Here is a 137,075-nt window from a genome sequence, read left to right as displayed (position 1 = left end):
TGCATCTACAGGCTGCAGCCATTTCACAGAAGAGCCAAGATTATTTCAGCCCAACCGTCTCCTCCAAGATGAAGAAGAGGAACTTATCCCAGACTCCCATGAAACCCAGGCAGCGTGCTCAAGTTACCTCGAAATGGATAACCTGATGCACTGACCTGACCTGTGCCCGGGACCATACACACAAAGATAACACCTTGGCTTAGTCAGTTCCCACGGGGAATCTCTTCTTTCTTTTTCCTTCTTCTGTAGTTGTATCTTGTAAATGTATTCTAGTCATGAATTACTCTCTGGTCATTCTATTCAGGACACCAGAAATTAGAAAAATATTACTCTTTACCGTGTAATTCTCTAGTGAAGTAGTGATGGGGGTAATTCACAGGAATGCATTTGTTCGTTCTGGATTATTTCATGAGGCGTTCTACATGGCAAAGCCATTTCTTTTCTTGCACAGGAATGGATGATATCTATGTGTTCTGACTACTAATCAACAGCACACAATCTGTCTGTGTGCTGTTTTCTTTTCTTGCACAAAAGCTACGCACACTCGTAGCACAGTAATCTACTAATCTGTCTGTTACCAAGTGCCGGTTAGCCGACAGAGTGCTTCTGCATCATCTCCTTTTCGATTTCATGATGCACGAATGTCCAATTTCGCTTCAGCTCCGTCGTCAGGGTTAGCCTCTCTTATATTTTAACCACCGTTTGATCGATATCCGACGGACGTGCGCTACGCATTTACCACTAGGAGAAACCCCCGAAGGCCCCAACGGAATCCGTTCTCTCGTCGTCCCTTCCTTCCTCCACCACGGCTGCACCCTTCCCTCCCACCGCAGCGCGAGTTCACCGATCGGGGCCAGATCCCCTTCGCCGCCGGAAGGCCGGTGAAGATCCGGTACCTGCGGCCCCTTCTCTCTCACCCCAATCTCAAGGGACGTGTGCGGCCTTCGTGACGCTGACTTCTTGGATCCGGCGGAGGTAGGGGAACCCACGAGCGATCGGGAGCGATGCGGCACCAGCGGGGCGGGAGCGGGGGCGGATTCGGGGGCGGGAGGAGGGGGGACGACCCGGGGCTTCTGACGAGGGCTGTGGACAGGGTGTTCCGCTTCGTCCGCCTCGCCGAGTTCGAGATCCTCTTCGTCCTCTTCTTCCTCGTCGCCTTCCTCCTCTTCAAGGACCTCGTAAGCACCCACATCAACCCAGTATGGCAGCATCTCTCCGCTCTTCACTAGAATGAGATGGAGTAGGGCAGTTCAATGCCCAATTCGCATGGCGCCGTTTTGTCAATTTGGTACTGCGTGGCTATGATGATTTTTGACGAGCACAGTAGTTCCATCCTTGTAGGAATGCGTTAGATGGCCGTTGAGGACTCGGCTGAAATCACAGAAGATATGCATTGGTAGCTTAGTGAGTTCCGGCATTCTTCATACAAAAAGCTTAGAATTTCCCTAGCATAGGTATTTCTAACCATAACAGATCTTTCTACTATGTGAATTAGTATACTGTTTGAGTGTTTGGCACAATCCACAAGGTTTGACTTCATATGCATTGCTGAGATTCCGCCATCTGGATAAATTTGATGGGAGACCTAGCTATTACCTTGAAATGATTATTAAGAAATCAGCTGAAATAATAGAAGGTACAGTATCTTACTGAATGCAAATACTCTCCTTAACACTGCCTGGAATTTTCATTGATTGAATGGCAGGTAGAATACATTTCTCAAAACAGGTAGATTGCTACTTTTTATTTTTGGATCGTGGTAGGCCTTTCTGGCATATGATTTATGATGTTTGAATAAAAAACACCATTTGGAATGGCTACGACTATATAAGCACCATATGTATTTCAGATTGTTTGATTGGGAGGTCTACCTATCACATTGACATGTCTCGGTGGCAAACCATGCCCTTATGTGATTTAGCTACCTGAATGCAGAATGGCTTTGCAGATTGTTTTATCTGATATTTTGGAGCTTTTATCTTACACTGGTTATTCAATGAATTTGACTGCAGATGTCGCGACCTGAATACAATCAGATGTTTGTCAAGAAGCCTGATCTCGATGACCCCTGGCCTTAGGGAGTACGGATCGTATAATGTTCATAGTTGTAGCTTGGTCTTTTCTTTGAGTTGTGTTGCAAGTACATTTTTCTTTGAAACCCTGTGTGACTGTCCCCTTTTTTGTCAGGAACCTTTTTTTTACTATGACTAAATAGACTATTCTCTTAAGTGACGATGAATATATGTAGCAAGCTGTTTTTCTTTTTACTTAAAGAGCAAATTTTCATGTCAATATTGCTGTACAGCCACACTCAGGTTGTTGCTATCAGTTACACTGTTTATGTTGTGTGAGGAACCATGAGTCCTAGGTAAATTGATCTGATAAGTGCATTGCTTTCACGTTGTCAGTTCTAAGGTGCACAATCATGACACTTAAATTCAATCACTGGGCTTTTTTTTCTTCTAGTAATTGACAGGTGGTTGCTTGACGGCAAAGTCACTGTGATAAAATTAACTTCAAATATTATGTGCCAGTGTCATATAAATTTAGATTTACTGATTTTGCAGGATCCAGGAAACGCAAATAAAAAAACTGTATTTTTTCATGATAGCCTGGTTGGCTGGATTATCGAAGAACTAGCGTGGTCCTAGAAGGTTGGTCAGCTCCAAAGGTTGGGGGATGATCTAAGAACTCGGCTGTCTTTGTTGGCACAAGCGAGTACTTACCTGATGGAGTGATGAGCGATGATGGGCCAAGGAATTGATAGATAGCAGACAACGGGGTGTTTAGTTCCCTTGTTTGTTCCCAAAAAATTTTCTACAGTAACCTCAAATGTTTGGACACATGGAACATTAAATGCAGTTAAAAAAATAATTAATTACACAGTCTAACTGATTAGCACGAGATGAATCTTTTAAACCTAATTAGTCCATAATTAGACATTATTTGTCAAGTAACAACGAAACAATTTTTCACCAGTGTTTTCGGATAGCCAGACCGACATCAAAATATGTAACTGATCATAGAACCATAGAGGTTAAGCATCATTTTTTCGGGTTAATTGGATCCATGCTATTACAATTTCTCATGTTCACCAATCTACCATTACTATTCACCTATTCGGAGATATGCCATTACAATTTAGGGAAAATTCGATTCATGCCACCACAACTCCGTGAAATTGGATGTCATGTTGAAAATTACGAGTGGCATGATTTTCAACATGAGATCTAATTTCAAGAAATTGGAGTGGCACGGATCCAACTGACCCTACAATTTATTATGTGCTTGAGATGTGCTATTTTATACGTATTTGATGTTTTTAGGTCCACTCGCAAATCTCCTTATTTTCATATGGTCCGAACTGCCCTGCTACCTCTCTTCTATCCACTTGACGTCATCTTCTTCCTCCTTCCATTCTTCTTCCTTCCATCATCTCTCTCTCCACGCGTTGCATCTGCGTTGCGTCGCCTGGCGGCCTGGCTGGAGCTCGACGCCGCCCGCCCCGCGAGGCATGACGAGCTCTCGCGCCCATCCACCCTAGCTCGCGGCGCCCGTCCGCCCCATGCCGCTCCTCCGCCCTAGCTCGCGGCCGGCATTGCTCCTCCGCCCAAGCTCACCCACGGCGCTCCTCCGACCTCCGCCCTAGCTCACCGCTCGGCGCGGGCACGGGTACGAGGGCGGCGGCGCTCGGCGCGGGCACGGGTACGAGGGCAGCGGCGCTCGGCCCGCCGGCGCCGGTGACGGGGGAGGAGAGGGAGGGCGGGACGAACTCCTCGGCTATGGAGTTGAGCTTGGAGAGGAGCTCCTCCAGATCCCGCATCTCGCTCTCCTCGGCGTCGGAGCTGGAGCTCGACGTCTCCTCCGGGCGCGGCGCGGCGTGATTGGCGGTGGCGGCCATCAGAGCCGGGAGGGGAGGGTGCGGGGGAAGTAGTTCGGGAGGATGGGAGGGGGTAGGAGTTGTGGAAGGTTCCGGGGCAAGGTCGGAGGCTTGCAGCCATGGGCGGCGCGCTCCGGGCGGCTGTGAAGACAGAGTGGAAGGAGAAAGGGGATGAAGGAGGAAGAAGAAAGGAAGGAGGAAGAAGATGATGTGAGTCATACATGTCAGCAAGTGGACAGAAGAGAGGCAGCAGAGACAGTTTGGACCATATAAAAATACGGAGACCCGAGAGTGACCCAAAAGTATTAAATACGTACAAAATGACACATCTCAAGCACAGAACAAATTGTAATGGCATATCTTCGAATAGGTGAATTGTAATGAAAGATCGGTGAACTCGAGAAATTATAATGGTATTATCTAATTAACCCTTTTTCTTTCAGAAAAAAAGTGAAGAATCATAATCCGGTAGCTCACCCGAACGACGGAACAAGGACGTAGATTATCAGACCTTGCGTATCACAAGTACAAGGGATTGGAGGATTCAGTTCACACTCCAAGAAGCAAGTAACCTCTAGTCAAAGGAATTTTTTTTTCGTTGATGCTGCGGGAGCTTCGGAGTGAGCATCACCAGATTCGTCGCACATTCACGTGCGTGCACGCGTCAACATCGTTACGTGAGATCGATCCAACCTAAAGGAAACGTCAAAGGCTTAAAAAGAAATCTTTTGAGTAGCAAGTTCGGCGGAAGTTGGCGTACGCCAACTCAATCCGAGTGCTCGAGACACTGAAACGAAACAGAGGCATAAATTTCGACACGATCAGACGCCGTCTGGATTCTGCGTAGCTGCAGTTTCTTTCCCCTCGAGCAAACCACTTTTTGTCAAAAAAGTTTAAATGAAAATAGCACATGGTCTTCCAAAATTTCATTAAATTCAAAACAGAAAAAGACTGTTCTTGTTTCCTTAGACGAGGCTGAATTTTATCTGAAATGAAATGGAGGACCCCGGCAGGGCGCGTCGGCGGCACGGCAGGCTGGAGCGGAGCCCAACGCGAGTGGCACGGGAAGGAAACGCGGAGCGGGCAGGGTCCGGTGGGCCCGTCGCCTCCGCGCTTTTTAACTCGTCGGCCATCCCGACGCCGCACGCGGGTCGCCCGGCTGGCTGCCCCCCTCCCCGCCGCTGGCCGCTCCTCCGAGATCCCGCCCCCGCCCTCGCCGCGCCGCGCCGACAGCGCCCCCGCCGACCCGGCGCACGGATCTCGCCTCGCCTTCCGCCCCGTCGCGATGCCCAGGCGGCGCGCCCCCGCCGCGGCCCTCCTCGTCGTCGTCCTCGCGCTCTCCGTTTCCGTTTCCGCCTGCGCTGCCGCCGACCAGGTCAGCATTTCCCACCACCTCCCCGTCCTCTGCTCCTCTCCTCTCCCCGCGGGACTCTGACAGTCTTACGTTCCGGGTCCTGCGTTCCTGTCGTCAGGTCGCTAATGGCGCTGCCGGGAACGGCACCGGCGCCGCCCGCCTGGACCGCCGCACCAAGGTGAGCACTGAGCAAGCGCACACTGTGTGTCTGAAGTCTGAACGAGCCGGAGCATCGGCTCTGAAGAAGGCCGGGTTGGTCTCTCTTTCTCTGAACGGGTCCCTTCCCGTGTGTTCTGCTTTCTCAGATGTTCCTCCAGACGGCGCGGGCGCGCGGGGACGCTGCAGGGGCGCAGGAGCCGGGGCTGGGGCTCTTCGACGCCTTCTTCGCGAGCCTGTCCATCATCGTCGTCAGCGAGGTGAGGGCATCGCGACACCGATGTCCGTGGAGTTGCTTCTGCTGCGCGAATACGGTCTTTCCTTTCGGAATCTGTTTCTGAATTTTCTGTGTCTCCTGGCCTGAAGATTGGGGACGAGACGTTCATCATCGCGGCACTGATGGCGATGCGGCACCCCAAGTCGACGGTGCTCTCTGGTGCACTGTCGGCGCTGGTCGTTATGACAGTAGGTGAAACTGAAGCTTTTGCAGTTCGCAGCAGCTATCTGGTGGGTTAAAATGGATTCAAGTTTGGTCTAACTGATCCTTCTCTGGCTTGCTTTGCCTTTCAGGTGCTGTCAACTGGGCTAGGCAGAATTGTTCCAAATTTGATATCAAGGAAGCACACTAACAGCGCAGCAACTGGTATGACCAATCTTACTTTTATCTTGTTGTGTAAAAGCTAGTCCACCTTTTTCAAAAAAAAAAAAGCTAGTCCAAGGTTAGAGGTCCTATACGTTGGGGAATAATGATCGGATCATTAGAAGAAATGAGTAGTATTAACTGTTCATTATTTGTTCAGTCCCGGAAGCACATGAACTGGTACCCTAGATGTTACATACATACATCTACTCAAATTAAAATTCATTTTCATGTTTTAGATATTTATACTTGAAATTTACTGTTTGTGCATGAATGTGAGTAGATAGAGCTAGTATGAACTGTCACAGTGTTATATAACTGAAGATTTGTGCTTTAACACAGTAAGTTGCTAATTTTTGTTGCATCGAAGTGCCTCTTGATTGGAATTGAGAAGTACAAACCAGACCAATTTCCAGGTTCTTCATTCAAAGTTACTGAATACAGGCCATTCCCTTAATCATGGATATTCATTATAAGAGCCAATTTAAAATTCATCACTGGAAACAAAAAAAATGATACAAAGAAAGCATTGAACTTTAAAGGTCTTCTCATGGTGCATGTACATACTTGTTCTAGCAGAAATACTTTTAATCTCATGATTTTTGAGATATGATGTGCAATCGGAATATCAGTTTAGTTCTGTTCTTCTGTAGCATGTACCAATTCATTCAGTGGTGTCTTATCTCCTCTTTTGGTATTTTGGTGTTTCAGTCCTTTATGCATTCTTCGGGCTACGTCTGCTGTACATTGCCTGGAGATCAGATTCCAAGGCATCGCAGAAAAAGGAAATAGAAGAAGTATGTGTAGTTTCTTACATCAACCCTCCACCCTCTGTCATTTACATTACAAGCAGCATCCATCTGTGCTAGATATAGTTTTAAGAACTTTTGAGCCCATAATCTCTCAGAGTTCCCTAAACATGAACTATTTAGGATCATACTGTGCTTGAAAGTTGAAACTTAATTGCTGAAGTAAAAAGTGAGTAATACAACCACTGCTCATTATCTGGCAAGATGCCATTTTTATGCTCTATAATTGATTTTGCTATTTGGTGCATTCCTACTGTCCGCATTGGTTGCAGTAACCTGTTAGTGTCATGGTCTTTGTTCATCGTATATGTTAACATATACAGGTAGAGGAAAAGCTGGAAGCAGGTCAAGGGAAGTCAACATTTAGACGTGTTTTCTCGAGATTCTGCACTCCTATTTTCTTGGAGGTAGATTTCCCTCCCTTCTCATTTTACACTATTTCATTTCTCAGAAGCTTACATTTGCTGGGCCAGCTGCTCATGACACTGGCATTTTAGAATGGATGGAGAAATCTTGTGCAATCGTTTTCCTTTCTTTGAGAGGATCTATAATCCTTTTTAGCGGTGTGTTTTTTCTTTTAACACTTGATTGTACAATGCTTAAAGGATATGATCACTGAAGCTACACCTGTGTAATGTTCTTAACTGGTTTTATGTATGACTTGTTTTGGTTTCAGTCATTTGTGTTGACCTTCCTAGCAGAGTGGGGCGACCGGAGTCAGATAGCTACTATTGCGGTATGTTCATCCTAAATTCCAAGTTTGTAATCGAGGCCATAAAAAAGAACTGTAACTGAACTTCAAGCATTGACCTCAATGCAGCTGGCAACGCACAAAAACGCGATCGGTGTTGCTACAGGAGCAACCTTGGGGCACACCATCTGCACATCGATCGCGGTGGTGGGTGGCAGCATGCTGGCGTCCAAGATATCTCAGGGCACGGTAGCGACCATCGGAGGCCTCCTCTTCCTCGGGTTCTCTCTTTCGTCGTATTTCTACCCACCATTGTAGTAGCACCCTACCATGTCTTTGTCATCCTTCTAGTTCCTCCTGCTAGCCCCCACCCCACCCCACTCACCCAACACTCTGTGGCATTCTCATCTTGCCCAGCATCCTCATCTGATCCAGTGATCCTTGCCCCGCGGCACTGATCTTTTGCTGTACCAGTGTCCACGGAGGATATGTGTAGGGATACGATCAATGCCAGCTGATTGCCAATTGTAATACTATACAAGTCATGAATTCAAAAGGAAACAGAAGAGGAGGTGTTCTGAATTCCTGATTGCCATCCTCGGGTGAACTTGACAACAGTTCCCAATTTTAGTAAATCTGTGTCTACACATCGTGTCCCTGATACTTACAGCTCATCATTTCGTTTCGTGGGTGCGGCGTAGGCTCCTGCAACCACGCACGCGACGCCACCGACCTGCCTAATCGACAGCTTGGCGCGGCGACGGGTGCGTGTCACCGGCGGCAATCTGCTAGCTGAGCTAGTAGTTGAACCACCACCGCCACCGGCCGATGATCTTGCCGACGTACTCGTGGCGGTGCGACTTCTTCCGGCACATGGTGGGGAACAGCCCGAGCACGTGCTGGCACTCCCTGAGCACCACGTCCCCGACCAGCTTCTTCTCCCGCACCTGCGGCAAAGCCGGCAGCGCGTCCAGAGGCAAATCCGGCGGCGGCGCAGCCGGAGCCGGAGCCGGAGCCTGGCCTTGCCACGGGCCCGGCGCCGCCCCCGGCCCCAGCGTCTCCGCCGCCACCTTCGCCTTGGGCGCGGGGCCGCCGCCGCCGTGCTTCCCGGTGACGAGGAACATGTGGCCGTCCTGGAAGAGGTAGCGGCAGCCGCCGTTGTCGACGCGGCAGTCGGGCGCCCAGGTGGCGCAGCTGTTGAAGACGACCACGTCCTGGAGGAAGTTGCCCATGTACCCCCACTTGCAGAAGATGACGTAGGGGTCGGCCTGCGGCTGGAAGAAGGCCTGCTGGGGCTTGTAGGGGTCCAGGATGAAGTAGTGGAAGTACTCCCAGTTGCCGGAGAAGGCGGCGCGGCAGCTGAGGATCATCTGGCCCCCCGTCATGGTGCTCAGCATCGACAGCGAGTGGTTCCGCCCCGGCGGCAACGGCCCCGCGCCCTCCCGGGGCTCCGCCGCGTGCGGGGACAGCATGCCCACGATGATCACCACGGACGGGATCGCCACGAACACGAACGGGATCGAGACGATCGTCAGCTTCCGGAGCAAGTCCTTCTTCTTCTCCTCCATTATATTGCCGCTTGCTTTGGCTCTTCCTTTCGTCTCTCTCTGTCTCACGTTGCGGTGCTTATTTTTAGACGAGTGAAATCTATTTAGAGCCTCTATCTGTTCTTAGAAAAACGGCTGGCTCCAACTCGCCATTTCTTTTTTGAGTATTTGAATCTGATGGACGAATTGGCAAATGTTTGATTCATCATATTGAATATACTACGATTGTATGCAGTGAGATAGATGCAAACTGGTAGCATGGATTCAAGAGTATGAGAATGTGATGCGTTACCTTCAAGGACCAGCACAATTTTTGCTGGAATTATTGCACAAGAAACAACTCAAAGCCCACGGAAATCTCGAGAAAGAACCACACATCCAAAATGAGCATGCATCTAAGCTATCGGATCAATCAATCCCCTCGTACGTTAGATAACACGCCCTTCGACGTCACCCTTTCGAGACGAATGCATAGAGCATAGAGAGAGAGAGAGAGAGAGAGAGAGAGAGAGAGAGAGAGAGAGAGAGAGAGAGAGAGAGAGAGAGAGAGAGAGAGAGAGAGAGAGAGAGAGAGAGAGAGAGAGAGAGAGAGAGAGAGAGGGGCAGGGGCCTCGGAGGAATTAATGGAGGAGGCGCATGGGGGGGAAGACGATGGAGGTTGATGTTGCCTTATATAGGCTTGCGCACGCGTTACGTGTGAACCTATTCCGGCGTCGTCTGGCAACACCAAATTTGAGCTGAGGATGTTTGTCACTCGGATTTGCAACCAAATTTGGCATGTCAAGACTTTTCGTACTCATCCTCAGCTCAAATGTGATTTGGTTTTAGGGTAAGCTGCCCGTGAGAGCATCCTGACTCCAGCTAAGATTGCAACCCATTGCTTTTATTTGATGAGAAAAAAATACGCTTTGTTTGTCGTTTCAGTTACCTAGTTTCAACAATTCAAAATCGGTACTCTACCACTCTCCCCAGTGTTAGTGCAATAATGCATAGTAAGTTTATATGCACTCGTCAGCAAAGCTTCTACTGTTGCTCGTCGTGCTTTCTTCCCGATTCCAGTGTGGGGCGCGATTAGGAGTAACCCGTGTTACCCCATGTTGATTAGTCGCAGAAGGGACCGCGGAGGTGGTTTCTGGTTACTAAGGCCGAAATTAAGAAGCTCGGGGCAAACATTAAAATTTTTTAGAACATTTTCTTGAACCTAGAATATGTTTTCTATTTCAGCAACAAAAAAAAAATTGTGATGTTGCCAGTCACACACGTGCTGTGACCGCTAGTATTTGCCTTAAGATTCTACGGAATTTCTAACCTTTTCCACTAGGAAAAGGCCACCGCACCGCTCGGCCCATGTTGCAAATGCGGCTTGGGCCAGATTGGAGAGCCAGGCAGGTCGTGGCCTGAAGGACCCAAGCCTCGTCCTGCATGCATCCTGGCTGAATCTAAAGATAAGGTTAGTACTCGGTAGCACACTCATATTTACTCGATATCCAATCTCGATTGAATTTGGCGTTTGATTTTTGTTTTTATCAAATTTGGAAATAAGTGAACTAGATTTAAGGTAATTCTTGTTTATTCCCTCCATTTTTATTTACAAGTCGTGTATTAGATTTGTCCTAAGTTAAAATTAGCTACCTTTAACCAAATCTACAGAGAAATATAACAACAATTATACTTCTCAACATATGCACTATCAACATATATTTCATAGTAAATTCAATAAAATAAATTTGGTTTTGTAAATATTATTATTTTTCTATAAATTCGGTCAAAGTTGGACAAATTTGACTTAGGACAAACCTAATATGACTTGTAAATAAAAATAGAGGAAGTATGTATAATCCTGCTTTTGAGATGTAAGGACTTCTTTTCAACTTATTGAAAAGCTAAGATTTTCATTTGTACCTGAATCATGAAGAGAAATTGAGCACCTATGTTATATGTTAATCAAGTGATCTTTAGCCGAGGAAAAATAGATAACTTTGACCAAATATATATATATATATATATATATATATATATATATAGAAAAATATAGAAACAATTATACTGCTCAACATATGAACTATCAACATATATTTTATAGTGGATTTAATAAAAATAAATTTAGTAATTTGGTTAAAGTCGGATAAGTTTGACTTAAGACAAACCTAATATGGTATGTAAATAAAACTAGATATGTATTGATATTATTATTAGAAGTATCTCCAGGTTACTTAGGCTAATAATAAGACTGATAAACAAGTGATGCATACCAAAGAATGTAGGGCAATCTTATTACATGTAGTGCCAAAGAATGTGTTTGGTAGTTCTACATATTAATTTATTTACAACCTGTAAATTGAGCCGATACCATTTATTTACATGTATTGTCTTTGTTTTGCCCTCCTTCTAATAAGCATTTTGCTTGAACACATTGTTTTAAAAATCTTGTTTATAAGATTTTACTAAATTGTCGAAACATAAGTGCGTGCCACACATGTGTCTGCTAATTATCAAAAAGGAAAAAAGGAAAAAATTCTCAATTTGCCCAACAAGTTCCACCACACCAGCGCGAAATCGTCTGCTTCTCCGCCGCCATCCGCCTCCTCTCTCTCCAACAAAACCCCCGCGGCCTCGCCGCAGCCCGCTCGATCCCGGATTCCGATACCTCTCGCCGTCTTGTGGTAAGCTCTCCCCGGGCATTTCTCTCTTCCCACCGTTTGTTCTGGCAGCGTCGATGGTTCTGGTTCTTGAATCCGCGGCGCCGTTCTTGATCCTCACCGGAGTTTCGTGCAATTTCCGTGTTTCGCTGGTGGGGTTTTCTTCTCTGCTTCTTCGCCTCTCGGCTATCTTGGTCCCATCCCTATTCCGTGCGGCTCTTGATCCTCGTCAGAATGGTTGCAATCTGGGTGTTCTTCGTGCCACGATGGTTTTGCTTTGGTTCTTGACTTCTTGAATCCGCGGCCCCGTACTTCACCCTCGCCTTTTGGTTTCCAGCTTTGCTGATGGGTTTTTCTTCTCTGATTCTTAGTCTTTCGGTTCCTTGGTCTAATCTCCTAGTCCGTACGGTTCTTGATCCTTGGCAGAATGGTTGCAATTTCAGTTGGCTTTGATTATTTTTTGCCCCTCTGGTTCTCGGCCCTTTTGTATTCCCCTGTTCCTTCCGGCCCATGATCCTGCCGTAGCGTTCGATTTCTCTCCGTCTTCTTGGATTTTCCCCTGTTTCCCCTTCTTTTTGGCTTTATTGGGACATCCGCATTCGTAGGGTTCTTGGTTGCTTCGTGGTTTCGGGTTTAACGGATTCGTCATTCATCCGACTCTTCTTTATTGTGGTTCCGTTGTTCCAGGCGTGATGGGGGACACGAGGCCGAGGGCGTGGGAGGCGGGCGAGAGCTCGCGGGATGCCAAGACTCCGCGGCTGGACTTGCTGGCTTCGGCGGCGTTGGGGCAGAACGATCTGTCGGGCTGGGACGAATGGCCGGAGGTGACCGGCGACAATGATCGGTGCGATCACGTCCCCACTGACAGTGCTCACAAGGAGATTCTGGATTCATCTCTGCTATCCGATGACGCAGGGAAGTGTGCGGATTGCCAGCGCGAGGAGGAGCCTGGTAAATGCCGGCCTGTGAATAGCCGAATCTTGGTGTGCCTGGGATGCGGCCGGCAATCCTGCGGGGATTCAGAGAATTATCTCCCATATGGGCATGCTCAGGATCACGCCAAGCATGAGCAGCATTGGGTTGCTGCGATGTTCGCTGATCCACAAGCTGGATTCTGCTTCAAGTGTGGAACTGAAGTGTCTGTGTATCCAGAGCCGGATGAAATGTCAGGCGAAATTCAGGCAGGTGGTCATGCGTTTGGATTTGATGCGCACTCCGGTCCTGTCAATGGATTACTGAATATCGGGTACACATGGCAAGGCCATGAGTTCGGATCAGCTAATGTGCAAGGCTATGCTATCAGAGGGATACCGAATCGCGGGAGCACCTGCTACGTGAATGCAATAGTGCAGTGCCTCCTTGTGCTTGATAAGCTGCGGGCAAGGATGTTAGGACCGGATGCTCCGCCAGGTCAACTTGGACTAGCACTGATGGAGCTTTTTGTGGAGACATGTGTGGAAGATGCTGTGGTAGGCATGCTGAACCCAGATAAACTCTTGAGAAGGGTACGCTTGCATACTGACAGGTTCGAAGCCTATAGAATGCACGACAGCCATGAACTGCTTGACTCCTTGCGTAGTGCTTTGCATAGCGAGGAAAATGAAATTGAGACTCCTAACAGGCAAAGCGGTGCTGGTACAGTAATTGATTCCATTTTCAGGGGTGAAATCTCTTATACACGGTCCTGCATTTGTTGTGGATCTAGTCTGGTTTTACGCGATCAGTTCTGTGAGCTCTCACTGCCCCTGCCATCAAAGGAGCATCCATCCAGAAGTGCTGCAGCACCACAAACAAGCGAGTCTCTCAAATCTGAACCAAAGAAAGCTGCTGCACAACTAATTCCAGCAAATGAGAAGAGTACCTCGGAAAAAATCCAAGAAGTTGCCAAAAGCGGTGATTCTCATATTCTTGGTTCAGAATTGAAAGATGTCGTCGTGGAGAAAACACCTGAGCCTTTGGAAGTTGGTGAGTTTATGCACTCCTGCAGCACCCATTCAAAAGTCCTGAGTGTTTTTGGGGATGTCCTAGTTTCCTAGACTGCACCATTGTCTCCTACACTGTTTTCGGTTTGGTTTCCTGTCTCTGAAACCAAACTTACCCTGTAACCAACCCTGAAACCAATATTAGTACGTGCTCAGGCACGGTCGCGAAAATTTAGAGGGCCCTTTACCCACATCGACTGAAGAATGAAGAAACCTTCAGGATGTTCAGCAGTATTAACGTTGCTCTAGTGTAGTAGTTAAAACCGCCATAGAATGTACTTGCTTTTTGAAACAACTAACTTCACTAGAAATGGTTGTTTAACTTGTGTGTGGGAACTTCAAAAGAAGGCTGCTTCAAATGTGGAGGATAAAGATCCTAAAAAATATGTAGAGGATGACAACTGTTTGTTGCATGATGCTATTTCCAGTACAATTAAGTATTATATCCTTGGTTATGCAGATTCTTGTGAAGCGCAATGTATCTGGCAAAGCAAGGATGTTCTACAGGATCCTTTGGAGACTGTGGAGGATAAAGTCTCATGTTCTGAACTTTCACGAGGGATCATTGAAGCGCCACCAAAATCTGTTAGTTTTGTTCCGCAGAGCTTGTCTAGTGTCAAAGTTGAGCAAGTGATTGAGATGACAGCAGATTCCCACAGTCCAGAAGATATGGTTCCACTTCCACTTATTGCTCCACTAAGTGAAAACGGTGCACCAATGGCATTAGGCAGTTCTGTAGATCAAAATGGAAATGCTGATCCTGGCGATCTATTGAATCAGCTGGAAGTTAGTATACAAGCCAAGGAGAACACTTACACAGGACAATTAACTGCAGAACACAAAGGAAATGCTCGGAGTAGAGATGCTGTACATGATAAGGTGGTAGGGGTTAGCAATATTGTACCATCAATTGAGGACTGTCTATCACTGTTTTTTAAAGAACAGGTAGTAACACGGAATTGTGATGATTGTCCCAAGGTTATTGAGGAGCCAAGTACCAACCAAAGCGAAAATGGTGGGCAGATGATGGCAAGTACCACTGATAGCACAGCAGTTGATGGGAATCTGACTGAACAGTCAGACAGGTTAACATGCCAAATTGGGCAATCTATTGAGCCTTCGTCAGTAGAATGCAAATCTTCTTCAAGTAGGCAACCAGATGATTCTGATGCAAAGAGTGAAATTATACAAACAGAAGAAGCTGTTACAGAAAGAATAAGTTCTGGGATGAGTTATGGTGATAAAGAAATTGAATGTCATGAAGGTATTCAAGAAGCTGTAAGTAGTTGCCTTCCAGCTGAGAAACAGACCGATCTGTTGAGCTCTGAGCATAGTCAAAATCTTAGCACGCCAAATCAGGACAAGAGTAAGCGAGTCGGGGTGGATCTTAGTGCAAGCCAGTTAGGAGATAGCCAAAACGAACAGAAAGAGAGGAGTGGATGTGCTATTGAAACACCTTGTATTACCAAGCTGCCATCTGTATTAACTCTTCATCTTAAGAGGTACATCAAGTGTGGCAATGCCCATCATAAAAATGAAGCACATGTGAGCTATAAGGAGTACCTTGATGTACAGCGATTCATGGACCCCAGGTACTTATAGTTCTTTCATGGTAATATCTAATACTTCTATGCAGTTCTAACTAGTGCCTGTTTTGCTGACTGAATTACTTTTATTTATCAATTTATTTATAGCCTAGTTTGTTGCTTCTATCTTGAAGAATACACAATATTCTCCAAAATAGCCTTTAGAGCGCATGGAATTGTTGGTTAAAGAGTTATTTAGAGACTCCATATTCAAGTGGTGTTCTCATTTGTGATCATGTGGACATTGATGGATAAGTCTTTGTACTCTGGTCTTTGTGGGGCTGCAGGGACAGCATCTTGGACTGCCTTTGGGAGGCAGGACAATAGTCAGTTAGCATCTAGGACAGTCCTTGTGGACAGTAGCATGGTGATCTTGCTGCCCCATCTAGGACAACAGCAGTTAGCATCTTAGACTAGCTTTTAGACTAGAATCTTAAACTAGCATCCTGGCTGCCCAGCCAGCTATAAATATGTATCCCCAGCCCCTTGGGTTGGTATGGCTTTGAGTTTGTGAATATGAGAAAACCAGAAAATTGCCCCAAGTTCATTGTCATCCTCTCAGCTCAATGAGAGTTAGAATTGAGCTTCTAACATCTGGTATCCGAGCCGTACTTTCCTGTAGGTTAGACATCTCCTGCTCTTCTCCCTCCCAAGCAGCAGTTCAGCCACCAACAGCAGCAACTAGCGCAGCAGCTAGCGCAGCAGCACCTGCTGCACCCTCTGCTCTACCTTCCTCACCCGAGCAGACGAGCAGCAGCTCGTCTGAGGCTGCGTCTTCTCCACGCAGCAGCCCCTTGGAGGCGCGCCATGTCCGACGCACCGTCTCAGCGCTCGGTCGCCTCGAGCGCACGGCGTCAGCGACATGCCGAGCTCGCCGCGGCTGAGGAGCGCAGGCGAGCGACGGCACAAGCCGCTGCAGCCCGCCACACCGGCACCGGCTCTTCTCCACGCAGTGGCGCGGGCGGCCAGGGCAGAGGTGGAAGCAGAGGAGGCGGAGGATGCAGCGCGTGCGGCGGAGGTCGAGGTTGAGACCTTACGCGGCAGCCTCAGCGGCTCCATCGCCGGCGACGCCACCGCCGACGAGGACCTTGAGGAGTTGGAGAGGGAGAGAGCGCGGGAGCGGACCGCGCGGTGGGCAGCAGCCCACCCGGCGGCGGCGGCCTGGATGGCGGCGTGCCCGACGGGGCGCCCGGCAACGGTCCAGGGGCCCGCGCGCCCGGCGGCGGCCTGGACGGCGGCGCGCCCGGCGGCTCGCCCGGCGACGGTCTAGGGGTCCGCGCGCCCGGCGACGGTCCAGGGGGCCGAGCACCCGGCGGCGCGGAGGGCGGAGGCGGCGCCCCTGGCGGCGGCCGCCCCCTTGGCGGCGGCACGCAGGGTGGTGGCGGCGCTCCTGGCTGGGGTGCGCGTGGCGGCGCCCCCGGCTACCACGGCCTCCAGGCGGTGGTCAGGGACGTCGGTCCCGGCGGTGGGTGGCCCCCCCTCACCAAGACCAACTACGTCGAGTGGGCCGCGGTCATGGAGGTGAAGCTCCAGGTGCGGCATATGTGGGAGGCAGTCCGGTACGGCGACATCGACTACGATGAGGATCGACGGGCGCTGGATGCTCTCATCGCAGCAGCCCCGCCCGAGATGCAGTTCACGCTTTCCAAGAAGCGAACTGCCAAGGAGACCTGGGACTCCATCGCTGCGGCACGTATCGGCAGCGACCGCGCCCGCAAGACCACTCTCCAGGCACTTCGCAAGGAGTGGGAGAACCTGGCCTTCAAACCAGGTGAGGATGTTGATAACTTCGCCCTCCGTCTCAACACTCTGCTGCAGAAGGTGGTGCAGTTCGGCGACGACACCTACGACGAGGAGAGAGCCGTCGAGAAGCTCTTCCGCTGTGTCCCCGAGAGGTACAGGCAGACCGCTCGCTCGATCGAGTCTCTGCTGGACCTCTCCACCATGACGATCGAGGAGGCGATAGGTCGCCTCAAGGTCGTCGACAGCGACGAGCCACAGCCTCCCTCGGGAGGCATCTCCATCGGTGGGAAGCTCCACCTCACTCAGGAGCAGTGTGAGGCTCGGCGCGGTGACAGGAGGAGGGGGGAGCCCTCTTCCTCGACTGGTGGCCGCAAGCGCGGCAAGCCGCGAAAGGGGCGCGGAGGTGCCCAACCGAGGCACGAGGGCGCGCCGAGGGTGGCGCCCGCGGAGATGCTCAGGGCGGCGCCGCTGACAGGCCAAGGCGGCACGAGACGCCGCCTGCCACAACTGTGGCAGGCCCGGCCACTGGGCCAGGGACTGCCCGCAGCGGAGGCGTGGGGGCCAAGCCCACGTCGCGGAAGCCCAGCCGGATGACGAGCTGGCTCTGTTCCTACTCCACGGGGACACGGAGCCGCATCCGGCGGCACCGCCTGTCACCGCTCTACTCCACCTCGACGAGCCGCGTGCTCGAGTTCTCCTCGGCAATGGCTCCGACGACGACAGGGTCGATGGCTGGTACCTCGACTCCGGCGCCACGCACCACATGACCGGGCGGCGGGAGTTCTTCTCCGACCTGGACGTCGACATAGGTGGCTCCGTCAGGTTCGGGGACTCCTCCGCCGTGGAGATCAAGGGCGTGGACTCCGTGATCTTCACCGCCAAGTCCGGAGAGCACCGGATGCTCACCGGAGTGTAACACCCCGTGTGTTATTTACCTTAATTAGGATTAATTGGGAGTTTAACTTGATCATTAGTGCTAATCGGGTACAGTTTATGGGTCCAGATATTTCTTTCTGAAGTCTCCCGAACCGGCCAGCATGTTCCGTGTTCAAGTCGTCCACGGCGTCGTCTCCTCCTCGCGCAGACGAGAGCCGAGCAGAGCTACTGCTGTGCCGGCCATCCCCGGTCGCGCCCCCCTCCAGTTCTTTCCGCGGGTGCCTCCCCAACCTCATCCTCCACCTCCACCGCGCAGCAGCAGGTCCGGCCGTGCTCTACCCCGACCGGAATCGGCCATCTGCGGGCCGCTAGAGCTGCTGCTCCGCCCCCAACATCAAGCTCCTTCCTCCGGCCATTCCCCGCCGGATTCGAGGCCTTGGTAAGCACCCCCATACCCTCCTATACCAGCCCCAACTCGCGCCCTTCCTTTTCCCCGCCGGAACAGAGCTCCTCACGAGCTCCCGAGGTGGCAGCAATGGCTGTTTGGGGCTGACCCTATTCCACCCCTTCTCCCGTGCTTGGAGTCACCAAAAAGGAACCCCCTGACTCTCCTCTCTCTCCCCATGCCTTTAGCTTCAAGAATGGAGGCCGGGAGTGCCATCCCCAGGGAGCTCAGTGAGCACGAGCTCACTGTAATGGCGACCAGGGACCTCGTGCAGCAATTAGAGTAAGTCCAGGGGGTTTTCTGCAATGTCATAGACTCATAGGAATAGTATTTTAGGGACCAAATCGCTTGAAACTTTGAAAATCCGTAGAAAATAGTAGGAAAATGCTAAAAATGCAAAACCAATTTTGTTAGATTCATATTTTTATGCTCTATAAGATAGAACCAAGAAATGTGTTGTTTGACAAATTTTTGGGTGCATTTTTAATTATGCTAGATAAATGCTTTTTAGCTTGTTTAATGCATAAATGGAGTTAGGAGCATGAGAAAAATGTAAAACCAGTTGGGTTAGTTTTGTTTTGGCAGGTAGAACTTAGGAAAAATATTTAATCTGCTATTTGTTTAATGTTTTTATGATGTTTTGATTTAATCATGAATAATGCTTGTTTACGCTTGTCTTTTTAATATCTGCAGTTTTGGAAGTCGAAAAATTATGAAATTTATGCAGTAGTGTACTCTTGTCATGCTTAGTTCGCTGTAAAAATTTCATGTCCAAAAGATATGCGCATGTGTGTAAATCTGTTTTTGTTCAGTTGGTCTTGTTTAGGCTAAAATAAATGCTTTATGTTAGCAATAAATGTTGGTAAATTGTTTTTACACTCTTTATCAGTATCTTATCATGCTAATTAATTTGTGCTATCAGATCCTTGCTGCATGTCAAGTTGTCGCCCTTGTTTGGTTCCTAGATATAGTTGTTCTCTTGTGTGTTGCTAAGAGGTGATTTTTCCTACATGTTAATTTCAGTAGATAATTCTTGTTTCCTGGGTAATCATGCTAACCATGCTAGAACCAGTTTGTTGCTTGTTTTTATGTACTTTGCTTGTGTTTGCTGGTTAGTAAATAAAGTCCAGAGCTTACTTCTTTTTGGTCTAGGTTTATGCTTAGTCTTCCTAATCAAGTTAATCACACTTCTTGTAGGAAACACTTCAGGCTAAAATACTTGAATGAACTCTTATGTTGCAGCACCAAATCTTTTGCCTTTTGAGTTTGTTTGTTGTGTTACTCGATAAATGATTGCCCAGTCATGTCTTTCCTTTAATTGCATTGCATTTGCATCGTTGCATATCATATAGGTACGCTAGATGTACGACGCGTGGAGCTAAAGGATAAAGTCGGAGCCGAACCCGAAGATGATGTTTGGTTGACATATCCAGAAGATGGATGGATGGATCCCAATGTGCACGACCGAAGGCAGGTGCTCGTCAAGCGAGTGTCATCTAACCAACACTAACTAATTCAGTGTTAATCCCAGGCAAGCCCCGGAGCATAACCCTTAACTTCAGTATTCAATGTTTATTTATATAATTATGGTGCATTTACGTTCTAGGAGTTGATTGGAACCGTAGATGCATGATCCCTAGGTTTCCTCAGTTACTCCACTAGTGTGCAGGTCGTTAGTATTGCAATGCTTAATTAGAGCTCGGTAGAAGTCGAGTGATTCCTGTCACTCGCGAGCTATAGGTCCTGGTTACTTATGGAAAAGTGGTTTGAGAAGGAATCTGTGAGGAAAGAAAAATGGAGACCGGGCGGAGAGGAATTGGATTATGGATATGGAATGTTTGGAAAGTGGACCTCCGCCTGTGTCGATTGAGGACCGTTCCGTTGTTGGCAGTGCTGATCGAGGATTGAACAGTACTAACCACATACCGGAAGTAGGAGGTAGTCGAAACCGGTAAGCTGTGTACCACCTTACAGCGGTGATTTGAATTCCGCCATGCTACGCTGGGCGTGGGAGTTGGCGGGTGTTGGATAGGATGCCGCCTCCGGGTTCTCCGGGAGTTCACTGCGAGGGGCCCATCACCTGGGTTTTAGCAGGCGTAGTTCAGATGCCGTGGTAATGTGGAAAAAGTTGACGCGCGTGGCCCGACAGGGCTTGCATGTGTCGTGTGAGTTAGGTCCACCTTGCAAGGTTAAATCGGATCGATTCGCCGTGACTCGCGGTTATGAGAGCCTTGATCTCTTTGTCACATCGTAGTAAGAAAATGGAATGAAAGAGGAATGGAAAAGATTGGTTTGTGAGTTACTGAAGAATAATCTGCTCCACCATGTGTGCTCTAGATGTTTAGGCGAATTTAGTTAATACTCGCTGTACTAAATGGAGCTAAAATATTGAAAGTAAGGATTCACTCCTAGCAGCATTTCAGCAAAAGAACTCCAGAGCCAAAAAGCCTGGCATGTCTAGATAATGGGCTAAGTATACCCAACGTCGGGTAAGCCTTGCTGAGTATTAGTATACTCAGGGTTTGTTGTCACCCTGTTTTCAGGTAACTACTGCTGGCTGGAGCTAACCAGGATTCACATCGGTGGGCTCGATGTGACGTCCTCACGTCATCGTAGTAATCGTTGTTTTCCTAAACTATACTTCTATTTATTTTCCGCTGCATTTTGAACTCTGATATTTTGCGTAATCTGGTTTGTAAAACTCCGCTTTGTAAATTAAATTTGAGAACTTTTATCTGCGTGTAATCATCTGTGCTCGTCTTCGTGCGAGACTTCCAGTGTTTTCGATCCTTAACCCAACAGGCTGCCGGATTACACCGTTTTAAGTGCGTGTTTACTTGATTAACACTTAAGATGATAGTTAGCGCACTTAAGCCGGTTTAATTTGGGCGGTTCTGTCACAGCTTGTATCAGAGCCGAAACGCACTGGGGATGATTACTTGTATGCTTAATTAAGTTTAAAACTAACTTTTTGGCTTGTAAATTGTTCGGTTTCGAAAGTTTGACGCTAGTTGCGCTAAGGAATAAGATAGATAGCTCGTATGCCCTATCTAGGTTTTATTAGCTATGGTGGCATCTATATATCTATTTTATTCCAGCACTTCCAGCTCTTTACTTTCTGTTAAAAGTTATTTTCTTGCACAACTGTTATTCTGTAACGACGCACCTACGCTGAGGTAAGCAAGGTGAGTGTTCTGATAGTCCTTAGAATAGCCCACGTGTTTCATACGTGCGCGGGTCCCGTATGTTGAGCATACGAGGAGGTGACAAGGCTCAATTCAAACGAGCCTGTCGCTATCTGCCGCCTGATATGGAGTGCGGATTTCATGCCGTGTGATTGTGATCACGGCCATTTCGTAAGGCAATGTTACGAGATGTAAACCTGTCATGCGATTGGCCATGACCGTGACCCTTGGGACACGTCTACCCTTGGATGTCCCGTAAGGCGAGTGTACGGGAAGTGAATACGTTGTTATGACGTATGCAGCGCTGCCCATTCAGCGTCGAACGTCTGGGTGCCATCTCTATAGTGGATGGTAATGTATGTGTGAATATGTGGAAAACTGCATATGCGTTACCCGTGTGGCGTAGGACACATGGGGGCCGTTCGTGTGTGCTGGCACGAAGGGTCCAGAAATGGATATTTATATCTATCTCTGTGTTCTTTTGCAGGAAACTAACCACGTTAAGCGCGTTATAAAATCATTGATCGTAGGAACGACTAGTCTATATATAGGGAGAGAACGTAATTGTGCCACCGATTGTCCTCGTATACCATATTTTGGTACTTGTTTGGGTGAGAAACGCTAGAACGTGCATGCATCTTGGCATAATCGTGAGTTTGATTGATTGTCATGCTTGTCGCGTCGTTTGCTAAAATATGATGCTTTTACCTTAAGGTTCACCTAGATTTTGTGTTGTTAGTAGTGAGACCTATACAATCTGCTAGTCTGACCCTGGTTGAGAAGATCTTTCTCAGCGGCTTTGGATCATGTGAGAACCTTTCCAGTAGATCTTAGCTTGTCATTCAAGTCAACCTCTTGATTCATGTCTTGGACCAATTCCAACAAAACCACTATTACTTTTCATGGCAAAGCCTTGAATTTGCCAACAAAGTCTTTCAATCCATCGTTCAATGATCGGCCTATCATTGATTTCGTAATCTATATTGTTGGCTATTTTGATTCTAACACCGGAACTTTGTACATTCCATTCTTGCTCAGTAGTTTTGGATAAATTAAAAAAAGTTTATGACAAAATAACTTTTTGAATACAGTCATTGCAACAATCATGCATCACGTCATTGGTCAGTGCATGGTGTTGCATCATCGTCGAGAATCCATAGATTGACTAACGGGAATGCGTTCGAGTGTAACATCGTGGGTTGTCTTGGATTCCCTCTAACCTATCTTGACTCTTCTGGCCTGTTGGGTTGCTACTCTTGTTTTCTCTTGTGGTGGTGTTTAGTTGCATGACCCTGATGCTGCGACGGAACCTAGGGCCTCATGTGTGTTGCAGCCACATGATGGAGCCACTAGGAGCGCGCTGGTGTCTCGGTATATGTGACATACCTCACCTCAATCCATTCTTATGCAACCCTTACTAGTGTCCTAACTTCTAATACTTACTCAAGGGTATGGGGTTAACGCGAGTTTAGTCACGAGGGAACAGTCATAAGACGCGTGTTGCATTGTGTGCATCGCAAACTCACGTGTGTATGCATCATATTTTATGCATCTCATACATGCATACATCAAGAGCATCATCATTTTTGCATCATGGTGTATGCATCATTGGGCCAGCATCATGGCAAATGCATCGTGTCATATGCACCATTTCATCCATCATTTTATTGCACTGGCATTGCAATCATCCATCTCTAGGGTGCATCATTATCATGGCTATCGAGCATTTGCACTCTGAGTTGGAATATATTTTGTCATTATTCCTTGATTGCATCGGCATAAATGGGCATGTTTTGCAACTAGTATCGTGCAACTCATTCAAATAATATAATTCTGAGCAAGGATGTTCCGAAATTTCCATTTAAACCCATCTTCCGTGCTATCCTCACTTGTTCTCCCAAGCCTTGTGCTGAATCTCACCGACATCCGCTTTCCTCATGTGATGATTTTATCATTGTGAAAACTGACCACTTTGTCTCATCTGCATACCTTGTTTGGTTAACTTTTCCTTCGAATCTGAAAACCTGGCATGACTTAATTCTCCATTCTAGTTGAAGAGCCGTGTAAGAATCGAGTTTGGTGCTTTCTTAAAAACGATCATCGTCATCAGGAGGCGTCCTTGGCTGCATGCAAAGAGGAAGTTCCTTTCGCCTTAGTGGCAAAATCCTAGATCTGGAATGCGTTCGTAATCTTTTGAGTTCCATAAATGACCCTGATCAAGTTTGGAGCTAAAAAAATCCTATATTCAGTGCTAGTTACGGTTATTGTGCTGCAAAAATCTAGTATCTATGCATCGTGTAGACCTTTTGTTGACTCGTCAACCCAGTCAAGTTTTCTCAAATACTCGTCTATATCTGTAGTAGACTCATGTGACTGCTGGTCAAATTCTACCAAACAATCATGGTTCAACCTCTCTATCGCTTATTCTAAAGAGGATCGGGTGCAAGATTAATCTCTTTTTATGTCTTGGCCTTAGAATCTTTTCCTCGTAAATCGTGTCTTTACTTTATCAGCTAGGTCTTTGGATGGTATATCAGTTTGTTTTGTACCCTGCTTGTTTCATCCCTAATTTCCTCATATCTGTAAATGTTTATCGGCCTTAATCTCATATTGGTGCTCCATCGGACAGAATCTCATGTTGCTCGTTAATCAAGTAATCTCGTTGATGGACGCAATCTGTATGTGAAGCTTAAACAAGAGTTTTATTTTCCTGCAGTCTGTGGCAACTAATCTTTGTTGTTCTCATGTTATGCCTCCATTTTTTTTATCACTTCTTTGCTACCCCTCATTCTCATAATGCTCATCCATGCATGCTTCATCTGTGCAACAAGGGAATTCTCATCAGTGGTATCCTCAGTAATGGTGTAATGATTAAGGAGTGATGGCGCCGCAATGAAACCAAGAGCCTACTCTGAGAAATTGACACATGCTTGTACTGCTCGACACACGCTGGTGTTGAGATTGCTAATCATGATCCCTTATACAACTATGTTGGTGTGCTATATCCTCGTGGCCATTCCCTGCATCTATCGTTCGTAGTTCTACCTGGAGGTCTCTATATCGGACCGAAGTCTAGTGAGTCTCTCTTCCGAAGTTACGAAGGGGATGATCTTTGAAAGAACTACTACTGGACGAAAATGATAGAAGACTACAAGAAGTGGTAGATAAAGGACCTTGTTTGATCTGCCGAGATGATCAAGCAACAGATGCCATAACTGTTGGAACGAGAGGGCATAAAATCGTGGGAGATATCGTGTTTCTTATGTCTTGCTTCTTAAACTTTTTCTAAGTTCTCAGTCTTTATCTGCAAAGGATCATATCGTCAACATCGGTCTTCTCTGATGTGATTGTTTCCTGCCACTTTAGGTGGTTGATCTGTTCCTTTATCCTTGGAAGTCTTTCGTTCTGAATCTCGGGACGAGATTCTTTTAAGGGGGTAGGGTTGTAACACCCCGTGTGTTATTTACCTTAATTAGGATTAATTGGGAGTTTAACTTGATCATTAGTGCTAATCGGGTACAGTTTATGGGTCCAGATATTTCTTTCCGAAGTCTCCCGAACCGGCCAGCATGTTCCGTGTTCAAGTCGTCCACGGCGTCGTCTCCTCCTCGCGCAGACGAGAGCCGAGCAGAGCTACTGCTGTGCCGGCCATCCCCGGTCGCGCCCCCCTCCAGTTCTTTCCGCGGGTGCCTCCCCAACCTCATCCTCCACCTCCACCGCGCAGCAGCAGGTCCGGCCGTGCTCTACCCCGACCGGAATCGGCCATCTGCGGGCCGCTAGAGCTGCTGCTCCGCCCCCAACATCAAGCTCCTTCCTCCGGCCATTCCCCGCCGGATTCGAGGCCTTGGTAAGCACCCCCATACCCTCCTATACCAGCCCCAACTCGCGCCCTTCCTTTTCCCCGCCGGAACAGAGCTCCTCACGAGCTCCCGAGGTGGCAGCAATGGCTGTTTGGGGCTGACCCTATTCCACCCCTTCTCCCGTGCTTGGAGTCACCAAAAAGGAACCCCCTGACTCTCCTCTCTCTCCCCATGCCTTTAGCTTCAAGAATGGAGGCCGGGAGTGCCATCCCCAGGGAGCTCAGTGAGCACGAGCTCACTGTAATGGCGACCAGGGACCTCGTGCAGCAATTAGAGTAAGTCCAGGGGGTTTTCTGCAATGTCATAGACTCATAGGAATAGTATTTTAGGGACCAAATCGCTTGAAACTTTGAAAATCCGTAGAAAATAGTAGGAAAATGCTAAAAATGCAAAACCAATTTTGTTAGATTCATATTTTTATGCTCTATAAGATAGAACCAAGAAATGTGTTGTTTGACAAATTTTTGGGTGCATTTTTAATTATGCTAGATAAATGCTTTTTAGCTTGTTTAATGCATAAATGGAGTTAGGAGCATGAGAAAAATGTAAAACCAGTTGGGTTAGTTTTGTTTTGGCAGGTAGAACTTAGGAAAAATATTTAATCTGCTATTTGTTTAATGTTTTTATGATGTTTTGATTTAATCATGAATAATGCTTGTTTACGCTTGTCTTTTTAATATCTGCAGTTTTGGAAGTCGAAAAATTATGAAATTTATGCAGTAGTGTACTCTTGTCATGCTTAGTTCGCTGTAAAAATTTCATGTCCAAAAGATATGCGCATGTGTGTAAATCTGTTTTTGTTCAGTTGGTCTTGTTTAGGCTAAAATAAATGCTTTATGTTAGCAATAAATGTTGGTAAATTGTTTTTACACTCTTTATCAGTATCTTATCATGCTAATTAATTTGTGCTATCAGATCCTTGCTGCATGTCAAGTTGTCGCCCTTGTTTGGTTCCTAGATATAGTTGTTCTCTTGTGTGTTGCTAAGAGGTGATTTTTCCTACATGTTAATTTCAGTAGATAATTCTTGTTTCCTGGGTAATCATGCTAACCATGCTAGAACCAGTTTGTTGCTTGTTTTTATGTACTTTGCTTGTGTTTGCTGGTTAGTAAATAAAGTCCAGAGCTTACTTCTTTTTGGTCTAGGTTTATGCTTAGTCTTCCTAATCAAGTTAATCACACTTCTTGTAGGAAACACTTCAGGCTAAAATACTTGAATGAACTCTTATGTTGCAGCACCAAATCTTTTGCCTTTTGAGTTTGTTTGTTGTGTTACTCGATAAATGATTGCCCAGTCATGTCTTTCCTTTAATTGCATTGCATTTGCATCGTTGCATATCATATAGGTACGCTAGATGTACGACGCGTGGAGCTAAAGGATAAAGTCAGAGCCGAACCCGAAGATGATGTTTGGTTGACATATCCAGAAGATGGATGGATGGATCCCGATGTGCACGACCGAAGGCAGGTGCTCGTCAAGCGAGTGTCATCTAACCAACACTAACTAATTCAGTGTTAATCCCAGGCAAGCCCCGGAGCATAACCCTTAACTTCAGTATTCAATGTTTATTTATATAATTATGGTGCATTTACGTTCTAGGAGTTGATTGGAACCGTAGATGCATGATCCCTAGGTTTCCTCAGTTACTCCACTAGTGTGCAGGTCGTTAGTATTGCAATGCTTAATTAGAGCTCGGTAGAAGTCGAGTGATTCCTGTCACTCGCGAGCTATAGGTCCTGGTTACTTATGGAAAAGTGGTTTGAGAAGGAATCTGTGAGGAAAGAAAAATGGAGACCGGGCGGAGAGGAATTGGATTATGGATATGGAATGTTTGGAAAGTGGACCTCCGCCTGTGTCGATTGAGGACCGTTCCGTTGTTGGCAGTGCTGATCGAGGATTGAACAGTACTAACCACATACCGGAAGTAGGAGGTAGTCGAAACCGGTAAGCTGTGTACCACCTTACAGCGGTGATTTGAATTCCGCCATGCTACGCTGGGCGTGGGAGTTGGCGGGTGTTGGATAGGATGCCGCCTCCGGGTTCTCCGGGAGTTCACTGCGAGGGGCCCATCACCTGGGTTTTAGCAGGCGTAGTTCAGATGCCGTGGTAATGTGGAAAAAGTTGACGCGCGTGGCCCGACAGGGCTTGCATGTGTCGTGTGAGTTAGGTCCACCTTGCAAGGTTAAATCGGATCGATTCGCCGTGACTCGCGGTTATGAGAGCCTTGATCTCTTTGTCACATCGTAGTAAGAAAATGGAATGAAAGAGGAATGGAAAAGATTGGTTTGTGAGTTACTGAAGAATAATCTGCTCCACCATGTGTGCTCTAGATGTTTAGGCGAATTTAGTTAATACTCGCTGTACTAAATGGAGCTAAAATATTGAAAGTAAGGATTCACTCCTAGCAGCATTTCAGCAAAAGAACTCCAGAGCCAAAAAGCCTGGCATGTCTAGATAATGGGCTAAGTATACCCAACGTCGGGTAAGCCTTGCTGAGTATTAGTATACTCAGGGTTTGTTGTCACCCTGTTTTCAGGTAACTACTGCTGGCTGGAGCTAACCAGGATTCACATCGGTGGGCTCGATGTGACGTCCTCACGTCATCGTAGTAATCGTTGTTTTCCTAAACTATACTTCTATTTATTTTCCGCTGCATTTTGAACTCTGATATTTTGCGTAATCTGGTTTGTAAAACTCCGCTTTGTAAATTAAATTTGAGAACTTTTATCTGCGTGTAATCATCTGTGCTCGTCTTCGTGCGAGACTTCCAGTGTTTTCGATCCTTAACCCAACAGGCTGCCGGATTACACCGTTTTAAGTGCGTGTTTACTTGATTAACACTTAAGATGATAGTTAGCGCACTTAAGCCGGTTTAATTTGGGCGGTTCTGTCACACGGAGTCTACTACATCCCGGCGCTGCGGAACTCCATCATCAGCCTTGGGCAGCTCGATGAGAGCGGCTCCCGCGTGGTGATCGACAGCGGGGTCCTCCGCATCTGGGACCACCGTCGCCAGCTTCTCGCCAGGGTGGTTCGAGGGAAGAACCGCCTCTACATCCTCCATGTCGGGGTGGCCCAGCCTCTTTGTCTTGCAGCTCGCAGGGACGACGAGGCATGGCAGTGGCACGAGCGCTTTGGGCACCTCCACTTTGAGGCCCTGAAGCGGCTCGGCGCCAAGGAGATGGTGCGAGGCCTCCCGTGCCTCGACCACGTGGAGCAGCTCTGCGACGTCTGCGTGCTGACGAAGCAGAGGCGGCACTCCTTCCCCCAGCAGGCGAGCTTCCGAGCCAAGGAGCGGCTCGAGCTCGTACACGGGGACTTGTGTGGCCCGGTGACACCGGTCACACCAGGAGGACGACGCTACTTCCTGCTACTCGTCGACGACCTCTCCCGCTTCATGTGGGTGATGATCCTCGGCAGCAAGGGAGAGGCTGCGGACGCCATCAGGCGTGCTCAGGCTGCTACGGAGGCGGAGAGCGGCCGCAAGTTGCGCGTGCTGCGCACCGACAACGGCGGCGAGTTCAAGGCGGCCGAGTTCACGGCGTACTGCGCGTTTGAGGGCATCCAGCGCCACTATTCTGCGCCGTACAGCCCGCAGCAGAATGGCGTCGTCGAGCGGCGCAACCAGACGGTGGTGGGGATGGCCCGGGCCCTCCTCAAGCAGAGGGACATGCCGGCCGTCTTCTGGGGAGAGGCGGTGGTGACGGCCGTCTACATCCTCAACCGCTCGCCCACCAAGGCGCTCGACGGCATGACGCCGTATGAGGCTTGGCATGGGCGTAAGCCGGCGGTCTCCCACCTGCGGGTCTTCGGCTGCCTCGCGTTCGCCAAAAAGCTTGGCCACATCGGCAAGCTCGACGACAGGAGCACTCCGGGAATGTTCATCGGCTACGCGGAGGGTTCGAAGGCCTACCGCATTCTCGACCCGGAGACACAGCGTGTGCGCACGGCGCGCGACGTTGTGTTCGACGAAGGGCGAGGATGGGCGTGGGACAAGGCGGTGGACGACGGCTCGGTTCCGACGTACGACGACTTCACCGTCGAGTACGTCCACTTCGAGGGAGCCGGGGGAGTAGGCAGCTCTCTTTCGCCGAGCGTGCCTACCCCGGTCCCCGAACCTCCACCGACTCCGGCGCCCGCCACACCGGCGGCACCACGCTCTTTAGCTACGACTCCGGCTGCGCCGAGTTCCTCGGCTGCACCACCACAGCCGGCGACGCCGCGCACTCCAGCACTGACAGCCACTCCTTCGGGCACGCCTACTACAGCACCTGCTCATACTGAGCACAGCCCAGTGGAGTTCGCTACTCCGCTCTCTCACGATGAGCGCATCGACGCGTACCACGACGGTGAGCCACTGCGGTACCGTACGATGGAGGACCTTCTCGCCGATCAGCCGGTGCCGAGACTGGTGCCTCACGACTTGGAGGCGCAGTTGCACCTCGCGTGCGACGACGGCGAGCCTCGGTCTTTCGCAGAGGCCGAGGGACACGCGGCATGGCGTGCCGCGATGCAGTCGGAGATGGACGCGGTTGAGAAGAACCGCACTTGGGAGCTTGCTGATCTCCCTCGTGGTCACCGCGCGATCACCCTTAAGTGGGTGTTCAAGCTGAAGAGGGATGAGGCCGGCACCGTCTTCAAGCACAAGGCTCGCCTGGTGGCACGAGGTTTCGTGCAGCAGGAGGGAGTCGACTTCGACGATGCCTTCGCTCCCGTGGCACGGATGGAGTCCGTGCGACTTCTCCTTGCGCTGGCTGCCCAGGAGGGCTGGCGCGTCCATCACATGGACGTCAAGTCGGCGTTTCTCAACGGCGACTTGAAGGAGGAGGTCTACGTGCACCAGCCGCCGGGGTTTGCGATCCCCGGCAAGGAGGGTAAGGTGCTACGTCTGCGCAAGGCCCTCTATGGCTTGCGGCAGGCCCCGAGGGCGTGGAACGCCAAGCTGGACTCCACGCTCAAGGGGATGGGCTTCGAGCAAAGCCCGCACGAGGCGGCCATCTACCGGCGGGGCAATGGAGGCAATGCCCTGCTGGTGGGTGTCTACGTCGACGACTTGGTGATCACCGGCACCAAGGATGAGGAGGTGGTGGCATTCAAGGAGGAGATGAAGGCCACCTTTCAGATGAGCGACCTGGGGCCTCTCTCCTTCTACCTAGGGATCGAGGTGCACCAGGACGACTCCGGGATCACACTTCAACAGACCGCCTACGCCAAGCGCGTCGTCGAGCTCGCCGGGCTCACCGACTGCAACCCAGCTCTCACTCCGATGGAGGAGAGGCTAAAGCTGAGCCGTGACAGCACGACAGAGGAGGTGGACGCTACTCAGTACCGGCGCCTTGTGGGGAGCCTCCGCTACCTCACCCACACACGGCCAGACTTGGCGTTCACCGTCGGCTACGTTAGTCGGTTCATGCAGCGACCGACGACGGAGCACCAGCAGGCCGTGAAGAGGATCATCCGCTATGTTGCGGGGACTCTCGACCACGGCCTCCACTACCTGAGGTGCCCTGGAGCGGCACACTTCGTCGGGTACAGCGACAGCGACCACGCCGGCGACATCGACACCAGCAAGAGCACGAGCGGGATCCTCTTCTTCCTCGGCGAGTGCCTCGTTAGCTGGCAGTCGGTCAAGCAGAAGGTGGTGGCCTTGTCCAGCTGCGAGGCCGAGTACATAGCGGCCTCCACCGCGTCGACTCAGGCGCTCTGGCTCGCTCGACTGCTTGGTGATCTACTCGGCAGAGACATTGGAGCAGTGGAGCTCAGGGTGGACAGCAAGTCCGCTCTGGCCTTGGCGAAGAACCCGTTTTCCACGAACGGAGCAAGCACATTCGGGTGAAGTATCACTTCATCCGAGGCTGCTTGGAGGAAGGAAGCATCAAGGCGAGCTACATCAACACCAAGGATCAGCTTGCGGATCTGCTCACCAAGCCCCATGGGAGGATCAAGTTCCTTGAGCTTTGCTCCAGGACTGGGATGGTCCAACCTTCCCACAAGACGACGCACAAGACTTAGGGAGAGAATGATGGATAAGTCTTTGTACTCTGGTCTTTGTGGGGCTCTGTACTTGTGGGGCTGCAGCACCTTTCCTGCTGCATTGTTGTCCCTAGAGGACAGCATCTTGGACTGCCTTTGGGAGGCAAGACAATAGTCAGTTAGCATCTAGGACAGTCCTTGTGGACAGTAGCATGGTGGTCTTGCTGCCCCATCTAGGACAGCAGCAGTTAGCATCTTAGACTAGCTTTTAGACTAGCATCCTGGCTGCCCAGCCAGCTATAAATATGTATCCCCAGCCCCTTGGGTTGGTATGGCTTTGAGTTTGTGAATATGAGAAAACCAGAAAATTGCCCCAAGTTCATTGTCATCCTCTCAGCTCAATGAGAGTTAGAATTGAGCTTCTAACAGACATGCAGTATCCGTATACTGTGTACACACTAGTTTTTGACTTTCCAATTCAACTACTAGAGTTTATAAACAAGCATGTACCCTAGATAATGAAAATGAATGGTATTTAGAGCATGCTCGTTTCCTCAAAACTTGGATAACTTCCCCCTTTTTGAACTGTGTGAATGCAATTGAACAAATGCCACCTGTGACATATCCAGAAAGGAGTATTTGTCCACAAATGCCACCTCTAGAAATGTTGAAAAGCTATGTTATGTTTCATTTGTGGTTAGTGAGAAAGGGAATTAGATGTCGACGCAAATGGTCCTATGTTTCCAACTAATTGCTGGTCCAGCTCGACAAAAAAAAATTTGACTTGTCACTAGAATCCTATGATATCTGCCTGTCATAATCTTGTCTTAGATCAAAAACTGCTTTAGTGAATAAATTGCAATGGAATTTGCATGTACAATAGTACAGGTTATATTCACATATGCATTGAACGGGCAGGTTATCTTCTACAAACCCCATTCATATTAGCAGTGTATCACGTATGTGTTGATATTAAAAATAAATATATGCAAGTTAAAAAATATAATTATCATATCTTAGAGCTCATTATTACTGTGTTAGAGGTTACCTCTTAAATCCATAGCCTAGTAGCCTTTTTATTTGTTGAAACGTTTGATATTTGGTAGAATTCTGGTGATGATATTTCAAAGATCGATGGATATACATAAACCTAGTATTCTTTAATGGGCTTCTTAATATTTGTTTTAGTTGATTATTTTTGTTAAATGTTAGTTACTTGAGAGGGGTCATATGGGTGTTTATTTGTAGTGATTGCTTGTGATCAATTTTCGATTTTTAGGATATATGATCAAGAATGGCATACCGTTGTTGATACTGTTATTAATTTCTTTTCTCTAATATTCAGCTCCGTGGACAAAGATAAATCTTTGTATCAGCTAGCTGGTGTAGTGGAGCACTGTGGACCGTCCATGAATGCCGGACACTATGTTGCTTACGTAAGAGCAAGGAGGCTTGGAAATCATGAACAGCAGAGCACCTGCTCTTCCTCATGGTTTTGTGCGGACGATGGTCACATCAGATATGTCACTCTAGAAGATGTTCTCAAGCGTGAGGCATACATTCTTTTCTATGAGAAGATGGAAGGCTAAGACATGGCTAGCGTAAGATCTGACACACCTCATCAAATAACAGTCGCGAAAACATGCAGATGAATGAGATTAGCTTGCCTGCTTTGATTGGCAATGATTCAGTTAGTCAGTTAGTGTACATGTTAGGCTCTGATCAAGTCCATTTTTGTTGTAGGAGGTCAAACTGACTGAAACTTGTACGCAGTTAGAGTTTTTTGGCTGATCTGGTCAGGCTGATTCATATCCCATTACCGCTGCCTGTTAGTGGGATCAGACTATGAATGGAAAGGAACATATGGCATTGATCTGATTGGTGAATTGATCGTACTGGTCTTGTAAGAGGTTGTGTGGGGTGGTGGTACTGTTACATGATAATGGTTTACAATAATGGAAAGTTTAGGAGTATTCCTTGATGCGTTGAACTTTGCTATAATTCTAGCTTCGTGCATATTATCTGCAGTATGCTTTACATTGCAGAAATTATACTGGCTTTTTGTTGGTGTCACCTAAATACGATGTTAAACGGTCAATTCTCTGTTCCAGCTGTCTCATCGAAAAGTTTGAACAGGTTGATGACGGAAGGCGACATCATTTCTTTCTTTTGTGAAACACGCTCATTGCAATTTCTACTCGCATGTCTGTACTGTAGATGAGAGTAGCTTAGTTTTGAGTGTGCTCTGTGCTAACATTCTGACTAGAGCAAATTCTTGAGACACCGCTCCATTCCGGGGCTTTGCCTGCCGGCAGGCAAGTCTTTCAGATAGCGACATCGCCATGCAGCACCATAGTTTGCAGGGTTTTTTTTTTGAAAGAATGGTAGTTTGCGACAAAGGAAAACTCGTCAGGCAGGCGGTTTGGTCTTTCCCCTGCTCTTCTGCACGGCGTGGTCGTGGCAAGTGACAACCACTGTTGATGTGCTGGCATAGTGGCATCTGACAAGTGCGACACTACGATGTCGCTGTGCAAACCGTTGGCAAAGCGTGGAGGCCCAGCGTCCAGCGAGCGTTCTCCCAGCTGTGCGTCGCTGATGAGCCGAGGAGGGCGGGAGCCAAAGTTTCGGAGGGAGGAAGCGATCGATGGCGACTCGGAACTTTCCTTTTCTCGCCGATGCGACAATGTCGCTGGAGCTACCTCTCCTTTTTTGTGCGCACGCACCTCTCTTTCCTGAGAAGAAGCAGCGAGAACGATGGAACGCGCGAGCAGCCACACGTCTTTCCCGCTCTTGTGTTGCGCGCCGCAGTCGCTGACAGACCGAACAGCGTGGTTGGCTGGTTGCAGGCTTGCAGCGTTTGGAAGGTTCAGCAGCCGCTGCGCTGCGGTGCCACCAGTGATGGATGGGATGGAACAGAGCTGGCACGCGGCCCAGGATCAGCGGCCCAACCAGCGCGGCCGCAGATCTGGCCTCCCCACTCGATTGCTTGCCATCGCGCGAGCAGTCGCCAACCACACCCTCATCAGACGGCCCACCCAGACCCCGCAGACGACCGAGCCGCGCCGCGCAGGAGCACCGGCGCGGTCGGACCGACGGGCACGGCGCGGCTCCCCCTCCCAGGGTTTTAAAATCCGACCGAACCGGCCTAACCGCCGCCCTCCGGTACCGGTTTACCGGACCGGTTAGGCCGGTAACCGGTGGAAACCGGTTGAATTCAAATCTAAATTCAAATAAATTCAAAAACTCCTATGCAACCGGTTCCGACCGGTTTGACCGGTTTACCGGCCGGTTTTACCGGTTTACTGGTCGGTTTGACCGGTTTGAAATTCAAAAGCTCCCGTGCAACCGGTTTACCGGCCGGTTTGACCGGTTTACCGACCGGTTTGACCGGTTTACCGGCCGGTTTGACCAGTTTACCGGCCGGTTTGATCGGTGGGCCTTCATGGGCCGGCCCATTTTTTTTCTTTTTCTTTTTTGATTTAACTTTAAATTCCCACAAACTGTACTAAATGAATGAATTTTTGAGAAAATTTGACACCATTAGATTCATCACACCTTGAAGTATTTTTATGAATTTTTTAGAAATTTTTCATTTTTTGAATTCAAATTTAAAATTTGAATTTGGACCGGTTGGGTACCGGTCGAAACCGGACCCGGACCGGTTCCCACGGTTAGGTTAACCATGCCCCCTCCCCGACAAACGGCATCCCGTTTCGCCTCTCGGCAGATCCGCACTCCCCCGCGCTGCCGCTCCGCTGATACCGCCCGCCCCCCTCCGTCGCCCACGCCCCCGCCCCCGCCAGCCCAGCCTTTATTACTCCCTGCTCTCCGACCTCGGGAGCGCGAGCGCTGCTGCAAACCTTCCAAGCCGCTGGCCGAACCCACCCAAAAGGCGAAGAGCAGCCACCTTCGCCCCCCAGATCGGCGGATCATCACGCGGCGGCGGCTCACAGCTCCGGCCTCGCCCGCGCGAGATCCGAACGAGACACCCGACGCACGCCTCCCCAGGCGCGCCACGCCCTCCCCCACTTTATTAGCCCACCCGAGAGCGTGCCGCTTGGAATAGGCGGCGCTTCGGTTCGGCTCCTTCCTCCCCCTCTCTCTTCTGCCGTGTCCGGGCTTGCCGAGCGGCGGGCGGGTTGGTTGGCGTCGGGAAGGAGGAGGAGTCGTCGAGGATGGAGGGGCGGGTGATGCGGCGCAGCGTCACGCTGGCGGACCAGCTCGCCGCGGTGGGGCCGCCGCCGGCGGTGGGGGCGGCGGGGTCGTGCAACCTCCGCGACCTGCTCAAGCTCCGCGACGAGGACGACCTCGCGGCGGGGCGCCGGGCGGCGGTCACGCTCGCCTCCGCCATGGCCGCCGAGAGGCAGGCCTCGCTGCCGCCGCCCTCGTCGTCGTCCGCCGCCGCCGCAGCGGCCGCGGCGCGCACCCTCCTCGACATCATCCGGGACGACCAGCAGCCTCCAGCCGCCGCGCCGGGGGCCGACGCCGGCGACCCCGTGCTCGTCCGCCGCGCGGTGTCGCTTCCCGCCCCGAGCACGGCGGCCTCCCCGCCGGCGCCGGCGTTCGCGCCCGCCGAGGCCGTCCCTTCTCCCGCCCCGCCTCCGCCTCCCCGGCCGGCGAGCCAGCCGCCCACGGTGGTGGCGGCGCAAGAGGAGGAGGAGGAGCAGGGGGAGAGGGTCTCCCTGATGGCGCTCCTCGAGCAGACGGACAGGCAGTGGAGCGCCGGCGCGGGCGGCGCGGCCCCGCGCGATGAGGAGTTGGCGGAAGCGGCGGCGCTGGAGCTGGTGGAGGACGACGCCGACGCGGAGCCGGAGGCCGCGGGCAAAGGGGTGGTCGCCGGGTGCTGCTGCGTGTGCATGGCGCGCGCCAAGGGCGCGGCCTTCATCCCCTGCGGCCACACCTTCTGCCGCGCCTGCGCCCGCGAGCTCCTCGCCGGCCGCGGCCGCTGCCCGCTCTGCAACGCCGCCATCGTCGACGTCCTCGACATCTTCTGACCCCGGGCCCCCCTCCCCCACACCCTCCCCCGGCTCGTGCGGCGGCGCTGCCGACACCTCGTCCGGCGAAATGCGCTCGCCGACGGCCGACCGCCTCGGATCGGCCAATCCGGCAACTGAAATAGGATCCAGACATAGATAGATCTCTCTCTCAATCAACTCTCCCCTTCCATGCCCTGTTCTTGTGCTGCTGCTGCGATTGTGTTGTGCTGCTGCTGCGATTTGTGAAAAGATTAGAACATGTTGGCGACTTCAATTAAAGCATCACCTGCTGCAAAATTGCGACTTGCTCCTAAAGATCAGCATTTCCCAAATCCAGAAACCATGCTGGATCAAGCACAGGTTGTTGACTACCCAATCAGTCAGAGTGCGCTGCCGTGGCCGGTTTTGACCTGGGATTAGTAACGCTGCAATTACTCCCCCTGCTGCAGTCCAGCTAGCATACGAGTAGCAAGCACGCACTGTTTGAAGATCTCAAGAAGAGTCTACTCAACTAGACTCCGTAGTCGAGATACCCTGCGCGTCGCGTTTTAAATTAAATTTTGTTACTGCTGCACACCACGCCACAGCGTGAGTCCATTTACTGCGGCTTCGAGCTCAGCTCAGCTCGGCCTCGGCTCCCTGCCTCTCAGTGCTTCTTCCCACTCCATGGACGAGCGCCTGCCTGGGCCTTGTCAAAGTCCAACATTTCAAACAAAGCTCCATTTTTTCCTACGCTTCGAGGTGTCAGATTTGAACATTTCAAGGCCCTGATTGGAGCGCGCGACGTCTCGAGGTATAAGAAAATCCACGGGATAAGATGGAGAGATGGGCTCATACGTCGGCGACGCCGACCGATGGAGCGAACGCACGGCACGTATGTCAACTTTGGAAATGATCCGTTCTCTCCCAGAAAATCTCTATCGGCCGCCGGGGCGTCGGGCGTCACCTGCGTAAAGAAAAGCCAGGCACTCGTACACGCAACCGTGGACAGACAGAAGCAGCTGAGCACGGAGCACTAGCACAAAGAGCGCTCGTCTGACGCCGACCCAACCATCAACGCCTCAACGGAACGGGGCCAGTGTTTTCCCGTCCCCAATGGCAATGGGGCACACGGAAGGAAAGGGAAAGAGGGTTGGTCGCGGGCACTTGTCAGTGCGGGTGCCGCGATGGGCGGCGGCGGTGGAGCCTCAAGGCGCGCACAGGCCGGGCCGCGTGTTCTGTCCTCGGCGTCTCGTACGCGGACCCGGGGGTCGTGGTGGTGGCGGCGGCGCGGGCCTGGTGGGTTCCGGTTGGACGAGCGGCTCACCGCTCATCGGCAGTCGCCAACCCCAACTGCTCCGGCGGCGGTACCACGGCCTGGGTTCGGCCGGGTACGAGGTTGGAATGTTCAGGTGGGGAGAATCATCGATCGAATCGGAGATCGTTCGCCGGCGCTGGCGCCGCCTGCCCGCGGCTCACCCGCTCCGCCAAACTACACCGAACCCAGACGCATGCAACGGCCGCCGGCTCGCCAACCGGATGGGCTTCGGTCGCGGCGACGGAGAGAGCGACGGGTTCCGGCACATCCTATGCCAAGTAAAGTAACGACCTGACCTCAGCGGCGGTGCCGGGCAGGCGGAGCCGATCGGCGGCGTCATCCCGGTGGTTAAGCTAACTTGATCATCACACAGCTTCATTATTAGTGGTGTCTTTCAAAAAAAAAAGAATCGTTAATATTGGGCTGATTTGGACACTGGCGGCTGTTTACTGGTCAAAGCGCAATCAGCCAGATGCGCCCGGAATCTGCTGATGCTCTATAAAAGCACTTGTTTTTTCTTCAGTTTATACTATCCGCCGATTCCCTGGGTTTCAATCATGCAGCGCGGGGTTTATCCGTTCTTGGTTTTTGTTGCCTTCGCGGACGCCGACGGACAGCGACAAGGGCGTGCGGGAAAAAGGCGGCCGGAGCGGCAAGAGCCGGAAGCCCGGAACGATCCGGGAGCAGGCAGAAACGGTGGGGGGTTTCGGCCGGGTCTGCGGCCGCATGGCGCTCGCGGATTTGGAGGCTTGCGCACGGACAGGGAACGAGGCTTCGGCGGCTCGGCACCGGCACGCGAGATTCCTGGCGTGCGGGGGCGACCTGCGTGCCATGCGAGCGCGGGGATGGGGGGTTTGGCTTTGTGGGGGAAGAGGCCGAGGAAGCAGAACGTGGGTGGGAGAGATCGATCCGCCGAGAGCTTGACGGCTTCTTGGAACTGAAAGTTTCAGGAACCTGAAAGGGGTGTGGTTAGTGGTGCTTTCAGGATCTGTGCCACTGACCTAACCAGGACTCCAGAAGCAGGGACAGTAGCGAGAGGCAGGCAGCAGCGCTTTTCTCCAGGTCAGAACTCAGAATCGCTAATCAAGCGGCATGTTAGGTTTGAGTACCCATAAGATCAACCTCAAGTTTGGAAATGAAAATTATTGAGACCAGGTTTCGCTAAACGTCCAATCCAACGGCAACCTCACATCACATGCGTGTCCAAGCACGCAGAGCGTAACAGTGACGCCTTCGTGGCATTGAATAACACTGGAATGCTAGTACTAGGTGAAGAACGCGCTCCGCCGCGTCGGGAGAAATCGTGGAAGGAAACTGAAAAGGGAAAAAAATTGAGAGGAAAAGAAAAATTGAGAGGAAAAAAAAAAGAAAATTGAGAAAAAAAAGAAAACACGGCACCACACGGCGGTGGACGCCACCGGCCGTTCCCGCGCACCCGCGCCTCTGCCTGGACGCCACCTCCATTCGTCTCACTGCCGCCGCCGTCCGCGCTGACGCCTCAACACCAGCGACGCCGCCGACGTCGCCGCCTCGACACCAGCGCCCGGATCCGCGGGCCGCTGCACCGCCTCGACGCTGCAACCCGGATCTGGCGGCTGCTGCACCGCCTCGACACCGGCGACCGGATCCGCCACCCGTCGATCCGCCTCGACGCTGCTGGACCGGATCCGCCGCCCACTGCTTCGCCTCGACGCTGCTGGATTGGATCCGCGGTCTGCGCCCTCCACGTCGGGCTGGGGCGGCGCGCTGAGGCGGCATGGGGGAGGGACAGCGGCGGCGGCCGGGAGGAGGCGGGGCGGCGGCGGCAGGGAGACGGGAAAGGGAGGGACGGAAGGCGGCGTCTACCGGGAGGGGGCGGGTTGGAGGCCGGGGAGGGGGGCGCGTTGTGATGGGGAGGGTGAAGAGGGATAGGGGTCTTTTGCAAAATTACAGGGGCGGCTGGTTCTATTTTCAATTTCATCGAGGGTTTTTTTTGCAAAATTACAGTCAATGGCCAGCGTCGGGCGACTTCCACGTGTCAAGCTGGTCTCGCCCGGTGAAGAAGAGGGGCATCTCTCCATGCGGCATAGTATATAGAGTATTTGGAAGTTGACATTTTCAGAGAGAGAGAGAGTACTATTTGGAAGTTGGAACCATGGCGCATTGTATGGCTCTAGCGTTGTTTTTGTTTTCGGGAGAAGGCCTGGGCATGCCTAGTTAAGGACGGTAAAAGTAAAATAACCCAGCAGTACATCACATTATTATGGACCGAAACCACTGTTTAGAATGGCAATTTGTCAAAAGCGTGCGACCGAACCTACTGGGCTATCTAGTCCAACACTCCCATCCTAGGCCCGTGGCCTGGTCGATAAAGCTTGGCGCTTTTTCTTGGAATTCCGCGCCCACGTTCCCTCTGGATCGGACACCGTGATGGAGCACAAACCGACTCGGCCGTGCTGTCTTTGCCTATCATTCTTCAGACTTCACCCCGCGTGCATGGCATGGCATGATGCACACACTCTCTGTCTCTCTCTGTTGGGTGGAGCTCGTGCACGCTGCACAGAGCACGGGCTATTTCTGGGAGGGCTTCCCCCGGTTTCCCTCTCGAGCAACAGTCGGAAGCCGTTCCGGATCGCGGTCGGTGGCGGCGGGCTGAGCAGAGCTGAGCCGAGTGATGGACGGATCACCGACGACGACGAGACGCCCCACGAGTCCGTCTGCTCTTGTTGCTTCTCCTGTGCGGAGAGAAAGCGACCGAGCTGCTGGTTCGATGGAGCATCGACACAAGGGCACCGAACGCCGCATCAGCCCGGTGGTTGAGCGCAGTAATCAGTTGCTCCGGCGGCCTCCGCATGAAGCCACGGATTCCACACCCGGCCCACTTACGCGCCGCCCGGCCGGCCGGACCCCGCCGGACGGCGCCACCGCGCCAGGATCCTCCTCTGGCGGCGTTCGGGGAGGAAGCGAGACGAGACGCGGCGGCGCACAGCGCCGCGGCGGCATCGGATTCCATGCGCCGGCGAGGCGAGCGTGCGCACGCGCCCATCTCGGCTACAATCAATCCTGCGCCCATCCACGCCTGCCGCTCCTCTGCCGCCGGCCGCTGCGCCCATGCCAGCAAGGCAGGCAGGCAGGGGCTGTTGCGTTGCGTGCATCGAGGCGAGCAAGCCGAGAAGAACTCCTCGTGTCAGATCGATGCCCTGTCCGTCGATCGGACTCGGACGGCTCGCTGCCAGCCACTGCTACTGCTACGGCCACAGTACCAGCCGTGACGCCGGTGTAGGCTTCCATCCGCCAACAACAGTCATGCGTCCAAGCAACCCGAACAGCATACGAACAAGACAAAGCCGTAGCGCCTACATGTACATCGGTACGTGCGTGAGTCGTGGAGGCAGATCCCTTGCCTTTAAGCAGCAGCAGCAGCAGCAAGCGGCAGTACCCGCAGTACTCGACGCGCCATGCCGCGGGGATCGAGGCATCGAGCTCGTGCGCTTGCTCGTAAACTCTGGGAATTATGAGAGCCCGTCCTTCGCATCCGAGGACCGTAAAAGGAGAGATCCAAAGCAGAGTCCTTGATCTTGATACAAACTTATGCCAATGCCATGGAAAGTGCAGAGCTTTGTGCATTGTGCTCGTCCAACCTGCCATTGTTTGTTTCTGAAAGTTGGTCGAGAGAGAGACAAACTTGCAGAACTGGACACACTCCATCCAGATCCAGCGTCGAACGCTCCTACTGATGGCCAGATGATTAGAACCCAGCAGAGCATCTGCTCATCATCGTCTTGGCGTTCCGAAGGACCCATGCCATGCCTGGTCCACATGGATTTCAGAAGGAGGCTGGAGGCGGCACGCCGGCACCTCCCCACCGGCCGGAATTGAAGCTCCCAACAAGTACATCGCCCAAAGCATGTCATGTGCCGGCGCCCGGCAGGCAGCAGGGGTCGCTTCCTCCCATCCTTTCCCTCGCTCCGGAGCATAAAAGCCATTCAATGCCTTGCCCCATTGGCAACACAGTTTGTACACCATGTTGCCGTGCCTCATGTTCATGTACGACCGGGAACACAGGACGGTGAGGAACACGAGTTGAAGAAAAAAAGAAGAAGAAACAAATGCAGCAGCTTAATTCTACGCCAATGTAGATGGTTGCATTTGGTGGGCATTTGCTCTGTTGGGTGACTCTGTACAACGGCACTGGCAACAGGGACAGATCCTGTCAGCCGTGACGAGCCAAGGCGTTACAGAGACGTCCGTACGGGTGGCACAACTCCGATGAAGCAGAGGAGCGCGGGGGGATGGCCGCTGGCGTGCCGCGTGCCAACACGTGTCTTTACTATGAGACAAATAGGAGAATTAAACCACTGAGGCAGGCACTGAGCTAAATAGGTGTCCATCGATCTGCACTTTGCCTTTACTCTTGCACCACTGATGAACCAAATAATACCCAAAATCAATATATAGTGCTCATTTTTGCAGTTTCCAGACTGATGAATTGCTGGTTCATCATGTTAGAACTAAACCTATAGGAGCTTTAATGTACACAGCAGCAGTTCTATCGATTAAAATTGTCACGACTGTGTCTGATTGGGGTTTTCACTATCTTCAGTGTGTTTCATTCTGATCTTGAGGAAAGACCATGCTTCCTTGACCCTTGTGAGTAATTTCATGTAACAATGCTTGCTTAACCTTTTACTAATCCTTTGCAGACCTCCGACGTAGCCTCTGGAATTATAGAATGATTTATATGCAAGATATATTAACTGATGGCTCACCAGTCACCATTCCTACACAAGTCATGTTCCAAAACAAATAGTTATTTTCATCTGCTTAATCTTAGCTGCCTGACACTGAATTGTCTTATGTGTTACAGTTTCTTTGTTCAGGATGAACTTGTGGTCCTTCATTACACCTAGGCTGTTCTATTTTGAACGTGTTTGCATCTCTATATATTATCTGTCATAGTCCATAGCTGTAATTGTTCTCATCCAAGGAAGATTGTGCTTTGAAAACTTTGTGTGTAGTAAATTCTCTATTGTACAATCAACTATGATATAAGATTTCAGATATTATTTGGTATTATAGTTTTACTTTACTTTTTGCATATTAATCAGTGCTTTATTATTTGGTCACGATTCAAGCCTGTAGCAACGAACGGGCACAAACTTGGCCGTGTTTGGATGATACCCTGAAATTTTTTTTTCACAAAAAGACGAATGTATGCATGGAGTACTAAACGAAGTTTATTTGCTAAATCTTTTTCACGGATGGATGTAACTTTTCGAGACGAATCTAATGAACCAAGTTTTATCATGATTGGCTAAAGTGGTGCTACAGTAACCACGCTTAATCGTCTTCTAATTGTGCGGTCAAATGCCTCATTAGCTACAGTAACTGCTACAGCATTATAGTTGTGGAGGTGGTTTCATAATTAGATTTTATTTAATACTCCCTAGTTAGTGGTCAAAGCACTGAGGGCGCCATCCAAACACGGCCATGGTGAGAAGAAAAAAAAAACACTCCATGGTTTGTCTTCGTGGTTTTTATTGCTAACATGTGGTTGACCTGACCGTCAAGCCCTGCGAGCCGCGCAAAGGGTCAGCTAGCTCTTGTCAATGACAGTGGGCCCCTAGACATTGACAGCGACCTCCATCTCCGCCTCCGCCCGCAAGGGTCCAAGCCTCCAACAGGCAACAGTGGCATCAACGTTTCGTCCCCAAAAATTTGAAACCAAACGAAGCCAAGCCACACTGCTCGTAATCTGCAACGGCCTCCGGCGAGCCGCCGCCGCACACTGCGCGCATGCACACGCCACGCATCGCGCGCGGCCACCGCGCCCGCGCATCTCGCTACGACGGGCGCAAGCTCCACGGCCCGGTAGGTTTGAACTCGAGTTGTCCATGTATAAATCATACTGAGTTGAGCGAGATCAATACAATTCCTGCGGTCGATCAACTCGATCTCGTTTCTACGGAGACACAGCTCTCCATCTCCCTCCTCCCGTCTTCTCCACCGAGCTGCTCGGCTCCTCCGTCCCCGCCCGACGCGCTTCGTCGGGAACCCCGCCTAGCTACCGCCGGATCTCCGCGGCCGCCGCGTAGTCAATGGCGAACCACTCCCAACTAGCGGCGCTGCTGAAGTACCTCAAGCTCGCCCGCGGCTACTTGCTTGAGGGCCTCAACGAGGCCTCCATCCTCGCCATCGACTGCGCCATCGCCCAGATCTAACATGTGAGCTGAGCTCTCTCCCCCTCGCTAGTCCCCTCTCCCTGAAACTGGTGTCCCGTTTGCCCTCTTATCCTCCGCTTGATTCGATCGCGATTAGGCCGCTACGGCGGCCGCGGTTGGTGTGGATCGCGACGTCTAGCCCGCCGCCTGGGATCTGCGTGTTTGGGATTTTCATTTTGGCGCTGCTGTGCTTGAGGTGATTCGAGGTGGTAGTTTAATTTTTCTCCGGAGGGAGCAATGTGCTACACTGGTGGTGGTTCTGTTGTTAATTAGGTCTATCCCTATTTTCTTTAGATTAATTGTATACAAAACTAGCATCGGTTTGCATCCACCACTCGCAGTCATGTGGCTCCAATTTGGTGAAATTGACCGTTTCTGATGCGAATTTATTAGTGATTTGTCTAGGTTTGATTATTTGAATGGTGGAGAGACGAAAAAGAATCGCATTACTTTTCAGTTTTGTCCTTTAAAGTAATCAACTACATATATGATAAATGGTGGCAATTGTTGAATATAGTAAGTGCATGCGAAGTTATCTAAAAGCCTAAGAAATGTATTTTCCTTCTTGTACCTCATGTTATGAACATGATGGATAAGACTAAACTATATATGCATTTATCTGGCTACTTGGATGATGCTCTGATTCATACAAAATGGTTGAGCTCTAAGAAACTCATGGTTGAAGAAGAAAAAAAAATTGTGAATCAGCTGCATGCTTTATTTAATTGTGCAATTTTTAAAATAGTATGTTGTGTATTTCAGTAGAACATTGAATACCGTACCGTGTCAAAGTCAATATTTACAGACAATATTTTATGAAGCACTATCTTATGGTGAATTGTCAATTTAATAACTAGTAAAGATAATTCACAGCCTACATGAGGTATTTATTATCTTTCTGTGCGTCATGTTACTAAGGTTAATCTCAACTCTTCAGACATCTAATAACTACTCTGGACGATGCTCTGGTTCCGGGAACGCTGTTGCGGGAACACAGTTCCGGGGATAGGAATGGGGAGCATTTTTGTTACCGTGGTGTAAAAATCCATCCCAAGTGTCGTTTCCCGTTCCGCATTATCCCAAGGTCATCAGCAAGAGGTCAATATAGTGCAACAAAATCCTCCCAAGATGGAGCTTGGGCACATGCTGCATCAAGGACTGGAACAACTAGCCATTGCGCAAAGCCTAATGGGAGTAAAGGAAGCTCTGCGATTAGATCATCACTTGCATCTAGCACTGGTGGGAGAAAAGGACAGCCAAGTTCAAGAAAAGCTGATTCAGGGGTAATTTCTGTCAAACAAATGCTCTTTATATTCCTAAAGAATCATGCCGTGTTTCGTTTCGTAATTTACATTTTGGACATTGGCATGGGCAAACAACAAGACTTTAATTGATGAACGAGTTGCTTAAGTTTTCTTTTTAAAATTATATTCATATCAATCTTCATAGTAAAAAAACCATATATATTTACAGAATATATTCACAAGCACTTCTTTATAATCAATCCTCATGCATGTATCCATTGCGGAATATGTCCTACCTTTTAAATTAATGCCTTCTTGGTGTATATAGAATGCAAGTATTAAAAATTCTGTGGGGTAATGCTGAATCAATCACCTATGGACACTTAAACCCCTGCAACATTTGAAAGCCAGATCTTGAAATGGAAGTGTAGAATCATGGGTCTCAACTGGCCATTAAAAATAATCAATTAACATAATTCAGACAAAAAATACATATTGTTAGATGAACTTAACTAGAACAGAATATTCATCATAATCATATATTCCTTCTGTGCCTGTTTATGCATGTCATGTTCAGGGTCTTAGGATTTTATAGTACTGGACACTGTAACAACCAAATCTAATATATCTAAGATAATGATTCAATCAAATCACAACTTAAGCAAACAAACTTATGAGCTCCGGTATCACTGTTAAAGTACTAGCATTTACCATTTGTTTCCTCTGTGCCTGGGTTGTATGCTTATCTCATAGGCATAAAGTATGAGATAACAACCAGAATTGATATTAAGATGGCAAGCCCATCATTATATTCCAAATCAGGATACTGGAACAGACACTTATGCATCATGTACAATGCACTGACTATCCCTTGTCATCATCCTTCTACCAAGGTAGGTAAGTACCAGTTACTTCTAAATTATTAAGGTTTTAAAACCTTCTTTTTTCAATTCTTTTTTACAGAGTAGTGATGCTGAAGAAGGTAAGTCCAAGAAGGGTTAGTACGAAGGTCCAGACAAGGACTTAGCTGCCATGCTTGAAAGGCATGTTCTAGATTCTACTCCAGGCGTAAGATGGGCTGATGTTGCAGGACTTGGTGAGGCCAAACAGGTCCTCGACGAAACAGTTGTGCTTCCTCTCATGATGCCTGAATATTTTCAGGTAACAAATTATAGAGAAATTGGTCTGTAGGACACTGAATTTTGTTATTTTGTCTAAGGAGATTGTGTTTGTCAGCAGGACATTCGTTTGTCCAGCAGATAACTGTCCTGCAAACCAGTTTCCCTAATTTATATTCTGCTATGTTGTCCCTTACTGGTTCAAAGATACACTGTAAAAAATATCTGAAAAATGCTTCTTCATTGTTAACAATTTTACAGGCGTATGGCAATGTTAATGATTTGACATAAAAATTATGTACCTTTATATTTTAGCATGGAAATTATCTAGATTTAAACATTTACCAGTTTTTACACAACTTCAGAAAATGTTTTCCTGAATGATTGTGAACCCAAACCGTACCCTGCCATCAATTTGAAAATTTATGTTTATAGCTTATGGCCAAGGACACAATTTAGCATGAAAATGGTGCTGCCTTTATGTGGTACCATGTAAAGTTTTCGGATATGCTCATGTATTGGTTTTCTTAATTGTGATACCAATTTGTGCCATGTTACTTTTAAATGATTACGTAGGATTATGAACCCAAACCTTACCTGGAGTTTTGAATTTTAATTTGTGGCATGATCTTCTTAGTATTTTCTTCTCTCTTCTAATCTTTTTAAACAATATTCCAATCTATGAATTATACCACTATAGATACTATTCATAGTTGCTAATTATGCCCACCATATTTCTTATCAGGGCATTCGTCGACTTTGGAAAACAGTTCTTATGTTTGGTCCACCAGGTACTGGAAAGACTCTTTTGGCAAAAGCAGTGGCTACGGAATGTGGAACAACATTCTTTAATGTTTCGCCTGCAACATTGGCTTCTAAACGGTGCGACGAGGGTGAGCGTGTGGTGGTCCGTTGTTTATTTAATCTTGCGAGGGCCTATGCTCCAAGTACAATTTTCATTGATGAAATCGACTCCTTGTGTACATCCCGTGGGTATGTATATTAATTTTGCTTTCCGTTTGATTCCTAAGTCAATGAATTTTTTTTGAATACTTAGCGCATAAACAGGAATTGTACTCCAAGCTCTACTGGACAGAATAAACTACTCCTAGATTATCAGTTAATGTATTTTTTCCATTTTCTTTCTAAATATCCAGAGCTTCTGGTGAGCATGAATCATCAAGAAGGGTGAAGTCTGAACTTCTTGTGCAAATTGATGGTATAAACAATAGCTCCACCACTGAAGATGGTCAACCGAAACATGTTGCGATTCTCGCTGCTACCAACACTCCATGGGATATTGACGAAGAACTGAGGTTGGCAAACTCTTTCTATTTATATTCAATTTACTTGAGTTGCTACTGCCTACTGACAAATAGATATTGACAACTGGAAGACGCACTAGATGATCCATATAAATCAGTCATACTTTAGCAGTATAGTATAGCTTGATTGGCTCTGCTAGCTGTGTTAGATACTGCTAAACCCAGAAGCTGTATATTTCATTCCTCAAACTTATAGCAGATTGATTCTTTTTGTCTGATTCACGCTGCATTTTTCATTCCACAGTTAATAGTTGGGTAAGATAATGACCTCCTAGTTCTTTAACGCAGTATGTGGATGATGTAATTTACTGGAGGGGACAATCTGTGTCATGTATAAGCCATATAGCCTAATGCAGTCTGTAAGTAGGAACACTTTTATGAGGATTATTGGTGCCTGTACATTGAAATTTAGGTGGACAAATGACATCATTCATAATTACAACCTTTAGTGCCTTGTCCACCAATGGCCTATGACTGGTAGAGTGGTGTTCCTTGCTTCGTGCAGACGCTCTTTTTTTTACTGGTTCCACTAATCCATGCCCATATCTAGAATAGTGTGCCATTTTACCTGCTTATTCTCATATGCTGTAGATATGTATTTTCCGTGTCAAAAATGTTGGCTTTGTTATTTATTTTTACCTTGCTATTTCTTTCCAAGTCATGTGCTGCATGCATGTTATTAATGTTTGCCATTACCATAGTTGTTGACTCTTTGAACCTTAATTGACACAGGTGGAGGCTGGAGAAGCATATTTATATTCCACTTCCAGATTTTCAAAGTAGAAAGGAACTTATCAAGATTAACCTTAGAAATGTTCAGGTAAGTTGGGCAGATAGACTTCTGGGTCATCCTTGTTATATATCATCTATCATTATGGACATATACTGCTTTAATCAGCCATACAGTGCCTGCAAATTTCTAAATTGTTTTAACTGTGCATGCTCATTCTTTCCTGGCAATTAATTTCCTGGAATCACATGGCACCATAAGCAACATGCCTGCATGATACCCAGTATATACAGTGGCCCAGCCATTTTTCCTCCTTTTGATTCTCTCCGATTTTCCCAAAAATGGTTACATATCTCGGCATTGCACTGCAACTCCTTTTAGAATCACATTGCTCACTACCATGATTCCATGATACATGTCGATGATGAGTTATTGTTTCGTATTTTCAGTTGCTTATTAGGGTACCTTCTTTTATATGAACAGATAGCTGCAGATGTTAAAATAGATGAAGTTGCTTGGAGAACAGATGGTTACAGTGCACATGACCTTACAAATGTTTGCCGTGACGCGTCAATGGAAGGTCTGAGGCGAAAGATAGCCGGCAAGACCCGTGACGAGATCAAGAACATGGCGAAGGACGAGATAGAGAAGGAGCCAGTGACCATGCGTGACTTTGCGGAGGCTCTGGGCAACGTCCAGAAGAGTGTATCACCCGCTGACATAGAAAAGCACAACAAGTGGATGGCTGAGTTTGGATCCGCTTGAGACCTTGGCTCCCCATTCAGAGTTCTGCAGATCTTAAATCTTGACCCTTGTTTTGCGTCTTCTTTGCCTGTTTTTCCTATCGATTGCACTGCCGTCAGCTGTGGCGCTCTTCCAAAAGGTGTACAGTGACCTGCTGTTATCCGTTGGTGGTGTCGTAGCATAGCATAGGACAGAATCAGATTTGTCCATGGAACCATCCTGTGTTATTTACAGTGATGCTAGGAATCAAACTCTCGATTATTTCAGTTCGAAAGAGTTTTCTCTGTCCATGAAATGGATCTCATCCATTATACGTGGCAACCTTCGCCAGATGTGCACGGCGGCATCGGATTCCATGTGCCGGCGAGGCGAGCAAGCAAACCGAACAGCAACGCAACGTGTTTGAGTCGTGGAGGCGGATCCCTTGCCTTTAAGCAGCAGCAGCAGCAGCAGTAGTCGACATGCCGCGGCGATCGAGCTCGTGCCCTGCTCGTAGCGCTGGGAGTTATGAGAGCCATGTTTCCGAAGCATGCCTGTTGTGGGCAGAGTCCTTGATCTTGATACAAACTGATGCCATGGAAAGTGCACGACTTTTGTGCATTGTGCTCGTCCAACCTGCCATTGTTTGTTTCTGAAAGTTGGCCGAGACTCGAGACAAACTTGCAGAACTGGACGCGCTCCATCCAGATCCAGGGTCGAACGCTGCGACTGATGGCCAGATGATTAGAACCCAGCAGAGCATCTGATCATGATCATCATCTTGGCGTTCCGAAGGATGCCATGCCTGGTCCACATGGGATTTCAGAGGAGGCGGCACCTCCCCCACCCGCCGGAATTGAAGCTCCCTCCCAAGTACGTCGCACAAAGCATGTCATGTGCCGGCAGGCAGCACTGCAGCAGAGATCGCTTCCCCCCATCCTTTCCCTCGCTCCACAGAATAAAAGCCATTCAATGCCTTGCCCCATCGGCAACACAGTTTAGTTGTTTACTGCCTGACCCTCCCCAGCTTGTACACCACGCCATGCCTCATGTTCATGTACGACCGGGAACACAGAACGATGAGGAAAAGGGAAAAAATAAAACAGATGCAGCAGCTTCTACACCAATGTACATGGTTCCATTTTATTTCTCCGGGATGAGATTTGGTACATTTGTTCTGATGGGTGACTCTGTACAATGGCACTGGCAATGGGGACAGATCCTGTCAGCCGTGACGCCTCGACACGTTACGATGAAGTCCGTCTGGTTGCACACCCCGTTTCAGTCAGTACTCGACCAAGCAGACGAGAACATCGATAGTGGCTGTTCCGTTCACTTGGAGAGCAGCCCGAAGTAGGGGTTCTCCATGGCCGACGCGATCTCGACTCCGGCGGCGTTGAGGAGCGTCATGTCGATCCTGTCCCTGGGCATCACCAGGTAGCCGCTGGCGCTGAGCCTCTGGAACCCGCACAGCTCCAGGAATTCTGTGCCTCCTTGCAGGTTACCCACCCTGTCCTGCAGAGTGAAGGAGAGAGCATGGAATGTGAACTGAAGATCTTGGAGGGGATCGCAGCATTTTGAAATATGAGCGCGGCATCTTGTGTTTTTACCTTGAAAATAGGGTTGCTGAGCCGAATCCTCCTGAACTTGTCCTCTGCTGGGTTCTTAACAATGTTGGCGATAATCTTCAACAATGTTTGGTATGCTCTTGTGACTCTGGCACTGTCATCCTACAAGTGAAGTGACATAGAACACATGTAATGGTTCCTAGCGTCCAAGCAACACAAACATCTGAACTCTGAAGTCTTAATAGGTCATATTTGCACTTTTTTTGTGCCCGGTAATTGAGAAACATAACGAAAACACGATCAAAACACAAGCTATAAAGGCAAATGCTGAACATGCCTGGAATATCTATTTTGGTGTTTACAGAGCACCATATTCAGAATTGCCTATGCTTCTGCGCCAGTTGAAATGCATAAGAGCACAGTGGATCAAAATTAGTATCTGCAAGGAACCATTTTACCTTGTGATTCTTCTTCAGAGTTCGCAGGCAATCTCTCAGTTGTTCTGAAGTTACAACACGTTCAACAGGTTTTACCTGCTGTTAAGAAGCATGTGAGAAATGTGCTTTGGAGGTTTGCTCTTGACATGTAAAAGTATGGTGGAAATACATTTAGACCTTTGTGGGCGTTATGATCGGAACTGAAGCCCCAGCAGGATTTTCCTGTGGCAAACCAAGCCTTCTCCTTCTTTCTGCCTGCATAGAAAGGATATGACTTACTGACTTAGGCATCGGGGTGTATCACTGGAAAATTTTGGAGAAAGAGCCAGATGAGATGTAATTGCTGAAGTTTAAGGAAATGATGTCACTTTAGTGCAAGCAAGCGCCCTTGAACATAATTCATGATTTGAATAAAGGTAAGGTTGACCATACGCAATGAGAACTATGTGGTTAAGTTACGTCCATGCAGTGGACGAAAAAATATAAAGAAAGGCTGCAGTATTTCATATAGTTATGGAAATATAAAGTGACAAACTTTCAATGTGTAATCAAAGATTATAAAATTTTTAAATAAAATATTTATTGGATGACTTCTGAGCATGCTGCAAAAATTTAACTACAGTAAGGTGTAATTAATGTTTGTACAATTAACAAGGCCATAGAAAAAAAAACAATTAAAAAGGCACACAAACAGAAAATAACTCCTCTAAAATAATGGACTCATTTTTCGTAAATATTAATACAAGATGGATTTAGGCCCAAATTCCAAGTGAGAAATTCTCATCTGGTACCATATCCACATACCACCTATCCAGAGAAGCCTCAGTACCCATTAAACCATTTGAATGGCAAATAATTATGTGTCGTGAGGCGGGGACAAAAAGCAACATACCCTATCATCTGCTATACGCTGTCGTATTCTCTCTCTTGCTCTTTTCTCCTCTTCTTGATCTGCTATACGACTTTCCATCATGCTGCAGTAAACAAAATATCACTTCTGCAATAAGCAATTTGGAATTGGAAATATCATCACGACATGCATATGAAACAAACCGCTTTCTTTGATTTTCCTCAAGAGTTCGTTTTGCTTCCATAAGATCTTTAGAAGCTCGAATCCTCTCCCTCTACAGAAACAATAAAAAACATTCAGTTGGCAAGAAAATGGCCACATGATATACTTTATTATAAGAAAGCACATTTTGTCCTTCTGTAGTGTTAAGATTTTTTACTTCTTAGAAGTATGGAAAAAAAAACACAATACCTGATCATCTTGTAACTGATTTCGTTTTTGCTCTCTTGCTCTTCCTTCCTCATCTCGTTTTTGCTTATATAGTGCTAATATCCTGATAAGTACAGGAGGTTACTACTTACTAGGGTGAATGCATGATAAACAAAATGTAGCAGCTTAATAAATGTATCTATCCAAAGCAAGGTACAAACCTCTTTCTATCTTCTTCCTCCTGTTCATCTGCATTTAATTCTCGTTCCAACTGGGATGTCTCCTAAAAGGGAAGTTCGGGTGTGAGAAAGAGTAATATAAAGAATGAAGCACCAATTCCAGATTATATGAGGCAGAAAGACAAGGTGCTAGCAAATGGCAGCAACACACTAAATTATAATATATTGATAAATCAAAAATCAATGAATGTTGAAAGAGTGATTATATTCCAACTCTTCACAATAGCTTGAGCTTTTGGCTAAATTTGTCGTTGCATGGAACTCAATAAGTCAATATGTTATGAAATTTGATAGGAAACATCTAAGATATCAAAATTAGAAAGTGACCAAGTACATTCTGTCTTCCAGTTTCAGTCCGTTCTTCTCGTTTCTGCTCCTGCACGGGATCCCTGCAAGACAAGCATGTCATACAGTATATACTACTGCAACAAAGTAGCATAGCAAACAAAAGAAATGCTGACGAGAACATGCATTGAGTCACCCGAGTATTTTTTTTTTCAAAAAAACATTTAACTATGACATATGACTTGTTTTATTAGACCTACATTGTGCATTGATGCATACCATACTGATACAAGTAAAGTTGCAAGAACTAACACGATCACCAATTACTTGCTATATTTTCTAGTGCATCGCCCAGAAGTGTAAACTTGTAAAGTGGGCAGGCTGAAGGAAAGGTTTTGCCCCGACGTGGCTGTTTCATTAAAAGGAGAATGACACTTAACAATAAGTCATGTGAAATCCCCAAGAAGAAAGCAGAAGAAAAAAATTTCCTTGAGGTGACAGATTGGAACTTTAGGTAGCATGGCATCCAACACTATGTCACCCATTTGAAATATAATGTAGATTGCAGATTTCCCCAGTAGAGGTCGATATTTAACAGTCTTACTAAGAAATTGATGGTTTTTCCACTGAAATAGTGCTATGGTATTTCTATTGCAAACCATATATGAAATCATTTAAGGAACAAAAAGTTAAAAACTAACCTCATTCCTTGAATGTCATTTCTTACTTCATTTGATGTGTCACCGCATTCAATGGGGATTTCTCGTGGAATCTAGACCATTCAAATTTCAAGGGGACAATCAAAACAAATTGTTTGAACGAAGTGACATTGTGATAGTAATGTTCGCATGACAATGCGACCAGTTCCCATGAAAATAAAAATGTGACGTAAGTTATAGGTTCTATGGTATTATGATGCCAGTTGCTTCAGATTAACAACATTTGGAAAGGTTACAAGCTACAGTCAGACAAATAATTCGTGGTTATGTATATGTACAGAATAGCTTGCTATAAAATTGCATGAAACTTGTTATACTTCCCCAGTTCCCCTCTATTAGAGAATAATATAAAAAACGCATAATAATGCACATGAGGACTTGTGCTAATGAAGAATATTTGCATTGTTAAGAAATAACCTACCAATGGTAGCTGATCAATGTCTGGGTCACTTTCATGTTCCAGAAGCCAGTTTACAGCAGATTCAAGATTGGAATTACCTGATCAAGACATTTGGTTATCTCTCCAATTCACTGAACTACATACTAAAGAAATAATATAATGAATATTTATAAAAAAAATATGTTGCCAGAGCTTCAGTTCAATCACAAAGTTTGCATCTTTTATGATTTTATGGAATAACATATCTATCAACAACAATAATGAAACAGATAGAAGACACAAATAGCCATGGAAGGATGATATCAATACACAAACATAACACTAGCAACCATAGAAATGTCTTCTAGTTATCTATTTGGCCCATTATCAGCCTATCTTCAGTAAAGAAAAGCAGTGTCATACAAGATCTGTTCCTAGTAAGTTCGTTTGAATGGACATACCTGAAAAATGGAGTGCCCTGATTGAACGAGTGGTTGGGAATCCCATGGATTCAAGTTCACTGAGCATTTTCTTATCAACTTGTGGGACAGCCATAGCTATAAGATTGGTGAACAAAAATAAGAGCAGCCCAATTGCTACAAATACAAAACTGGGAATGGATAAGGGGAATACTGGTTCAGTTCAAGTAGATGTTCCCTACAACTAAGAATTAATTAGACAAAATAGTTGTGTAATCACAAATAATTTAAAAAATTACCGCTGACTGCATGTCCCCAATGATCTTATATAATTTAAGCTCTGTTTGATGAGATCTATGTTCAGCTATTTTGTTTTTATGTCTAATATGAAAGTTATAATTTTCTAGAGTTTACATTGGAACTAACATCTGTGTAGCATCTGTGACCTGTGAGTATGTCAGGTCTGTTGGCCTTAATCATTATACATGGAAGAATTGGTACACCAGAAACAGTTAGCCTGAAATTACAAGTCATAATGGAATGACACAAGAACTACAAAACAGAAGCAACGGAAAAGCTTAAGATTGAACAAGTTTGATGAAGAAATTCACGAGATCTCCAGGTTGCACTGAAATTTGGATGACAGAACAAGTTGATGAAATTATGAATAGAAAATTTACCTTTTCAAAGTTCTTTCCTTGCTTTGTATTTCTGGATCCAAGCTGGTGGATGGATCCTCTATAAGTAGAGCAAAGAGCTATGCGTTACTGCAAATGGAAAGGGAAGTAGGAAAATTAGATGTAGAGGATTAGAGCTTTGCTTCTTCTGTACTTCATTCTTGTCTTTTCTTCCCAGATGGGTTTTGTGGTGACCTCAGGAGACTGGGGTGACTTCTTTCCTCTTGCAGTTACTTATACCTTCCTTCCTGCTTAGGTTTCCCCCATGAATCAACAGCCTGCTCATGACTAGATTGATTCCTTTGTTTGAGTTACAACTTACAATCTCAATCAAGTCACTAAGAAACTCAATTACAGAGTAATATTGAGGTTTTACAGTATGACAAGCATTAGATGGTGACAGCCAGTATACAATTGAATTGTTTTGTCAACGTTGCCTTAAGATGTTACATCCTGACTTTTTGTCACCACTGCCTTGCAGAAGCTCATATATCCTTTTTGTTGGAAAGAATACAAGGATTTTTAGTCAAACATCCAAGCACATGAACATGTAAAGCTCATAATAAGAAATATGGAGACAAATGGCAGCTTCAGCATGTAGCAGTAGCACCGCACAGCCGTGCTCTCCAAAGGTAAATATTTTGCAATCACTAGCCGAACGAAAGGTATTAGCATGGTCAATTTCTGTCCTGCATGGTCAATCCACGTGTCTGATAAAAGCGCCCAGTGCCATCACCCATACTCCCATAGTACTGCTGCCTCGTTGGAGATGAATAATATCAAAAGTGCGGTGGCATTGTGTTATCCAATGTTCATGGAGCCCCGTATATCTCAGTAATATAACTAAGCTAGTCAACTCGCTCGCCCCACGATTATGAAGAAGACAAGAAGGGTTTGTTAGAGTATATTTGGTAGTTTAGATATTGTATCCGGACTGCCATACATATCCGGTGGGGTTGCCTTGCACCCTTTGCGTCCCCATCGCCCACCGCCGTCGACTCACGCATCATCGACATCGGCTTCGGCAACACCGACTTCCTCATCTCCTTCGACTGTGTTGCCGGCGTGGCCTGCGGCGTAACCGGAACGCTTGCCTGTGCCGCGCCCCCTCGTCTCCACGTCGACCTACGTCGGCTCGTCTTCGCCACCACCGATCGGGAGGCTCCACCTTCGACATCGCCTTCGCCATCGTTGTCTTCGCCTCGCACGCCGTCGGCCTGATCAACCGATCGCGCGAACCACCCTCCTGAGACGTTTGTCGTCTATCGCGCGATGCTCCCTCAAGCAAGAGGGCTGCCGCTGCGTCGCCTCCTCGGGCAGCAGCGTCGCCGCCTATCGTCGTCCTCGCCGTTGCATCTACATGCTGTCGACTCTATCTGCGCGTCTTTCGCGCATGGTCTTCGTCAAGCTGTACGATTTCGTCGCCGTCTCCTTCGAGCACCGCCGCCGCGTCATCCGGATCACTCGGCCTTGTGCTAGAAAGTCTGGATTCCCCTCATCGCTTCGTCTAGCACAACCACGTCGCCAGCGTCGCCATCTCGTCCCCGACTACTTCGTCTACTCCAGCAACAGCAGGCGTTGGCACCTTCTACCTCACCTTCTTCTGCGCCTGCGACCGCCATGGAGGCCTTTTCTGCTGGTCCCTCGGCGACGGCGTTTGGTTGTGCATCCTCCCTTGCACCTCCGGTATTGGCAACACCGGTGCGTGCCCATCGTCCCCGATGCGTTCCCGAGCCTGGCAAACTCGGGCATGTGTCGCCCGATGGCCTGACTGCATCGACTTTGGCATCGCTCCCTCTATGACTGCCTCGACGCGTCGCCATCTTCATCTCCGGCGTCTTCTCCATTACGCCACCACCATGGCGCCTCCTCGTGCGCCCGCGGCTTCATGTGCGGCTACCTCGTCTTCGGCAACTTCGACAGCTCTACGTCGACCATAGCTACTCTACGCACGGCATCTTCGACCATGGCTCCTTCAGCTCGGCTATCTCGACATCAGCACAAAGGGCTACCATCCGCATGAGTTTCTCGCCGGTTCTCTCCAGTCGCAGCATCCGCATTGCGCCGACGCTACAACTGCGGGGGCATGTCAGTCCGTCGGTTCCTACCTTCGGCTTCTCCTCCAGTCTCACCGTCTGCAGTGCTTCCGCTGTGACTGCGGGGAGATGTTAGAGTATATTTGGTAGTTTAGATATTGTATCCGGACGGCCATACATATCCGGTGGGGTTGCCTTGCACCCCAAGTCTTGTACTCTTATATATACCGGCCGAGGCCTCAAGCTAATACAATCCATCCATTATACGCGTCTCTTCCCTCCTACAGGGTTAAATTTCCTCTTTGACCTGGCAACCTGCATTGATGCTTTAGTTTTTTAAACTGAGAACCAAACAATGAGAAGGATCTAATGAGCCCAAAAGTTGCAGACAGATGTGTTGGAAAACAAATAGACCCTCATGTGTCCTATACTTGATCCGTAAACAAACTAGTTTTCAACTATAAAAGCATAGAATTATAGACATAATATACAGACCAGAAATGAATTTTTTTAAGGCAGAAAAACGCCAGGATTGATGTCTAATAAAAAAATAACATAATGAAGAACTTTCTCAACCCTCCAATTGAAGCCAAGACCACTAGTGCTACCACAAATCACAGTTCGACAAAACTAGGCGCAGAGCCGAAGACAAACTACAACTTTGTGGCCTTATACAAAGGCCACGCAGCAGAACCTCTTTGTAATCGCGATCGATCAATGGAGAACGGCCTGTGATCCACATCTGGTAACTTCAGCACAAAATTGTAACAAAGGGACTAGCTCATAAAATCCCCGCCGATTCATGACGAAGTGGGCGGCGGCAGAGTTGACAGCCTGTAACACCCCGCCTCCGGACAGTCCGCTCTGGAGCGGCGGACGGTCCGCTCAGGTAACACCCAGATATTTATCTAGTTGTGGGCCCCGGTTGTCATATCCTCCTTCCTCCTCATCTCATCGATCAGTGACGAGCTCCGCTCGTCCGCTCGCCCCACCGTCGCCCCTCCCTTTGATCTCCTTCCTCCGGCCCCCGTTCGTCGATTCCTTCCACGAGCACCTTCCTCACCTTGTCCTCAACCTCCCCCGCACCTTCCCAAGCCTCACTCGAGCCTTCCCCGGCCGGAATCGGCCCTCCATCGCCGGCCGCCATGGGAGCACCCCCGGAGCTCCGCCCTTTCGCGTCGATCCGCTTCTACGGTCGTCCTCCGTCCGAACCGACCGCGAGAATAAATTCGTGGTGAGTTACTTGTGCTCCCCGGCCTTTTTCCCCTTCTGTTGAGCGCCGCCGGCGCCGGTGAACGGCCGCCGCCGCCGCCGCACCTGTTGCCGTCTGTCGCGTGGTGTCAAAGAGGCGAACCACGGACGGTCCGCCCAGGGGGGGCGGACAGTCCGCCAGTAAGATTAGGGTGGGTCCAGAGACGTCGTTGGCTCTAGCGGGTCTGCAAAAGTGAACTGCGGATGGTCCGCCAAGGAGGGCCGGACAGTCCGCAAGTTAGGTTAGAGTTTGTCCAGAAACGTTGTGTTTCTGGTGGTCTCGCGTAAATGAACCGCGGACGGTCCGCTAATGGAGAGCGGACAGTCCGCCATAGAGTTTGAATTTCGTCCAGAGACGTTGTAGGTTCTGGCGAGTTGGCAGAGGTGTACTGCGGACAGTCCGCTACTGGATCGCAGACCGTCCGCCGTATAGTTGAAAGTTTATCCAGAGACGTTGGTAGGTCTTGTAGGTCGGCAAGTTTGAGTTGCGGACAGTCCGCTGCTGCATAGCGGACAGTTCACCAACTAGTTCATTTTTGAGTATGATTCTTTTGTAAGTAGGGAGTTTTAGCTGCACTAATTTGTGTCATATGCATGTGCATCAATTGGCATTTCATATATATTCATGCATATGCATTATTGCACCTCATTTAGGTGTGCTAGATGTACACGTGTGGACGTGAAGCACGCGGTGTTGGAGCCGACCCACAAGACGGTGTTCGACGGATATCGCCAGAAGATGGAAGGACCCGCTGAAGCAACCAAAGACCCGGCCTAAGGTCGGAATGGCCCAAGGCCTTAATAGCATTAACACTGACTTAGTGTTACTCTCAGGCAAGCCCCGGTGCATGTTCTACTATTTCAATTTATGAATCACTATATGTGCTTATTAATTGTGCATTACGTTTTAGGAGTTGTTTGAAACCTTAGTTGCATGATCCCTAGGTTTTCCTGGACCTTATACTAGTATGTGTAGGTCGGTAGCACTGCTATGCTTAATAGGTCTCAGTAGAAGTCGAGTGATATCTTGTCACTCGCGAGATATAGGATATTTTAAAGTCGAGTAATTTTCTGTTACTCGCGAGATATAGGATGTCTCTATAAATTGAATATATGGAATATTGGAAGATGCAGGTAAGGAAAGGAATTGGAGACCGGGCGGGGAATGTTTAGCCCCATCTGTGTCGGTTAAGGACCGTATCGTTGTCTGGCCCTACTGATCGAGTTTGATATTATACTAACCGCATGCCGGGAGTAGGAGGTAGTCGAAACCGGTAAGCCTAGTACTGTCTCGCTTCGAAAGTATAGAACTTCATCACCGCCCCTTAGGGCGAGTCGAGTAGTCGCGGAGAAACGGGATGCATAAGTTTACTTTTGGTGGTCTCACGTTGAGCTCGACTGACTATATGTAGGTGGGGCGGTTCTGTAGTTCGAGGCGGGGAGAGAAGGGTTGGTGCATGTGGTCCGACGGTGCCTATATGTGCCGTGTTGGTTAGGTCCACCTTGCAAGGTTAAATCGGATCGATTCTCTGTCAGTCGCTCTCGGATATGAGCACCTTGATCGCAGCACCGCATCGTAGTAATATGATATGAAACATGGTTTATACATTTATGATGATGGTTACATTAAATTATAGCATATTTGCTCTACCATGTGTGATCTAGTTGGTTTAGACAAATATTAGATTATAGTTAATCTATATAGAACCTGAAGCTAAAATATTGAAAATAAGGATCCACTTTTAGCTGCTTTTTCTGCAAAATAAACCACCAGCCAAATGTCTTGCATGTCTAGATATGTGGGCTAAGTATACCCAAGAGTCGGGTAAGTCTTGCTGAGTATTAGTTGCTCAGGGTTTGTTGTTTACCATGTTTCAGGTATAGGAGCTAACTAGGTTTCACATCGATGGGCTCGATGTGGCGCCTTGTCTTCACGTCTCGGTAGTTCTCGACTTGTGTAGTTTGTTTTATTTATTCTTTAGTAAAAAAATGCTCTGTAAGTTATATTCTCTTCCGCCGCTATCTTTTCTTTTGTAAACTTTAAATTTAAAGTTGCTTTGTAAAAGTCTTAATATTATTTACTATTTTTTTGTAAAATTGTAGCATGCTGGTACCATCTGCGCTCGCCTTTGGGCGAGACTTCTGGTGTGTTTCGATCGGCCTGTGGGTTGAAAACAGCTTGTCAAGTTACACTTAATTAAGCTAATGCATCTGATGATAACGGTTACGCTTAATTAAATGTTTTAAGTAGGCGGGTCTCTCGCACCGCCGCCGTTTGAGCGTCAGAATGGGGGTTTGGTGAGAAGGATGGCAACTGCACGCGCAGAAGGGAAAAGTTAGAAAATACCTCCTCTTTGCGAATTGCGATCCTTAGCATATACGCCCCTCGTCGGTCCCGAGGCGAGATTCCGGCCGGCCAACGGCAGCGGTCGTAGGCGGACTGCCGGGCTCTGCGATGGCGAAATGCTATGCTCCTTCCCAAACGGAGCTAGCAATGAAGCGAGCCCACCCAGTGTCAGCAAACAAACGGGAAGCGGCGGTGTCACTTGCTTCCTTGAACATGGCGATCCCATCGAAGAAGATGACCCGGAGCCCGGAACCCCACGCGGTGGCGAAGGTGAAGAGGTGGACCAGCCAAGCCGCCGCCGCCGCAGCCGCAGCGGCACTGTCGCCGAGGTAGCCCTTCTCCAGTGTGCGGTTGGCGACTTGGCGTCACGCTGGCGCGAGCGCGACGGCGGCCAGCGTTGCCGCCCAGCGGCACGGCGAGATCGCGCCGCGGTGGTGTGTGGTCGTGGCCTCGAACGCGAACAGGTGAGGCGCGCCTTGTCCGGCCGGGCGGACGGCGCGCAGGACACGCTCGGCGCCGGCGAGGCGGCGACGGAATCCTGGTAGAGGTGCGAGGCCCAACACGTCCCGGCGCGCCACTAGTCCACTCCAAAGTGCTCCAGTGCTCCTGAACGGCTGAGCTGCGGCGACGATAGGGTTGACACGAGTGCTCTCCGGTGGCATCGCCGGCGGGAGGGCTGCTTCTTCACCGGCGATCGTGGCCCGCGGAGGCGGCGGTCACGGCGAGTTTCGCAGCCTTGGGGCGCGCTGCTTTGACAGTCCCTGCAGGTTTTTTGCGTTTTCACCTCGGCAGTGGAAGAAATGGTCTTAAACCAAACGATTTTTTTTAAATTCAGATTGCATCTTCATAAGAAAATATTGTACATGATTTAAATTTACGCTTGATGCTATTTTCAATATATAGATCAAGAATTTTCAGTGAAAAAAAGGCCCAGGTTAGTGGTCACTGCCTCACCGGTCAGCAAGGAGTGAACACCCGAAAGAAGAAAATGAAAAGGAGCTCAAGAAGCCGCAACTTTCTCCTACGTCTCTGCATGCTCACTGATCTGCTGGAACACAACTCTAGCATAAACCCTGGATCCTGGATGATAAACTGGAAGCAGTCATCCAGAATGCAGGCAGGGTAGATAAACAAGGGCACGTGGGCAGGGCCGGTCCTGTGTTTTTTGGGGCCCGGGGCAAAACCCAAATTGGAGGCCCCCAAATAAGCATAAACATCCAACTAGTTTATATGAGTTGCAAAGTTTATTTCAATGCATCACAAAAAATTCATATGGTGAAAACAGTTGTATATAAGTACATCAAATTATAACTTGCATCCCTAATCCCTATCTCTTGAACAGATGAAGATCCTACTGAAAGCTCTTTAGAACAAAATATGATAAGTTGCAAAGTTTAAAATATGATACTGAATCGGGCGCTAATTAGTTTGGGAATTGGGATCGATCCTTCCTACCTTCCTTCATGCGTTAGGGCCTTAGGGGAAATCAGCCTACTGAGAGCGAGGGAGCAAGGTGATCTGCGATTTGGGTGCGGTTGTGGCGTCGCGCATACTGCAGAGAGGCGGTCACGCGGAGAGCTAAGGAGGAGCCGAGGACCCGAACAAGCATTTCCTAATCATTACTCGGATGATTATTGTTTTGCTCTATCAATCGAATTTTTTTACACAATGTACCTATGTTGATTTGCTTTTAATGGAACCTTTATTTACGCCCGGCCCATCAGCAATTCAGCATGCACATGGCCATCATGGGGATGGAACATGCAAGCTCTCTAGCACCTTCAATGCCGTTGCCGTTGCTGACCGCTGACCAGAGTGGCTTCTCGCCCCCTCCATACATACATGACTGGGGCCCTGCCATATGGGGGCCCAGGGCGGCTGCCCCGCCTGCCAACACTACAGGGCCGGCCCTGCACGTGGGCATCGAGCAATATGCACACACGAGGAAAAATAAAAGCATTAGCTCACAGCTGACTGAGCATAAAACAAAGGGGACTAACAACCCAAAAACCTCCAAAATGTGGTGCCGAGAATTAGGTGATATTCATCGACATAGTCAAACTATGCAGCAGCAGCAAGAGAGAACTAGGTTAATACGATTAAGGGGAACAATCCCAAGGCATCATAAATTGACATCCAATGATCCAAATAATCTGGATAGCAATAGAACCATACATCAACAAGCTGTTAGTTGCCTTAAAACCCTACCAACATCACGGAACTCTCTTTTATACACGCCTCAAGTCTCAATTGATGGGAATCTTGCACGTCAGTGTAGTTAACTCTGCAGGTCGATGATGCCATCGCACATATCCAAGATCAGCAAGTTGCCTAGCTAATACACAAGCCCAGATATCTCTCAACTGGTAGGCAATGATTTTGATGACTTCCTCTTTTTGCGAGCCAATGCTGATAGTATCTTTTTCCTGGGACCCTGAAAACAGGACAAAGCTAATGAATGAATATGAACAAGAAACTTAAGTAGACTGCAAATAAATGAATAATCGGGAAATAGTACAATAATAAGGGTATATATCTAACTTTGGGATCTTTTAATGGTACATATCTAATTTTTCCCAATAATAATAGACACCCCATCATATAACAGACTCGTTGCTACTTTCCGATTGTAGATGACAAAAATGAAAAATCATGGGATGTATATCAAACAGACAATTTTCATTGAAATTCATTAATATAACAATGGTTCAGTGTATGCATGTGGGCTAGCTGAATCACTAAAAAAACTCGACCGGGTGGGGAAAGACCGCCCCACCGGTATTAAGCTAAGAAGAAGCATCGGCTTCCCTGACCGAGAAAATCCTCGAACCCCAGCCCCGCCCTGACACTGGGAACCGTAACCCATGGGAATTGCCTGGGCCATACACGGTCCTCAGGCCGACCTGGGCCAGCTCTAAACCAGTGCTTTGGCACACGGGACCGGCGCGGCGAGAGGATTTTTTTTAACCACAGCCTGAAATTCGCTCCCACAGGGATTCGAACTCAGGACCTGTGGAGTGCCGCTCGAGTGTCTTAACCGCTAGGCTAAGCACCCTTTGGCCTAGCTGAATCACTAACTGAATATATCTTTAGTACATGAGTTTTTACTCTAGAGCATCTGGTTCTTGTGATAAGCACACCGAAATTGCACAGCTCATGGCCTAGTCAGGCCATTTCTATCCAATTTATCCAACCAAAGCGTCCTCTCATAAGACAAAATGGGACTAGAAATATGGATAAACACAGATCTTAATAAATATGTATACGACAAGTGGAAAGCAGATAAAGACAGGTTCCACCATGGTCCATGGATGCAATCATTCAAAATAGTTCGGAAACAAAAGTTAGTCATTAACATAGTTCACAAGTTAGAAACCCAATTGCTACATTTTCCCTTTTGGGATGACTCTGTCAGGAAGTAATAAAATTATCAAGTTCTACCAACTTATATATATATTTGAATTGCTTCAACCAGAAGCTTCTCTTAAAGCAATGGATAAGCATGCCACCCAGTTGGGAAAGAAAAAAGGCAGAAGCCTAGCAATTGAGAATTCTATAAATAGTGATTCAATATCAAAGGTTGTGCAGTACCATTGGAATTCCTAAAGACTTCATATCTTCTTCATTCATGTAAGCCAATGCTTTCATATCAACCTGAAAAAATGAGTATCCATTAAGAATATTTATGGTCACTTGTCACATTCAGAATATGAAATTAAGACATAAACCAAACATGCCTCTTCAGCCTGGAAATTTATCAAATACTTCTCTAGATCAAGAGACTTCAGTAAACTCTGGAGTGAGGCATCAACCTGTACATTTCAAAGAGATACATTATTATCAATGAAAGGTTTAGTGATGAAGAGCAGGTTCCACACAAGAAATTAGACACCACAAAGTGCACATTGATAATGGACTAGGCAAACAAAACTTTGGAATTTGAACACGTTAAAGGGCTAGAAGATTAATCATGCATAAGACTAAACTTAAGGATCACCGGATCAGAATTCATAATAACAGCTGGACAAAGATCAAAGGATTCCAACATGTAATGGTCATTTAGTCCATTATATTCACAGCACAGCACATGCAAAATAAGAAAAGGTAATGGTATGCTATTCCCATAACATAAGAACAAATAGCGGAACTGTAATAATTGATAGGGAAAAAAATCCTCACAGCAAAGAATCCTCAATTATCTCACCTTTTCCTGGGATTGTTGCAGTGCAGGTGGCGCTGGTATGGCTGCAGGTGCACTAACTTTCTTAGTGACAGGAGGGGCAGCAGTTGGAGGGGGGTCTCTCTGCTGAACAGGTCTGTCGTTATTAACGATCTCACTTACAGGCTTTGGGACCTGAACAGTACTGCTAAGTTGCGGGCGCTGGCTGGGGATACCGGATAACTTTTCACGAAGATCTGGAACTGATGATTTCTTCACAACCTCAATCCTCTGCTCCACTTGAGATTTTTTGTTTGATTGAAGATTTCTGGAAGTAGGTCCAGCTGAACCATGGACAGTAGAAACAACATGCTAATAGTAAACCTTCAAAGGCAAGCTGAAATAAAGGCGTGTCCAAAATTATTCGTGCAATGGCTCTTACATGAAGTTTGAGTTCCTCCAGAATCCTTATACAGCTCACGCCTCCACGTCCCATCATCCCGGCGAAACCTGTTAAAATCCCAACATGGATGTTATGAACAGCAGGATTATTTTCCTTCTGGCCTAAGGTTGTTAGCCCAGTTGGTGTGAAGCAACCAGCGGCACTCCACAGGTGGGGGGTTCGAACCCCCACCGGGGCGGATTTACCCCGCCTGTGGGAAAAAAAACCCCCTCGCTGTGCTTCCGTTGAGCTTGGCTGTGCGACACGGCTCTTGGGCGACGGAACCCGGCCCATGTGGTTACGGCCCGGCCCAGTGGGCGACGGAACCCGGCCCATGAAGGTTACGGACCGGCCCAGGGCCAAGGTGGTGCCGCCAGTCCAAGCCCGGAAGCCGGCTTTCAGGGGTTTTCTCGGCCGGGGTCAACTGGCCTCTTCTTAATTGAAAGCCGTGGGGGTGGTCTTCCCCCCCGCCGGCCGAGTTTTTTTTATTATTTTCCTTCTGAATAGATTTGGATATCTGAACCAACTGATCGCATCAGCAATTTGCAATTCTGGGAAGGTGAAACACAACAGGGCATTTTCTCCATTGTATAAGTGGAAAATGGGCGAACCCTTACAGAAAAAAAACATGGAAACCCAGTGTTGAGTGCGCATACTGTGACAATCTATCCACTAGTTCTAAAATGGACTAACAAAAAATTCCAAGCAACAACAGATGACCACATTTGCAGCAGCAGTAATATAGCACAATTCCCTCTGCTTGATGTATCACACAATCAATCACAAGCATTGCATATACTAACTACCGACTGAATCCCATATAGAAAAACACAGCTGACAAAGGTAGTAAGGTTTTGCAACCAAGCAGTAAAGCTACCACCTCCAGCACCACGAAACCACCTGATTCCTAGACCCTAGACAGCATTTCCGCAACCATCTCTGTCCGGCTACCGATCCCACTAGAAGCCGCAAGCATGTAGCGCCAACGAGCACGGGAATGGCGGAACGAGCAACGATTTGAACCGGGCGAGCTCGAGGACCGCACCTTTTCGCGTCGTCAGACCGGGAGCGCGAGCCGCCGCCCGACCCGAGGCGGTCCCTGACGGATCGCTTCCGCCCGGAGCTCCTGTCGGCGTACATCGAGACTGCGGAGGCGAGCGGCGGCGGTGGGGAGGGCTTGGGAGCAGGGTTTCGTCGCCGAGGAGGGAGGGGAGGGGACGGGAGGACGGCGGGGGAGGAGGGGGAGCGGTGGAGAGAGTTGGAACGGCAATATGCGGAGCTCGGAGGTGTTTTTCCAAAAATTTCTGGCTGACGTGGTTGATTTGGGCCTGCACTTGACAAAATCAGCCCAATACTGGTATATTTTGGAACACGTGAGGCCCACTTCTAATATAGGCCCATATAAGGTCTATTTGGGCTCCAAGGTCTATAATGCACATGTCCATGCCCAGCAGGAGGGCAGAAAACGTTTTTTTTTTGAAACGGGAGGGCAGAAAACGTTTAGCACGAAAAATAGCGCTGCCTTTAAAAAGACAAGTGTGTTTTTATTAGCTGATGATGTGGCACCTGTGCGAACGACTTGCCTGAGGTTAAGGCTAGAAAAATAGCTCGAGCTCGCTTCGGCTCGGCTCGGCTCGCGAGCCTCCAACGAGCCGAGCCGAGCCTACTTCTCAGGCTCGTGAAAATGACGAGCCGAGCCGAGCTGGCACGTTGTGGCTCGCGAGCCGGCTCGCGAGTTCAGTCCATGAGGCTCATAATGGTTCATAGGCTATTATGAAAATATTCTAACTCTAACATGTGGTGTGACAATATCAATATTAATCTATATCTATGCTTAATATGATTATTGTTTATTGATTACTTTCATTTCAACACATGTATGCGCTTTATATATTTATATGCACTAGTCAATGTCTTATAATGTGTATACTAAATGCATAGTATATATTTTGTGCCAAGCTCGCGAGCCGGCTCGAGAGCCGGCTTCGAGCCGAGCCGAGCCGAGCCTCCTCAGCGAGCTCGCCAAACTACCGAGCCGAGCCAAGCTCGGCTCGCTCATGCACCGAGCCTCGCCGAGCCTGGCTCGGCGAGGCTCGTTTCCAGCCCTACTTGAGGTGGCGCTGGCGCCCAATGGATTGTAGGAGCAAAGTGCGCGCATCATTGTGCAGACTTTTCCTGTGTTAGTTGGGCAATTGATGGGCGGCGACGTGTGAAAGAAGAGTCCATAGGAGGAGGGCAAACAAGTTTCGCTGTAGAAAAGCAGTTCCCAACTACGCTGCCACGGTGTAATGCACGGCAGCGACGGTGCAACCATCTTGTGCACAGCACAAAATATACCAGAGTCGGCACATGGGAAATCAAACTGCCGTCCTACTTCGTTATTGTACTAGGGAGCAGCTGCAGGTCGTTCGCCAACAAAATTGTTCGTTATCTAAACCAGTATGGCTCCCCTGTCCATGTGATCGAAATGACCGAGCAAAAATCGGCTGTTGTCTAAGTGAGCGTAGTATTTTTTATGAAATATCATAAGAACCGGCTTGCTTCTCTTCTTCTTATCTTATATGAATGAGCAGTGCTCCTGCCATTTTTTTTCTTTAAAAAAAAAAGAATCGGTGGCGACGGGACCCACGTGGACGCAGATCAGCTTTCACGTCTGGGCATTGCCGTGTAGTGTAGGGTAACCAGAAGCGCCTGTCTCGGTCGTTCGCGCTGAACGAACCCTGTACGTGCGTCGGCAGTCGTCGCCGCGTCCGAGGGCGCGGACGCTTTCAACCTCAGGCGACCGAACGACCCACACATTTGTGCCAGCCGAAGCCGCCGCGATCGAGCGGCGAGGAGGAGGCAGAGGCCAGCGCGGCCCCAACCTATCGACGGACGACCTGACCTGCGCGGCGGCCCGGGAGGAACGAGTCGCGTCGGCCGTCGGCTCCGACTCCTCGTCGCGGCCCCGCGTGCCTACGGCCTCGCGCTCCCCTCTCCACCGGAGAGCCCAAGGAGAACGGACGACGCCGACGCGCACGCTCCGAGACAAGGTCGTCCGTCCAGCGCGTCGCGGGCACGCGCGCGAGAGCAGAGCCTGGACAAAGAAGCTGCCTCGACGGCAGCCGGCAGGCGCGGCGCGGCGCTCTGCTCTGCTCTGCTGAGGTGCGTGGACAGAGTGACCCACGAGGAGAACAAAAGGGATCGTTTGATGGGGGCAGCTGCCTGGAACGGAGCATCCGGCGAACGAGCCCTGATCGCTTTGGGCTGTTCGTCGCGCCCAGGCGGAGCGACGGCGACCGGTCAAAGATGGCCGCCGGCGTTTGTTAAGCGTTGATCCGGCGTCGCGGTGGACTGGGGCGCTGCAGCGGCGCCCTTCGTTGAGCTCGTCAACCGTCGCCGTCAACGGTCTCGTTTGATCTCGCCCTTTTCGTTTCAGACCCCGCACAGTCCTCGGGTTTCTGGAATGGGACCGTGTTTTGATCGGGTCTTGTAGGGGAACTCTGGTAAATTTTTTACGATTCTTTGGCACAAATTTGTTGTCTTTTCGTTTTTCACCTGGCAAAAGCAAAACCGCAGAGTATCCGATTGTTTTTGTTCTGTTCCTAAACCTCTATAGCACGGTTTGTCGGCTGGGGCTGGTACATCATTCAGAAATGACAACTCACAAGCGTTTCCCTGAACACTTCCAAGGGACTGGTATGCAAGAGAACACGAGGGGGGCAAAAAAAAAAAGTACTACTAGAAAGGGGGCTCGTGGCACCTTGTATATAAGAATGCAACCGGCCTCTCCCCGTCGGTTTCTTGGAGTTATAGTGTTGCCGGCCGGCCACAAGAGGGTCGATCGGCAAGCAAGCTTGATAGCCAGGGGCCGGTAGGAACAGCCAGGAGCATAAATCCATCCCCTTGTTGCAGAGTTGCAGTTGCAGGCCGGCAGCCGTTCTGATACCGCCGGGCCTGATCTCTCTGTCGCTCGCTCGTCTCGGCGCTGGGAACGCCATGGCTGTAAGTTCCTCTCTTCCTCAGCTCCTTGCATGCTCTTCTTTATGGCGACAAACTCGATGTTTCTTACGGTTCCTTTCGGTTGTAACCCCCAATTTTCGGTTAGGTTTTGAAGCATAGTCTGGTTTTTATCTTGTATTTGCAAGAACAGATTCCCCCCCCAAGAACTGGCAATTCCTTAATTCGCTTGAAAGGATTTCAGTTCACCTTTGTGCAGTAGGTGCGGGTCTCGCACTCTCACCATATTGCTTCCGGGATGAGATATCTGAATCTACTCCACCTGAATTTTCTGAAGGAACAAGATGGTCTCTACGATTACTTACTTCTATCTCGCATCCTGAGCTAGTTGTGACTTTTTCTGTACACACCACACCAAATATATGCGTTCAACAACCTTCTTTGAAGGAGCAATCGAATTGCGCAGGGTAGGTAAAGCAACCGAGTTAGAACCAGAACCCATCTCTTGCCTGAGCTGATCAATCTCTCGTTTTTTTTTCCTGAAACGTGAGAAACATCTTCCGATCACAATGATTAAATGATTAACCTGGTAGCCTTGATCTCACAATTTTCATACATGATGGATGCATAAAGTTAAGAGATGTTGCCAGGTTAACTCACTGGAATAAGACGTCCTGGTTGCATTAGCTTATTTAATTGGTACCAGCCGCTCTTGCCTGCTAAGACATTGTCTAGATTATAGAACTGCTCGTATGCATGAAGATTAATTCAAAGCGATGTATGCACGCCAGAGGCCGTGTTTAGTTCCACACGTAAAAATTTTGTGTTGGAATCTTGTTAATTTGAAGTACTAAATGAAGTCTATTTATAAATTTTTTTGCACAGATTTGTTGTAAATCGCGAGACGAATCTAATGATGTTAATTAATCTATGATTAATCAATAATTAGCGGATTGTTACTGTAGCATGACTGTTGCAAATCATGGATTAAGTAGTCTCATTAGATTCGTCTCGCGATTTACAGCCCATCCATGCAAAAAATTTTGTAAATAGACTTCATTTAGTATTACATGCATGTGTCGAAACATTCGATGTGATGTTTTTTTTGCGTTTACGGGGTTTATGGGGTGTGATCTGCCTAAACATATGAGGCGTCAGCCAGGCAGGCCTTCGCTGTCAGTCTGCCTTCAGAAGTTTCGCAGATTGTCAAACCTGAAGTACCAACTGCGCTGGCGTGTCCTGTTTGGCCTTAATTTGCACAAGTGGCGAGTCATAAGCATGTGATTGATTTCTCCATTAGATAAATCAGATATTCAGTTGATTAGTCCATGCAGTGTGTAAACGGCCGGAAGTCATCATGGCGTGTGATTTCCTCCCGTTTGATTTGTTTACCTTGGTCGATCATGCCCATCTACTGCCACCATGACTTAGTCATGTCAACTTGACCTGTTGTCGATGTTCTACTATTGCAACTGGTCTTACAATTCTGACGGCTGACCTGTATAGAAGAAGCAGAAGAAGCCAAGAAGGATAGCCCAAAAAAAATTGACTTTCAAAACAAATTCCATATTTCAAGTAGCATTAGAATTATGCAGTTATGTGTAATGAACATGTTGCCTCATAAGGTGTTGTGTTATGTCTAGCACTGAGCATTGTCATCCTGCTATTATGAGTAGTTTACATTGCAAATATGGTGGCAATGGCCGATTCTTCTCGGCCTGAATGAATTTTGGTGTGCTCGCAGCAGCAGAAGAACGCGCACGTCCCCAAGTTCGGCAACTGGGACAACGATGGCAACGTGCCGTACACCCTCTTCTTCGAGAACGCGCGCAAGGGCAAGGGCGCCGGCGGCAAGATGATCAACCCCAACGACCCCGCCGAGAACCCGGAGGCCTTCTCCATCGCCGCGCCGTCGCTGAACCGCTCCGACGCCGGGAGGTCGTCGCCGGCTCCTCCGCCGCCCCCGCGGCACGAGCGCCGGCCCAGCGACGCGCCGCCGCCGCGGTCGCCCAACCCCTACGCCGGGTCGCCGTACCACCGCCACGCCGGCGGCGAGCCTCCGAGGAGAGGCGGCGGGTACAGCGTCGACCAGTCGCCGGTGCACCCGTACAGCTCCGAGAGCGGCGGCTACGGCCTCGTCGCCAACTCCGTCGAGCGGTCCAGGGCCAAGGGCGGCCCGCGCGGCAATGAGACGGTGAGGCTCTGCTCTCTGTAAGGTTGCTGCTGCCCGGCATTGACATGAGCTCGGAAGCTGATCGGTTTGCGCGCGCTTGCTGGTGCAGCCGACGAGGGGCTCGGCGGTGCCCAAGTTCGGCGACTGGGACTCGAATCCGGCGTCGGCGGACGGCTACACGCACATCTTCAACAAGGTGAGGGAGGAGAAGCAGACCCAGGTCGGGAAGCCGGCGGGGGCTTTCGACAAGAACGCCGCGCGTGGCAGCGGCGCCAAGCAGCACGACGACGGCTACGTTTCATCGGTGAGTGGCGCGAGAAAACTCACTGGTCTGTGTCCATGTCCTTGCTTGCCCATTGTGCAGTAATCTGATTGAGCTTTGGACCTGGTTTGCTTGCAGAAGTTCTCATGCTTTGGATGGTGCAAATAGAGATGTGCTGATGAATGGTGATGGTTACAAATGTTTGGTTCCTTTGGGGACTCCAAATTTGGAGGAAGGGGAGGCTGTGATTCAGCCTAGACTTCATTCCCGTTTCTGGAAGATTAAACAGTCTCCACAATCTTTTTGTGATAGCTTCACTTTTTTGAAGTGATATATAGAGCTGTTCATGGTTACTGTTATACTAGAGTAAGCATTGCATTGTTGTGTTGGTTCTTCAGTTTTGAATTTGCAGAATGTGTACCACAGGTTTGAACTCACTCTGAAGTGAATTTAAGAAATTGGTGTGCGGGTTTGTTCCTGGTACGCTCAAAAGCTTACTGCTGCATCGTTAGAAAACAAAAAATATATCCTCTAAAAAAAGAATATTACAGTTGCATATTTTGTTTACTGAAATCATAACAGTCTATTAGAGCGGGAAAAAAATCATAACGGTCTAGGCATTAGGCATGGACACAAAATTGAGCTGAGGTGGAGGGGAGGAGGTGTTGCAGACTTGCAGTTATAGACACACTCTGAATCAAACAAGACATCATCAGGTTTCTGATCAGAGTGTTGGACGTTATCATCTTTATGATTTTATCCTCCTGTGGCAAGCTGCACCGTAAGCATGAAATCTAGTCCTCGAATAATACAGATGTGGCTCTGACGGCGTAGGAGAAAAGGCTGGTAGTCTGGCACAGTAGCTCGCGTACTGAATCCTGATCACGGTTCATGAAACCTCAACAGTCATCTGTCGTTTCGGTCAGACAGACAGAGCCAAGAGACCAGCTTACGTCTGTATTTGTCTCTCTGAGGTCTGAAGCTTGAACTCTGAATGAAGAGACGGATTCAAGGAGAGAGAAATGTTCTCGACCCGGGGTTTGGGCCGCAGGCCATTTGGGCCTCTAGGCCACCACTCTCAACCAGAAGAGGCCCAATGCGGGGGAGAGTGTGTCTGATCATGGAAACCTTTTTCGATCATTCAGTCATCAATGAGGCATCTCTGATAGGATTCAGTCCTTGTCGGTGAAGCTGATGAATCTCGCTTTCTTTATTTCCTGGACTCCTTGGCTACTTCTTCAGTCGATTTTCCCCTTTCTTTTTGCGCATTATCTTCTTTTCATCCGGTCGCGCACATGAAAATATGCCTATCTTTATTTCGTTGGGTTGAGAAAGGGCCAAGCTGTCCACTTCGTCCAGAAAAAGCTCAGCAGGGCGGCGGCGTCCGGACCGGACTAGATACCGCGTTGGATTTGGATTCGATTGGGCCTGTCCGGGTCAGGGTTTCATTTACCGACCGGACCGGCCAAACCGCCGGGGTCCGGTACCGGTATACCGGTCCGGTTTGGCCGGAAACCGGTCGATACCGGTCGAATTCAAATTTTAATTAAAAAACTCAGTTTAACCGGTTCGTACCGGTTTACCGGCCGGTTTGACCGGTTTGAATTCAAATCCAAATTTAAAACCGCATGTGTAACCGGTTTAGAACGGTATACCGGCCGGTTTGACCGGTTTACCAAGTGGTATACCGGTCCGGTTTGGCCGGAAACCAGTCGATACCGGTCGAATTCAAATTTGAATTCAAAAAACTCAGTTTAACCGGTTCGTACCAGTATACCGGCCGGTTAGACCGGTTTACCGGCCGGTTTGAATTCAAATTCAAAATTAAAATCGCATGTGTAACCGGTTTGTAACGGTATACCGGCCGGTTTGACCGGTTTACCAAGTGGGCCTTAATGGGCCGTCTTATTTTTTTCTTTTCTTTTTTGGTTTAACTTTAAATGCTCGAAAAGTATGTTAACGAACGAATTTTTGAGAAAATTTGACACCATTAGATTCGTCGCACCTTGAAGTATTTTTAGGAATTTTTCATTTTTTTGAACTCAAATTTGAATTTTGAATTTGGGCCGGTTTGGTACCGGCCCAAACCGGAACCGGACCGGTTTGACCGTTCCCACCGGTTTTGTAAACCTTGGTCCGGGTATTGATAGAGACGCATGTGTGTGGGCGGGGAGGGGCGGGGAGGAAACCAACGAGATCGTGCATGAGCCAACGGAATCATGCAATGTGACTCGTCTTCGGTCATCATGTTCTCCATGAGCCTGACCCTGAAGTTTCCAAAAGACGCCATGAGAGAGAGAGATCACGCGCCTCAAGAACCTTTCTATCAAGTGAGCTAGCAGTAGCAGTGATTCTGTTTGGTTCCCTTCTAGTAACCCAATTTTAAAAGAGAATCTTAATACATGGAGTACTAAATAAAGTATATTTGTAAGACCTTTTTACGGATGGGTGTAACTTTTCGCCATGAATTTAATGACGGTAATTAGTCGATGATTGCTTACAGTGATGTTATATTAACCATCATCTAATCCTGCGGTCAAATGCCTTATTAGATTCGTCAGGGTTACTAGCGCAGGGTTCTAAAGTTGGTTTGCAAACTGTCTTTATTTAATATTCCTAATTAGGGGTCAAAGTTATAAACAGTTCCGCTGCTAGGAAAACCAAACGGGGCCAGCACACCAGCTAGTGGGCCCGGACACCAGCTAGTGGGCCCGGACCATGTGTGAGCGCCATGTGTGAGCCTGCCCACCGGAGCCACAGCCTGCCTAGTGATGTACGGCTAACCTCACCATCTTCTATCGCTGAAAAGAAGCAAGAAGCAGCTGCCGGAAAGCTTAGATTCTGGAATCTGTAATTGCGATTTAGATGTTGAAGCCTGAAGGATGAGGCAAACCCACACGTATGAAGTGATTCGGTTACAACGACATACAGTGACTTGAGAGCTATGAACCTGTTGATTTTTGGTACAAGGAAGAGATGCAAATGATTGGCACATGAACAATGCATGAGGTTTTGTCAGTTAGTAAAGCTGAAAGGTCAGCTGGATGCTTGATGCATGCATGGAATTGGAAGTTTACATGGAGAGGATAAAGAGGCCACCGACATCCGGTCAAAATGCTGATTTGACATCCAAAATTTTTTGGATGGGGAACTAAACGGGCCCACAGCTGAGTCTCTCTCTCTCATCACAGTGTGCGCGTCGCGTGCATACTGAATTGCTGATGACGTGTTATCGTGCATGAATCTAGAGCTAATTAGACAGGCGTCAACAATGTTGAGGATATTTCGTCGGTATTCAACCAGCGGTGCACACTCCAAATCATGGACAAGTCATTGCGTTGAGCTCCCATTTTCTGCTGGAAGCAGAGTCGTTTTTCTGCCCAGCTGAAAGTCTGGATGCGGACGGCAGAGTTGAGCTCTGAAGATGGAACTTTTTCTGAGGGGAACGAAATCCTGAAACTGACGTGCTCGAACAAAAAATTCAGGCAAGATAGCCTCCCTGACCCCGCTCCCGGGCTGTCTCCCAGCTGTAAGGCCGACGGTTCAGGATCGGCTAGAAAGAATCCAGCCCAATCCACCAACAGGTTGAGACTTTTTCTACTACTGCTCCTGTTGTGAATTCAGGGATCCACGAGCGCATCTACGCCGTTGTCCCCTGGTTACGAAAACCTAGGCAATCTCTCTGCAGGTTTTGGTTGATTTAACTAGCGGTACAACAGGATTCATTGTACTAATATAGGATCAGTCTATACTAATAGCTACAGTAGCTCAGGCAGCTGATCACACTGGACAGTGACGACAAACATCCCGTGCAGTCTCACTTTCTGCCCGGTAAAGCGCGTCACCTCTGAACCCCTTCTGCCAGCTGTCGGAAGAGATACCTTACCCCACTTTACCCTCCACTCAGTTTTACCGCGGCGTACGTATCCTCTACGCTTTGCGCTGGGGTAAATCCAAATCTCCCTGCAAAACTGCCCTTGCATGGCATCAGAGAAACGGGCTCGAAACTCGCCAAAGCTTTGCCATCGTAACGCAAAACCGTCTGCCTGTTTAAAAGAAACGCGAAAGAAAAGGAAAACAACAATGTGACGTCGGGAGGAGCTGGACGGCCGCGGAACGCGCTCGCTCTCCCGGCGGCGGCGGCGGCGGCGGCGGCGACCGCGTGCGTAAGCGACAGCGCCCCGGCCCGCGGCCGCTCGCCGCATTGGCCCCGTGACCGGGCCCAGTGCCGCTGCCGCCGATCCGCCGGGCATGTGAGGCTCTTAAACCCGGCCGGCAGCTGTCGATGACCTGAACCTGTGACTATGCGCCATCGCGAGCATTCATCAGGCACCGACCCGACCCCCATAGATCCATCATCCATCCATGCCAGTGCCGGCCACCACCGCCGACGCCGGAACTGTTCGCCGCCGACGTGCACGCACCTTGTTGGCGGGCGGCCTTGAATGAGTAGCACTGTATGTACGTGTTCTAATGTCAGTCTCAGTGGGAATTTCATGAGCACAAATATTTAGATTGGAAATTAGATAACCGTGTCAGATGAGTTTTATGGTGATAAAACTCTCCTCACGTTTCATAAAACTCAAACCTTCTCTCTCCTTACCACGTTAATAAAATTGATGATATTTAATGTCATAAAATTCTCCATGAAATTTTCACTGGAACTGGACTAAATTTCATTTACGGCCTGCAACGACCGGGCAGTTACTCTAAGCCCCAAGATTCCAACAGGGAGGGTTTCCAGGTGACGCCGGCGAGGCGGAGGCGGCGGCGTTGTGTTGGAATAAGTCCTCCCGGACCCTTCCTCCCCTCGGCGGCGCTCTACTCCGGCACCGGCGACGAGTCCGTGGAGGTGAGTCTTCCCGTGTGGGAGCTCTGTTTAGGAGTTGTCCGGCGGCGTCTCGTCGTTTCTCGACGGGGATGCGCCTGCCGATCTTTTGTTTCAAGGTTGCGGAGGCTGCTGCGGGATTGATGGATGTTTGGAGGGTGGATCTGGCTCGTGTTTCCTGCGGCGGCGGTCGGCGTCGACGGCGAGGGTGGATCCAAGATCGAGGGGACTCGGGGCGCGTCCCCGGCCGACGGGCGACCAGCGACGGCTTCATCTTCTGCCGCTCACTTCAAAGCCTTCGTGCGATGGAGTCCTCTTCGGTCCTTGGGCGTGCGGTGGCCAGATCCGGTGTCTTCCGGTGGCGGGGTTCGTCGGAAGCTCCGGCGAGCATAGGGGTTAGGGATCTGCTTGTAATTTTTCTTTTTCTGATGGCCCTTTGTGCAAGTTGGGTGGGACTGTGGTCATCCGTATCCTTGGTTGACATACTTGTATTTGTACGGGTCCGTGTACGTTTCCCTTAACTTGGAATACAGGTATGTTTTATCAAAAAAAAAGATTCCAACAGGGACCGTGTGTGCATAGACGCATCCGCACTAGTGGATCCGGTGGGCTGGACCGACCCTGGGCCCAGCCTGCCTGGTGGCATCATGCGGTCGAAGGAGCGCCGTCTCTCTCGCCCCCCCCCCCCCCCCCCCGGAACCCCGAGGCACCATTGCCCCTCTGGTGCGTGGGTCCACGCTTCGCTGCGTCCGATCCGGGGCACTGGTCGCGGTCGATCGCGCGCCGCGCCGCCCGCCCGGACATGGCACGGCACACCAGCCGCCGCCGCTGCGTGATTGCTGACCTTTGTCGTCAAAATACTCTAGTTTGGCCTTGTTTGGTTTTGAAGCATGGTAATCAATAAAAAATTTTGACCACTAATTACGGTGTCAAACAAAGCCAGTTTACAAAACCAACTTCAGAACCCCGCACTAGTGACCCTGAAGAATCTAATGAAGCCTTTGATCACGCGATTAGAGGATGGTTACTGTAGCATCAATATAGCTAATTATTAATTAATTACCGTCATTAGATTCGTCGCGAAAAGTTATACTCATTCCTAAAAAGATTTTACAAATAGATTTCATTTAATGCTTCATGCATGCAAGATTTTTTTTTCGGGATGTGTGCGTGCTAGAATTCTAGTATTGCCAAACAAGGCCTTTGAGCAGGGGCGGAGCTGATGCCGACCCCGACTTCTGGAAAAAACCAGTGGTAAATTACTGTAACTAGATGTTAATCCTCCATTAAGACCCATTCTTTACTACGTAAGACTCCGATGCTCTTTTGTTCTGGCTTCACCTCTGGTTTTGAGTAATTAAACCACCAGGCTTTACTAGTAGACGGTACGCGCACAAGATGCAGAAACAGGGCCAGGCCAACCTTGATTGAACCACGCGAGATTGCAACTGCAAGACACGTATGCGCAATCGGATGAGCTGAACTGATGATTATTCCATGGACGTCCTTCACCATTTCTGAAAAAAGAAATGCTAAACTGATACGAGACGAGGATCCGAGACGATTTTCCCTTGATCTTGTTGGCCAAGCATGGGGGCTCGCTTATACTAGTAGTTCCCTTTCCTCCTAGCGATGGGAACCTTCTCGTAGCTAGTGGTATCAAAGTCTGCCGGCTACTACGTGCTACGAGCGCCAGGCCGCACCGTTCCCACAGCTTTTACAAACTGGCGATGAGCTCGGTACTCGGCAAGTACAGCCGTAGCGGCAGCCGCTAGCGGCCCCCATGTTAGTGAAAAGGAGAGAGGTCAATGGGCGAGAGGAAACCAGGGTTTTTTATCCCGACCGGTTAACCCAAACCGCCGGCCACCGGTTCCGGTTTACCGGACCGGTTGGACCGGTAACCGGTGAAAACCGGTTGAATTCAAATCCAAATTCAAATAAATTCAAAAACTCCCGTGCAACCGGTTCCGACCGGTTTACCGGCCGGTTTGACCGGTTTACCGGCCGGTTTGACCGGATTGAATTCGAATCCAAATTCAAAAGCTCCCGTGCAACCGGTTTACCGGCCGGTTTGACCGGTTTACCAGCCGGTTTTACCGGTTTACCGGCCGGTTTGACCGGTTTGCCTGGTGGGCCTTAATGGGCCGGCCCATTTTTTTTCTTTTTCTTTTTTGATTTAACTTCAACTCCCCGCAAACTATACTAAATGAACGAATTTTTGAGAAAATTTGACACCATTAGATTCGTTGCACCTTGAAGTATTTTTAGGAATTTTTTGAGATTTTTCCATTTTTTGGAATTCAAATTTAAAATTTGAATTTGGGCCGGTTTGAAACCGGCCGGAACCGGAACCGGTCCGGGCCGGAACCGGAACCGGTCCGGGCCGGTTAGACCGGTAACCGCGGTAACCGGACCGGTTCCGGCCGGTTTTTTTAACCCTGGAGGAAACTAAGACGACCTTCGGTATGTTATGTTTGGATATCAGTCACATCAAAATTACATAAAAAAACGAATATTTGCATAGAGTACTAAATGAAGTCTATTCACAAAATCTTTCCAGGGATGGGTGTAACTTTTCGCAACAAATCTAGCGACGGTAATTAATCGATGATTCGCTACAGTAACTTATTTAATACTCTAAATTAGTGATCAAAGGTACAAAAGTTTTTGCGAAATTTTTTCATCCCAAACCAAACATGGCCCTTGATTGTAAATCAGTGCTCCCATGTTACGCTTGCAATGCAAGTTAAACTAAACTGATGTCGCCATCCAATTAGGGAGAAAACGCAATGGTCAAATCTCTCTCTCTCCTCCAAAAACAGGAGAACGGCATCCAGCTACGATAGACATAGACCATGGCTAACGAAAAGTCGAAAATCCTCTTTTCCCCCACACACATTACCGCTCAAAAGAGCAGTAAAAACTAAAAAAACAGAGAGACCATGGCTGAGCACCGACATGCCCGCCCAAATCTCACCTCAGTCGACAGGCACACGGCTGACGGCACAGAGACCAAAATGGGGCCCAAAGTCAGACTGCTAGAGAGACTCTGGTCTTGTTTGGTTCACGCTACGCTAAGGGAGAATTTTCTATGCATGAAGTAGTAAATGAAATCAATTTGCAAAATATTTTTAGGGATGTGTGTAAATTTTCGCGACAAATCTAACGACGGTAATTAATAGATAATTGGCCACAGTGATGCTACAGTAACTATTCTCTAATCGCGCGGTCAGAGGTCTTATTAGATTCTTCAGAGTTACTAGTGCGGGGTTCTGAAGTTAGTTTTGTCAACTGATTTTGTTTAATAATGTAACAGCGCAAATCAAACGGGCCTTTTTTTTTCTTAGGCTGACCTCAGCAGACGACGCGGAGGCGTCGCGCGGGCGGAGGTGGCGGGTGGGCGGGCGGAGGTGGCGGGGCCGGGGCCGGGGCCGGCCACGTGTGCGGTGGTCTTGCGTGGCGTCGAGAAGCGTCCCCCGGGCCGTCGTCTGCAGAGTTCAGCCTTAAAAAGAGAGAGAGAGCTGAACTCTGAGGTGAATACTTGGACGGCGTTGATTGGCCGGCAGCTACCTGGCCGAAGCGGACAAAAGGTCACTCATTCCCGCGCACACCCTCGAGCCTTCACGCGGTGAATCCTGCTGGCACACGGACAGTGAGGCCGTCAGTCTCAGACACGATGCCATCCCCAACGCGGTGATCCCTCTCGAGCAGGCACCACCCCACCCTACCACTGCCGCAAGCAACCAAACCCGCGGCCCCGCGCGCCCTCCTCTCCACCTCCGCTATATCTCAGCCCGTCACTCTCACAGCCAGACAACCTCACTCCCCAGATCACTCGCTCGCTCCCCAATTCGCCTCGCCGTACAGCCAAGCTCAGCCTTAGCTCCACCGGCGGGCGCAGCAGCAGAGCAGGAGGGGATGCCGGCCGGAGTGGTAGACGCGGCCGCCAAGGGCGTCAGGCTGGAGCGGCACGCGGCGGGGGCCGCCGTGCTGCTGCGGCGCGCGTCGGGCGCCAAGCAGCTCGTGTCGGCGTCCTCGCACCTGCTCTTCCGCGCCACGGTGCTCGCCACGCTCGCGCTCGTCATCCTCTTCACCGTGCACTACCCGTCCCTGCTCTCCCGCTCCTTGAGCCTCTCCGCCGCGCCCTTGTCCGGCTCGTCGTCGTCGTCGTCCGCGGCGCGGTCGCGGTCGTCGCATCGGAGCCTGCTGGGCTCGAGGGCCTCGTACGGGGGCGCCGCGTGGGAGCGGGAGGTGCGGCGCGGCGCCACGCCGCGGCGCGACGGGGGCCTGTCCGTGCTGGTCACCGGCGCCGCGGGCTTCGTGGGCGCGCACTGCTCCCTGGCGCTCCGCGGGCGCGGCGACGGCGTGCTCGGCCTCGACAATTTCAACTCCTACTACGACCCCGCCCTGAAGCGCGCGCGCCAGCGGCTGCTCGCGTCGCGCGGGGTGGTGGTGCTCGACGCCGACATCAACGACGCCGCGCTGCTCGAGCGGCTCTTCGCCGCGGCGCCGTTCACGCACGTGCTGCACCTCGCCGCGCAGGCCGGGGTGCGGTACGCGATGCGGGCGCCGCAGACGTACGTGGCCTCCAACGTGGCCGGGCTGGTCAGCCTCTTCGAGGTCGCGGCCAAGCACGCCGACCCGCAGCCGGCCATCGTGTGGGCGTCGTCGTCGTCGGTGTACGGGCTCAACACCGAGGCGCCCTTCTCCGAGGAGCACCGCACCGACCGGCCCGCGTCGCTGTACGCCGCGACCAAGAAGGCCGGCGAGGCCATCGCGCACGCGTACAACCACATCTACGGGCTCTCCATCACCGGCCTCCGCTTCTTCACCGTCTACGGGCCGTGGGGCCGCCCCGACATGGCCTACTTCTCCTTCGCCCGTAGCATCGTCGCCGGCGAGCCTATCACGCTCTTCCGCGCCGCCGACGGCGCCGACGCGCGCCGCGACTTCACCTACATCGACGACGTCGTCAAGGGCTGCCTCGGCGCGCTCGACACGGCCGGCAGGAGCACGGGCTCCAAGTCCGGCAAGAAGCTCGGGCCCGCGCCCCTCCGCGTGTACAACCTCGGCAACACCTCTCCGGTGCCCGTCACCCGCATGGTCGCCATCCTCGAGAAGCTCCTCGGCAAGAAGGCGAACAAGCGCGTCGTCACGATGCCGAGCAACGGCGACGTGCCGTTCACGCACGCCAACGTCACCCACGCCGCGCGCGACTTCGGCTACCGCCCCGCCACCTCGCTCGAGGCCGGACTTCGGCATTTCGTCGACTGGTTCGTGCAGTACTACAAGCTCGACATCAAGGGCAGTAATGTCCTCGCCGGCAAGACCACCAAGAGGAAATCAATGGCCATTTCTGCAGCATCATGAGGTGCCGCGCCGCCGCCGCCGCCGCGGCGTGTTCCCCGGTCCGGCCGTCCACCACTAAGTGTGCATTCTCTTGTCCTTGGAGGCTAGCTAGCAGAGTCCTGTAACTTTGTAAGTGCTTATTTGTTTAAGCCTTGCAGCTTTGCGTCTTCATGATACTGCCATGGTAGTGCTTAGTGGCAAGGAAAAGGATCCATAAGCTTGAGAAAAAGTAGGGAAAAAAGGGGAGGGTATGGGATGGATAGACAACAGAGCAAAGCGAAGGACAGTCATGGCTAAGCAAAGATGAGGTCATTGGCTTCCTTTTGGTCCAGATTATTCTGCTCAGATTATTACTATTTTTTGGTCAGATACTAGATTTCACTGACCTATGAATCACGTCAAGAACTCAAAGATGCTGTGCTTGATGTAACTCCAAGCGATTGCAGACTGCCAAAACAGCTTTGTTTAGGTTCTGGCGGTGGACTTGATGCAGCTCCTGCATTTTCCCCATGGCTGTGTTTAGTTCCCTCCAATTCCTCCAAACTTTCCATCACATCGAAATATTAAATATAGCAAATGATCCATGTATGGAGTACTAAATGTAGGTAAATAAAAAAAAACTAATTGCATGGTTTTGATGTACGTGCAAGACGAATCTTTTGAGCATAGTTAGGTCATGGTAGGACAATATTTAACACAAACAAACGAAAAGTGCTACAGTGTTCGATGTGATTTTTTCTACCACCTTTTCAAAGGATCTAAACACACCCCATATATAAACATGTGCAGATTTGTGCTTTGCATTTGCCCTCTTGTTGTGGTTCTCTGCACCAGGGTATCTTACTGCATGTGGAGCGATTGCGCATGCGGTTCTGAATTTTGTTGCAATGCGCGTGAGGTAGGTGGCTGGTGAGAGTAGACAGCAAATGAATTCGTTTGGGCCTTGGTACTGCTCCTTTTCGCATGGTGTATTGGTGTACGCGACGGGGGGGGGGGGGGGGGGGGGGGGTTGTACAGTGGCAATGTTTGGTTTTTTGGCCTCCTGCAACTGTTCAGGTTATTTTATCAAGTTCTTGCAAGATCAGTAGAATAGCAGTGTGAACAGAGAGGCCATTGGTAAGGCAGCATTTGCAGCTGCGGCGTCAATTTTTGCAATGCTTGGCCTATGCGGACACCTGGCTGATCCCCGTTTGGAGCGTCTTTACGCGAACTGGAACTATTTATCTGCATGACTGCATTCCAAACTGAGGCATTGTTGGATTAGCAATACTGATCTGAAAGGATGACGAAATATAGAAGACATTCTAGTATTCTACTGTGAGGACACCTCGGATTCCAAAGGACCGCAGTGCGCGTTCCCACGGCCATTAGCATTTAGCCCCGTTATCCATGTGCCCATCAGATGCAACCATCATCCATGTGTCCGCTCAGCTCCTGCCTTCACACTACGGCACTCGTCTCCCTCCGATTGCAAAGGGGCACATAATCTCTCGATAACTCTACCGTTTTCACGGCACCCTTCAAGTCAGTGAAATGTGAAGAGAGAAACATTGGACATAGTATCGCGCGCGCGCGCATGTTGAGACTGAAACTCCTTTGAGCACCGACAGTCTGAATTGTGGCAACAAGCCCTCTGAACCTTTTGAGCATTGAAATTCTGAACTGTAGTTATGAGTAAGAAAGGCTGAACTGTGGTAATCTTTTTCAGCACATGGAAGACATTTTGAGTCTGATTATGGAATGGGCTCCTTCAGGATTGATGCTGGCAACTGGCAACTGGCATCGCTCTTCAGTTCAGGCCTACCCCTTTATTAGCTGAAGTAAGCAACTGAAGGTGTTCTCACCTGCAGACCTGCTTGATGTCAAAAAGGTCAAATGATTAATGCAGCGTTACTACAATGAACTACTGCATTTATGTTAAAAAAAAACAATGAACTGCTGCATGGAGACTTTACAACTAATCAGTCCTTCTAAGTACTCAATGACAGCATGCTAAATTAGTACAATCTACTGGTACCACTTGAGCTACAATACAACTACACAAAGTCTTAGCCTGGTACTGTACAACTAGGCCTGGCTGGTTTTATTGTCACTATTGTACCAAAAGCTTTGGTCCCCATCACCCCCTGGACATGGTGAGCTGGAGGATTAAGAAGTCTTTGACTTGCATCAGCATGAGGTTAGGGAGTGTTGACCTCATCTAACTCTGGTCCCCTTGCTGCCTCGCAACATGCAAATTCTGACCAGAGTTGTCTCTGCCTTTTCACTTTCACTGACAAAAGTGCCATGGATGCAGTGCATATATGCTTGAATACCCTGAATCCCTGATCACTGAGATTGCAAGCTTGCGCTTGTCTTGTCCATCTAATTGCATCACGGGTGACTGCTAATTGCTCATCCCATGTGTGTTTGTTCATGATACTAAACAGTTTTGCCTGCACATCACTATGTGACCAGCAACCCACCCCCTGACCCATAAACCTAAGAATTGGTTAGTGAATTCAATTTTGCTGGTACGTGTTTATTGTTGCGTCCAACTTCTGAAGGGCATTGAAAGCTGTTTTCCAGGACAAGTCACCTTGACCACAGGGTTCCTGAACAATCCAGGTCTCGTGTAATAATAACTGAATAACTGAAGATGGAGTGCATGTATGCCCCTTTTCTCATCCCATGAGAAATTGAAAGCCAAAAAGGTCAAATATCGCACTTCAGTTGTTAGTGGCAAAAGGTAGATTTAAATTTGGACCAGGTCATCTATACCTGCTATGCCTCTTTTTTTTTCTGTCTCGTCCCTTGTGGTTGAAGCTACGCATGGATCATTGGACGAATGAGCTCGAACTTTCGCTTTTCATCAGCAGATCTTGTCTTACAACGCGATCTCACAATAGGGTTTCGCTGCGTTGCCTGCCCCTAGTGCTCCTCCTTTTTTGCCAACGCCTCCCCCCCCCCCCTTTGTGCTGCACGGTAACGTTTCTGATCTGGCTGGGTGTGAGACCTGCATCCACCGAAGCTTGTCAGGCAATCGAGGACCTCTCTTCGTGCCCATTTCTGCATGCGCGAATGATCCTGACTCCTGATATGAGAAATCGAGAACCAGTCGTGTAGCAGAGAAGGTCAACTTGTCCCTGGAAAGCATCGCAGTCACATGGGATGGACACGGTGCGTCGCACTGAGGTCGGAGCTCTCAACATTCTGCCGGCAAGAATGCGCGTGCCTGCGATGAAGCCGACGAGCGTACGGAGAGCGCTTCCAATCCGTTGACATCGTAAACATGGGCCGGATCCAGTTTAGATCGACAGCTCCTGAGAGAACTAGGCGGCCCAAGAATCATCACGAGCCACACAACTTTACATGGGCCTCAACTGGGGTCTGTACCAGTAGAAGTGTTGAAGCCCATCCGGCAAGCGGCACACGTGGAGCGCGCAGCTGAGTTGAACAAGTCGACGGACGGAATGGCCCCGCGAACCAACACGTAACGGGTGGGCGCAGCCGCAACCCGACACCTGTCGCCGGAGTGGAACCGCGGCCGCCCACGTCTCCGGAGGGAGAGGAGGGAAGCAGAAGCAAACCAACCCAACCGGCCAGCACAGAGCTCCGAGCGCAGCAGAGGAAGCAGACGAGCCAGCCCGGTTCTTCCTCGCGGAGCTCGACCCCACACCGACTGGAACGAGCCTCCCCGATCTGCTCCCGCGGGGACCTGCTGCCGATTTGCTCCGAGCGCCCCGATTTCAGGGGTGGGGAGCAAGGGTCCCGGGTTTGGGTTCCGGCTCCTTGCCGAATCGGGGCCTGTAGCGTCAGTTTGATTCGAGATCGGGAGGGGGGATCTAAGTTATAGTATAGAATACGGCAGCGTCAGTTTATCTAAAATATTAGAGTTCAAAAAGCAGCGGAAATTAAATAGAAGTTTGATTCAAAAATCACGATACTGCGAAGACGTGAGGATGTCACATCGAGCCCACCAATGTGAACCCTGGTTAGCTCCAACCAGCAGCAGCTACCTGAAAAAATAGGGTAACAACAAACCCTGAGTATACTAATACTCAGCAAGACTTACCCGACATGGGTATACTTAGTCCACTATCTAGACATGAAAAGTTTTTTGGCTCTAGAGTTTGTTTTGCTGAAAAAGCTACTAATACTACTAGATCCTTACTTTCAATATTTTAACTCAATTTAAGTTTATCAAGTACCAACTAGATTTGCCTAAACATCTAGAGCACGCATGGTTGATCACATTATCTTTTCAGAGTACCATATCCAACATTCTCAGTTCAATCTCATTCCACTTCTTTACTACGATGTGACGAAGTGACCAAGGTTCTCTTAACCGAGAGAGACGGCGAATCGATCCGATTTAACCTTGCAAAGTGGACCTAACTCACACGACACGTGAAAACCCCGTCGGGCCACACACGTCAACTGTTCCCATCATCACCCCGACGTCTGAATCACGCCTGCCAAAACCTGGGTGAAGGGTCTCTCACGGCGAACTCCCGGAGAACCCGGATGCGACATACATTCCAACACCCGCCATCATCTCACTCCCAGAATAGCAGGTCGCGATTCAAAGTATCGTTGCAATTCAGATAATTAGCTTACCGGTTTCGACTACCTCCTACTTCCGGCATGTGGTTAGTACTATTCAAACTTGGTCAGCACGGCCAACAACGGTACGGTCCTCAATCGACACAGGCGGAGGCTTACTTTCCATTCCTTTCATATCCAGATCCAATTCCTCTCCGCCCGGTCTCCATTTTTCTTTCCTCACAGATTCATTCTGCGAGCCACTTTTCCATAAGTAACAAAAACCTATAGCTCGCGAGTGACAGCAATCACTCGACTTCTACCGGATCCTAGTTAAGCATGGAAATACTAACGACACATGTACACTAGTAGAGTAACTGAGGAAACATAGAGATTATGCATCTACGGTTCCAATCAACTCCTAGAAACGTAAATGCACAATAATTAAATAATAACGTTGAATACTGAAAATAGAGGTTATGCTTTGGAGCTTGCCTGGGATTAATACTAAGTCAGTGCTAGTTAGATGATACTCGCTTGGCGAGCATCTTCCTTTGGTCATGCATATCGGGTTCCATCCATCCGTCTTCGGGATATGTCCACCAACATCGTCTTCGGGTTCGGCTCCAGTAGCACGTCCTTCATACGGTTCATCTATCGTACCTAAATGAGATGTGACAATACATATGTATGAATGCATGGAAGTGCAACACGCAAGGCATTCATAAAAGTACAACATACTAGTATAAGCACCTAGAGCTATTTAACTTAACCAACACTCAAGCATCTCATATGAGATGGCAAGCACATCAAACATGCCACACAAATTAACTTAAATTAAACAACTGCAAGCATCCAACATTCAGGAATTAGCCAAATCTTCTGGCCAACAAAAGTTAACATGATTCACCCAAAAAAATGACATACTTGATGTATTGAACCATGCAGGAAAGAATCGCTTAGCAAAATTTTTGAAAAGTGAAAGATATAGCTAGAACTAAACAAATGCAAAAACTTAACTTGAGGACATGATCTAGCAACCAAAATTTGCCAGCATGATGAGCTATTGCTAAAGCATGCAACAATATTTTTCCAATATTTATTGACAACAGAAAATATTTAATTTAACCATAGCAAGACAAACAGAACAAAAATAGATTTACAAATATGCACATAGCTCCAGGTTCTGAAATTTTTACAGTGAATGAAGCATGCCAAAAGCACACTACTGCATAAATTTCATAATTTTTCGACTTCCAAAACAGCAGATATTAAAAAAAACAAGCTAAAACAAGTATTATTCCCGATTAAATCAAAACATCACAGAAACATTAAACAACCAGCATGTTAAATATTTTTCCTAAGTTATACATGTTAAAAAAAAACTAACCCAACTGGTTTTACATTTTTACCATTTTTCTATTATTTACTATGTATTTTCAAAGCTTGCAACCACTTAAATTAACATTTAAACTAGAGAAAAAACTATTTAGAAACTGAAGATAAACCTGTAAGGAAAGTTTTAGATCATAGAACAAGGAATCCAACAAATTTTAGTTTGCATTTTTCTGATTTTTCTATGATTTACTACGATTTTTCAAACTTTCAGCCAATGTATTACAAAAGAACCCTTCGCAGCACTATTCATATGAGTCATAGACTTCGCAGAAAACCCCCTGGACTTGTTCCAATTCTTGTGTGGAGCCCCTGGTCGCGATTTTTGGAACAGAGAGGCTCGGGAGCTTGGTACCAGCGAGAGGAGGCCATCCCGGCGGCCGGGGAGGGGTGGGGGAGCATGAGGGACACGAGAGATACCTCTGGGTGGTCTCGGTTGATGCCGAGGTGGTCGGAGGAGGGCCGGCGGCGATGGTGTTCCCCGGCGACGGCGCTCCTGCGAGGGAGGGCGAGCGGGGTTAGGCCGGGAAGCTTCAGCGCGATGAGAGGAACCCGTTCAGGGGCTCGGCTCGAGCGGAGGTGGTCTGGAGGGGAGGGGTCGACGGGGAGCAGGAGCTCCGGGCGGCTCCAATGGTGGTGGGTGGTGACTGAGCCGATTCCGGCCGATTCGGCCGGGGAGAAGCTTGACCGCGGGCTGGGGAAGGTGGAGGGGATGGTGAGGGGGATCGGGGCGCGACCAATCGGAAGGGAAGCGGCGGGGGGTGGCCGGCGCGGCGGGGCAGGCTCGAGCTGCGGCGGCGCCGCTCGGCTCAACCCGAGAAGGAAGAGGAAAAAAATGAAAACGAGAGCCGGGCGCCGTGAATGGATAAGAACGTGCTCATTTGGAGGCCAAGGATCGCCGGACGGTCGACGCGTGGACGCGCGGCATGAGCGCCGGGAGCCGTGAACAGAGAGAAAATTTGAAATTTCCTCCAACTTTTGTTTTATGCGAAACCTCATTTGAAAATCAAATCATGGTTTAAAATTTGAAATTTTGAAACCAAAGCATTAATGTCCTATTCAAAGCAAAACTAAAAGTTTTCTTCAAATTTTTGTACTGAAACTTGAAAAACCATAAACACGAAAGTTTTTCACCATTCCAAACTCTACAACTTTGTTTTTAGGCAAAAGTTTATTTGAGCAAGAATTTAAAAGTTATTTTTAAAGCATATTTCATTGGATTTGAAAAATAGTCATCATTTCATGTGTTAACAAGCTAGCAAAAATGTAATTAAAAAAATTTTATGCATGCACGGTTAGTGTTAATGACGATACCAAACACATGATTAACCTTAACTACGGATGATTATCACCTGGGGTGTTACAACCCTGCACCGGAGACGAAGGAGATCCGACTTTGAAGACAAAGGAGCCGCCCGCCGCAGCCGGTTCTGGTTCGTCTGTGGCGACGAGGGAGCTCCGATGCTGAAGAAAAAGGAGCCGCCGCCATGCCACCCCACGAGTTCTAGCTCTTCGACGGCGGCGCGGGAGTTCGGACGACGAGTGGACTGGCCACGGATGCGCCAGCATAGGGAGAGCAGCGGCACTGCCAGCCTGCACCACCATAGGAGGAAAGGCAGCCACCATACACCACTCGATATCCTGAACAATGTCAAATAATATTTAGGCAGGGAGACAAGCTAGTTCAAAATTCAGAGTAGCAACTAGCAACTGGTAATATGAAATAACATAAGCAGTCGGGTGATTTTTCAATAGCAGTACTTGAGGATAAAAAAATGTAATCTTGTACTAAAACAATATGACGTCAAATACAAAATGACAGAGCAAGATTACAATACTCACACATTAGAATCAGGATGCACTGAGTTAGCCTCTTTCCTATTAGCCTCTTCATCCATCTCAATAAAACATATTACGATTGCAGCGTGCTGTTTGTTTAATGAAAAAAAAGATAAAATTTGATCAAGCTCAATGCAACTGAAAAATGTACAAGTGATTATTGCAAAAGTCAGCAGGTTCAAGCATTTTTGAAGATGAAAAACTAACAGGGTGGAATCTGCAGCATGTTCGATGGAAAAGAGAAAGCTTGAGCCATCCATGCAAAGAGGCTAGGAAATTATCTTATTATTGGAGTTACTTACAGCAAGATTGAAGAGCAGAGCTAGCAGCACGCGCAGCACTGCCCCTCCGTCGTCGCCCAAGAGGAGAGGGTCCCCGGCGATCGAGCCTTTCCCGCCCGTTTACGCTGTCTCCCGCTTTTTTGTTTTTCTCCCGCCGTTTTCCCTCTCTGTATGCATCAGACGCTTCATTAGATTGGGCCGTGTGGGCCGTCAGGAAAGCTCTTCTTCATACTGCTTTTGTTTCTTGCCGTCAGATGTCCCCACAACGTCTCAGATCATTTAGATGTCCCGCTGCCATAGATGCTACAACGTCAGCCGATCTGGGGGGGGCTGCCGCGGAAGACTCCGGCTCCCTGCTACGTTCTGGAAGCGTCCGCGGTGTGCGGCGGCTCCAGGCGGCTGGGGTTGTGCTGCGGCTCCGCGTTGATGCGCTGCGTCTCCGGCGCCGCCCTGCGGTCGGCGGGGTCGGAGTCTACGGCGAGGCTGGTGGTTCCGGTTGGGGCGCGGGGCCGGGGAAGTCGTTCCGCCTGCTGTGGCTGTGGGTGGGGATCGGCGGCGGGGAGTGAGCGGGTGGAAGAGGGCTGCACTTACTGCTCTTGACTGGTTGCACGTGGACCTCGTACCACAGAACTTGCTAGGGATTTGGATTTTGGACTCGATTCGGGAGTCGGGTGATTGGATCGCTGCACCTTTCGATTGTGCTTCAATTAACCTGGAAGTGCAAGAGTTGGATGTGCAGACCTTTTGTCTTTAAAAACCAAATCATTTGGAATAAGTTTTCCACGTGATCTGCTTGAGCAGATTTTGGTTTGAATCTTAAATTCTGATTCAGATGTATTTCAAGATATCTGAAGTAGTATATACATTCTGATTAGGATACCTACCTGCAATATGATGATACTCATCTCTAAAACACAATGAGGATTACCAATAGTTTCTTAGTATGTACCGAAGAGCTAGGAAGAATGATCAGTATTGAATACATGCCACTTTTTTCAGGAAAAGCACAAGGAGAAGAAGCACAGAAAGGAAAAAGACAGGGGAAAAGGGGAAAGAAAGGAAAAGTATAGAGATCATAGGAAACATAAGCACAAGAAGAAGCACAAAAGAGAGAAGTGTAGAGACAGGAGAAATAATGAGGACAGAGATAAAGACAAAAAAACAAGTCTTGGGACAGAACACTCAGAAGAATTATAAACATGGCAACAGAAAACCAGAAGAAAAAGGGCAGAATGAAGCATTCAAAGATATTAAACCAACAGATGAGTTGATTACCCGAACTTTTGGTCAAGAAGGTAATGCTATCCATAAATGTGACAATAATATATCTTTGCTTCCTAGGAGCACTGATAGCATTAGTGTTACAGGTTCTAAAGAGAAAGAAAGGAATTCGGTTGGTAGAATGGTTAAGAAATCTGAAGAAGCAACACAGGGAAATCATGGGATGGTACAAAAGAGTGATAGTATTGTGCGTGCTAATAAAAAGGGAATGAGGGGTGTTGATTCTAAAACTAAAATAAAGAATGGGAAAAGCCTTCAAGTTGGATCAGCTGAAATGCATTCCAGAAGAAAGCACAGCTGTAATGTGGTGGACATACGGCAGGATAATTACAGTTGTAATGGAGTGGATGTACAGGTACAGCAGGATAATTCTAATGCACAACGAAGCTCTGAAGAAGCAAATGGAAGAATTACACTAAGCCCAAATAGATTGCAGAGGGCAGAAGAAATGGAACCTGATCCAGAGATTTCTGTCCATTCTACAAAAGGGAAAAATGATAGAAGTAACACCAAAGGTGGTATGATGGGAAAGGAAAATCGAAGTGCTAACAATTTCCGTGGCAAGATGAATCAGCAATCCGTACAAAATAAAGGAGGAGAAGTTGAAGGGAAGGGAAAAACAAATTATTGTAAGGATGTTAAAGGCAAAGATAGAGATAGGGTTGTAAAGAAAAGAAAGGCTGAATACAAAAATAAACAGAAAGAAATGGAGAAAAATGGTACTGTAAATGAGCATAAACATGAAGATCCTGGTGCAAGAGAGGATCAGGTAGATAATCTTATGCGCTCTGGTTTTCTTAATGGGCAAAAGTTCATGTCTGACAATATAAAGAAACGGAAAGACTTCGACGCTAATTCTTCTCCAGATGGCGAGTTCCTTTTCTCTCCCTCTTTCTTTCTGTTTTAGTTTCTTTTTAATAGAGTGGCCAGTGAGCTTTTCTCCTGCCTCCTCCCAACCCCCTCGCCCCCCTGCTGTGTGAGCGCTGAGCATTTAGTCCTTCATAGCCTAAGCATACAATGAAGTAGTACTGTACTACTTTAGTAGTGTATCAACTTTATTAATCTTTGAGTCTCATTTGCAATAAATTGACAGAACACAGTATTACAATGACTAAGATGCCGAAGGTGTCTCCTACCTAGGATGAAGAAATATGCCGGCATTCTCAGCGGATCACACCTTGTAGTTCTACAGAACTACTTGACACAAACACTCACCAGATAGGCTGGCGTAAGTCTCAGGATGGCTACAACAGTGCCATCACTGCATCTCGTTGTTCGGAGGAAGACATAGCTTCAGTTTCTTCATCTGGTTACAGGAGTAACAAAGGTTATCGGGAGCAGCCTCACCCTGATACCAAATATCTGAGCCAATTGTACTCCACACCTCCAGCTCAGGACTTTTCTGGTTTCATCGATCAGGACTGGCTGTTTTCCCAGGATTGTGAGGGACGGAAAACTGCGGCGTTTGAGGCTGCAGAATCTGACCAAGTCTGGTCTGATGCACATATAACTTATGCTGCTGGTGTAATTGCTTTGCCTTACGTTGTTCCATTGTGATGACACTCACAGCGATACACGCGGTGAGTTGGCTTTTTTTAAACTGGGACTTGGGTTATGAAAAAAAAAACTCTACCCGGGAAGGAAACGGCCCCACCGTTTTTTCATTAAGTGGAAGCCACACCGGCTTATCCGGGTAGAGAAAACCCCCGAACCCTCGCGGCGAGCACAGCGAGGGTTTTTTTTTACCCCAACAGCCAGAAATTCACTTCTGATGAGAATCGAACTCAGAACCTGTTGGGGCGCGACGCTACCGGACCGGGCTAGCCAACTGGCCGCCCGGCCTTTCGCGACTTGGGTTATGGTATGAAGGCGCAGAATATGGATTCGACTGAATAGTTTTCTGCCGGATGTACTGTACATCAGATTGTTTAGCTAGCTCACTCTCAAGCATCTCTTCGACTGAATAACTATTCGACTGAATAGTTGGCTGGTTGGCTGTTTTGTTGTTTGCTGTATCCTGTGGTTCCTACTATTCGAACAAAAGCTGTACCGCACGATTCAGTTCTGCAGGAAACGGGGAAAAACTGAGAGGTCCTGCGCAATTGAATTCTGCTGCAATTTGGTGGTTAGTATCGAAACGTGCAAACCCACGACTAATCTACTGACCTAGCAGGATAAAGAGGAACCTACTCAAAAATTTGATGTAGGTTGTGACAGCCAGCGAGGGCGACAGTGGAAGAGGTATGGTTGACAATGATAGCACACGTGCCCATTCTATCCCTGTACCTTCAACTAAACAAAAATTGGAACTTGTTCCATCCGTTCGATCGAGCATAAACTCCATCCAACTACCCGATCCCAAACGCACGCTAACAATCACCGTATGTGTCGCGTTTTATTTTTCATTTTCTTTTTTTTTTCTGCTGCAAGTACACTAATTATGTTCTGGGTTATCCAACCCACTCCCTAAAAACTCTCCTCCTCCTCTCTATATAAATAGTCAGTCAGTCACGGCTCCCTCCCACCTGATCGAATAACAAACTAACAAACACCAGCAACAATGGCGGCCGCCACCGTGGCACCGTCATCGCCCCACCGTGCCGTCGCCGTCCTCCTCCTCGCCGCCGCCCTCGCGTGCCATCCCAATGTCGTCGCCGCCGTCAACCCCGAGTGCCGTTGCCCTGGTAATCACGTCTCCCCTGCCGGCCGCCTCGCCATCCTCACGTCGAGTTTATTACTGCTGATCATCTAGTTTGTGGTGTACTATGGTTTCTGTTGTTCACTGACGAATCCTGTGCTCGTGCCGCGTTGCGTGCATGCAGGAGGGAAGTGCCGCGGCCTCGGCGTCAACTACGGCACGGTGGCCGACGATCTCCCCTCGGCGGCGCGCTCCGTGCAGCTCCTCCGCGCGGCGGGCGCGGGCGCCGTGAAGATCTACGACGCCAACTCGGGCATCCTGCGCGCGCTGGCCGGCACGGGGCTGCCGGTCGCCATCATGGTGCCGAACGCGGCCATCCCGTCGCTGGCCTCCTCCCGCGCCGCCGCGGAGGACTGGGTGGCCGCCAACCTCGCGCCGCACAGCCCGGCCACGCGGGTGATGTACCTGCTCGTCGGCAACGAGGTGCTTTCCGACCGCGCCATCGCGGGCTCCACGTGGCGGGCCATCGTTCCGGCGATGGCCAACCTCCACCGCGCCCTCCGCGCGCACGGGATCCGCAAGGTCAAGCTCGGCACGACGCTCGCCATGGGCGCGCTGTCGGCCTCCTACCCGCCCTCCGCCGGCGCGTTCCGCGACGACGTCGCCGAGGACGTCGTCCGGCCGCTGCTCCGGTTCCTGAACGCCACGCGCTCCTTCTACTTCGTCGACGCGTACCCGTACTTCGCGTGGGCGGCCAACCGAGACGCCATCTCCCTCGACTACGCGCTCTTCCAGGGCGCGGCGAGCTCCCACTACGTCGACCCGGGCACGGGGCTCACGTACACCAACCTGCTCGATCAAATGCTCGACGCGGTCGTCGCCGCCATGGGCAAGCTCGGGTACGGGGACGTGAAGCTGGCCGTCTCGGAGACCGGGTGGCCGAGCGCCGGCGACGCGGGCGAGGCCGGCGCCAACGTGCGCAACGCCGCCACCTACAACCGCAACCTCGCCGCGCGGATGTCCAGGAACCCCGGCACGCCGGCGCGGCCGGGGGCCAAGATGCCGGTGTTCCTCTTCTCGCTCTACAACGAGGACCAGAAGCCCGGGGCCGGCACCGAGCGCCACTGGGGGCTTTACTACCCGAACCAGACCAAGGTCTACGAGATCGACCTCACCGGCCAGCGGCCGTCGCGGTCGTACCCGCCGCTGCCGCCCGCGGACGACACCGACAGCTCGCCGGCGTGGTGCGTGCTGGCCGGCGGCGGCAAGGCGGCGGACGAGAAGGCGGTGCAGGCCGCGCTGGATTACGCGTGCCAGCAGGGGAGCGGGACGTGCACCGCCATCCAGCCCGGCGGCGCGTGCTACGAGCCGGACACGCTGGACGCGCACGCCAGCTACGCGTTCAACTCCTACTGGCAGCAGTTCAGGAACTCTGGGGGCACCTGCTTCTTCAATGGACTTGCAGAGACCACCACCAAGGATCCAAGTGAGTTCATCCAGCTAGCGAAGCACCCTTCAATGGTGTGCTCGATCTTGTTTCTTGTACATTTCAGTCGCATTGATCTGTTATGTGTTTTCTTTGTTTTGCAGGCCATGGATCATGCAAGTTCCTCAGCTCTGAGGACTAGATGCGCAGCAGGAACGGAGAGCACAGCCACATTCGATTAGCTAGTGAGGAAGGCCATCGCCATGGATGCCCTTAGAACTATTACCATTTTCCATTTCTCTTTAATTAGGAACTAGCGAGCAAAGCATCACTGTAATTCAACTCAGTGTTACACTGCTCTCAGTTTAGTTACTTTGCAGGCAGCTCTCCTGCCTACCAGTACTTCTTATCCAGGAAACAAAACTACTTTGAATTGTTCTCCGAGCCCACCGGCGGCGAATTCTCGAAGCTTTGATTTTTTTTTTGTTTAAACTGTTCCGAGTTCGCTGGCGGCGAATTCTTTGTTCGTTTAAATTGTTCGCCGAGTTTGCAGCGGCGGATTTCCGATCTGCCGCGTCAGCCATGATTGGTGCGTACGAGGTGGCGGAGAGATCGGTAGCGCGGCGGCGGCGGGCACCGGGTGAGGTTGACCTCCGGCGAGGCGAACGGCGGGCGGGGCCAGCGGTTTCATCGTTGTTGGGTCGCGGTCCCGCGGAGAGGAGGCGGCGGAGAAGCCAGGGCATCTTGGGCCGAAAGCCCAAGGAAATGGTGTAGATCCGCGTAGATGGGGCTTGAATCTAAAAGAGAAGCCCAACGAAACGTGGGGCCTGCTGTCGTCTTCTTTTCAATCAAGATATAAAAAATGAGACGCAATAAGTGGACAACGTAATTAGGCCTAGATCAGCCAAAGTGAAAGTGCCTGCCTAACCACGCTGACTTTTTTATGTGGTCTCGGAGAAGACTCGGGATAGGTAACGTTCATCTTTAGACTTTCGGCTGAGTTTTCCTCTCTTTTTTTTGTCAAAAAAAGGTTTTCCTCATTTTAGCTAATTTCCCATATAACTGCATTATAAAAATATTATTGGTTTCTTTTTATGACGTGGCAATTTAAAACAAACCAATTACTCATATGGCTCGTAAAAAAACTTAGTAAAGTGGACATAACGACCCAAGATGATTGGTCCCCAGAATTTTGTTTTGATAAGTGGCTCCCAGAATTTTGTTCCCGTTACACACCCAGGAGATGCGGTGGATATCGCCGGGAGTCGGGGACCATTCCCCCGCTCCGTAGTCCTGGGCCCTCACTACAGCCTATACTTGCTCGTCCTCGCGGTGTCCCCAACTGGCACATGCCGCCATGTACCGCCGGGCAAATGCTTGGCGCCCCCCTCCCTGATCGACCGCCGTGCCCGTGCCCGTGCCCGTGCCGTGACCTTGATTGAGTTGGCAGCTCGCGGCTGCCAAAAAAAAAAACAAAAAAAAACATGGGAGGTAGCAGAGTACACCGCTGGCCGCCGCTGCATCGCCTCGGAGCGACGCGGTAAAATGTGAAAAAGGGGTCAGGTGAAGTGAACGGGCGAGCGGCCCGGCCCAAAAGCTGCCGCGCGGGTTGCCCACCCGGCGGAGCAAAGGATCCACGCGCTGCGGGCCTCGCCCGCCGGCATCTCGACGGGCTGTCGCCGCCTCTCCCCCTCCGTCGATGCCGCCGCCGACGGCCGGGATGCGTTCCCCCGAAGAGACGAGGCGATCGCGGCTCGCCCCCGGCCGCAACCGCACGAGAGGAGAGCGACCAACCCTTGTCTCTTGCCCGCGGCCGCCGGGTAATGTTCGACGACGCCCACGGTAACGCGCCGCTGACGTGCGGGCCAGGGGTCCCGTGGACCCCACGCCGTTATCCCTCGGCGTGAGGGCGCCTCCCCCCTGTCTCTCTCTGCTTTCGTCTTCCCCGCACTCCACTCACTGAGAGCGCAGCGAAGCGAAGAGAGCGCAACCAACCACTCGCCTCCCTTCTCTGCCGCCTTGCCGTTGCTGCCGGGGGCTGGACCGCGACATGGAGAGCGGCCACAAGAGCGGAGGCGGAAGCGCGGCCGGTGAGCCCCCGTTGCCGCTTCGCCGGCCGCATTGCGAAGATTTGTTTCCTTTTTTTTTCCTGTGCCGTGTTCGTGAGATGTGACGGCGGGGTGGTTTCGTTTCGCGCGCAGGAGGGGGAGCCGGAGGGGACGGGGTTCTGTGCCACGCCTGCGGGTACCAGTACCCGAACGGCCACCCCAGCGCCAAGCAGCGGCGCGCGCACCGCAAGCACTGCGGCAAGCCGTCGTCCGCCGCCGCCGGTGGCGGCGCGGAGGAGGAGGGCGCCGGGGAGCACGAAGGCAGCGAGCCGCTTCCAGGTACTGTGGATTCCGTGCCTCCGTCGTCGTAACTCGCTGCGCCCGGGTTGAGCTCTTGGCCTGATGCGTGTGCTCTCGTGGCTGCGTCTCCTAGGGGAGGGTCGCGGTGGAGTAGCAGAGGGAATTGGAGCGGGCGCGGCGGAATGCGGCGGCAGTTTGCCTGGATCTGCGTCGGAGGCTGCCAGCGCAGTGGAGGGAGGGGACAATGCAGGTTCGCTCTGAATCTTCGTTTCTTCTCGTTCTTCGTTTGTTTTTTGTTCGTTTCTGAAGTGGAAATGTCTTGGTTAAGATTTGGTAGGTGGAAAGTTATTGCATTGCCTTTTTCTTCTTTCCCTATTTCCTCTTTTGTACTATTCCGGCTTTTCGAGAACCTCTTGTTCTGTGAAATTGTACTGATGTGGAGTCTGGAAAAAGCATGTCCTTATCCTTTTGATTAGCATAATGTGGGCATTTTATTTCATCTTTAATAAATATAAATTGCTTTGGTTAGCAATGTTTCAGAACTGCTTAGCTGGTAATGCAACCTCCAAACTGTACACCTCAGGTTTGGTTTAATAATCGTGTTCAATAAATTAGTGAGGCTGTCCACATGTGCCACTGGATACCACCATCTCGCCCATGCTTTGCTGCTAGCGCAACTTCACTGGCAGTCTCCGGCGCTATTTAATTATATTCACTGTGCTATATATGTTCACTCTTTTCGACGCATATTTTGGTCATTGTTAATCGTTTTACAATGCATCTTACGAGTCCACGCATATGTCTGAATGCATGATTGCCTGTGGCTGTCTTTTTTTTTAGAGCATTCTTCTGGAAATGGTACTGGCCATCAAGTCATCAGCTCTGAAGATCGCCTCATCAGCCGCAGTAATATTCCTTCTGAAATCACTTCTGAGGCCAGCAAGACTAATGATGATACTCTAACTACAGTGGCTACACAGTACTCTGGAAAAGGATCACCTATTGAGGATGGGGATTCATCTGATCCAACAGTTGGTTCTGTGCAGTTGGAGGACGTCCCCGTTTCTGTTCCTTCACCAGAACTTGAAGATGGTGCAAAATCCACTTCAGAAATCTCTGAACATGAAATAAAGAACTCAACTGTTGTGCCTCTGGAATCAAATGCAACTGGAGGTGGAACTTCTGAACAGATGGATGTAGTCAGTCAAGAGGATGGGATTGCTGTGGCTGAGGAAGATGATATGATCAACACCATTAGCAAAAAGAAATCTAGTGAGGACAAATCTGTTGAAGGGGATGAGATTGATCTCTCCTGTCAAGATAATCTACAAACTGAGGTTGGTGAGGGGCACAGTAGCACTGCCGTGGAGAGAGATTCATCTGACAAGAATCCTAATGTGATTCACAATGAAGAAATCCTGAGTGATAAAACTGAATCAAATCAGCAAAGCAAGCATGTGTTAACTGACTCATCTGAAAAAATTCGTAACATTGAGGTGCCTGTTGAGGCTTCTGCTGAGAAATCTGTTAGTTCAGATGACGACTTGCTTAGACTTGGTACTGGTGGTTCCCACTCAGAGATACGCAATGATGTCAAACCTCAGCAGCAACCTGACTCTACCTCTGAAACGGCATGTCATCTGGCAATCTCTGAACAGGCAGATAATGTTCATGAACAGCACTATCCTATTCCAGGTGAGGGTTTCTGGATGTTATTGTGTACTGTATTTCACATCACTCTTCATTTTATTTAATGTCAAAATAAAGCCCCTTTAACGTTTAGTAAGAAGCAGAAAATGGGCAATGCACTCCAATTTCAGGTAGTTGAGCTATCAAGTAACCTGTCCATTACACTTGCGTTCTGATATTGTCTGGCCAATTGTGAAAAGGGCCAGTGGTAGCGCATGATTAGCTGATTTTTCTTTGCTCATATCAAGTTTATTAAGATCATAAGTATCAATTAATCTTCTACCTCATGCGCAATTATGGTTACCTGTTCCAAAGTGCAATTTTCACAACCAGTGCATTATTTCACAGGTGCAATCTGTAGTTGACAAGTATAGTCAGACACATTATTTGCCTGAAAACGTTTTAATCAATACCTATTCTGTGCATAGTATAGTCATTGTTTATGAACTGAAATTTGATGAGCATTCTGCAGAGGGAAGCATCCCAGTGATATCAAGTTCGTCTGGACCTGCTGTTGGCGGCATAACTAACATTACAGAGAATGTTTGTTCATCTGGCACGACAATTGATGACAGCATGCAGAAAAATGTGATTGGTGGTACTGTAGTGGCATCTCAAGTTGATCTAGTGGAGCTTAGTGCTTCCGCCATGGCACATGAAATCAACACGGTCATTAGCACAAATGATGTTGATGAAAAGTGGCAGAATGAAAAAGGTGGTTCAGACTTTACTTCATATGGAGGTAATGAGATGCATGTTGCAGAAAACTTTGAAGAAAAGCATCAGAACAAAGAGGTCATTGTAGATTCCATTCCTCATGAAACCCATACAGTTTCCAGTACTGATAATGATGGGGAAAATGAGCAGAACGAAGAAATTACTGCAGACACCAGTTTTTGCGAGATAAATGTGGTACAAAGCATGACTAGTGCTGAAGAAAACGAACACATTGAAGAGTTCATTACAAGTCTTGCTTCTGAAGAAAGCAGTGTGCCATGTAACAGAGATGTCGTTGAAGAAAAACAGAGTGAGATTGATGTAAAAACAAGTGGTGAGATAGACAGTGCATGCAGCACAGAAACTGCTGCAGAAAACAATGCTACTACCTGTGAGAGCAATGCAGGAACCACCACAGATGATGTTGAAGACATATTGCAGGATGAAGAAATCACTGCAAGCCCCATCTCTCATGATATCAACACTATATGCAGCAGTAATGAGGAAAAGATGCATAAGGCAGACGTAAGTGAGGCCATTGGTTGTCATGAGAATATTGTGGTACACAGCGTAGATAATGTTGAAGAGGAGGCAGTTGAGGAGGCTACGGCAGATGCTACCCCTCGCAAGTTTAGTTTGGTTACCTCTACTGACAGTGTTGAAGAGAAGAAGGATGAACAAACAAGTGCAGGCCCTACTTTGCATGAGAGGAGTGTGGTGCACAGCACATATAATATTGATGAAAAGAAGAATGAGCAGCCTATTTTGGACCCTATTACTGCTTCAGCCACCGTTAGCAGTATAGGTGACGTTGAACAAAAGATGCATAGTGAAGAAACTACAGTAGATCCTAGTACTGGTGAGAGCAGCATGCTGCCAGGAACGGACGATGCAGAAAACAAGAAGCAAAATGGAGACATGGCCGCCGCGGACCCTATTACTGCTTCAGCCACCATAAGCAGTATAGGTGACGTTGAAGAAAATAAGCAGAGTGAAGAAACTACAGTAGATCCTAGTTCTGGTGAGAGCAGCATGCTGCCAGGAACGGGCGATGCAGAAAACAAGAAGCAAAATGGAGACATGGCCACGGCGGGCCCTGCTTCAGACAAGACAGAAGTGGCAGAGACCACAAATGCTGTTGAAGAAATAGGAAAAATTGAAGAGACAGCCTCAAAGGAGATCAGCACAATAGAAAGCACGGATGACCTGAAGGGAGTTGCTGATCAGAACGAAGAGATTGCCGACAAGGAAATGGTCATCGACTCAGACAAGAACCATGTCTCGTTGAAGGTCCTCCTTGCCGACAAGAACATGGAGACCAAAGAGGAGAATAAGCCGAGCACCAAGGACAGAGTATTATCATTTAGGCGCCGACCGAAAGACAGCGTATCACCGGTGAAGCCGGGTTCGCCCAAGGCCACCGGCTCAGGGCAGCAAGACTGGAACTCTCCTGCTAGGTTGCCTGTCGAGAAGAAGCCCAAGGGAAGGAAACAGCAGTGGGTGCCATTTATTTGCTGCTCATCGGTACAGTGATTGTACTCCAATTTGTTTGCTGATCGTCATCAGCGGACCAGGGCATTCACCAAACTCGGTACATTGCTGACCGTCCGTACGCTGATAGTACTCGATTTAATAGCCACCCCAGGACCTTCGCTACAAGACATGTTTGGACCTTGCTACTTGGATTGCGAACTCGGTTTGCTGTTTGTATGTCATAATCTATGTATGTTGCTGTAAATTAATTAGACATGTCCAGAATAGTCCTTCAGTTTGACCTGCCACTGTCGTGCAAATTCGGAGGTGTTCAGACGAGCTTTTCCTCTCAAACAGTGCGATTGTGCTTATACTGCCTGTTGACTGTTGTAGTGCTCATTTACATGCAACTCTGCGTACGTGAAAAAATGGGAGCTTCGTATTTTAATTTTGCGGAGTTTTGTATGTATTTATATCTTTATTCAGTCGGTTTGGAGCATCTTCCCAGGAGAAACGCATTGGCGCAAGAGATCAGATTAAGGAGTATCAAATTCTTCAGATCCCAACAAGAATCAGTAAACAGATTCATAGCCAATAATGGTCCTCGAAGTAAATGTTCCTCATCTCTGTTCTAACAGATGCAATCATCCGTGCGCTCTAGTAGATTACACAGTAGGCCAGAAAGCGAAATGTTAAACTAGGGGCGAAGTCCTTGGGCATCAGGATTTGATCCTCTGCTTCATTACATTCCCCCACGCAAAAGCATTCTGCTATTAACGACAAACCAGTCGGTTAGACACAATCTATCAGATGCAAATCGGAAGCAGAATGTAGTGGTGGTGATTGATACTCACACTGTCTTCAGCCAGTTACTTTGTCATCTTAGCGAACATGTTGCTGTAGAATTTGGCATCCTTCTTGTTGTACTCCTTGATCTTCTCCTTCAGGGTCTTGTATTCCAACTTTACATCCCTGAGATCAGCAGCAACAATGCCATCAGATTTAGTTGTTCCATCAAATTGAACACTCCACAGGATCAATTTCCCTGAGATACTAAATGTTTTAAAAAACCATACCTGTTGTCAGGATCAATTTCCAACGCCTTCTTGATATCGGCCTCGGCTAGTTCTAGGTCAGCAAGTTGGATGTAGGCTTGTACCCTCCTGTACAGAGCCTTGACATTTTGGCTGTCTAGCTCCAACACCTAGAAAGAAATTGCATGATCAGCTTGGTTGACTGCAAGATATACTATCACTAATCGGCAAATGCTGGCCGAGATGATATGTACCTTGGTGCAAAGCTTCTCAGCTTGCTTGTAGTCCTTCAGCTTCAGTTTGCACGCAGCATTGTTCAAGTTGCAGCTGATCTTCAGTTGCTTGGATTGCTTCTTCTCCTCTTCACTGAATGAACTGTCATACTCGATGTACTTTGCAGCCTGACAATAGCACAAATGCCTCAGTCAGTCAATCAGGCAAAGCAAACCATAGAGATCTCACAAGTTGCAACTTTATGGTATTTTCAGTATGAAACAGAATGCAAAATTATGCACCTTCTCATAACGCTTTGAAGCTCTAGCAAATTTGCCCAACTTGAACAGTGCATTCCCTTCTTCTTTCTTCTTGCCAGCAGCCTCAATCTTCTCTTCGTTGTTCAAGTCCCATGACTCCTTATCCTGGGTAACAAGATGAAGTCACTAAATTTTGCAAACATATAATTAATTCCAATCATGTGCGTACCTTCACAAATGAAACAAGCTCGACTTCATAGATCACTGTGCTGTTAGGCGGAACTACAGCAATGTCCTGTTTTGACTCAGTTGAACCAAATGCATATGCAGGTGGAATTGTCACAAGAGCAACCTCGCCCTTCTTCATGTTCAGTACAGCACGGTCAAGACCATCAATAACTTCCTCTGAAAGTAGATTACAAACAAAAAAAAGTTATTATAATCAAAACACTGGGTTGATATGACTGCCTGATTTATTTTAACTGAAAGGTGGAGGCAAGTCTAACCTTCATCCGTCTTGAATTCAAAGGGCTCTTCATCATGCCCCTTCTTTGTAAACACTGTGCCGTCCTGAAGCTTTCCCGTAATTTTGACTGTCCAACAATAAACGGAATTAGGAAGCGCAAGACAAACTAATCAATTGAACAGAGTTGCAAAACACAGCTACTAGCATGATCAAACTCGAGCATACCTTTAACAACTGCCCCCTCATTGGGACGCTCATAGCCTTCTCCTTCCTTGAGAACTTTCTTAAGGATTTTCTTATCATCCCCAATTTCCGTGACAGTCTTCCATGAAACCAATTCAAGGTCAATGAGCAGAGTGGCATTTGGTGGCACAGCACCTTCCTCACCAGCTGCTGGTCTACCCTTCTCACCAAATCCATCTGCATTTGGCAAGTTAGAGGTTCAAACAATGTCATAATTTAGAGGAACTACTATGAAACTTGCCGAAAAGGGTTTGAACTCTGAAACAGGAACTCACATTGTGGTTTTACTGTAAGGAGCACCTTCTCTGCCTTTTTCATGGTTTTGACAGCTTTGGCCAGTGCAGGACAGAAGTAACCTGGCAATACACTTATTAGGAAACAATATATATACCTAAACAGCTTTCAACAGGCCATGTAAAGATAGGACTGAAGAAAAGAGGGCTACCTTCTTTAACAGTAAACTCAACTCCCTCAGACTTGGAAACAATAGTACCATCTTCCAGACGGGCCTCATATTTCACTACAGAAAGAAAGACTGTAAGCTACACGAACAAAAAATACAACTCCTTTGTGAAAAATGTCTCAGTAAGCAAAACTTACCAAGTACTTCATCAGGATCCTTTGGGTTCTCCCATTTCTCTCCCTCCTTAAGTATCTTCTTGAATATGCCGCCATCTTTGCAAATATCCTTGACACTGGTCCATGAAAGCAGCTCAACATCAAACTGCAAGGTTGCATTGGGTGGAATCTTTGGAGGCGAACCAGATTCTCCATAAGCCAATTCTGGAGGAATGGTAAAAATAGCATTTTCTCCTTTCTTCATGGTCTTGATGCCTTGGTCCCAGCCCTTTATTACTTGACCTGAATATAAGTTGACAAAATAGCCACTGAGCGTCTATTTCCCAACTTGACATGTTTGTTTACTCAACATTAGAATGTTTTTTTTCAAACTATCAAGGCAAAGCACTACTTGCATCTATGTGATAAGCAAAAACACACACAGCGAGAAGATGATCTGCTTAAGTGAGGAAAGTCAGTAATCAGGTACTCTGCCAGCATAAACACTAATATCATTGCCACACTAAGATTCATTTCCTAATTTTTGGCAATACATGGTATTGGAGGGTACAAAAATCAGGGAGCAAAACTACTACAGGGAAGAACTATATATTATTGATGTGACGAGAAAGATTTCTCTAATTGACAAAACATCAGTAGGCAAAACTGTTCTTACAGTTACATTGTTAATGGTAATTCCACAATCCACATCAAAATTTAAAACATGAGACACAGAAATCTTAAGCACAAAGAAATGTACCTTGTCCCAGCTTAAACTTGAAGGGATCTCCACGATCACGGCTTGAATCGAACTTTGTTCCATCAAGGAGTGTACCCGTGTAATGCACTGAAACATCAACAATAGCACATCAGCACAAGCACACCCAATATATTTCTCCAACAACAAGATGAGAAAACAATGCATAGATCACCCAAAATCACCAATTAACAATGCATTGCCCCCAACACCCTATCATGCACAGTCACATATGAAGCATACAAATCTATGGCTCAGAACACTAGCTATGTTCAGAGGAATAGCCCAAACAGAAAATGCTACAGCAAAACCCTGCTTCGCGTATAGCCTTATGTGCACTAGAAGCATAGAGTAGCCTAAAGTCCTGCAAACGATTCCAGCTTAACAGATGTCGGCATAGAAATTATGCGAGACGGACGAAACCCCACTCCCCCATTAATTCTGCGCCCCAATTGCCAAGCCAATTAGCCAATCCCCCACTCAGGTCATCCGATCAAACGAACAAAAGTCAAAGTACACTCCAGTACTCCACTGACTGGAGAGCAAGAGCTGAGCTGCGGCGAGCGCGGATACCTTCGACCTCGTCGCCGACCTCGGGCGTCTCCCAGCCCTCGCCCTCCTTGAGCAGCTTCTTCTTGAGCCCCTGTTTCCCGATCTCCTTCTCCTCGCCCACCTTCATGACCGGGCCCTCGTCGCCGCCGAAGTCGCCCATCCCGTCGTCGCCCATCATCTCGTCGGCGCCGGCCGGGGGCATCTCGAAGTCCTCGTCCATGGCGCGGATGGGTGGGAGCCGAGCCGAGATCCGCGCGCTGCTAGGGTTCCGAACTCGCTAGGGTTCGGGCGCTTTGGAAGGTTCGAGAGAGCGCACGAGGGAGGAAATGATGGGGATGCGCCAGGGTAGAGCTGGGGTTTAAATGGGACCGGGTGGGGTTCTAGAGTGTTCCGAGCGAGGATTAACAACTGGAAAAGCCAACGGCTCGGATGCTTCTAGGCCGTGTTTGGATGGGCTGAGAAATTTTCATGAAAATTTTCCGTCACTTTGACCACTAATTAGAGATATTAAATCAAGTCTAAGCTAAAAAGTCCTCCATAACTATGGTACTGTAGCATGTACTGTAGCTAATGATGCCTTTGACCGCATGATTAGAAAATGATTAGAGAAAGATTACTGTAACATTATTGTTGCAAATCATGAATTAATTAGACTCATTAGATTCGTCGCGCTAAACTGCATTCATCTATAAATTTTTTTTACAAATAGTCTTCATTTAGTGCCCCATGCATTGAAGTTCCCGGGTTGAAAAATTTCTCACCTACCAACACACGGTGCTAGGCGTGGGCTGGATCGGAGCTTGGCGTGCTGTTGGCGTCGAGGAACACGGGAATGGGATGAATTTCCACATTTGATAACGTGCTATGAATTTGATTTTTTTTTTAAAAGAACCATGTGCTTTGAAATTGAATCCGAAAAATGTCAAGTGTGTAGCTCTTGAACTTTCCCATGGTTGGTGGTTTTTACTTTGAAATTGATTCCTGATGAAGCATATTGTCTTTATTCCTTTTTTGGGTGCCAGATATATTTGGACAGCGGTACTAGTGAACACTAAACAAATGTCACAAGCTTATACAGTTGACATAGCCTTCCAAACGTGCTTGGTATGGTAATCAGAATGAATACCGGTATTAGATAGGACAATGCAACATGAACAATGAATTATAATATGCTTTAGTCATGCCTTACAAATATTTGCATATATCAGGATCAAGAAATCATTTTCTAGCTATGGGTATATTTGGAACCTGATGACTTCACATCTGAACATAGGAAAAAAAATAATTCTCACAAAAAATCTGGATAGCTAGCTTTCCATTCGAGAAGATTAACCGTCAAGGGGTGAAAGGTTAACGAGTAAAACTGCAATAAGCAGCTTGGCTTCAAAGAAAAAAAATAACCGCAACAAGCGGTTTTATAAAAAGATTAACCGCTGATATTTTTTTAAAAAATATCAATTGTCCTAAAATTTTTACCAACCGCAACAAGCAGCTTGGCTTCAAAGAAAAAAAACCGTAATAAGCAGCTCTCTTTATTTCATATCATTTCTTCTTTTTGCGATGAAGCTTTTTTTTTTCATGAACGCCGTCCATGTTCCAAGCCACCTCACAGGAGGCAGGTAATCCACCAGTTTTTCTTTTCCATCGTATGCCCATCTCTCTGATCAAAAGAAAAACAATGGTTTTTTCAAGCTTCTTGTGGACACTTGAAAGGTTGAAAGCCATATTGGACGGACACAGTACGACACGAAGAAATCTACATGGAAATCGAGCAGCAATGCTACGTGTCCTGCACAAGAAAATCACAAATTCCCATTCCGGGACCCCGAGTCCCCAACGGCCCAACCCACCGTGCCGTGACGCCGAGTCGCTGACGAGTGTGACGAAGCGATTCGCCCCTCCCATCCGCTCCCGCCTCCCGCCGATTCGATCCCCACTAGAAACACTGACGCGGCCTTGCCGCGTCCTCTTGGAGTGGGCCAGTCTATTGAATATTGATATCACTGTCTGAATTAATGAAAAGAGTAATAGTAGATAGAAGATGCCAATAAAAATAGCAATTCAGAATAATGATGAAAAGAGCAATAATGATAGGGAAGAAATAATTTTTACAATTAAAATAAAATGAGGTAGGACAGTAAGAGTAGAAGCATTGCTAAGTTGGCAGCTGTGATCTCAAAATCCCGGTCTAGGGAGCCGAGGCAGAGCAGCAGCTACCTAGCCTCCCCTTAGGCTTATGCTGTATCTCTTAAGCTGGCTTTGCAGGCAGTAATTTCTTGTAGAATGAGAGAATTAGATGCTAATATGGGGGCACTTTGTCAGCAGAGAAATTTCACATTTTCTTACTTGGTTTCCTTTATATATTCCTCTATGATATGCCATGCAAACAAAAGATGATACGCATAAATCTTTCTCGAATAATTGAATAAAAGTTGCATGGCATTTCTGTATGAATGTAACAACATTATTCGTGTCTCATAAACTGCATATACAAAGGTAATCAGGTACATCCTTCTTCCTGAGGAACTTAATCCAAAGAGCTTGCTTCTCTGAAGATACTAAGAAACTCTATCCTTTGGAATTACCCAACCCCTACAAAAGGAAAGAAAATGCACTCTGAATGAGTTCAAACATGTAGCCGTAAGGGTCTTGTGCAAAGGAAATAGCATTAAAATTCTTCCTTGGCAGCGCCAGACTTTGTATAACATAGTTAATTGATATAATTCATTGGACGATGCAGATCTCAATTTTTTTGCGATATAGTGAATGTGTAACTTTGTTCAAACCACAAGAGTTAAATTTCAACTTACACATGGTCCTTATAACTATAAAGGCTTGGGGGTTTCTCTTGTGGTAACCATACCTTTGATGATTAGCACTGATGTGTTGATCTTCTTTAATCTTTAATAAATTATCTTAAGAATAGTGTAGGATATGACCAGAGATGGTGTAGTATACTTTTTGTCTAGTTTCATCTACAGGCCAATGATATTGTTTCTGTTCTACAGTTCTATGTATAGTGAATGTTCGAAATAATATTGTTTCAAATTTGGCAGGAAGTTGCTGCTGTGTCTTTATGCTTTTATTCAGATAACATATCTTCTGAAGCAACATATAATGATAGATGGACAGCTTCGTTCAGTACTATTGGCATAGATAAAATTCCAGTATCCAGCAATAGGTTGGTTATTAAAGACGATTTGCACCAGAGAATATACTTATTAAGATAAGAATTAGTAGAAGAATAATCTCACAAATATAACTTGCTAAAATTCACCGAGCATGTTGAGGATGTCCAGAGACATACCTTTGTTGTTGTAAGCGTCGTCCAGCATGATTGCATGAAGCTCTGTAGAGGTGTAGTCGGTCTGCTAGAGACCTCAAATGCGAGCAGCTTCGCATCGCAGATTTGTAGTTCATGCAGACTTTAGTTCATGCATATAATAATTATCGTATATTTTGGGCCTAGAAAATAAGGGTTGTACCACTTGGCTTTATTCAGCAGGATGATCCCTTCATTGAAAAGATTAGATTATGAGGTATGCAAAATTAGCCTTGAAGTGATAATAACATACACATATACTGCTGAGAAGGTTGATGTTATCTTTTGTATAATTGAACATCATTCAATGTATATTTATTTTTATCTAATAAAAAAATGTAGATGTATCATACCTGGAGTACATCTAAAAATAGCTTTTGGAATCTCACCATACCGAACTTAAACAAATTAGTCCAGATTGAGCGAACATTTCATTTCGGAACAACTAATAATTCAAAGAATATTGAATGATCTTAGTATCACTGTGGTCAAGTCCACTAATATCTCCTGCTTATGGTGGCAACCTAAGCATTGAAAAACAAACACAAAGGGTCAAGTGAGGAAAGGGTCAAAGCAGCTAGATAATTGAATTACTGAATATGTGTATTAACTCAATTCTATTTGATAATGACCCATTCTATTTGATAATGGTAATCAGCTGCTAACAAAAAATGAAAAAAATATATAACTGCAAAAACCCAACAATAATTCAAAGAGCTATCTCAATTTGACACAAGCAATTCTTTAGAAACTTTGACAGTAGCTACGGTTCACAAAATCAATGCACTATGAGCTTCTGGATCGGCGGGGTAGAAGTGGCCGAACACCACTTCCGGCTCACCTGCAATTAGGTTTAGAAGCAACCTGAGTACAAAAGTACTCGCAAGACTTACACGATTAAATAAACAAGGATCATGCAAAGACTCAAGTAAAAGCATTAAGGTTAAGTCATTATTGCATAAGTATGAGCTGTCCAGACTATTACCTAGCAAACTTAATTAATTTTGCCCAACCCCCAGAATATTTTAGTTGATTAAGAGAGTAACATAATAAACATAACGTCATTACTATGACATGAATCCAAAGCCAACAACACCGAAACTCTCTATGAAGAATTCGACGAACCAAGAGCTTGCTCATATCCGAGAGTGCGGAAATTTGAATTGATTAATACCTTGCAAGGGTGTATTACTTTACCCACACGACGCGAGGACCATGCGACTCACCCAACCGATCACGTCGGGCAAGGGGGTACTCACGTCAACCGTTCCCAACTAGGCTCAACCGTTGAGGGTACGCCCAGCTTGCGCGTGGAGACTTAGTTCCACCGGAGACATCTCTAAATTTTCCTACACATAGTTCCACCCGGGGACACACTAAGCCTCCCTGCATAGCCCTTGGCCACGTATCTGGGACCGGCCCCAATGATCAAGTCAAAGAAGATAATTGGCTCATCCGTACCATTATTTTGGATATGTGGTAGCACGGAAAGGTGCTCAAGGCCGATGACATCCACTCGGTCTTTAATCGATCCAAGCGGAGTATGCCCATGTGACTTCATTCTCTAGGCCCTACCATTCCGCTCGAATCTCGGTACTACCACTTCACTAACAACCAAACCAAACCAGTGCGATCAAGGGTAGCCGATAAATGTGACACTCCAGCTGTTCTTTCTAGTAAGCAAGATGAGTATTCGAAGCAGAGCTAAGCATCTAGTCAGGTTAAGTAATTAACTAACTAACTAGTGACAAGGACATGGATAAACCATCAAGGAAGGACAATGCATTAAAGTGGGTACAAGAATGCAATACGTACATAATTTATATACCCAACATTACCCAATGAGATAACTAAACTAATCAAATTAAATAGGTGCAAGGAGTTATGCTTAGCTGTTTGCCTTGATTAGCTTCGGGCTCGACCGCGAACTGGACTCCAGGCTCGGGCTCGACGGACTCGGTGGGCTCCCCGGGTTCGTTCACCGACGATTCGGTCACTATAATGCATGAGTGCGATGCTAAACTTATGCATAAAATAAAATGCATGAGATGTTATGCGCGAAAAGATATACATGAAATAGCATTTTGGATATGCAACCCTGACAAAACCGGAGGTTCCGGCCTGACAAAACCGGAAGTTCCGGTTGTAAAACCGAATGTTCCGGTTTGACAAAACCAGAGGTTCCGGTTTCTAAAACCGGCAGTTCCGAGTTCAGCCGGATTTTGCCAAGGCGTGCGCAGCGCGGCGTGGACACGGCCACGGCGCGCGTGCGCGCACGGCGACGGTGGCGCGAGGCGGCACGACGAGGCAGGGCTGGAGAGGGGCAGGGGGCGCGCGCACGGCGTGTCCCAGGCGGCGGCGAGTCTCACCGGCGGCAGCACGAGCGGAGAGGAGCAACGGTGGGGCGGCGCGACGACGAACGGCGGCGGCGGGCGGAGGCGCTTGCTGGCGGGCCTGCACGGCCAGAGAGAGGGCCGGATGAGGAGGGGAACGGGTCGAGGAGAGGGAAGAGATGCTCCCCAAGCGAGGAATCGATCCGCGGCTCACCGGAGAAGGCGAATCGCGGCCGGTAGCGAAACTCCAAGCGGCGGCAATGGAGGGCTAGGGTTTGGGGGAGAAGAAGGAGGCCGCGGACGATAATTGCGGGGCTGGGTCGTGGAGGATAAGGGCGAGCGGCAGGACGCGTGCGGCACGAGGATCAGCGGCGGCGGCGGCGACGTGCGCCGCGCCGCGATTCGTGTTCTTCCCATAGGAGCAGAGTTAAAACCGGAAGTTCCGGTTTTTGAACCCGGAGCTTCCGGAATTTACTCGGGATGTTACAATCTACCCCCTTAAAGAAATCTCGTCTCGAGATCTAGATAGATAGAGATGAAAGGGTAAAACTCCAAGCTAGACGAGATAAAGATCTAGGAGATGATTTACTAAGGCATGTATGTGGTAGAGATAGAACTTACTCATTAGAGAAGAATTCAGGGTATTCTTGACGTATCTGATCTTCACGCTCCCACGTGGCTTCATTTTCGGAATGATTGCTCCATTGAACCTTTATAAACTTCACCATGTTACGCTTCACTTTTCTTTCATCTCGGTCAAGAATGGCAACTGGGTGTTCTTCGTAGGTAAGACCCGGTTGAAGGTCAAGTGACTCAAGGTCGATGGCGTCAGTTGGAACACGATGACACTGCTTCAATTGAGAGATATGAAAGACATTGTGTACTGCGGAGAGTGATTGAGGAAGTTCCAGTTGATAGGCCATTGCTCCCACTTTCTTGATGATCCGAAAAGGTCCCACATAGCGTGGCGCTAGCTTTCCTCTTACTTGAAAACGGCGAGTGCCCTTAAATGGAGAAATCATGAGATAGACATAATCACCAATCTTGAGAAGTAGTTCTCTGCGACGACGATCAGCATAAATCTTTTGACGAGATTGAGCAATGCGAAGATTCTCACGGATAATTCTGACTTGTTCTTCGGCATCTTTTACCAAGTCAGGGCCAAAGAACGGTCTTTCTCCAGATTCGGACCAATTGATAGGAGTCCTGCACCGTCTTCCATAAAAGGCTTCAAAAGGAGACATTTTGATACTTGCTTGATAACTATTGTTGTAGGAGAATTCTGCGAATGGCAAGCAAGTAACCCATTTCTTCTCATATATAAGAGCACAAGCTCGTAGCATGTCTTCTAAGATTTGATTGACCCTCTCAGCTTGACCGTCGGTTTGAGGATGATAAGCAGTACTATAAGTGAGATCGGTTCCCATAGCTTCATGCAGACTTCTCCAAAAGTGAGCAACGAATTGAGGACCGCGATCAGAGATAATTTTCTTAGGAACACCATGAAGACAGACAATGCGAGTGAGATACAACTCCGCATATTGCTTGCCATGATAAGTAGTCTTAACCAGAAGGAAATGAGCTGATTTTGTCAAATGATCCACAATTACCCATATAGAATCATATCCTTGAGAAGACCTAGGTAATCCGGTGATAAAATCCATTCCAATTTCTTCCCACTTCCATGATGGAATAGGTAAAGGCTGAAGGGTACCGGCAGGTTTGAGATGCTCAGCTTTAACCCTTTGACAAATATCACACTCAGAGACGTACCGAGCAATTTCTCGCTTCATGCGAGTCCACCAAAACTGTTGCTTGAGATCTTGATACATTTTAGTACTACCCGGATGAATGGAGAATTGAGAACTATGGGCTTCATCCAGGATAATTCGCCTGAGGTTATGATCCTTAGGCACCACAATACGCTTCCCAAAGAATAGAACTCCTTCATTATCCGTAGAGAAGCATCGAGCTTTGCCCTCCTTCATTAATTCCCGAATTCGGGCCATACCCTTATTCTTCTTTTAGACTTTCTTAATTTGATCATAAAGGTCAAATTTGACCGTGAGAGTAGCAAGATAGCCTTCTTTGACTATGGAAATTCCAAGTTTCCGGAGATCGTCACAAAAAGTATGCACAGGAGGAGCTATGGCCAAGCAGTTGCATTGAGCCTTACGGCTTAGCGCATATAGAATCATATCCTTGAGAAGACCTAGGTAATCCGGTGATAAAATCCATTCCAATTTCTTCCCACTTCCATGATGGAATAGGTAAAGGCTGAAGGGTACCGGCAGGTTTGAGATGCTCAGCTTTAACCCTTTGACAAATATCACACTCAGAGACGTACCGAGCAATTTCTCGCTTCATGCGAGTCCACCAAAACTGTTGCTTGAGATCTTGATACATTTTAGTACTACCCGGATGAATGGAGAATTGAGAACTATGGGCTTCATCCAGGATAATTCGCCTGAGGTTATGATCCTTAGGCACCACAATACGCTTCCCAAAGAATAGAACTCCTTCATTATCCGTAGAGAAGCATCGAGCTTTGCCCTCCTTCATTAATTCCCGAATTCGGGCCATACCCTTATTCTTCTTTTAGACTTTCTTAATTTGTTCATAAAGGTCAAATTTGACCGTGAGAGTAGCAAGATAGCCTTCTTTGACTATGGAAATTCCAAGTTTCCGGAGATCGTCACAAAAAGTATGCACAGGAGGAGCTATGGCCAAGCAGTTGCATTGAGCCTTACGGCTTAGCGCATCGGCGACGACATTCGCCTTATCGGTATGATAGTGCACTTCAATGTCATAATCCTTGATCAGTTCAAGCCATCGACGTTGCCTCATATTAAGATCAGATTGAGTGAAAATGTACTTAAGGCTCTTGTGATTGGTGTAGATATTGCAATGATTGCCAAGCAGATAGTGACGCCATATCTTTAGAGCATGGACAACAACTGCAAGCTCTAAATCATGGGTAGGATAATTTTCTTCATGTCGCTTGAGTTGACGAGAAGCATAGGCCACTACTCGGCCTTCTTGCATAAGAACACAGCCAAGACCGATGTGAGAAGCATCGCAATAAACATCAAAACTCTTGGAAATATTTGGCTGAGCAAGAACAGGAGCGGTAGTAAGACGATCCTTAAGAGTTTGGAAAGATTCTTCACAAGCTTGAGTCCACTCAAACTTAACTCCATTTTTCAATAACTCAGTCATTGGCTTCGCAATTTTTGAAAAGCTCTCAATGAACCGGCGGTAATATTGTAACACCCGGTTTATAAAAGAACATAAACCGAGCAATCATATACGTGCCAGGATCAAGTCACACGTATATACAACAGAATGAACAGTATATCATAGCACATATCACGTAAAAAGATATAATAAAGCGAATACGAATGTTATTTATTACAATAATGACAAAAATGTCTGATACAGCGGAAGCGAAGTACAAAATACGATAAAAGCTCTCCGAAAGCTGAAGCAGGGCGCCACAGGGACGTCGACTGGGAGACGAACACCTAGAAGTCCTCGTGGTCCTGGTAGCGCAGTACGAGAAAGGCAAGTATAACATGAACAACCTATCATCTTTAATTACAATTTCATACTGCATTTTAATACTGTATGCCTATAAGGACTTCCTAGCCACTTTATATTCTTTATATATACCTTTGGGTTGCATTTTGGTTAGTTGTGCTAGGTTGCTGCGCCATAACATACTCTGGTCCTTTTTAATTAATTTGATTAATGGTTTACTTGAACTTAATTCTGAGAGTGGCCCTCTGTGCTTCGTGCTTGAGTGGCTCACGTCTCGTTAAAAGATGTTTTTGTAGAAACATGGTTTAGGGGGCCAGCACGGTGCTTAGTGCTTGGTTGGCAACTCTCCATAAGGACCGGTTCATAGAGCGACAACCTGGGACAACAGCGCTACCACAAGGCTAGAATGGGATAGACTTGGCGTAATAATTAGATCTTTTTGGTTTGGAGTAACTTACCTGCGGGGCAGGGGCGGTAAGCTTCTATGGCCCTCGTGCTGAGTGGCCTCGTCTGTGCTTCGTGTCTTGACGCCCACTAGACCTGCTCCATAGTCGCTGATCCACCCTCGCGGTTACTCCCTACCAACGAGTTTCTTTGTAAAGGCCTCGTAGTGAGTCGCTAGTCATCTCACCTAAGGAAGTGTGATGAACAACTGGCGTAGCTCACGACTTGTGGGTAAAGATGTGCAACCTCTGCAGAGTGTAAAACTGGTATACTAGCCGTGCTCACGGTTATGAGCGGCCCAGATCCTCCTTTTGATTAGTGAAGTTATCTCCTTCCGACGAGGGAGGTGCTTCTCGGGGTTACCTTGGTGGCTTGGTTTTGGTTTGGTTTTTCAGTAGATACATGATTAAACTTGATTAATTACTATGTAACTGGGTTAATGGTAATTCATCAACTTGTAGTAAATAGTTTTAATAAAATTTTGCCAACACTTAAAAGCTAATGCAGTTGAGTCAGCCAGCCTAGAGCCTCATAGTTTGTGTTATACTTGTTGAGTACAAGTTGTGTACTCACTCTTGCCTCTTCTCTACTTTTTCCTCTTGGCTACGCTACTGCTGCTCAGTTCCTGCCGACACGAGGGAGTTCGTCCAGCGCTACCAGGACCACGAGGACTTCTAGGTGTTCGTCTCCCAGTCGACGTCCCTGTGGCGCCCTGCTTCAGCTTTCGGAGAGCTTTTATCGTATTTTGTAATTCGCTTCCGCTGTATCAGACATTTTTGTCATTATTGTAATAAATAACATTCGTATTCGCTTTATTATATCTTTTTACGTGATATGTGCTATGATATACTGTTCATTCTGTTGTATATATGTGTGACTTGATCCTGGCACGTATATGATTGCTCGGTTTATGTTCTTTTATAAACCGGGTGTTACAAATATCCCGCAAGTTCAAGAAAACTCCGAATCTCAAAGATATTCTGAGGTTGCTTCCAATTAAGAACATCTTGCACCTTGCTAGGATCCACAACAATACCATCCTTAGAAAGAATATGACCAAGAAAGGAAATTTTTTCAAGCCAAAATTCACATTTGCTGAACTTGGCATAAAGACAATACTCTCTAAGCTTTTGGAGGACGATATGAATATGACGAGCATGATCTGTGGGTCTTGGAATAAATAAGAATGCCATCAATGAAGATGATCACAAAGACATCAAGTTCTTCCATGAAGATGCTATTCATCAGATACATGAAATAAGCCGGAGCATTGGTGAGGCCGAAGGACATGACCGTGAATTCATAGAGGCCATATCTAGTACAAAAAACCGTTTTTGGAATGTCCTCCATTCGAATCTTGATTTGATGATAACCTAGCCTTAAATCAATCTTAGAAAAATAACGAGCTCCTGAAAGTTGATCAAACAAGATGTCAATTCGAGGAAGAGGATATTTGTTCTTGATGGTGACCTCATTCAATGGACGATAATCAACGCACATTCGCAGACTACCATCTTTCTTTTTCACAAAGAGGGCCGGGCATCCCCAAGGAGAGGAGCTCGGACGAATAAAACCCTTGTCCAATAAAGTCTTGAGTTGTTTCTTCAATTCCTTCAACTCATTGGGAGGCATTCAGTAAGGCTGTTTAGAGATAGGAGCAGTCCCGGGCATGAGCTCTATGACGAACTCCACCTCACGATCAGGAGGCATACCCGGTAATTCTTCCGGAAAGACATCTGGATACTCACACACCACAGGAATATCCTCCAACACAGTGACTTTGGTACTCGACAAAGCATATAAGCCAGATTCCATCTTGTCAAGAGAGAGTTAAACTCTATTCCCGGAGGAATGCAAAAGGTCGATGGTACAGGGCCCACATTTAATAACTCCATCATGCTTACCCAACCAATTCATTCCAAGAATCACATCTAAACCCATCTGAACTAGGACGAGAAGATTAGCTTGAAAAGTAGCTCCCTCAATGAGAATTGGAACCCGATCCACAAAGTTTCTAGAAATGATCTCTCCATCCGATGATTCTATATGGTACGACACTTGTAGGTTTTGCATCTCAAGCTTACTATGCAGCATAAATTTCTTACTGATGAATGAAAAAGTTGCTCCAGAATCAAAAAGAACCATCGCAGGGTGAGAATTGATTAGGAGCGTACCCATGAGAACTTCGGCATTCTCCGGAATTTCTTCGGCGGTGGTGTAGTTGAGGCGGCCACGCTTAGGAGCTTGTTGTGGCTTGGCTTCTTGGCGCTGTGCTTGAGGCAGAGGGTTATTGGGCCTGGGTGCATTGAAGGCACCACCACGCCTCGGAGAGGGGCAATCCCTGGAGAAACGGCCTGTGCCACCACAATTGTAATACGGGCCCTTTGCGGCAACACTTGGGTTGCTCCAATAGGCATTGACTGGCCTAGGAGCTTGTCCTTGAGGAGGTTAAGGATTATGCTCAATCCACATAGGACGGGGAGGTTGAGCTCCCGGCGCCCGAGGTGGAAGAGGAGAAGGCCCCAGACGTGGACGTGAGGAGCTACCGCCCGCAGAGGTAGGAGCGGGACGCTTGTTCTTGGTCTCAAGATTCTTCATCTTATACTCAGCTCTGATGGCGCTATTCACCAAGTCATTGAAGTATTCAAACTTGGTAGTGGAGAGCTTGTCTTGCAATTCTTCAGAAAGCCCATCATACAGGCGTTCTTACTTTTTAGCATCGGTGGCCACTTCTTCAGATGCATATTGGGAAAGAGTGTTTAAGGCATTGACATAGGCCATCACATCACGACTTTTTTGGGTGAGATTCAGAAATTCCTTCTTCTTGATGTCCATGACACCCTTGGGAATATGGAAAGAGCGAAAAGCTGTGCGGAACTCCTCCCAAGTGAAGCGGTGATTGGCAGGGTGAGATGCCTTGAAGTTCCGCCACCAAGCCCCAGGGGCGTCATGCAGTTGATGAGCAGCAAATAAAACCTTTTCATATGGCTCACACTCAATAAGACCAAGCTTCTCTTCAATGATATTGAGCCAGAAATCCGCATCAAGAGGATCTTTGGAGCCACAAAAGATGGGAGGATTGGTACGGAAGAAATCCCCGAACCTGTTCACTTGAAGCTCAGCTCTTGGGCCATGATTGTCGGCATTGTCCATTTGATTGACTATGGCCGCCATAAGTTCAGTTTGCCGGGCCAGGACGTCCGTGAGGTTTGGGTGAATGGGAGGATTTGGAAGGGAAACCTCGTTGTTGCGGTTGTTATTGCCACTCGAACCATTAGCACCATCCCTCTCGGTTCCCGAACGCAACACCATCCTGTTAATAAACAAAACGGTTAGCGGTCAGGAATGAAAGATAGAGAATGATAATCAAAGGCAGGGTGGAAAGACAATGTGTAGATAAAAATCTAACACATAACCAATACTAGGATAACATATCTAAGAAAAATGGTAGATTTGGCACACTAAGATTAACAAGAACTGACTAAGCAAGATTTTGATAGTAGCACACTAGATTAACTGAGTATAGATTTGGAGACCAGAAAAGAGAGTATGCATGCATGCGAGATATGAATGCAACATGACGTCTCCTCACATCGTGAGCACGCCTTAACGTTCTAGCGCTCACTTACGACCCGAAGCAACTGCATTGCCCAGCAGCGCTACAACCCTCCTACTAGCGCTCAGGACAATGGGTGATTTCCACCTTCTCAACTCCGGTAAAAAGCTCAAAAGGTTTCCAACAGGTAAGAGTTTTCCTACGCTCCCGCTACTCATGAAGAGAGGAGGGGTTAAGCATATCTTAATTAAGCAAGTGAAGCAATAAGAGAGAATTAGCTCTAAGACAAAAGAAGAAAGGTAGCATCTTACCTTAAGTTCAACTTTTTAACAAAAATAAATCTTAGTGTAAGTGATCAAATTTTATTTTACTCTCAACCCGCTAAGCCAATTTTAGGTTCACTTTATGGAAACCTCAGCTCTGATACCCGCTGTGAGAACCGCCCAATTTAATACTATTTTAAGCGAACCGCAAGTCATTATCTTTCAGATGAGAGTTAACACGTGCTTACCAGAGAGCGTGCCACGAGTTACCCCACATCTAGAGACACGAATAACCAACACGTCATTCGCCTAAAATAATATCAAATCCGGTAGTCCCGGTATGTGCTCCAACATATGCCCAGAATCAGCATATACACATACCGTTTACAATCGAGTACCTCGCCAATGAACCACAAAGAGCAGTTTTACACTACCAGAGTTCAAAACTTAATATTACAAGTTTAACATAGGAATGTTCAAACTAATCTCCATTACAAGCCTTGGGCTCACAGAAGCCATATTATACAGAAACATAAAGATTATTATATTTACATGCTCTCACGGAGCTCGACTACGATAAAGACATACTAAGTTAATGATGCCTTGCTCAAGGACATCATCACAACCACAACGACCTACTCCTTCCCCGCATCTGGATCGGCGGGGTAGAAGTGGCCGAACACCACTTCCGGCTCACCTGCAACTAGGTTTAGAAGCAACCTGAGTACAAAGGTACTCGCAAGACTTACGCGATTAAATAAACAAGGATCATGCAAAGGCTCAAGTAAAAGCATTAAGGTTAAGTCATTATTGCATAAGTCTGAGCTGTCTAGACTATCACCTAGCAAACTTAATTAATCTTGCCCAACCCCTAGAATATTTTAGTTGATTAAGAGAGTAACATAATAAACATAAGGTCATTACTATGACATGAATCCAAAGCCAACAACTCCGAAATTCTCTATGAAGAATTCGACGAACCAAGAGCTTGCTCATATCCGAGAGTGCGGAAATTTGAATTGATTAATACCTTGCAAGGGTGTATTACTTTACCCACACGACGCGAGGACCATGCGACTCACCCAACCGATCACGTCGGGCAAGGGGGTACTCACGTCAACCGTTCCCAACTAGGCTCAACCGTTGAGGGTACGCCCAGCTTGCGCGTGGAGACTTAGTTCCACCGGGGACATCTCTAAATTTTCCTACACATTGTTCCACCCGGGGACACACTAAGCCTCCCTGCATAGCCCTTGGCCACGTATCTGGGACCGGCCCCAATGATCAAGTCAAAGAAGATAATTGGCTCATCCGTACCATTATTTTGGATATGTGGTAGCACGGAAAGGTGCTCAAGGCCGATGACATCCACTCGGTCCTTAATCGATCCAATCGGAGTATGCCCATGTGACTTCATTCTCTAGGCCCTACCATTCCGCTCGAATCTCGGTACTACCACTTCACTAACAACCAAACCAAACCAGTGCGATCAAGGGTAGCCGATAAATGTGACACTCCAGCTGTTCTTTCTAGTAAGCAAGATGAGTATTCGAAGCAGAGCTAAGCATCTAGTCAGGTTAAGTAATTAACTAACTAACTAGTGACAAGGACATGGATAAACCAATCAAGGAAGGACAATGCATTAAAGTGGGTACAAGAATGCAATACATACATAATTTATATACCCAACATTACCCAATGAGATAACTAAACTAATCAAATTAAATAGGTGCAAAGAGTTATGCTTAGATGCTTGCCTTGATTAGCTTCGGGCTCGACCGCGAACTGGACTCCAGGCTCGGGCTCGACGGACTCGGTGGGCTCCCCGGGTTCATTCTCCGACGATTCGGTCACTATAATGCATGAGTGCGATGCATGCATTAGTGCGATGCTAAGCTTATGCATAAAATAAAATGCATGAGATGTTATGCGCGAAAAGATATATATGAAATAGCATTTTGGATATGCAACCCTGACAAAACCGGAGGTTCCGGCCTGATAAAACCGGAAGTTCCGGTTGTAAAACCGGATGTTCCGGTTTGACAAAACCGGAGGTTCCGGTTTCTAAAACTGGCAGTTCCGGGTTCAGCCGGATTTTGCCAAGGCGTGCGCGGCGGGCGTGGACGCGGCCACGGCGCGTGTGGCGCGGCGCGCGCACGTCGCGCACGGCGACGGTGGCGCGAGGCGGCGCGACGAGGCAGGGCTGGAGAGGGGCAGGGAGCGTGCGCACGGCGTGTCCCAGGCGGCGGCGAGTCTCACCGGCGGCAGCACGAGCGGAGAGGAGCAACGGCAGGGCGGCGGGACGACGAACGGCGGCGTCGGGCGGAGGCGCTTGCCGGCGGGCCTGCACGGCCAGAGAGAGGGCCGGATGAGGAGGGGAACGGGTCGAGGAGAGGGAAGAGATGCTCCCCAAGCGAGGAATCGAGCCGCGGCTCACCGGAGAAGGCGAATCGCGGCCGGCAGCGAAGCTCCAGGCGGCGGCAATGGAGGGCTAGGGTTTGGGGGAGAAGAAGGAGGTCGCGGAGGATAAGACCGGGGCTGGGTCGTGGAGGATAAGGACGAGAGCAGAGTTAAAACCGGAAGTTCCGTTTTTTTTTACCCGGACCTTCCGGAATTTATTCGGGATGTTACACGCACAGCTGGATTAGGGATGAAAACGGTCGGGAACGGTCGGTAAAACCCCTCAACCGTTCCCGCAACTGTATTTTTTTGGTCGGGAACGGGAAAATCGGACGGGAAAACGAAATCGGTATTACGGGATATCAGGAACGGAATCAATCAGTCGGGAGCATGCCGATTACAATCGGGAATCGATAACTCAAAACGGGAAAATACATACAACCACTTCAAACATTTAACTCAATAAAATAATTACAACTATACATAAATAACATGGAAACAAGACTCGTATAACTAAGAAACACAGGTAAAGTGAATCACGAATTCACAATTCACGTTGGAACACATACAGATAACAATTCACGTTTCCAACACAGGTAACACAGCCGACTATGACAAATACGGGAATTCCCGCGGGAATTTTCCCGGCTGAAAACGGGAACCGTGAAAACGGTCGGGAAAACACCCCAACCGTTCCCGTTCCTGCCCGTTTTTCCGTTTTGTTTTCTCATTTTCCTATTTTTTCGCGGAAACGGTTTACGGTCGGTTTAAACGGTAAGCAGAGCCGGTCGGGATGGGATTTTCCCGTCACATTTTCAACCCTAAGCTGGATGATGCTTCCCGAGTGCCACGGCCTTCACCCCGGCCACCCCGCCGTGCACGGGTACATCCGCTTCCTCAACCCCGACACGGGGACCATGATCCGCGCCCAGATCCCGCTCTTCAGCGACCACTGTGCCATCGATTCGTTCGACGGCCTCATCCTCCTGCTGCGGGAGGAGGACAGCACTGTCCGCCTCCTCCACCCTTTCACCGGCGACGTCGCCGAGCTCCCACCACTAGCGAACCTGCTCCCGCTGCTCGCCCCGCTGTTTTATAACTGCCCCGTGCCACAGAGGATCAGAAGGCTTGCAGGGATCGTCTCTGCTTCTGCTTCCTTCAGCTCCGAAGCCATCACCGTGACACCGTCATGCTTGCACTTCATGAGGTACAAGCCTTTGCTACCACCCTGGATCAGCAATGGACTCTGTCAAGCTGGGAGTACCAGATAGGATCTCGTCCACCTGTGTCATCCCAACGGCAAACTGTGAGGAGGGGTGGGGTGGACTCAGGTTTTGTGCTACACCCGCCAAAGTGGATTGCCACAGTTCCTGAAGGAAACCTCATTACACCTACCTATATGGTAGAGTGTGACTCAGAGATCCTACTGCTTGGCCACAAAGATTTCTACATGTCGCAAATTGTAGTTTACAAGCTCTCTGATCTTGTCCTCCAAAGATGTGTCCCGACAAAAAGTATTGGAGGCAATACCTTGTTTATCTCAGGAAGGAGCTTGAGTGTTGCCTCTAAAGCACTGTCTACCCCTATGGGCGACAATGTCATCTGCTTTGAACCAGCAGAACACAGTCTTGTGCAGTACCACCTCATTAGTGGCACCTGGTCGCCGGCAACCGATAACTGCAACATTTATGGTCCTGCACAGGGTCCTTGTAGCCTCATCAGCGTTATCTACAGTTGTTGCGTTCGTAATCGATGGTATTTACCCTTTTTTCCCTACACTGTTTCCTGTAATTTCAGTTTCCTTTGGGCTAGCTAATCAATTTTGCATTATGGGCTTGCAGGAATAGTGGGCTAGTATTCGGAAGGAATATAGAAGGCTGGTTCGGTGATGTTTGAAGAGCAAGAGGTTAGTCCTACTCTCCTACTCCATCATCCCTTGTTTTCACTTTTCAGGACCAACACATAGCGAGCTAGGTTGGGCTTGTTAATCCTGCAAACAACTGTCACCTATTGTTCTACTAACTCAATCCTTCAGAGTACAATGCCCTCCATCACTCCCAACCAACAAAATGTGCCCAGATCTGCAGAGAGTCCAGGATTTCCATTATGTTAGTTCCTGTGTCATTTAGAATCGCTGGTTTCCTACACTAATCCAGTTTTCACACTTTTTTATTCACACCCAATCCATCAAAGATTGATATACTTCTATAATTCAGTGCCTTTTCTTTCTTGATGCAGTTAAACTATCTTATTTTCATCTGTTATTAGTTGTGTTTGTTTGAGAAAAAAGTTGTCATTGTACATGTAACATTGTTTGATCATACTTAGGGTCTTGTTTGGTAACCAGTGATTGGGATCCAAGTCCATAAGTTTTAGTTCAGATTAGAGTAAGTCTTACCCTCCCCCCGCGCGTCTCAAAACCCGTGTAGCTGATATTTGGTGGCAAGTGTTATCCAATATGCAATGCACTCTTGTAAAACTCTAGCTTTTGTTTTCCAAATCCTACTGAAAATCATGTACGGCAACTCAATCCCCACCCCCTGCGGGTCAGCCGGTGACCATAAGAAAACAATGTGGACATGTTAATTTTTGGCTTTATGTGCTTTCTGGTTAGCAGGGATATAAATTTGATATATTTCCCTCATTACCTACTGGTATAATATCTTCTTGTTTCATTGCCTGTGATAATGTGTGCAAAGTCCTGCTAGTCTGGACAATGGACATGATTCTTCCAGCACAACATGAATTCGACTTGGGCACCCATGTATTCCACACTTGGGGCGCAGATCCACTCGCACATACCATGCCTTGAACCCTGTGTCCTGTCTGTCCCTAACTCCCTATGCTATGCATGCAGTATGGCAATGGCCCTTCTCCTGAAGCTCTCTTTGCCTTGCACAAATCCTACTTCCTAACACGAATACTGTCACTATTGCACATTAACAGTCATTTGTTGTACTTGGAATTTGAAGTTTAATCCAATACCATTTAGCTTTTTTTTTTCCTGGTCTATGATGCCTTCCTTTTATCGGTGTTGTGCTGCTGTTTTTTTCCTTTCTTTTCTTTTGTTTTCTATTGGATCTATTCATATGACATTCGCTTACTTTGTTGTCAAGTTATTTAATCTTCACATGGGAAGATAAATCTTTTATTATGAGGATTGACAAGATAATTCAGAATGTCATATGATGTGAGGGGAAAAATACTGTTTCTTCGAAGATCCACTAACACCAGACTGGCACCCTGTGCACAGCATGTACCTGTAGGCGACAGGATGAGCAAGACACTATGCCTGATTCCATCCCTATTGGCACACTAATTGCTCAATGTTCACATGGTGCTTTGTAGAAGTTGTACATGATAGATGTTCTTTTTCCAGAAATAATAAATAAGTTAAATGATGATGATGCTAGTGTGTCTTCTGGGTGAAAATTATTGCAGATTTAGAAGTGCCAAATTCTTTGTGTACATAGTATGTGTCAATGCGTGCTTTATGTCTGATTATATTTTGTATGATAATCCATCTGACACTTCCAATACACAATAATCTCTGTTGCAGGCATAGGGTAAAGAAGAAGGAAAGGGAAACACCAGAAGAAACCAATGAGTTGTTGCTTACTTGGACCATTGTGGAAATCGAAAGAGTCAAGCATGACTGGCTGGCAAGATGCAGAATCCGTCAATAGACATCCGAGAAGCCATGTCAAATTTGTAAATCCTACCAAATAGGATGAATCCATGTGGAATGTGAAACAAACAGACTCATTCCAGATCTTTATGATGTGTTGTTTGCTTTCTCTAACTACTTTGGGGATAAGCAAAACTAACTTTTGGGAAACCCAATATTTTTGGTTTTATAAAAAAGATTACTTGTCATTTTTCACAAAACGGGTTTACATCATGTTGGTTCCCATTGGCCTCCGCCAGGTGCTCGCTGTGAACCAAGATGCGGCTCTGGTATGGGGTGACCGTGGCCTGCACAATTGCTCTGGCCAGATTTTTTTAAAATCTCACCAAAAAAGATGAAAACATGATACTGCACATGCAGGGATTTAGATCATGAGTGTTAATTTGGGTCTAAATAGAACTATAGCTGTGATGATATTGCATTGTAGCTCAGAAATTCATTGCACGAATTGAGCAAATAACAAATGCATGGTAGTAGCTCAAAAAAACATGAACAAGGCAGACATATGTAACATAATTACACAAACCGTTGAGATCATCTTAACCAAGGGTAGTTTTATGGAGAAAGGGGCTTTGGTCCGGTCACTCTGTTCGGCTAGCTGTGGCTGGTGCTGATTTGTTGTGAGAGAAAAGCACTGCTGGCTGGCTGGTAGCTGGTGGCGGGTGCTGGTTTGGTGTGGAGAAAAACACTGTTGACTGATTGAAGCAAACAGAGAGTGAAGGTCAACTGTAGTATGCAGAGATCCCAAACTCAAAATCGGGCTCTGTGGATGTATTCTTGAACAAGGTCGGATATGAACTCTACACTGAATGGGAGATTTTTTTTTCTTTTTCTTTTGGAAAGTTAAGAATGGGAGAAAATAGCAGAACAAAGAATGGCTGGAAGAAGTTCATAAGAAGCCCAACATGAACAACAGAAGATTAATGGGTCAACAAAGACAGATATATAGTAAGATACATATCCAATCCCACCAAATTTTACAGTTCAATAGAGAGTTATGAGGCTAATCATCATGCAGTTTATATACTGTGCAAGTCCAGTGCATATAGCCCTGATTTTCCATCCATCCACATCTGAAGAAGAAAACAATGGATTGGACGCTGGATCAAGACAGAAGTTAGTGGTGATTGGTGGGGGTGGGGCCCAAATGCCCAACAACCTGTTAGCATATATGCATACATGGTTGTTTCACGCATGCAAATGGAAGTCAGCATTAGCACATTCATTCGATGATGGGTGGTATAGATAGTAAACATTACACTAGAAATGGCTGCTCATTGATTTTCTGTGCATTGATCCATAATGTATATGGGTTTTATTTCCTTTTTGGCAGAATTTCGTTCCATGGCACGTAACCTGAAATTGTGTGCTACAACTCAAGGAGCTAGAGACACATCGAGGTGGGTCCGGGCCCCACGCGGCAGAGGCGAAAGATGTTTTGCTTGCACCTTTGAGCACTAATGATCTTATATTCTTATGTATTCCTATATTTATATGATGATGATGTTTTTTTCCTTTTTTAAGATAATAGAAGTGATTCATACTTAATTTATTTTTCTCATGTGAGTGATCCTCTTCTCTTTCACCAATCTGCCGCTCAATTTATTTTTAGATCTACATAATTTCCCTATTTATCTTTTTTTTACAGATAAACTACTAATGAGTTCCCTATGTAAGCCACTTAAACCTTTTCTTTTGCAAGGGCACTTGAACTGAATATACATGCACAGGCAGACAAAAGAAGCTAGGAGAGATTATTATATATTATTCCACCCGTCTATTTAGTATCTGTCTATATAATTTTTTCAGACAAAGGAAACAAATATCACACCACTCGCAAAGAAAAAAACAAAAAAAATTGTCACACTATACCTGTACATCTCTATAAATTTTGAGACGAAGCAGTTGAGCGGGATCTCGGAGAACCTCAGAGCGCGCTGTAACCAACACCTATGACCTGTGTTGTGGACTTGTGGTGCAAATTTGGAGTCAGCATCATCTGGTGGATTGGAGGGGCTACAAGTTTTAGGCTGCATGTACAGCACGAGAATTGAGATCCTTTCAAACTGCAGGGTTTTGTGGGGGGCTTTAATTTGGTCCACTAAGAGTGAAGAAGGTTAGTTGTAGAGATCCTCTGAAACAAAGGCCTGGCTTTTTGAAGGTGTTCTGGCGCAAGGTTAGATATGGACTCTACAATTGATGAGTGGTGGGAGGAAAAAACTAAAGCAGAACGAGAACAGAGACAACTGCAGAAGATTAACGCTAACGGGGTGAATAATGAAGACAGGAACTAAGAGATACATGTCCAATTGCTGCCGAGAAGGCAGACTTGCTGAATACTTACATGCAACCCGTTAGAAAAATATCCATAAATTGTACGCCAAGCACCAAATTTCAGAATTTAACTCAGAGACATGAGGCTAATATCATCAAGCAGTGGGAATCCTGTGATTTCCTATCGGTTCGGATCTGAAGGAAAGAAAACGATGGATGGAGTGATGGATCAAGAACAGAAGTTAGTGAAATCTGGTGTTTGGTGTGGGCAGGGGAGGACAACCTGTTAACAAATACAGACATGGTTGCTTCATGCAAGCAAATGCAATTCGAGTTTAGCATGTGCGCCACATCCGCTCATTGGTCGAGTTTAGCTTGGGCTCGTCAGGCATGTTAGTTTTGTTTCCCTTTTAGCGGAGCATCATTCCATTACGCTAAAGCATGTACCCAAAACTGTGTCACAACGGACGATGCCATGAAGATAAGGAGGAGATATATAGGTTTCTTTTTTCTTTTGAAAAAAAAAACAGAGAAAGCAAGGAGATACAAACATGTAAACATACAGAAAAACACGCATTATTGCTGGGGGGGGTGGATCACTGGATCTGCTGAGGAGGCTTGCACTGGTGCAGCTAGCAACCTGGCCTTCTACTGGTAGCTACCCAGCTGCCACTCTCTCTATATATACTGGGTATAAGCTCGCTCGAGCAGACCACCAGCAGCGCATTACCTAGCAGACGACTGACAGACACTAAACCAAGTGAGTGACGATGTCCCTGGTGGGCCTGATGGCCATTCTGGCGGCCGTGCTTCTCGCGTCCTCCGTCATCGCCGGCGGCGATGTGTAAGTCACCAGGATCTTTCTGCACGCTGGTCACTAAAATGCTCTGAGATATCTATTGCCTCTGCATTTTTCATTTTTCTTTTCTGAGCGGAAGAACGGCCATCAAATTTCAGTTAGTTTATAAACAATGACACGCCTTACGGAGTAGTACTAACTTCTCTGCGCTTGCCTCCCGCAGGCCAATCCTCTTCCAGGACACCTTGGACGTGGATGGCGCTGGAGGCGTGGACTACGACTCCTTCTGGCCGTGTTGCACCATCCCCGTCGCCGGTGATGTTAAGTACCACCCATTCCGTTCTGCATCATCCTTTCGTCAGCGTTCTCTAATATGTCCTACTAAGAATGTTGATCTCGTCCACTGTGATCAATGCAGATTTAATAAGCATGGGGCACATGCCCCCCTCTCGTCCGGCTGATGCCGCCCGCGCCGCAAATACTTTGGCCCCATTTGGTTTTGTAGCACGTTAGTGAATAGTGACACTTTGACCGATTATTACGGTGTCAAACAAAGTCAGTTTACAAAACCAACTCCAGAACCCCCGCGCTAGTGACCCTGAAGAATCTAATGAGACCTTTGACGCGCGATTAGAGGATGGTACTGTAGCATCACTGTAGCAAATCATCGATTAATTATCGTCATTAGATTCGTCGCGAAAAGTTACACTCATCCCTAAAAATTTTTTGCAAATAGACTTCATTCAGTCCTTCATGCGGGAAAGATTCTCTTCTAGCATCCAAACAAGGCCTTTATCAATATGCTTGAGCTAAAAACAATAAGAAACACAATCACTCCAAAGTAAAAAGATATAAAAAACAATATATCACAAGAATACCCTTACTCTAGAGAATAAACTAGTGGTGAAATGGGCTGAGATCTCTTGCACGCTTCTAGCTTGAGACCACTACGGTCGAACCGAGCAAACTTGGAGCAAGAATAAGGAGGCAAAGAAATCAGGCGCAACCCTTTCTGTTAATTAGGGATAGAAATTTAGGGGTAGGGAATGTTTCCCCCTATGTTTCCATTGATTCCGTTAATTAGGGTTAGGAACCGAGCAAACTTGGAGCAAGAACAAGGAGGCAAGGGAATCAAGACCACTACGGCCGAACCGAGCCAAACCGAGGCAAGGAAATTAGACGAAGCCCTTTCCGTTAATTAGGGGTAGAAAATTAGGGGTAGGAAACCCTTTCCGTTAATTAGGGGTAGGAAATGTTTCTGTTAATTAAGGGTAGGAACCACGAACCAAGAGATCCATTGATTCCGTTAATTAGAATTAGGAACCGAGCAAACTTGGAGCAAGAACAAGGACTACGGCCGAACCGAGGCAAGGAAATTAGACGAAGCCCTTTCCGTTAATTAGGGGTAGAAAATTAGGGGTAGGAAATGTTTCCCCCTTTCTGTTAATTAGGGGTAGGAAATGTTTCCGTTAATTAGGGGTAGGAACCACGAAACAAGAGCGGGGTAGGCAATGTTTCCGTTAATTAGGGGTAGGAACCACGAAACAAGAACAAGGAGGCAAGGGAATCAGGCGCAACCCTTTCCGTTAATTAGGGGTAGAAAATTAGGGGTAAATGTTTCCATTGATTAGGGTTAGGAAATGTTTGGTAGAAAATATTTCCATTGATTTGTGCTGATGAATAAAATAAAAGATTCCGAAAGTACGATTAATTCAAATTATGCTTGTGTGCACAATGCATTTTTTTAGAATCACAATTCATTATAATTGGGACCAAGGGAGTTGCATGATTGCATCTCCTGCATCCTATAGCTAAGGCAATGCTCGATAACAGAATCTGCTTAAATTAAAACTCATCAAGGCTTCACAGATATCTCTACCACAACCACAATAGTATAGTCTGCGCTAGCTACCAGAGAACGAAAATTAACGACCGATTCACCAGAAATTAACGACTTGAGAGCACAGGTTTCCCATACCGTGCTTGACAACAAAACATGACAGGTTCAAATACTTCAGACCATTCAAAACTGTATGTCATATGATGAGCTCACTGAATTACAGGGCGTCCATACACCAGTGTAACATTAAAATTATGCATTCAAACAGAGATGCTTCCTACAAACAAATTAACCAGAGCAGCAATCATCATAGCATACTACTCGTCCTCCTGGCTGCGAAGCCTGGCAAGCTTGTTTGTGACCACAATGTCAAGCTGTGCAGCCCGCTCCACAATCTCCTTGCGCTTACGGGTTGAGACGTTGTGGGCAATTTCAGCACAGTATGTCCTGTTCACAAGAAATGAAGATTCAAGAATTGGAATGAAACATGAGCACTGTTGGAAACACATTAAAGTGGAAAACACATTACCTGTTGTGCATCATAAGCAACTCCAGATCAGAGACATTGTGGACTACAAACTTCTTGAACTTGTTCGGCAGGTAGTGCCTGGTCTTCTTGTCAGAACCATAACCAATGTTGGGCATCAAGGTGCATCCCTTGAACTTCCTCCTAACACGGGAGTCAATACCCTTTGGCCTGCGCCAGCTTGGCTACAATGTCGACAAGCAAAAACCAGTTATTTAAGCATGAATCAGCGTAACAGGGGAAAAAATTAGATGACATTGAAATACAATGCTAAAAGTAAGCAGGCTTGCTTTCTGTTTAAACCTGTGACAAACTGTGCAATGCAAAGGACGCTGGTGTTGGGGGGGAAAACTAGTTTGGACAAAACAGGGAACTAGGCAGGTATATTGAACAATAACAGTTAAATGGAATATTCAATCATGGAAACAAAGATAGTAATCATATATTGCAGTAATAAATGGAAGTGTCAGCAAGAATTAACCAACCACACAGAAAACTGGATTGAATCCCTGGAAAGTTACATTTTTACAATGAATGTGGAATCTAGTGCCACAAAGTTTATAGTAACAAAAATGCAACCACAACAAAGTTACTTCTGATAGAAAAACAACTTGTTTGTTGTTTCCCTGAAAGGATCAGCCATATTGATGTTATCACTAGAAAACAAGGCTTTCTTAAGTGAGCATTGGGTTAAAATGTCGGGAGAAGTCTAGGCAAGCATTCATGCTTTGAATGAAGCCCACGCCTTTTAATCCAACCCAATTCATGAAACCATGAATCAATTGATGTAGAAGAGGTTGCAAGAGCCACATTGCTATACTTATGCAAGGGCTAGGGCCCTCTTCCTTTATCCCGATGTTCACTTAAGAAACATGTTTTCTAACTCAGACCTTTTACTAAGCCATCACATCCTTTCTTTCAGAAACAACAATGACAGAAAAACATGGTTAACTCAATAGAATTTTGCAGCTAAATTTTAACACCTTTTAAAGTGAAAAGTGTGGACTGTGGTAAGTGAACTTGAGTACTTGACTACACATGCAGTGTTCGGTTCTCTTTATATCCCTTAATGTATACATACATGGGTACATAGCTAGAACTGCTACAGTATAATCAAAAGAGCATTGTCATAGCAATAATATAGGAGTGAACCACTAGGATCATTGCTTTCGACCAGTGCCTGCATCATGATAGAAAATTGAGAAGATAACCATAACGTTTGCCCTCATAAGGATCACACAGTTCCTACATTTCATACCCTAAAACTACTCATCGAAGCAAAAGCCGGACTAAGGTACTTGAGCGGCACAAGACAATAGCAATGAAGAATTCAAGATTCGTAGATACGGTCTGCAACGAAGGCTACGGGGTTTCATTTCAACATTGACAAAAAAAAAATGCGAGTGTTACCTTGAGGCACTTGTAGCGGTCGAGATGGGGTCTCTTGAACTGCTTGACCCGCTTCTTCACAATCTTCTGCGTCAGCAAGGGCACTGCCATCTCGGAAAATCGCAAACCCTAAGCCTACAACAAAGCCGATGAGAGGAACAAGAACGGCGCGACGGCGGCCGGGACAGCAATCTGAAGCCCCCTTTATACCCTCCCGAAACCCTAGACCGTGGGTTCTTATGGGCCACGCGGATGTAGCTTTAGGCCCATAGAAAAGGCAGGCCGCCTCGTCGCTCCTATTTTGGCCCATCTAAATGGAATGCAGTTAGGCGCAGTCCAACCGAAATGCCTCCCCGCATCATTCCCCTTCGCACTGGTGCCGCAGAGGCGAGCCATGTCGGCGTCCGCCGCCGCCGCCGTCGTGAGCCGGCTCGGGATCAGATTCCGCCGGCTCTCCACGCTCCCGGAGTTCCCGCCGGCCGCGGCGCACCCGACCTCGAAGGACGCCTACTTCGCGGCGGTGCACCACCTCTCCACCATCGTGCGGCGCGACTTCTACCTGGAGCGCACGCTGAACCGCCTCCGCCTCCCGTCCCCGTTCCCTCCCGACCTCGCGCTCCGCGTCATCCGCGCCGCCGCCCCCGCCGCGCCGCTCCACGCCGCTCCACGCCTCGCGCTTCCTTGCCTGGCTCCGAGCCAAACCGTCCTTCGCCGCCTCCGCCGAGCACTTCGACGCGCTGCTCCTCCCGCTCGCGCGCGCTCGACTCTTCCCCCACCTATGGTCCCTCGCCTCCGACATGCGCGGCCTCGGCATCCCCCTCTCGCCGACCACCTTCTCCGCCGTCATCTCCTCGTACGGCCACTCCCGCCTCCCCGACCAGGCCGTCGAGGTGTTCAACCGCCTCCCTCGATTTGGCTGCCCCCAGACCACCGAGGTCTACAACGCCCTCCTCGACGCGCTCTGCGCCAACGGCAACTTCGCCGGCGCCTACAAGCTGCTCCGTAGGATGGCGCGCAAGGGCGTGGCGCCTGACCGCGTCACGTTCAGCACCCTCGTCGACTCCTGGTGCGCGGCGGGGAAGCTCCAGGAGGCGCAGGCGTTCCTCGACGACATGGCGAGCCGCGGGTTCCGCCCACCAGTGCGCGGCCGTGACCTCCTCGTCGACGGGCTCGTCCGTGCTGGCCGCCTGGAGGAGGCCAAGGCGTTCGCCCTCCGCATGACCAAGGAGGGCGTCCTCCCCGATGTTGCAACATTCAACTCCCTTGCTGAGGCGCTTTGCAATGCTGGAGATGTGGACTTCGCCGTGGCTCTTCTTGCTGATGCTTCCAGTCGAGGGCTGTGTCCAGACATCTCAACGTACAAGGTGATGCTGCCAGCTGTGGCCAAGGTTGGCCGAATTGAGGAGGCATTCCGGTTGTTCTATGCGGCTGTCGAGGATGGTCATCGGCCATTCCCAAGCCTTTATGCAGCGATCGTTAAGGCGCTTTGTAAGGCAGGGCGCTTCGCAGATGCTTTTGCCTTCTTTGGTGATATGAAGATGAAAGGGCACCCACCAAATCGGCCTGTGTATGTTATGCTTGTCAAAATGTGTGTGAGGGGTGGTCGGTTCGTGGAGGCTGCAAATTATCTCGTTGAGATGAGTGAGGCTGGGTTCACACCCAGGGCACCGACCTTTAATGTTGTAGTTGATGGGCTTCGGCATTGTGGGAAGCACGATCTTGCCCGGAGATTGGAGCAGCTTGAGATGTCCCTGAAGGGAAATTAGATGGATCATGGGTGCGGAACTAGATGCAGTTCTCTCTTCCAGTTGGGGCCTTACAGTTGTGTGCTTTTGCTGCTAGATTTTCAGGTATAAACGGTACTTATATTTCTCCATATAAATTTATATCTTTCCCTAAGCTAGCAATCTACTGTTTTATTATGTTTAATGATGCTTTATAACTTTTCAAGGGTCCACGATAAGCTTTATGGATTGGTTTCTTTTTAATTATAAAGGGAACACCTGATCAACGGTATAAATAGTGTTTAGTTTAAAGTTGTGCGCTGGAACTTATCAGGATTAACAGATGTATATACAGTAAGTTCGATCAGTGATTGTGCTAAGTGGATTTATGTATTGTTGATAATCCCTGTTGATGCTCAATAATGTGGAATGAATGCTAATAATATATGATCAAATACCAACTTTAAAAGGCAAGTTGCCTTTCTTGTGTAATTTAATAGATCAATGTTTCTGTTTAAATCCCTGATGCATTTTTACCTATAAGCTATTCTGATGCTCGAGTGCTCGACAATAGGTCTCGAATAAAGTAAGATGTTTTGTCATCTACAATTTTGTTTCTCCTGGAAATCTTCAAGACCAATGATGATACCATTTCCAATATTGGAATCATATTATACACTAAAATAAGAGAAGACGAACTGAAAATGAGTTGACAATTCTTAATTCTTTCTTAGTAGCAGTTAGATGTTTAGGTGGATTAGATTTAAATCGACTTTTTTTTACTACCAAGACTTCAAAGCAAATCATTTATCTAAATTAGGTACCAGCTAAGTTCCTTCAGAGGTTTTGAAGGGCAAACTTGTCTATATTAAAATACAATGTACAGTCTGTACCTATGGCATATCTAGGTTTCTTTCGATAGTATCAGTTTTGTTATATCTAAAAGATAAAAAAATGGTAATTAATTATGACTTATTTTATCCTATGGTAAACATTCCCAAAGTGAGAGCAGAAACTAGCACCTGAAACTTGGAAGTATTCAGGAAAAAATACTATAAAAAGTTATGGTTGATGATATTTGTTCATATTAATTTAGTTTTTTAATATAGACTACACTATACTAGTACTAGAAAAATGGTGTAACATTTGTATTCCTCTACTGAGTTGTAATAAGGTTTGTAGTAATATATCTACAAATGAAGGTTTATCAATACGTTTATCTTATGAGTCTTGTGTCACAGCACTACACTTTTCATTGGAACTGAACATGTTTAGGTTGTGCTGCTTGTGATTTCGCAAAGCTCCCACTTGTTACTTCTATGATTGTTTACCTTGTTGGCAGTGTTTCAGATTGGCCTCGGCGAGGAACTCAAACTCAGACACTCAGTTATCATTTTTTTTTCTATCTACTTGGCAGTGTTTCAGTCTTTCAATTTGGTCTAGGTGAGGATTTAAGGCTCAAATTACCTGCATTTGGTGGAAAATCGAACTGCAAGTCTTCAACAGCATTGCATGTCCTGATTGCCGTTGGTGGGTGTATTCGCGGCAATGGTAGGTTTTTGCGGACAAACATTGACATGACAATTGTGATATTAAAGCATTGTGATCAAGCTTTGCAGCTAATATCAGAAATGAAAGTCAAGATAGACCTGGGGAGCTCAACGGTTACATAAAACCAGTGCTCTGCTACAGAGTGGACATGGAAGATTGAGCCCATACACAATATCAAAAAAAAAAAACATGGGGACCAATGCGAGCTAGGGATCGGACAGTAGTGCTGAAGCCTTACACATTATCTGTTATTTTTGTTCTTGTTATCATTATGTTGGTAGATTATCCAATGTGTTTTTCTTGTGAATTAAAACATATCTGAAGGTCATTCATATTACCAACATCAAGTTTCAGAGTTTTTGCAGCGGAAAGTTCTACGTCGCCCTCATTCCATACATAGTACAAAATAGAAGGCTAACACTATATGCCGATAGTGCCCTTCTCATAGCCACCGGCCATCTACTTCTCACCCGCACCTCTGTCCGCGGGGTAGAAGTACCCAAAGACGGCCTCCGACTGCGGATCACCTGCAACAATTTTAATGATAGCACCATGAGTACAAAAGGTACTCGCAGGGCTTATTCAATATGGGTATATACTATCCTGACTTCAAGGAGAATGCATTTGGTTAGTAGCAAGGATAGGGTATGGTATTTATCTTTTGTATAAAAGCATCTAACTTTGATCAAGTTATAATATCTATGATCTCTAAAGCATGCATCAAACAATTACATAAGTAAAGTGTTCATAAATCATAAGCTCAATCTTTCATGAACTTCCTCGGTAACTCTACATTAAAGTCAAAGTACAAGAGCGTGCTCAATGTCCGAGAGCACGGCTATTGCAATAGATCAAAAATCCTGCAGGGGTGTACAACTTTTCCCACACGAGAACAAGACCAACGACCATACCCACGGCCAAGGATAAGTGTTGATTCATGCCTCAACCTTTCACACAAACACAACCAGTGTCAGTGTCCTGACCCGGGGGTCCGGATCCCAACTAGTAAATGCTGCGTGTTTCCTCGTCCCAAATGTTGATGCAAGAGGCAACACAGTAACGCACGGGTTTATCCTGGTTCCGGCCACGGGGCCGTACGTCCAGCAAAGGGGTGTGCGAGGGCACTGTATTATCTTGCACCCGGAGTGTTTGTAGTAGGGGGTACAAGCGAGGCGAGAGAGGGAGGGAAGCTCCCAAGTCCCTGCTAGAAGAGGGGTTGAGCGTGGCGAATAGCGATGTTGGAGCTAGAAGCGTGTGTGTGTGCTTTGAGTGCGGTGTAATGCCTAGAGAGCCGACCGACCCCTTTAAGGGATGCCCGTCTCCTCCTTTTATAGACACAAGGAGGGACGGGTACATGCACAGGGGGTCGCGGAGGTTGTCGTTTCTCCCCGAGTTGCGGGGATACAATAATCGAGTACTGTGGGAAGTACACTGTGAGGTATGGCATCGGGTGTGGCGGTCGTCCTGGATGTCGTCCGTGGTCTTGCGGAGATCGCGCCAGCGTCCTGCCAACCCCAGCAGGCGGCGTGGTCGTCGCTGTAGGATGTTCAGTCCTCCCGATGTGGCGTTCCATGGGTCCTGCGGGGCACGCGGCGGTCCCGGACCCCTCGAGGGGGGAGTCCGGGTCTCCGGCTGCGTGTGCTGTGCGTCCCTCTTGGAGGGGCACGTGGCGTCGCCGGACCCCTTCCCAAGCAGGAGGGGGGTCCGGGGCCATGCGTGTGATGAGGTGGAGTCCGGACGGTCAGAGTTGGCAGAATAGTGCGGGGAGCAATGCCGAGCACGCTGCGTCCCGCGTCGTAGGTCCCACAGTGCTGCCACAGCGTCCGGAATGGTGGAGCAGTGACCGGAGTTGGCGGATGGGACTCGGGTCACAGCCACTGTGGGGAATGGCGGCCTGACGCCGTCTGTCCTGAGCACTGGGGAGGAGTGGTTGGCATTCAATGCCTCCGTACGGCGGGCAGTTGAGCGGTGGGGCCGCTTGTCCCTTACGCCGAGGGGTGGCCTCGAGCGAGGCAGAGATGAGTT

The 137,075-nt window shown here is 47.9% G+C and overlaps 15 protein-coding genes, 3 long non-coding RNA genes and 3 pseudogenes across 26 annotated transcripts in view; 15 read left to right on the top strand and 6 right to left on the bottom strand.

The window, feature by feature from the left end:
* Positions 1-407, top strand: part of LOC120712948 — a 3,326-nt gene extending 2,919 nt beyond the window's left edge. Inside the window, exon 2 of the mRNA XM_039998886.1 lies at positions 1-407. This exon is cut by the window's left edge and continues 1,187 nt beyond it. Coding sequence (XP_039854820.1) covers positions 1-146 — 146 coding nt within the window. The 3' untranslated portion in view covers positions 147-407.
* Positions 408-753: 346 nt separating this feature from the next.
* On the top strand, positions 754-2,341 carry LOC120712949. The gene is made up of 2 exons (XM_039998887.1): positions 754-1,178; positions 2,013-2,341. The coding sequence occupies exons 1-2, from the start codon at positions 1,005-1,007 to the stop codon at positions 2,076-2,078; spliced, it is 240 nt and encodes a 79-aa protein (XP_039854821.1). The 5' UTR covers positions 754-1,004; the 3' UTR covers positions 2,079-2,341.
* A 2,603-nt stretch (positions 2,342-4,944) lies between these two features.
* On the top strand, positions 4,945-8,165 carry LOC120712946 (GDT1-like protein 4). The gene is made up of 9 exons (XM_039998883.1): positions 4,945-5,255; positions 5,353-5,412; positions 5,540-5,650; positions 5,757-5,855; positions 5,961-6,033; positions 6,742-6,827; positions 7,163-7,246; positions 7,516-7,575; positions 7,660-8,165. Exons 1-9 carry the CDS (start codon positions 5,166-5,168, stop codon positions 7,846-7,848), a joined length of 852 nt encoding a protein of 283 aa, XP_039854817.1. The 5' UTR covers positions 4,945-5,165; the 3' UTR covers positions 7,849-8,165.
* Positions 8,166-8,237: 72 nt separating this feature from the next.
* LOC120712947 lies at positions 8,238-9,305 on the bottom strand. Its single transcript, XM_039998885.1, has one exon. The coding sequence runs from the start codon at positions 9,096-9,098 to the stop codon at positions 8,328-8,330; it is 771 nt and encodes a 256-aa protein (XP_039854819.1). The 5' UTR covers positions 9,099-9,305; the 3' UTR covers positions 8,238-8,327.
* Positions 9,306-12,369: 3,064 nt separating this feature from the next.
* On the top strand, positions 12,370-33,364 carry LOC120712943 (ubiquitin carboxyl-terminal hydrolase 45-like). Of its 2 annotated transcripts, XM_039998882.1 has the most exons (4): positions 12,370-13,681; positions 14,159-15,290; positions 32,712-32,967; positions 33,110-33,356. In XM_039998882.1, exons 1-3 carry the CDS (start codon positions 12,409-12,411, stop codon positions 32,953-32,955), a joined length of 2,649 nt encoding a protein of 882 aa, XP_039854816.1. In that variant the 5' UTR covers positions 12,370-12,408; the 3' UTR covers positions 32,956-32,967; positions 33,110-33,356. The 2 variants fall into 2 exon arrangements, with proteins under 2 accessions (XP_039854816.1, XP_039854815.1); XM_039998881.1 differs by having other exon boundaries at positions 32,712-33,364.
* LOC120712945 lies at positions 18,058-19,946 on the top strand. Its single transcript, XR_005691092.1, has 3 exons — positions 18,058-18,342; positions 18,537-18,630; positions 19,701-19,946. It is a non-coding gene; the product is annotated as an uncharacterized LOC120712945 (long non-coding RNA).
* On the top strand, positions 22,086-26,984 carry LOC120712944. The gene is made up of 3 exons (XR_005691091.1): positions 22,086-25,380; positions 25,575-25,668; positions 26,739-26,984. It is a non-coding gene; the product is annotated as an uncharacterized LOC120712944 (long non-coding RNA).
* Positions 33,365-35,162: 1,798 nt separating the features above from the next.
* On the top strand, positions 35,163-36,657 carry LOC120712942 (predicted GPI-anchored protein 58). The gene has a single exon (XM_039998880.1). It carries the CDS (start codon positions 35,542-35,544, stop codon positions 36,358-36,360), a length of 819 nt encoding a protein of 272 aa, XP_039854814.1. The 5' UTR covers positions 35,163-35,541; the 3' UTR covers positions 36,361-36,657.
* Positions 36,658-45,128: 8,471 nt separating this feature from the next.
* Positions 45,129-49,274, top strand: LOC120712941 (annotated as a pseudogene).
* An 821-nt stretch (positions 49,275-50,095) lies between these two features.
* On the bottom strand, positions 50,096-55,792 carry LOC120712940 (UBX domain-containing protein 1-like). Of its 3 annotated transcripts, none has more exons than XM_039998879.1 (14): positions 54,925-55,792; positions 54,691-54,761; positions 54,287-54,382; positions 53,868-53,944; positions 53,429-53,499; positions 52,777-52,831; positions 52,425-52,474; positions 52,246-52,327; positions 52,038-52,108; positions 51,877-51,958; positions 51,162-51,239; positions 51,006-51,083; positions 50,590-50,709; positions 50,096-50,494 (listed from the first exon to the last, which is right to left on the bottom strand). In XM_039998879.1, the coding sequence occupies exons 2-14, from the start codon at positions 54,722-54,724 to the stop codon at positions 50,312-50,314; spliced, it is 1,077 nt and encodes a 358-aa protein (XP_039854813.1). In that variant the 5' UTR covers positions 54,725-54,761; positions 54,925-55,792; the 3' UTR covers positions 50,096-50,311. The 3 variants fall into 3 exon arrangements, with proteins under 3 accessions (XP_039854813.1, XP_039854810.1, XP_039854811.1); XM_039998876.1 differs by having other exon boundaries at positions 52,425-52,486; positions 54,925-55,790; XM_039998877.1 differs by having other exon boundaries at positions 51,006-51,080; positions 52,425-52,486; positions 54,925-55,790.
* Positions 55,793-62,629: 6,837 nt separating this feature from the next.
* LOC120712939 (ankyrin repeat and SAM domain-containing protein 6-like) lies at positions 62,630-66,411 on the bottom strand. Its single transcript, XM_039998875.1, has 6 exons — positions 66,202-66,411; positions 65,157-65,224; positions 64,760-65,058; positions 64,293-64,367; positions 64,147-64,209; positions 62,630-62,989 (listed from the first exon to the last, which is right to left on the bottom strand). Exons 1-6 carry the CDS (start codon positions 66,294-66,296, stop codon positions 62,915-62,917), a joined length of 675 nt encoding a protein of 224 aa, XP_039854809.1. The 5' UTR covers positions 66,297-66,411; the 3' UTR covers positions 62,630-62,914.
* Positions 66,412-68,787: 2,376 nt separating this feature from the next.
* Positions 68,788-72,013, top strand: LOC120712938 (RPM1-interacting protein 4-like). Of its 2 annotated transcripts, none has more exons than XM_039998874.1 (4): positions 68,788-69,140; positions 70,843-71,289; positions 71,378-71,572; positions 71,669-72,013. In XM_039998874.1, exons 1-4 carry the CDS (start codon positions 69,135-69,137, stop codon positions 71,696-71,698), a joined length of 678 nt encoding a protein of 225 aa, XP_039854808.1. In that variant the 5' UTR covers positions 68,788-69,134; the 3' UTR covers positions 71,699-72,013. The 2 variants fall into 2 exon arrangements, with proteins under 2 accessions (XP_039854808.1, XP_039854807.1); XM_039998873.1 differs by having other exon boundaries at positions 68,855-69,140; positions 70,840-71,289.
* An 8,017-nt stretch (positions 72,014-80,030) lies between these two features.
* Positions 80,031-82,218, top strand: LOC120712937 (UDP-glucuronate 4-epimerase 6-like). Its single transcript, XM_039998872.1, has one exon. The coding sequence runs from the start codon at positions 80,277-80,279 to the stop codon at positions 81,726-81,728; it is 1,452 nt and encodes a 483-aa protein (XP_039854806.1). The 5' UTR covers positions 80,031-80,276; the 3' UTR covers positions 81,729-82,218.
* A 7,851-nt stretch (positions 82,219-90,069) lies between these two features.
* Positions 90,070-92,555, top strand: LOC120712936. Of its 2 annotated transcripts, XM_039998871.1 has the most exons (3): positions 90,070-91,041; positions 91,114-91,896; positions 92,121-92,555. In XM_039998871.1, exons 1-3 carry the CDS (start codon positions 90,882-90,884, stop codon positions 92,165-92,167), a joined length of 990 nt encoding a protein of 329 aa, XP_039854805.1. In that variant the 5' UTR covers positions 90,070-90,881; the 3' UTR covers positions 92,168-92,555. The 2 variants fall into 2 exon arrangements, with proteins under 2 accessions (XP_039854805.1, XP_039854804.1); XM_039998870.1 differs by having other exon boundaries at positions 90,070-91,896.
* A 709-nt stretch (positions 92,556-93,264) lies between these two features.
* Positions 93,265-95,540, top strand: LOC120712935 (probable glucan endo-1,3-beta-glucosidase A6). The gene is made up of 3 exons (XM_039998868.1): positions 93,265-93,702; positions 93,850-95,151; positions 95,256-95,540. The coding sequence occupies exons 1-3, from the start codon at positions 93,588-93,590 to the stop codon at positions 95,291-95,293; spliced, it is 1,455 nt and encodes a 484-aa protein (XP_039854802.1). The 5' UTR covers positions 93,265-93,587; the 3' UTR covers positions 95,294-95,540.
* A 1,458-nt stretch (positions 95,541-96,998) lies between these two features.
* Positions 96,999-101,689, top strand: LOC120712932. Of its 2 annotated transcripts, XM_039998864.1 has the most exons (6): positions 96,999-97,181; positions 97,293-97,478; positions 97,573-97,689; positions 98,280-99,134; positions 99,601-100,763; positions 100,926-101,689. In XM_039998864.1, exons 1-6 carry the CDS (start codon positions 97,142-97,144, stop codon positions 101,376-101,378), a joined length of 2,814 nt encoding a protein of 937 aa, XP_039854798.1. In that variant the 5' UTR covers positions 96,999-97,141; the 3' UTR covers positions 101,379-101,689. The 2 variants fall into 2 exon arrangements, with proteins under 2 accessions (XP_039854798.1, XP_039854797.1); XM_039998863.1 differs by having other exon boundaries at positions 97,000-97,181; positions 99,601-101,689.
* A 160-nt stretch (positions 101,690-101,849) lies between these two features.
* On the bottom strand, positions 101,850-105,775 carry LOC120712933 (70 kDa peptidyl-prolyl isomerase). Of its 3 annotated transcripts, none has more exons than XM_039998866.1 (13): positions 105,423-105,775; positions 104,853-104,939; positions 104,135-104,395; positions 103,980-104,054; positions 103,810-103,890; positions 103,517-103,711; positions 103,332-103,418; positions 103,055-103,230; positions 102,868-102,990; positions 102,607-102,753; positions 102,395-102,522; positions 102,173-102,290; positions 101,850-102,088 (listed from the first exon to the last, which is right to left on the bottom strand). In XM_039998866.1, exons 1-12 carry the CDS (start codon positions 105,619-105,621, stop codon positions 102,188-102,190), a joined length of 1,662 nt encoding a protein of 553 aa, XP_039854800.1. In that variant the 5' UTR covers positions 105,622-105,775; the 3' UTR covers positions 101,850-102,088; positions 102,173-102,187. The 3 variants fall into 3 exon arrangements, with proteins under 3 accessions (XP_039854800.1, XP_039854799.1, XP_039854801.1); XM_039998865.1 differs by having other exon boundaries at positions 101,850-102,085; XM_039998867.1 differs by having other exon boundaries at positions 101,870-102,103.
* A 2,020-nt stretch (positions 105,776-107,795) lies between these two features.
* LOC120712931 lies at positions 107,796-109,513 on the bottom strand. The gene is made up of 3 exons (XR_005691090.1): positions 109,077-109,513; positions 108,709-108,914; positions 107,796-107,993 (listed from the first exon to the last, which is right to left on the bottom strand). It is a non-coding gene; the product is annotated as an uncharacterized LOC120712931 (long non-coding RNA).
* Positions 109,514-122,089: 12,576 nt separating this feature from the next.
* LOC120712929 lies at positions 122,090-125,135 on the top strand (annotated as a pseudogene).
* A 4,832-nt stretch (positions 125,136-129,967) lies between these two features.
* LOC120712928 (60S ribosomal protein L32-1-like) lies at positions 129,968-131,986 on the bottom strand. Its single transcript, XM_039998862.1, has 3 exons — positions 131,797-131,986; positions 130,390-130,571; positions 129,968-130,307 (listed from the first exon to the last, which is right to left on the bottom strand). The coding sequence occupies exons 1-3, from the start codon at positions 131,884-131,886 to the stop codon at positions 130,178-130,180; spliced, it is 402 nt and encodes a 133-aa protein (XP_039854796.1). The 5' UTR covers positions 131,887-131,986; the 3' UTR covers positions 129,968-130,177.
* Positions 131,987-132,133: 147 nt separating this feature from the next.
* LOC120712927 lies at positions 132,134-135,421 on the top strand (annotated as a pseudogene).
* Positions 135,422-137,075: the final 1,654 nt, after the last annotated feature.

Source organism: Panicum virgatum, chromosome 6K (genome assembly GCF_016808335.1).
Source record: "Panicum virgatum strain AP13 chromosome 6K, P.virgatum_v5, whole genome shotgun sequence".
NCBI lineage: Eukaryota > Viridiplantae > Streptophyta > Magnoliopsida > Poales > Poaceae > Panicum > Panicum virgatum.
This window is presented reverse-complemented; position numbering and strand designations above follow the sequence as displayed.

Coding starts and splice junctions, on each gene's coding strand:
- LOC120712946 (XM_039998883.1), top strand. CDS start 5,166: ATGCCCAGGCGGCGCGCCCCCGCCGCGGCCCTCCTCGTCGTCGTCCTC. Junction 6,034..6,741: donor CACTAACAGCGCAGCAACTG/GTATGACCAATC, acceptor TTGGTGTTTCAG/TCCTTTATGCATTCTTCGGG. Junction 7,576..7,659: donor GTCAGATAGCTACTATTGCG/GTATGTTCATCC, acceptor ACCTCAATGCAG/CTGGCAACGCACAAAAACGC.
- LOC120712932 (XM_039998863.1), top strand. CDS start 97,142: ATGGAGAGCGGCCACAAGAGCGGAGGCGGAAGCGCGGCCG. Junction 97,182..97,292: donor CGGAGGCGGAAGCGCGGCCG/GTGAGCCCCCGT, acceptor TTTCGCGCGCAG/GAGGGGGAGCCGGAGGGGAC. Junction 99,135..99,600: donor ACAGCACTATCCTATTCCAG/GTGAGGGTTTCT, acceptor AGCATTCTGCAG/AGGGAAGCATCCCAGTGATA.
- LOC120712933 (XM_039998866.1), bottom strand. CDS start 105,621: ATGGACGAGGACTTCGAGATGCCCCCGGCCGGCGCCGACGAGATGATG. Junction 104,940..105,422: donor GGTCGGCGACGAGGTCGAAG/GTATCCGCGCTC, acceptor TTGATGTTTCAG/TGCATTACACGGGTACACTC. Junction 103,231..103,331: donor TGAATTCAAGACGGATGAAG/GTTAGACTTGCC, acceptor ATCTACTTTCAG/AGGAAGTTATTGATGGTCTT.
- LOC120712949 (XM_039998887.1), top strand. CDS start 1,005: ATGCGGCACCAGCGGGGCGGGAGCGGGGGCGGATTCGGGGGCGGGAGG. Junction 1,179..2,012: donor TCCTCCTCTTCAAGGACCTC/GTAAGCACCCAC, acceptor ATTTGACTGCAG/ATGTCGCGACCTGAATACAA.
- LOC120712938 (XM_039998873.1), top strand. Junction 71,290..71,377: donor GCCCGCGCGGCAATGAGACG/GTGAGGCTCTGC, acceptor TTGCTGGTGCAG/CCGACGAGGGGCTCGGCGGT. Junction 71,573..71,668: donor ACGACGGCTACGTTTCATCG/GTGAGTGGCGCG, acceptor GTTTGCTTGCAG/AAGTTCTCATGCTTTGGATG.
- LOC120712928 (XM_039998862.1), bottom strand. CDS start 131,886: ATGGCAGTGCCCTTGCTGACGCAGAAGATTGTGAAGAAGCGGGTCAAG. Junction 130,572..131,796: donor ACCGCTACAAGTGCCTCAAG/GTAACACTCGCA, acceptor TCGACATTGTAG/CCAAGCTGGCGCAGGCCAAA. Junction 130,308..130,389: donor TTGCTTATGATGCACAACAG/GTAATGTGTTTT, acceptor TCTTGTGAACAG/GACATACTGTGCTGAAATTG.
- LOC120712937 (XM_039998872.1), top strand. CDS start 80,277: ATGCCGGCCGGAGTGGTAGACGCGGCCGCCAAGGGCGTCAGGCTGGAG.
- LOC120712943 (XM_039998881.1), top strand. CDS start 12,409: ATGGGGGACACGAGGCCGAGGGCGTGGGAGGCGGGCGAGAGCTCGCGG. Junction 13,682..14,158: donor ACCTGAGCCTTTGGAAGTTG/GTGAGTTTATGC, acceptor TTGGTTATGCAG/ATTCTTGTGAAGCGCAATGT. Junction 15,291..32,711: donor CAGCGATTCATGGACCCCAG/GTACTTATAGTT, acceptor TCTAATATTCAG/CTCCGTGGACAAAGATAAAT.
- LOC120712936 (XM_039998870.1), top strand. CDS start 90,882: ATGAGGACAGAGATAAAGACAAAAAAACAAGTCTTGGGACAGAACACT. Junction 91,897..92,120: donor CGCTAATTCTTCTCCAGATG/GCGAGTTCCTTT, acceptor ATAAATTGACAG/AACACAGTATTACAATGACT.
- LOC120712947 (XM_039998885.1), bottom strand. CDS start 9,098: ATGGAGGAGAAGAAGAAGGACTTGCTCCGGAAGCTGACGATCGTCTCG.
- LOC120712942 (XM_039998880.1), top strand. CDS start 35,542: ATGGAGGGGCGGGTGATGCGGCGCAGCGTCACGCTGGCGGACCAGCTC.
- LOC120712940 (XM_039998876.1), bottom strand. CDS start 54,724: ATGATTAAGGCCAACAGACCTGACATACTCACAG. Junction 52,328..52,424: donor GAGGAAGAAGATAGAAAGAG/GTTTGTACCTTG, acceptor TGTACTTATCAG/GATATTAGCACTATATAAGC. Junction 51,084..51,161: donor CGATCATAACGCCCACAAAG/GTCTAAATGTAT, acceptor GCTTCTTAACAG/CAGGTAAAACCTGTTGAACG.
- LOC120712939 (XM_039998875.1), bottom strand. CDS start 66,296: ATGTACGCCGACAGGAGCTCCGGGCGGAAGCGATCCGTCAGGGACCGC. Junction 65,059..65,156: donor TGGAGGAACTCAAACTTCAT/GTAAGAGCCATT, acceptor TCCATGGTTCAG/CTGGACCTACTTCCAGAAAT. Junction 64,368..64,759: donor TGCAACAATCCCAGGAAAAG/GTGAGATAATTG, acceptor TGAAATGTACAG/GTTGATGCCTCACTCCAGAG.
- LOC120712935 (XM_039998868.1), top strand. CDS start 93,588: ATGGCGGCCGCCACCGTGGCACCGTCATCGCCCCACCGTGCCGTCGCC. Junction 93,703..93,849: donor CGCCGTCAACCCCGAGTGCC/GTTGCCCTGGTA, acceptor GCGTGCATGCAG/GAGGGAAGTGCCGCGGCCTC. Junction 95,152..95,255: donor GACCACCACCAAGGATCCAA/GTGAGTTCATCC, acceptor TTTGTTTTGCAG/GCCATGGATCATGCAAGTTC.